Here is a 139,047-nt window from a genome sequence, read left to right as displayed (position 1 = left end):
GTGCTCCTCCGCTTCTCCTCTATCGTGCCGTGCCCACTGCTTAATTCTATCACCAAGAACTGTTCTACCAATGGTTAAACCTTCCGGAGTGATGCTTCTGCACATATTCAAGTTTGCCCTATACTGCCCCTTCAAATGGTCCACTAATTTCTTGTCCACATCTGCTTGGACCTTCTGTATAACATCCCCCAATTTGCAGTGATCCTGATAAATATCCCAGAGGCCGACCATACCTACAATACATCGTTTAAAGGTTTCGCCGGGTGGCATATTTCCCTCAATCCTCACTGGATGGTCGATAAGTCTCTTGTCGTGCGTTTGCCCCCGCCTCTTCGTTTTCACTCCACTCATGAAATATCTTATTTTAAGTATGGCCTGGCATAGTGTCTTCACACCACTTTCATATCCCCCCTGAGGAGCGAATTTCCCCGTAGTTTCACAGAGTTTGCTTATTTCGAAGGATTCTTGGGTACCAACTTCCTCCACAAAGGCATCATACGTTGACTTCAGATCTTCCCATAATTTTTCCTATACCAAAAAAAAAAAAAAAAGAAAAAATATTTCATATATACATCGCGCACTTTGCGCACACACATATACATACACAAATACATATATACATATAAACATATATATGTATATATGAATATCTTCTTCCACAGTGCACACTTTACATATATGTCCACTTACAGTAATGCTCTTCCCACTGACCACACCATTGGTAACAGTGGCCCCATTCTGCTGTAACCACTTCTCTAACCATGCTTGCCACATGGGCTTCGTACCACCGGCACCACCACCACTACCGGTACCACTACCGCCAACGGCACCACCGCTACCGGGGGCAACACCACCTGGCGTTCCTTCTGACATGATTTGTTTGTTTGTTTGTTTGTTTGTTTGTTTGTTTGTTTGTTTGTTTGTTTGTTTGTTTGTTTGTTTGTTTGTTTGTTTGTTTGTTTGTTTGTTTGTTTGTTTGTTTGTTTGTTTGTTTGTTTGTTTGTTTGTTTGTTTGTTTGTTTGTTTGTTTGTTTGTTTGTTTGTTTGTTTGTTTGTTTGTTTGTTTGTTTGTTTGTTTGTTTGTTTGTTTGTTTGTTTGTTTGTTTGTTTGTTTGTTTGTTTGTTTGTTTGTTTGTTTGTTTGTTTGTTTGTTTGTTTGTTTGTTTGTTTGTTCGTTTGTTTGTCTGTTGTGGTTATTGTTTGCTTTGTTCTCTACAATTTGTATATATTATAATTAAGAAGGAGAAAAAATGAAATGAAAAAAATTTTCTTTAAAAAAGAAACAATTTTTTTCCGTCGTCGTCGTCTTCGATGTGTTCGGTTTCTCTTTTTCCCGACTGTTCGGTTGCTGCTGCTGTCGTTGCAGGTGTTGTTGTCGTTTCCTGCAAGTATTCTTCAATACATTTTAAGCGATTGCAAAGTGCTCTGTCTTTGCCGTTATTCTCCGCTTTCTCGATACAATCATTAGCCGCTGCTATTGGATCGACTAATACATTTAATTGATGTGACATTCCTCCTTTCATTAAATCCATAATTCTATCACTTTGGCAAGTTTGTGCCTTCTGTTTCGCCTTCTCCTCCTCTTCCTCCTTCTCTGTACACCTATACCATGCTACTATATTATCGAACCCCCGAATGCCCCCCCCACTGGAACCCCCCTTTGCCTTATTTAACCATTTCTGGACTTCATTCCCAATGGACCCCTCATTATCTCCAATATCTTCCAATTTGACCCAAGGACATATACTACTTACATTTGGCCCGGTGGGTTTACTGCCCCCCTTTTCCATTGTATCAGATATAATTTTCAGCATCCGCTGTGCTTTACACTTCTTCGTCAGTGTTCTTAATATAACTTCATAACCTATTACACATCTTAAATATTGCACCCAATTCTGTTCGGATATCTTATTTTTCTTCTCAACTCCATTCGCAGTTAGTCCCCCCATCCAGTTAACTACTTTTACTAATACAGTGCACACTTTCTTCACATCGCTCGTTTCTCCCTTATACCTGCCAGTTAGTTCTGCACATGCATCTGCGGCAGTCTGAGAGTGATTTAACAAATCTAAGTACGTCCCCAGGTCCTCCAACATTTCATCCGCTTTACTCTTCACATCAGGCTACAAATAATATAAGAAGGAAAAAAGTAAAAATAAATAAAAAAAAAAAAAAAAAAAGGGACACACATAAATGGAATTCATGCATATTCTCCATTGCACAGAATATGCACATATATATCTATGTGGATCGAAGAAGAAAACTCCTTCCTTTTTTTTTTTTTTTTCCTTTCATCATTTTTTCTTCCCCAAATATTCTTACATATTTTTTTCATCCACTTTAAAAAAAAAAATATATATAGTAATGATAGTAATAATGATAATAACAACAAATAGTAATAATGGTAATTGTATTACTTACCGGAATGAATCCGACTGGGACTGGAGTCCCACTACCACCCTGGGAAAGCGCATTCAATGATTGCTCCTTTTGCCATTTTTCCCTTAATTCTTTTAACTTATCGTCCCATGCATCCTTCAATTTTGTCCTCGTATCTTCACTTGCTTTTCTTTCTGCATCGCTCTGCCCACCGGAGCATGCATCAGCTGATGCTGGTCCTCCTACTCCGTCCACCATGATTGTTGTTCTTTCCGTCCTCTATACAGGGATATTTTACCAATTTCCACGTGACCACAAAAGAAAAGAGAAAAAAAGAAAAAAAAGGGAAGAGATTACTTCTATTTCTGAACTCCTCCGGTTTTCCTTGCTCCTCCATACGCCTTTTCTGATGTTCCCTTCCTTTTTTTTTTTCCTTTGGAAACAACACACACTTCTTTAGGACACTTTTCTTTGGACATTTTTTTCCAGAGAAAAAGCAAGCACATGTGATGTGTTCCGTGTAAGCAATTACATTCTTTTTACTTTTCGATCAGTCCGTATAATTAATGCCATCATTTTTTCTATATATCTGTATGACGAATGCGCTTAACCGCACTTTGCCCATAGGGTAGATATTATCGGAAGATGATCTTCCTAACGTTCCATATAAGTGGTCCGCACTTGCGCAGAAATATCAAAATTTTTCATTCCTCAAATATAGATTTTTCCCGAGAGAAGCGTATTTTTTACCTTGCGAACAGAACGAATACCATTGGAAAAGGTGGAAGAATACGTCTATTCACCATAAAACGCGCATCATATGTAATGAGTTAGGTCTCCATCCTAGTACGTATACTTGCGCCGACCCATATTAAGAAGCCAATCATTCGCTAAATTGTGGGTGACATAACGTGTGTGCCTTCCCACTACGCACAACGCCCCATTCGATTATTTACACTAAAAAAAATGAAAGGGTCTGCATGAGCGTGCTTTCCCACAATTGGTAGACACCCCCATGCAGAAAAATCAAGTTTCCATTTGGTGATTAAAAGAAAGCATTAACGCAAAGCCATTAGCTAGATCTAATTCTTACATATAGATACAAAACAATTTGAAGAACGATAATCTCGTAGAGTACGAAGAGAGCAATTAGCAAAACATACGTAGCAGTAAAGTGAAAAACAACTGTAAAAATTATAATCACAACAAATGTTATGATCAAAAAAATTAAATTAATGGAAAAAATATATCTGAAATGAAGAATAGGGATATTGTTATCATTCCCTTCGTTATTCAAAATGGATGCAATGGTCCTTAACAACTCATCCTGCAAGTACTCCTTATTGATATTATCGCTAGCGACCCACTTAAAGTCCTTCTCATCTTCTATTTTCGCTGTCCCCGTTTTGCAAATGGTACATAATAATGGGTCCAACTTGTTCAATCCCAAAATCTTCGACCGTAAGGAACTTAACTTTTGAGTTTTCCTCCAGCTGTACCAGCACCTCTTATGCACACAAGCTGTGCATACGGAACAGCATGATATTAAATAGGAGTTTTCTAAATTTTCCTCTAAACATATAAAACAAAATAATTCTGCTTTTTCGTCTTCTCCCTTATTCCTTTTGGTTTTATAGTGCTTGTGCTCCTTTGTTTGTATATCACCAGAGAGTCTAAAATAATTATCGCTCCTTCCCATTTAGCCGAACTGAGTGCTACTTAAAAAAAAAGAAAAGGCTATTACCACGGAGTGCCCGCATGGGGGTGAGTATATAATGCTTCCCCTCGCATAAATGTATGCAGCGTTCTCGTGACTACGCTTTGTTGAATAACCTCCCCATGGGTAGATATATGTACACACAGTGGCCACTAGAGAACCAGGAAGGTCTGACAAGGGGCAATAATGCTATATATAATATCGCCCCTATTCCGTGCGGGGACAAATGTGCTTGCTCTGATTCACAACGTTTTTCCTTAAGTGTGGGTTATATCAGGCTACCTTCTACAGGTAGCGAAGCAGTTCTTCCTGCGCTTCCAGTTGGGAGGTTGATCTCCATGGAGCCCCAATATATTGAGGCATAAAAGTCAGCAAACTAATATATCCTGAGTAGGTTGCTGGTATCCCTTAGCCGCATTGATCCAAATTCGCGAGTTAAGATTGGCCTCCCTGAATAAAATGCCCTTCACAGGAAAATTTCGCAAATTGAAAAAAAAAAAAAAAAAAAAAAAAAAAAACTAAACAGGATGGGCATAGCAAAAAGGGGAAAATTAATATTCCCTTTCCAACAAACCAAAATGCGCTACTAAAAAAAAAAAAAAAAATTCTCCAAATTACACGCTGTGCCCTGGTGCAAAGGGAATATTAATTTTGACACGTTCGGTATAGCATAAGACTTCTGCTATCCTTGGGCGCAGTGCGTTGGTTTGAAAAAAATTGCATATATGACAAATGTAACAAAACATGTATGTTTCCCAGTGCCATGGCCCCCATGCCTGTGAGGAGGGGATTGCATGCTCCCTCAATTCGTCGAAAAAAGGTGAACTCAATTCTTACGGCTGATCGTCATCAGGAGGAAGAAGGAATCCAGCAAGGTGCATCTTTCTGTTGCCACCACCCTGACGTATAACCAAATTGTATATGTACAGAGTGGCTCAGTTTTGTTCCACCTATAAGAGGGATGTTTCCATTTTGGAAAAAACGTGAGAAAAAAAAAAAAAAATTAATTACGCCTTCCTTTTTTTTCCCCCGATGAATGAGCTACTTTTACTCATGATGAGTAATTCCATGTGAAGCTCCTCGATTGATTAACAAAATCGGGGGTGTGCTACGCTTTCCTTCCTTTGCTGAGTAACCACGGTTGGTTGCCCAACCTATGTGACATACTGCCCAGTAGACCCCAAAATGACCCCCAGCAGAAGTCTATCAGAATTGGCCTTCCCCCATTGACCATATGAAGTAATTTCATTCGAAATGGCTGTACAATATATAGGCCCCTATTTTAGAAGACTTTAACATAAAAGTGCCACTAACATTGATTGGCAGTTACAATACAGCGCTTTACACTTCATCGCAAAAATGCATATTTAACCTTTCAGTTTGTGTAAAGATTTAAAAATCTCGATCATCATATGAGCAGTTTGGACTTATTCAAAAATGTGTGCATGAATAAAGGGACCATTTTGTTTTGCGCCAATTAAAAAAAAAAAAAAAAAAAAAAAGGACGCAAAGCAATCGATGTGGTGATGCGAACAGGTGAAAAAATGTAAAAAGTGAGTACATTGCACGGGGAGGAAACGAGGCCAATTAGCCGAGTGGTAAAAGAGTGCAATCGTTAAATTGAGAATTAAAAAAAAAAAAAAAAAAAGGCACTATTCATCAATGAATGCTTTTTTCACATGCACACAGAGGGGGAGGAAATTGAAAAGAAGGAAAAAACGCATGTAAGATAATATGTGTTCTTGTAGGCTCACTGAACCACATCTGCTGATAATTCCATCTAACAGCATTCGTGTGTATGGTCCTTAAACTGGTCGACCTCGTGACAAAATGCTGAGATCATCCTCGCACAAAAGCGCTGTGTCCACTCGAAGGTGCAAATAAATATCGTGCAGGCTTGCAAACGACTTCGCCACCGTCCACAGCATTCGCGAAAAAAAAAAAAAATGAAGCAAAGGGAGGATAATTCTAAATAAATGGAATTGCAACGTTACAACGTTGCAATGTAGTGGACAGCCAAAAAAAAAAAAAAAAAAAAAAAAAAAAACACAGGCATATCGGAGATACACCTGTAAATGTTGCAAAAAATGGACACGCGGTTAATAGCAAAATTTTGCCAAATCTATGGGGGATGTGGTAGGGTTTCATCAGATAACCTGCATGCGCTTTATTTAGGTACGCCTTTCCCTGTGGTATAGTCAATTATCCCTGTGCACATATTTGCTTACTTGTGCGCATGCACAATAGTTTAGCCTCTCGCTTATTCCCCCCATGGTCGCTCCGATCCAACATAGAATTACTTCCCAGACCAATTTCTCTTCCTTCCGAGTTTCCGCCCACGTATTAAATTCACAGCAACATGGAAGGGGTAATAATTCCGGGGTCCTCCGCCATGGCGTACTCGGAGAAGTTTTCCTTGTGATCAAATGAAGGTAAAATGTCATTATGGACGAGGGAGTCTATCAGTACGTAGAGTTCGGCGTAGGGCAAATCAGTCGGCAAAATGCATCTTTGAATATAATCCCCAAAAATGTTGAGGTAAGGAATAATCTGCTCTTCACTTTTGATGAGAGTTAAATAATTTAAGTGATGCTTTATACAAATTTTGTAAATATTGACATTTTTATGGAGCATAGGAATGTTTAATTCGAGGATGGTTTCTAGGTCATGCAGAATGAAAAGGATAGCATCTCTACAGAGATTTATTCTGGTATCTTTCGTTTCTATTTTGGTATGATTAATTTCGTTACTGCTACTACTACTGCTGTTATTATTTTTAATTGTTAATTCGTTCGACCCTGAGTATTCATTCTTGTATTCATAATTATTTAAATTTTCCTCTCCACCTTCTATGGCCATTTTATCATTCTTAGACCAACTGTCTTCATCGCTATCTTCGTTGGACGGTTTCTGTGAATTTCTAAATGCAATGGCTAATTTTCTTGCACCTTCGAAACCGTACTTATTAACAGAGAATATTCTTTCAATTCGTTTACACTTTTTGTATGCTTGTCCTACCCATCCCATTCTTTGTGGAGTCGAGTTAAACCACACTCCTCTAACCTTCGGCATGTTCTTACTCATGGATAGGTACTTTATTCGTAATTCTTCCACAGATGGTCGGCTAGTCTTGGCTGTCTTATTCACACAGTTGGGGCTGTTACTACTTTTCTTTTTTTTATTTATAAATCGATCCCATACTTCTCCCCTTATTCTTGCTTTCTTCCATTCTATTGCTAGTCTTTTCGCTTCTTCACATCCATGTTTTTTCACAGCAAAACTTTGGGCACATTTTACACCGTTTATTTTGTGTTCTCCAAACCATCTCTGTGAATTTTTGTCGTAATAAACTCCAGGGATTCTCTTCAATTCATCATTTTCTTCTTGCATCATTCCTCCCTCTCCTTGCCCGTCTCCTTTTCTAGAACCATTTTTTGTGTAAACTTGAGGGTTGTGTGTGGGACAGTTGGCCAGCGTGCAAATTGATATGTCAATTTCATTTTTTGGGCTCGACCCACTGGGGTTCGATGGTTCGTTAGGGGCATCACTGGGCAAACCAACAGCCTGGTCGGTAGGTGATCCATCAATCGCCCCCATAATCGTTCCACTGACAGTTTCACTAATTGTTCCATTTGCAGCATCCTCTCCCAGTTGCTCCTCCTTGTCCGTTGGCGCCATTGCATCGATGACCATCTGCTGACCAAAGCTCTCAGACATTTTAACCTGATCGGAGAAATTGGAGTTGCACATCTTCTCATCCTTAACTCGGACCATGCCATCGTATGCGTGGTTCCTGCTACTATTAACACCACTGTGCTCATCCTCCATATTATCATAGTCCAACATTCCTTGTGAGAGTTCTCCAAAATTTAAATTCAAACTGTTGTTTCTGTTCAGCAAGAATTCATTTTCGCTCTTCACATCAATTTGATGCAGCATGTTATGTCTCATATGATTAGACACGTCGGATCCTTTATGGTCCGAATGCGAGGAAGATATTTTCTTCTTCAGGAAATTTAAGTATTTTCCATTCTCACTGTGGTTCTTACCATCCTCGGCTAGTTCCTTTTCGTTCAATCTTTCTGCATATCCCTTTACAGATGCTTCCACGTGGACATTATCGTTTCCAACGTTGCTGTTCGTAAGGTTTGTACGGTTCGCATGAATTGTGTGGCTACCGATGTGATCATCAACACCATCCACAATCAACCCGTACGGTAAATTGGGGTTGCTGCTAAGAGCATCGCTCAATGGAGTGCCTTCGGGAATCACCAGCATATCGTTCTTCTCCCCCTGCATCTTATTATCTCCCGTTTTTTTATTCAAGTTAATAATATTTTTATTCCCTTTAATGATTTCCTTCGTGAGATACTCCATATGCATATCAGCGTTTTGATTGTCTTTCACACCCTCTTTGTCGTTCTGCCCGTTCACAGACATAATATAATTCTTAGCCTTCTGATTCATAATCTCATCGTTGCTGATGTCATGGTCGATCAACTTCATTGTTGTGCTACTACTGTCATTCATGCACGTGGCATATGTCGTGGGTGTATTGTTGTATAAACTGCTCAAATTTCTCTTGTCTGATTTTTTTTTCTTCTTCTCATAAGAGCTGTAGTTATTTCTATACATTTGTGAGCTCAGATTCATATTGCTGGGCATGCTCTCATCCAAATGAAATTTGCTTGTTAATGTGTTGGAAGAAAGTTCATTAAAACTGTAGTTGTTGGTGCTGCCCCTCAGGTTGTCATTGCTATAGCTGCTGCTAGTACTGGTACTTAGGAGGTTACTTGGGAAGTTCGAGCTCAACTTAAAGTAGCTGTCGTTCATTTGTTTCAATTCATTGCTTCGCATAATATCGGCTAAGTACAACTTCTGCTTCTTTTCATCATTTGTTAAATCATATTTCTTAATGAATATATCATCAGATTTGTACCTGCTCATGGTGCTTGCCATTTCTCTACCATCGTCGTATTCGTTTCGTACGCTAACTAGACTCAGGTCTTCCTCCTCATGTTCTGTTCTTTTTCTTGGGTACACGGACTTGTTCGTTTCCACGGATGGATATGCCTCATCCTTCATGCTGACGTACTGCGTCGAGTGCTTCTTCCCTTCGGGGTGAAACTTTCTGCTCGAGAATTCTTCGTTGTTCACGTTCGTCTCACCGCCAGCTGTGTATCCGCTTCCGAGGCTGCTACCCCTGCCAACATTGCTATACAGAAAGAGACGATCATCAGCATGGTCGATTACTTCCCTTCCGTACTTCTCCACCTCTTTGGCCCTTTCGCACTTTCTCGCTGCTACTTTCTTCAATTCCCCATGGTCATTATTCTCCTTAAAATTATTAGGTCGTTTTCCCCTTTTAAGTGTTCTACTACCTAGGGGGGCCTTCACTGGGCCTTCCTGCACCAAATTTTTATGTGTTAGGTTGATGTTCATCTCGTCTACGTAATTTCCTTCATTCTTGCCACTACTAACAACGCTGATGTTTTCGCTACTCACAGCGTTACCGTTATCGGCACCACTCATTCCATTTCTTATCCCATCACATGTCTCATACTTCTCCTTCATACCTTCACCCACCAGTTGTAACGCTTCGTCTTCTCTTCCTCTTTCGTCTGTAACATTCATGCTTTTTTTGGATCTCTTATTTCTTCTTCCTTTAACACGAACATTTTTTGTGTTCTCCTTTCCATTCATATCGTACAAGTGCGCCTTACTCTCCTCATAAGCATAATCGGCATTTCCACCCGACTGTTGTCCCTCGTGGGGCCCCATCATCTGTTGTAATGTAGAACATCTCTTGCCAAAATTTTCATCGAAGCATTCATCGAAGTGCTCGCCGAAGCATTCGTTCGAATTCCGGTTTCTCACACCATCGATGGGATAGGAAGTGTGCTGAACTTTGAATTCATTTTTTTTGCTTCTTCTGACACTTTCGCCTTGATTGAAGTAACCCAACCGTTCCTGGTGATCACCCTGGTGTACGATTCTTGTGCCATTCTTAGGGAGACTCTTGTTGCTATTTCTTGTCCCCCCCATTGCCTCATTTCTGGAACCACATTTGGAACCACATTTGGAACCGCATTTGGAACCGCATTTGGAACCGCATTTGGAACCGCATCTGGAGACACCTTTTACAACTTCTTCCTGTTCCGCCAGAACTTCCATGTAGTCCCCCTGGTGCATTTCTCCCTGCATCGCATCCCCTTCTCCTTCTCCATGCAACAGTGGCATGATGTCATTCTTATCTGTAAAAAAGGAGTTCTCAATCCTACTCAGCAGCTTCTTCTTCGTAAGATCATCAATTTTGGGATTATCTGTTATGTTAAAAATGGCTTTGCTTATTTCTTCATAGTTGTTCAGGTATAAACTATTTTTGTTCTTGGTAAAATTTTCCATCTCGTGTTCCACATTCATAACGTCTTTCGCCGATACAGAACATGAGCCACTTTTCGAATAGTCTCCTTTATTGGAAGCTTGCTTCAATTTCCTTTTAACATCATTCAGTGCATTTAAAAAATGTTCATTCCACTGGTCGCAATAATTTTGTTCATCTTTCTGTTCATTCTCATTTAACTCATGCGTATGGTCTGCCACGTGAGATTTTTCGTCTTCTTCCACTTTGTAGAACTGTTCCACTTCCCCTTCTCCGTTACGGCTATAGCGTTTATGCACATACCGTGCGGGAGCGTTATTGCTAGTGCAACCAGCTTGGAATACCTCTGGTGGGAGATTTGTCAGCATATCTACTTGGTGCGATTGGTGAGATTTATCAGACTGAGCAGATTGACAGGATTGGTGAAATTCGCGAGATGGATTTTCTTGACCCTGACGATCGTGCCCCTCATCGGGGTAACTCACATCACTTCCTTTGTCATATTCTTCAAAAACATTTTCCCCTTTGCCATTTTTACCATTAATGGATTCTTCCTTGTGAGATTTACCCCCTTTGTATCTAAGCGGGTCCTTCATTTGAGAATTAGCCGACTCGTCCTTCCTCTGGTAGCTTCCACCATAATCACCATCCGTTTCTACATGAGCATCGGAGTTCACATTGGCAAGGTTAGAACATTTCTTGGACTTTTTCAAGTAGCTGTACTTTTCTCCTTTCACATTTCGAATACGCGACGAAAATACACTGTGGTAGTTTACTTTAGCCGGAATTTCCTTGCTATAGTTTTCATCGCAGTTATATTGGACCGATTCATTTGCCCGTTCTGTACCATCCCCGTCCATCGTGTACATTCCCTTATAGTTGTTCGAACCTTGGTTGTGATCAACACCCCTGCCCTCGCAATTTATATTAACCAAATTGGCGCCTGATTTTTTGGTGTCATTATTTTTTCTATTATTGCCTTGTATGAGTCCACAAAAGTTGTTCATTGTACTGTTAACGGGGAATTCATTGGGTGCAATTTCCCGAACTTTACTTGTCTTATTCCCCATGGAAATGTTATAATTGGAGAAAGCTGTGGCTTCTTCTTCCTTTCGGTCAAGATTCTTCAAGTTACTCTCCCTTTCGGAGTACTCACCATTCTGATAAGTATTAATATTTCCGTTGGACTCGGTTTTACTTTTCCCCATTTTATTTCCACTTATGTGGTAGACGGGGTTAGTGGAACTGCTACTCCTATTGTTGTTCTGACCCACTACATATTTATGCTCTCCTGCCTGGCTAGAATACTTCTGCTTCGATTTCATCAATTCCACAGGGTTTCCTTTACTGTTAACTCCATAACTACTGTAGTCATAATTATTAATAGAAGAACTTCCCTTCATCATACACTCTACACGCTTCTGCAGATTAGGTCCGTTAGAATTACTTGACCCGGACAATTTGTTACCACTTTGGATGCCATCTTGGCCTGGGCTAATTTTATTACTGTTTTGTGAAGCATTACTGGAGTTATTTTCATGCATGATGTACATTCCCTTTGAATAATCTTCCTCCTCTTCGTCATGCCCAACAACAATATTCTCCTTACTCTTTGTCAATATCGTCTGCTTCTTTTTTCCTCGTCTGTTTACTAGTGCTTTCACCTTGCCACCACTAGGAATGAGAAGGTCGTGTTTATCGCTACCGCTATTCACATTTGTATTTATCACCTTGTAGTTACCACCATTCTTATTGTTCACATCAGAACCTTCCGCAACAGCTCCCATGTTGATGCCAAATGAAGTGCCCATAATCCTGTCTACTCCGCTGTCATTTTCTTCCCTCTCATCCTCTCCACGATTTTTACTCAAATCTTGAATTACATTGCTTACATAATTCACGGTGTTGTACTTGTTGAGGAGCCTCATTTTGAATTTATCCCCTTCCTCCTCGTCATTAGCATCTGCATCTTCCCGGGAGTGTGTGCCTCTGCTGAGCTTGTACATAAGGTCCATGTTGTTTAAAATTTTCTTCGCAATGTCCCTACTGAAATATTTCTCTTCCTCGTTAGTCATGAGTTCCTTCCCTTTCACAGATTCATTGGATCCACCAGATCCATTCTCCTTTTTTACGCAGTAAAGCGTATCTCCGTTACCTTCACTCGAATCATATTCACCACTACTAGGTGCGCCACCCATTGCACGCTTCGGAGGATGCTTTTTCTTCTCTCTCGGAGGGTCTTCAAATTGGCCGCTTCGATCATCGTATGCTTTCTTATGCTCCACAAAATGGGTTACTCCCCTATTTTCTCTATCTTGATAAGCACTGGACGATTCGTTGTACTCTTTAACAAAATCATCCCTACTCATCTCATTGCACTGGTGTTGTTTGTCCTGATGGACGAAATCATCATTGGATACATTATCTAAGCCATTTTTCCCATTGGTGTTTTCCTCATAGATGGTAACAGGATCGCTCAAATCTGCATTCGAATTATTTTTTAAAAATTCCTTATACGAGCTGATCTCCCTATCCTGTATTTTTCCCTCTTGCATATTACATTTCATATTAAGCATTGTCATAAATGATTCCTTTAGGTTCGATTCTAAGTTTGTTCCACCCTTGTTCACTGCCTCCCCAATACGAACATTCTCTTCATACATACCTCCTCTTGTATTGTCATTTACGTTAGAATATTCTTCATCATAGGCATGGCCGCTATTAAATTTTCTATGGTAGACATCTCCCTCATTGAGAACTCCATCTGTTCTAATATTTCTACTCACTGCATTTCCCAAATTGTATGGTGCGTCATCCGATTGATCATCCGATTTGTTACAACCTTCATCGTCATTTCTTTCAGCGTAATAATTTGAATAGGGTAAATTTCCATCATTTGTAAAATGTTCACCATCATCATTGTTATCCGCCTTGTCTCCTTTGCATTTTCTTCTTATCTTTTTCTCTACCTTTGACAATTCTTCCTTTGCGCACATTTCATCATTCATTTGTCGAAGCATTGGCATGGATGAGGGACAAACAGACAGCGAGAACAGAATTCGATTTAAGTTATATGTTCCTTTGGAGGTACTTCAGAAAGATAATGTTACTCCAGGGAACGGCGATCTACACGTAATCGTAGCCAATGTATATTTTGTATGCACATGCACACAAATACTACGTGGGCCGAGCAGATTTCGATGGTGCGCCAAAAAAAAAAAAAAAAAAAAAATGTATAAATATGTAATTAAAAAGATTGTATTTACGTACGTAAATGAACAATGTTGTACATAAAGAATCGAGAGCTTGGTACCGTTCCTCTAAAGGTGTGCATCAAACGGTTTATATTTCCACTTATTTTACGCACTTATATCGCTAAAAATTCGTAATATTTTATTCTACACCAAAACAAACAAATTTTTATGGCTTCAATTCGTGACACCAGAGCGACACCTTGGTATGAACTTATACAAGAGTGGACAGAGGAAACGGAGAGTCTACACGGACAAGTGTGCATTAGGCGTGCACAAACAGGGTCGCATAAACAAGCGTTAATATAGAGGATTGTACACCGAACAGTGTATAGGGAAATATTCTACATGGACAAATGCAGACCCTGATGGAGAACCTTTAATTAAGTGAAAAATAAACAAAGTCATGCATTAATTTTTTAAGATTAATATAATGTCAAGGCGACATCGAGGGATGGACGCATGGTGGCTTTCCTCACCAAGTCGCAGGCTTTGCTTTTCTCTATATAGATATATGCACATGCAAAAAAAAGAACTATTCTCTCGCAACATAGGCGGCGGAAAATGGAGTACATGAAACAATGGTGCAGTGAATATTCAAAAAAAAGGTGGAAAAAAAAAAAAAAAAATAAATGTAGTACTTTGACAGAAAGATTGATAAATATTTCTTAAGGTTAAAAAATCTTAAAAATTGTAAAGGACGCGTACACGAGAATTTGCGAAAATAACGAGAAAGTGAAACGAAAAAGGGGGGATGGAAAAAAAAAAAAGGCACAAATGTGAAGTAAATCATACGCATCGAACTATTTCCAGTCCCAAGATTAACCTATCAGCGCAATACACATGCCCCCCTTCTTTCATTCACAAGTTGTACCTACGTATGTATATACAAATATGCATGTAACATGCATAATCGTATTAATAAGTGTGTTTATGTGTGCATTAATAAGTATACTAACAATTCGCTCGTCGTTCACACACATCGTGATATGCAACTTCCTAGCTAGCATACTAAGAATATTGATAATGGAAAAGGCGTCCTCTTTTTTGGTTCTTAGAAGAAGACACAAATAAAGAAAAGATACATGCGCGACAGGCAGATGAGAAAAATAAAGTGTACATGAAAAAAAAAAAAAGTAACGAGGTTTTATCAATTTATTTTTTGACAATTTATGGTGTACAAAGGTATAACACCTTTAAGACGAGGGGGGGAACAAATGTAGAAACAATGAATGTGTAAAAAAAAAAAAAAAAAAAAAAAAAAAAATGATCGTACAGAGTTATTCGTAAATTAAAAAGCAACTCCGGAAAATTACACAAAAATGCACAACACGTTGCAACAGTTATTGTATTCTATATAATTTGCAACTGTCGAAAAAATGCACATTTATATAGGGATGAATGCTTTCCGACATTCTTCACAATTGTACTGTTCAACAATTTTATAAATTTGAATACTTGTAAGGCACACAGTTGTGTAATACGATGGGAACAAAAAAAGGACATATATCTCTTTGAAGTGATAAAAAAAAAAAAAAAAAAAAAAACACGAAAATAGACTGTAAGAAAAAAAAAAAAAGAAAAAAGGGATAGAAGTAGAGAAAACTATCTTCCACGATATGTTCATAAAAAATATGCAAAATAATAAATGATCATTTGCCACATGGGTAAAAATACATATTTCTTTTAAAGAAATATTTTTGCAGTTTGCATGGGCTGAGACATTTTAATCTGCTTTCACAAAAAAGCTGAGTAAATAAAAGGGCATGACTAAAAAGGAAGGCGTCATGCATATACATGTATAAACATATGCACACGCACATAAATTTATACAAACATGTACAAAAAATGACGCGAAAAATAAAAATGTAAAGGGAATTCAAAACAATTAAAGCGTATGAATTGTTTTTAATTATCGTGTAATTCATAAACTTCTGTAGTGTTCTTCATGGAGCCCTGGACAACACGTCGCAACTACATGCCCATGTTGAACAAAAAAAGGGTACTAGCGTGCACAAGAGAAGGGGTGTTGGTGGTGGCGAACACATGTGTCCATATGCACATATGCCCTGGGACATGTACAATTTCTCGCACTCGTACATCCACTACCTTTGACGTGTGTATGCGCTCTTCTATATGTATATTTTCACAGAAAGTAGGGAGTTGTTGACATAAAAGCGTGGAATACGAGATAGTTAAGAAAATGGGTGTGTGCGGGAGCATAATATGCAATTGGACGTAATCAATACTGGAAAAATTACGAAAAAAAAAAAAAACAAGACGTAGGGGGGGAAAAAAAAACGATAATTAAAAAGAATTACCACTGAAAAATCTTTTGATAAAAATTGGTAAAATTTGTAGAATTCTAAAACTTAGCGAAGTTTTGACAAAATTCCTGAAATTGGCCTTCACATTGGAGTGCACAATATGTAATCGTTGTTCTTACATTTAATGTAAAAAAAAAAAATAAAATAAAATTATAAAAAATAAAATAAACCGAAATGGGGTGAAGCCAAATTTAGCAAAAAAAAAAAAAACAAAACAACGAAAAAAGTTTTGTACACATATGAAGGGGCAGACATATTCTTATATGGTACATTTGACACACGAAAAACTGAGGGGAAAATGTTTTAAGCAGATATATATACACACACATATACGTATTCACATAAGACAACTGTACGAATGCGCACACGTGTGTAATGGGTAGTACACTTGTAACATAGCCATAGGCATTTACGCATAATATAATGCGTGTGTTCTCACACACAAAATACATGTACGTATTTTATGAAAACTTTTATTGACGAATGTGTACAAGGAATACGGGGCGGGAAGAATCGAGGCATGCATATATGCATAAATTAATTGCTTACGCATATGTTTGGAATATGAACAATGGCCGCACGAAAAAAAAAGAAAGAAAAAAAAAATATACATATATATATATATATATATATTGCCAGTGATGTTTGCCAACGAACTCAGTAACTATGAAGTCAGCGTATATAAGCAGGGGAATGCGCATGTATATACAAGGGCACATACGCACATAATCTACATATATATCATACGAATATGTATGTGTATGCTTAAGGTATGCATATGTAACATCATGCGAGCGAGTAACACAATTGTAATGTACATATGCTACTCCATGTTTTCTCCATAATTTTTGTGCGCTAGGCTTTATTTTGGATTTTTTATACACTTCGTTTGACGTGCCACTGGTGTTCATAAAATTTTGCTTATCATTTTTTTTCTTTTCTTTTCCTATGTCATACTTTTGTGTATTGTGTTTCGTGTGCTCAGTTATTATTTCCTCGTTAGTTTAATTCGGTCGTTCGTTGCGCTTATTCGTTTCGCTGGATTATTTCGCTCATATGTTTCTCTTTTTATTGTGTTATATTTTTTTCGATATTTTTCGCTCGCAAATACCGCTTTCACTCTGCGTGTATTTTTTTTTTTTTTTTTTATTTTAATATATTTTTTTTTAGAGCATCCGCGAATTTTTGCTTGCATGTGTGCATGTGTCTATCAGGTAAGGCACCACAAAAATTACACGAACTCTCGCGGCAAATGCTTTGCAAACAACTTTGCCCAGTTCGCGAATACTTCCGTTTTTTAAAAAATTGAAAATTGTGTAACTTTAAATCATGCACTGTGAAGAGAGGGGCATCGAGCGCGCGCGTATGCTGTGCGCTGTATACATGTGCGCTCAGTGCATAGGTATGTATACTGCTCGTGCCACGCGTGTGGTACGTACTGTGCATATTTACGTAAAACACTACACGCGCGTAAGTAATAATTCGCGTATGCAAAGAATACTGCGCATGTGCTCAGCGCTATAACACGATACACAGGTATCCCCACAAAGCTAGTATACTGCACAAGAACATGACCACGCGCGGGCATACGCACGAAGGATCATACGCTCGCGGGGGGAACGTGTGCGAACAATTACGCGATGTCATACATAGTAAGGTCGCACGAATATGCGAACACACTAGCGAGCATAAACACATATGCTCGCGCGAGAGAATTCACATGACTGTTGAACTTACGATCGTGTAAGTTCTATTAATGTGATGAGGATAAAACAAAATGTAAAGAAACGCTACTTCTTGTGTTAACACACTAAGTTTTACAAAAGTGAGAAGCGTATTAAAGTATTAATACTATTTGACAAAACATGTACAGGGTTAAAAAATAACATGGAAAAAAATGTGTTTCTAGAATGAACATCTTAAGATGCTTATCTGCAGAAATGCTGCATTTGTGTTTTAGCTTCTGCGTTTTCTTCGTTTTATCTTCGATTTTTTCTTGTTTCGCTTTATTTTGCATCGCGTATTTTACTTTTTTTTTTTTTTTTTTTTTGTGTATCATTTATTTTCTAGCCCTTCTAGCTTTTCGGATGCGTGTGGCAATTTTCACATCTCTTATTTGCACTTGCCTAATTTATTCATATCGATTTTTTTTTCTATTTTTCATGAACACTTTTGAAAAATAAAAATAGATGAGCTTTTTTTTTTTTTTTTTTTTACACCTACGATTGCGTCGTTCGGTTCAATTTTTTTTTATCATGTGTTCGCTTATTTATTCGCTTGTTTGTTTTTTTTTTTTTTTTTTTAACGGCACAAGAACCGCTTTAATACACTTCCCAGATTTACACTTTGCCCTTATCTATACTGCATTTACAAAGACACACCACTTTTGAGCTGTATTTTTTTTTTTCTTTTTTCGTTAGAAATTTATATATAAATGAATGCACTGAATATATATGTGCACTTCACGTGCCATCCTTCGGGATGTAAAGAAAAGTTTACACCTTTTTGTTTATGCCCTTTTGGGAAAAAAAAAGAAAAAACTGAATGCATGCACACATCTCCGACTGTTCGCAATTTCCAGCAAATAAGAAGAAAATTCGACTCACGCAGAGTTGCGTGTTTGCAATTGCGCTTGCAATTGCATTTGTATTTGCTTTTCTTTTCTTTTTATTTATCGTTCCCCTTATCACTGCTTTTTTCGTTACTCGCTTCGTTAATCGTTTCACTTCTTACTCGGTTCGCTTCCTTCTCGCTTCCCTTTTATCCCCCCCCGCGCCCCGCTTCCTCCACCCCCCTTTCCACCTAAACTTTTCACATAAAGGCCAAGCGTCATTACACTCAGTAGAACACCCCTTTAGAGAACGTAGGCGATAGGGGTCGTGATACACTCCAAACGTTGTCACCCTTTTTTCCATTTTTCTGCGCTGCCCTTTGAGTAAAGGCTGAAACTGTGCACATACGATCAAGTGCACGTATTCTCAAATGTACATACTATCAAAAGTACATACGCTCAAATGTACATAATGCGTGAGGGGGTACGCACTTGTACATACATATCCACCCCACAAATGTGTCAAAAGAAGGATCAGTAGGAACGGTGAAAATATTTTTCGATGGTACGTTTCGTTAGTTATTGCCGATTTTGCGCATTGCCCATGCGCATAGCTTCGCGTAGAGGACGCAGTGACGTAACGACGCAGTGAAGTAACCATTTGCCGAAGCAACGAGTACACACTCGCGTATCCAACCTGCGCTACTCGTAAACGGCTCGAGGTGTAAAGTGAGAAACTACATGCTGGCCACCGCATGCTGGGCTCCGCAACTTTCCCAGTGCAACATTGCCTTAAACTGCAAATTCACGAAACGGCTGTGTTGAATATTAACTGAAAAACATACCACTCAAAAGAACATGAAACGTTTTGTGAAAGTTTAAAAAAAAAAAAAAAAAAAAAAAAAAAATGCAGAAACAAAATCGAACAGATCCTAAAGTAGCAAGGCAAGTGAAGCAACGGGAAATGAACGAAAAAGAATGCCTCATCCGGCAAGAGTATTATATAAATGTGGAAATGTAGGCATTTGTTATGTCTACGAAGGGGCCTTCCACTGACTGCTTCTGGATGACCTCTTAAAATTTTTATTTTCACCAGCATACTCAATCGTTTGATGTCTTTTAGCATCCTTGGGAAATGATTCGGGCGGTGCTAACGTACCCGACTCGTAAATTTTTTTCACTTGTCTTCTCCAGGGGGTTAAATCGATCTACGTATATATTGACCGGGGGAGAAAAGGAAAAAAAAAAAAAAAAAAAAAAAAAAAAAATGTGCACCTACATACGTGGTACAGGTCGAAATGTATTCCATTGGCATAACGCACACGAATGTATTGTTTATGGGTTAGAAAGTGAATATATTTTTTTTTTCCGTTTTTTCAAAAAATGAAGTATTCTCGCTGGACGTTAATTCTTTTTTTTTCTTTCTTTTTTCCTTTTTTTTCTTTTTTGCGTGTTGTGCCATTTATTGAGAGGCTCCGCCCCTGCGCAAACACTTGCTTTTTTTAAGAAGAAAAATACTTACCTTAGGAAAGGTCTGTTCCGCCACGCTGTTCGGTTTAAACGTTTCCGACGAAATGCCCGAATGCATAAACGGTTTGGTCACATCAGGGGCAAGTTGAACAAGGTTTTCGTCAATCCTTAAGTCAGGGTTTAAATTCATTTTATAATCAGCCAGTAAATTGGTCAGAGGTAACCTCCAAGAATATCTGCATTCGCCCATATGCCACAGTTGTGACCGTGTAGGTGTGATTTTCACATCACTTCGAACACCATAAATGACATTTTTTTTTGTTATATATGGATTTCTTCCTATATTTTTACAAGACTGAATCATTTTTACACTATCAGGTACTTCGTGCTCTAATGTAATGATTGCCTTTTTATATCTGGGCCCATTTCGATAATAATTGAAACGATAGTCAGTTAAATTTCTTCTTCTCTCTGGTACCTTAATTAATGTGTTCACTTTTATAACCTTGGCATTATATATTTTCCTTAAGTACTCTCTAATTTCAAATTTCGTTAAATTAATTGGCACCCTCAGTGCTAGTCTGTTCTTTTCAAGGAAGCTCCCTGACTTGTGTATGCTGAAGTTGTGCCACGGGAAAAACACATTTCTTGGAGTTTTTGGGGGGGTATGCCTCACGAAGGTTAGAAACATTATGAATAGGTGTGAAGGAGTTGCGCTTGTACTTCCCGTCTGGCGAATGCGCCGTCATATATGCGTGTATGTGCATAGGTACATAGGTGATTATGTGCCCTTTTTGCGCATGACGAATGTGAACTTGTTCAGAGGTAAGGGATATCCATTAACAAGGGGAGTTTGCTTTTTTCCCCCTCTAATCGCGTAAGTAATCACTCCTATATTTGCTCCCTTATCCTTCCATGTATGTGTAATAAACTTTTTCCTTTTTCTCTTTTTCCATCATTTTCTGCGACGTTTTCGTTCTATGTGGTGACGCCACGTGGTACGATCGCTCGGGCGCCTTTTTATGTATTGTGTGTCGAAAATGTAAAAAAAGAAAAAAAAATTAAAACATTCTTTTTATATAAGTACATTTCACAATTCCGTATTTTGCACCGTTTAGAGAGTCTCCTGTTCGTGCCACTTTAGCTTTCACCGCCCAAATTACAATCCAATAGGGCGCAAAAGAAAAAAAAAAAAAAAAAAAAAAAAAAAAAAAAAAAAATGATAATTGCAAGGTCAGAACAGCGGAGCGGAAATTTGAAGCGGTTGAAGAGGTGGATGTGAGTGAATCGCCTTTGCACCATTTAAAATGTTTTACTAAAAAGTTCACATTCTTTTGATGGAGAAGTACGCTTAGGCGTAAGTGTATTTAATTGCTTATGTGCATGGCCCGTCAGGCCCAAGCGAACATAGTAAGATGTAAACTTCCTCGTAAACTTAACCACGCGGGGATGATAAGGGGCCTGACGTAGGAAGGAGTGCATATTTTGTAAGGACCCACCCGTGTGTTTTGCGCCATCCCTCTTGAGCACCCCCTGCTGCGTTTACCCCAAACTGGTACAATGACGACTTGTCACACGTTAAGACCGAAAAATGAACTGACGTTGTGTTGTTCGAAATTTTGTTTCATCATATTCCTATCATTTGTTAACAGCATAACTCCATTTTAAAGGTTTTTTTTTCTCCTTTTTTTCTCAATTGATCTGCGCAGTTATGTGGGTCCAATGTTTCCCTTTTTCCATTCTTCTGCAGTTCTCTCCATGTAGGAGTGTGAAGCAACGAATGAGCGTTTTCAAAGTGGTGTATTACGGAATGGTGATGTGTCTTTAAGAGAAGCGGTCACTCCAGCGTAGTAGAGGCCATTTTAGAGGGGTATCCTTTCAACTATTAGTATCAGAATGAAAAAGAAGCACATGTGTGTACATATACTTATATTCCCCTATGTATCCACGTTTTTCTTTGCATAGGCACACCCTGCTCCTCACTACACCATCCATTGCAATAATAGCTTGTCATCGTCGCAACAGTTCCCATGGGTATTCCTCCGATTCGTTCACCTTATCCTGTGTACATATCCATCTACACGAAATGATAAGCATTGCCTAGCTCTCAACTCGCGCATGCAAACGGAAATGGGTGAAAAAGGTAGAAAGAATTCAGCGCATATTTTAATGGCCAAATATAAGTTAAAACTTTTGCTAATTCGGGCAGCAGCAAAACTATTGTTCTTTTGTTCCTTTTCCACATTTTGATTAATTCCAACTTGTGCACACAAGTGGAGCTATTTTTTGCGGAATGGTGTAGAAGGAAAAATGTACATTTGGTGCGGAACGCGAAAAAAAAAAAAAAAAAAAAAAAGAAAAATCGATGCAAAGGAAATAGGAACGAAACGAAAAGATACGAAGCGGAAAGGTGCGAAACGAAACGGAACGAAAAGCTAAGCGACGAAATGCGATGCGAAAGATAGCAAAGCAAAGAACCCTTTTTTTCTTGCACTCATATACAATGTGACCATTTGCAGTGCAACGCTATTTTTTTTTTTTTATTTTTTTTTTTTTTTTGCAAATTCGGTCGTTCCTTTTCCCAGCTGTCACAAGTACGCATTAAACGAACAAAACAGGAATACAACTTTTCTTCCTCAACAGAAATAACATCCTAATTTCTCTTTAACGATTATTTGCCATAAGGGCAATGTGAATTTTCATTTCGTCCACCTCCCCTATTATCTGTAATTTGAATTTTTATAATTGTTTAAACGTGGAAAAAGGTGCCCGCATTATTTTACACCCTTTTCTTTTTTACTACCACATGGAACAGCATTACTGCTTTTTGGAGTACGTACAAAAGCGTGTACCTCAGCGTAGCTTGTTTGATTCGTCCACACCCACAGCTCCAAACACTCGTGGTGTTCAAGCGTTTACCAAAAATTGCCCATCCTCAGCAGGGGGGGTGAACTCTTTCGCCATAAATTTTGTCGCCCACAAGCTGAACATCCCTTCAACGATGTTGCAGGAAAGAATCTTCTTCATGAGGAAATACAAACCGTAGTTTCTTTAAAAGCAGACGTGTGAGAAATAAACAGGTAGTATTTTGAAAAAAAAAAAAAAAATCATGAACATGCAATACAACAATATTGGTCCAGGGTGCGAAATTTCGAGTGTAAAGGAATTTTTACGAAACATATGCCTAGACAGAGAGGATAAAATTATACAAAACCTGGAACTGAGAAATGTAAGAACCGTGTACGATTTTTTACGCTATGTTTCGTACCTTACGGTGACAAGTTGCACTGGTATGAGCAATGATGAAAATGTGGATATAAGTAGCCAATCGAATGTGCAATTTGTAAACTCCCATGAAAATAATTTACAGAATGACGTCAACGTAAATGGGAAATTGACTCAGCGTAATGGGGATTTGGGCAACCTGGGAGATCCCGAGCTGTGTAATGGTCACTCCCCTGCGAATGGGGTAAAAGGCGACCGATGTAATGGGGTGCAGAAGAATGGACAGCAGGCGGAAGTCACACCAAATGGGGGGGTCGTGCCAAATGGGGGGATCGTGCCAAATGGGGGGATCGTGCCAAATGGGGGGATCGTGCCAAATGGGGGAATCGTGCCAAATGGGGGAGAAGTGCTGAATGGAAGGGACAACGCCGCTACGAAGAACGAAGTGACCTATGCCTGCAAAGAAATCGCAGCCATGCAGGACTACTATGAGCGAGCGAAGGAAAAGCGAAACCACGCAGAAAAAAAAGGCGAGTACATGTACTTTGACATGTACATAAAGTCAGAAGTTATTAAAACCTTCCCCACGACGGACAGAGATAAGGAAAGGTTGATAAATTATATCTACAAAGTGATGGACGTAAATGACCTGCTGATGATGTGCATTCATTTCGGTCTACCGCATTTGTGGCCCAAATTTGAACAGAGCAAAATTCGAAATGTAGATTTGTTCAAGCGCATAATCATAGAGGGAAGGAAGTTCGAAAGGGTAAAGAACGAAATGGGAATCTCCTTCTCCGAATTTGTACAAATCCTCAACTTTGCCTTAAGTGTAAAAAAGAAAAGAATTTTCTGCAACAATATTTTTAGCCAATTCGATCCTTGTGATTGTAAAAATAAAAAAAAACACACCAAAACCATATGCGACAAAATACACCAATTTATCGAGTTTGATAATTGGACGTTTAAAAATATTATTGACAATCCTTTTTTCCAAAGATTACGAAATTTATCTCAGTTAGGTGTTTGCCAATTTGTGTACCCCGGAGCTACCCACACCAGATTTGAGCACAGCTTAGGAGTTGGCTATTTGTCTGCAAAATATTTCGTTCATTTGTGTAATCGCTATAATTTATCTCCATACTGTGGAGAATTAAATAAAATGCTTCGGTGTGTACAAATAGCTGGGCTCTGTCATGACTTGGGACATGGCCCATTCAGTCATACCTTTGAAAGCTTCTTTATGAATTATAAAAAAGAAGACACAGATATTAAATGGAACCATGCATCTACGTCTCTCAAAATTGTTGAACACATTATAGAAAATTTGATTGATCAGGATGATGTACTAGACTCCACGGATATCGAAATTATAAAAAAGTTAATAAGGGGTAGAGAACACCACAAATCGCTCTGCGGGGTAGATCCTGTAGATTCTTTGATAGAAGCTTCGTACGACATTATATGTAATAATATGAATGGATTGGATGCGGACAAATTTGATTATCTGCAGAGAGATGCAACTATTGCCCCGCCAAATGGAACACTTCCATCTCTGAATTGTAATCGAATTATTAGCCAAAGTTCCGTTATTAATGGCCATATAGCGTACAACGTTAAGGAGATCCATCCTGTTTGGACTGTTTATATGAACAGATTTTCTCTATTCAAACAAGTGTATACTCATAGGAAGGTCCGAGTTATGGAGCTGATGCTGTGTGATGGATTTCGACTCGCAGATGATATTTTCAAGTGGTCAGAATCCTTACAGGATTTGGATACTTTTCTTGACCTAACTGATTCATCCATAATTTACGATATCAAGAACAGAGCTAAAAAACACAAGTACGATGAGAAAGTGCAGAAATCGCTAAACCTAATTAACTCCGTTATACATGATAGGAACTCCAACCATGCCTACAAATATATTTCAGAAATTAACCTCTCGGAACCGCAACTCATTAAGTACTTGAAGGATATAGCAAATGAGGAGAGGATAGCTAGATATGCCCATGGACTTAGTCCAGATGATATCGTCATAGACTGGAATTATTTGAACTACGGAATGGGTGCAAACGACCCACTAGATTCGGTTTATTTCTACAGCTCGGATAATGAGGATGAGGCTTTCATAGCGCACAAGGAGTATAGGGGCACACACCCGAGGTACTTCGAAGAGTGCAACGTGAGGTTATACTGTAAAAACAAAATGGTGGCTCATTTGGCGAAGGACGCGCATAACAAGTTCATGTCGGATGTCTTCTCAGAATCCTCCCCCCTTTACAGGAAGAAAATAGTCAAATGAGGTGAAAATGGGCGTAGCGCAGTGCAACGACGTCAAGTAGCATTACGTGAAGAGAAAGAAAAAAGAATCCCTAGTTCACCATAAAGGATGCGTGGAAATTCAGATCTGCCCATAAATACATCAAATTAAAGCCTGGACCAGTTAGAAACTTTGCACATATTCGTTTGGTTTACACTACATATCCCTTTTTCTTAACACATCAGGGTACACATGGCTGTGCGTCCATGACCATTTTATCTCTTCCTCCACCGTTCCTACTTTTATATAGTAATTAATTACGTTTTCCTTTTTGATAAAAGGGGACAGATAATCAGCCAAACACGTTGTGATTCCGCCATCTTGAGCTGCGGTGTTTGTGTAGTTTACCACAGTGTGGCGATGTCGGCATGGGCACATTTGATCGTGATTAATTTTTGTGCTCTTCGCGCGCATTGGTTTGGCGCATCGTTCGTATAACGTATCTGTGTAAATATATGCATAAACATACATATATATGCGATGTACGAATGGGCTTGTGCTATGTGCAATCCTGCGCAAAAATGCGGACAACCCTTAGTAGTTACTGAATGGGGGGTGGAAATTCCCTTTCGTGTTTCTTTTAAGATCCTGTCCACATTACAAAAAGGGATAACATGCCTTTTTTCGCGCATTGTGCATTCACATATGCATACATGCTTGTATGTATATATTTGTACTAATTCGCTTATTTGATTATTTTTTTTTTTGTAAACTGTTTGATGCATTCTGTGCAATTTAGCAACTCACCATAGTGTTTTATTATCTAATTTTTTTCTCTTTTTTTTTTTTTTTTTCCTTTTCATTTTAAGAAATATTTCTCCCGTCTGAATTTCAGGGAGCAGAGTGCGAGTAATCGATTGAAGCGTTTGCCTCATTCATGAATAGCGTTCTCGCGAATTTTCGCCTTCTTTTTTTTCGTTTTTTGCTTTTTTTTTTTTTTTTTTTTTTCCCCTTTTAATTGATGTAGCCAATATGATTTCCCCTCGTGGTGGAAAGTTAGTGTAAAAAAATGTAACGCAAAACGGCCCACACCATTTCGATCTCACAATTTGACAATTGAAGTAGAGGAAGAGATTAAAACAAAACGCGTTACTCAAAGTAACAAGGTGAATGTTAGATTGATTTCCGCTTACGATGTTGCTAACGCCGATGTTAACATTTCTCTCTTTGGCACTTTTAATGAGTTGCCGTTACATGTTCATGATTTAGTGTGTACTATTGAATTTGAATCTTTGAAAGAACCGCGCAAAAAGAGAGAACGAACTGCGCCTTGGAAATTAATATTTGGAACATACGAAATGTAACATTAAATTTTATGTGTGGCTCATATAATGACGCAAATGCTCGCGCAGAAACATTGCAAACTTAACCCTTTTGTTTACAATTTTGTGCGCGCTGCTTTTTCTGTAAAAAAAAAAAATAATAATAAACATTAAGGAGAGTTCCCCCCTCCCTTTTCATTCTGTTAAGATTAATTCTCTCGAGAACTGTTTATTTTGTATGCAACAAAAGCGGATAAAGTTACACAAGAAAAGGAAAAAAAAAAATTATGAACATGCAATAAAAAAAAAAAAAAAGAAAAGAAGAAAATAACTAAAGTGTGATGAAAAAAAAAAAAAAAAAAAAAAAAAAAAGTTCAGTCAGCTATATTATGTGTGTGCGGGTACATGGTAAGGTTATATTTGCACTTTAATTTTTTGAACCACATGAAATTAAATCATAGATCAAATCTTTCCTTGTTCTGTTGTAGAACTTTGAACAGTGAAGAAAGGTGACGAATGGTACACATATGCATTTATATACATGAAAAATCGCTGTTTATTTCTGCCTCTTTTGTTTTTACTGATTTTTCTTTCTTTCTTTTTTTTTTTTTTTTTTTGCTTTCTTTTGCACTTATTTGTGTACAAGGAAGATTACACAATCAATGGATTTTTATCTCACTTTTGGAAAAAGTTAACAATTGTATTTTGGTCCCTCTCTTTATTGGAACAAACAACATTTTTTTTTTTTTTTTTTTCGTTCAAATTAGAACCTTGCAAAAATTATAACTTATGAAAAAAAAGAATGAAACAGTTATATATTGATTCCAAATTCAAAGCGTTCAATGGTACACCGATAATTATTAATTTTCCAACGTCAGAACTCGGCAATTGTGTAATTATAAATTGCCGTTAACTTCGTTCTGTAAGGAGGCAAAGGCAGATAAGCCATGAAAATAAAAAATAACGAAAAAACCGAAAAAAACAAGAAAAGCAAAAAAGGCAAGAAAAAGAACAAAATTTTAAATTTTCTAACTGAATTTTTTTTTTTTTTTTTCTGACTTGTTCATGTGATATACACGCAGTTGTTTATTTCTAAAATGAAAATTAAACAAAAAAGATAGGCTTTTTTTTTTTTTTTTTTTTTTTTTTCCAGTTATGAACAACAGCTTTAAAAAAACACTACATAAAATGAATTAACTATTTTATACTTGCCCTTTTTTTTTTTTTTTTCTTGTATTGTTTAAAGTACATATTTTGATATAAGTCCTTGTGCCCATATATATATATAGCTTGATTTTCTTCTTAATGTCACCATTTTGAATCTATATAAAAATCGAGTTTATTAAAAAATACAATTTTCGCCTTCTTTTTGACCTTACACATTATTTTACCCCTGCGTTTCGCTCGCTCGCCCATTTGTTCACAGCTTTTATCTTCCTTCATTTCCTCCAATTTGTTCTTCCCCTTTTCTTTTTTTTTTTGTCACTTGCAAAGGTTTGAATTTTTACACTTAAGAAAAATGCTTCAAACCAACCATGTTCGTGAATTTACCCCTTTATTAATTTTCAACCGACAATTCAGATTGTGCTCCTGCATATAAAATTTTGCCCTATAAGTGTATAACCTTATGAAGTTTCTACCTTCACAATGCAAATATAACCCTCCAGTGTGACTTGTCAATAACACTTTATGTAAACACTTTTCAACGCGTTTACCTCCATATTTACGCACACCTGTATGAGCCCACATATATATATGCTCTAACATACCCTTATAAGCCGATTTATGCACACGTATACAGTGGCACGTACCATAATTGTGCGCCCTTCCGAAAGAACGCGCATGCTATTGTGGAGAAAACGTTCTCTCAAAGACGCTGCAGATAGTTTGGAAAAAAGAACAAAAGTAAACATAAAGAAAAAGAAGAATCATGAATATCGTCAGTGTGTGTTAAATTCCTGTGTGTGAACCATATCAAGATGTCAGAATTACATAACTGAATTAGTTTGAGAGATGTAGATTTGTGCGTTGTGTTGCAGTGCATTATTGCGCTTTCGCGTTAGCGCTCTCTCCATGTTGATGTAATAGCTCCCCCTTTTCTCTTTTTATGCCGATCGTCGCGTTATCCTTCCCATCTTTACCAGTTCCCTTTTGCAACTTCTTTTGCTACTACACCTCGTCGATGAACGCATAAATGAAAAACGTACCCATGTGTTATTTTGTTACCCGTTCGTGCTTAAATATTTACTTCATCGCGTTTGTACATATCTCCACTTGAGTGTACATCACATGGCAATGTTTGTGCCCACGTCACATGTGTCCCCGAGTGACATTTGCTCTTGATTCACATAAGTACATGCACCGCGGGTTCTAAAGTTTCCGCGTGTGCAATAGTTTCACACCCTTTTCGCTCATTTTTCCACCCTGTGGCCATTTTATATTGTGTTTGGATTTTTCCATGTATTGATTGTTTGCATGTGATGTTTGTGCATATGCTCATCCTATTGTGTACCCATATATACAGATCGTGATAAGACCACAAACTTTTATCTTTCACGGTGTCCTATCTGACACCCTTTTTAAGATAGCCACACCCACCACCTGTTTTTTTTTTTTTTTTTTTTTTTTTTCTCAATTTTGTTTCGTAACGATTCAGGTGGATCGCGCATTATCATTATATGGCAAACCTTAGTGCGCTAAGAAGGGGAAAAAAAAATTTCCTATATATTTACTCGTACTGAAGATAGTCACAAACCAAAGAAAATAGACTAGAAAAAAAAAAAAAATTATCCAGTACATCACACAAAATGGAAAAGAGATACCATCAGCTATTTAAAGGAAAACGGATAGACTTCCCTCTGGCGACTGGCGCAGCTTCTCATGTGTCCCTAACGTATGATGAAAAGAAGAACCCATATTTACTATGCTGGACATATATGTATCAGGAGAACCCGGAATTTACAGTGCCTCTGAAAGGGTGCAGAATAATTAACAACATAACAGAGATAGGACCATGTATTCATATAATCACGGCGAATGAGGAATACCAATTTCAATGCCGAAGTAAGGAGGAGTTTAATGAAATGAGCCAATTCTTTAACATGCTTGGCTTTCCCATCTTGGGTTTTAAAAATGTATATGTGTTGAATAAAAAAATAGGAAAGGGAAGTTTCTCCACAGCATATATCGGTACGAACATCTTGTATGGAAATAGAGTAGTAGTGAAAGAAGTGGACAAATCGAAAGTGAAAGAATCAAATGTGTACACCGAAATTGAGGTGCTCCGGAAGGTCATGCATAAGTATATAATAAAGTTAATATCAGCATACGAACAGGAAGGGTTCGTCTACCTAGTGTTGGAATATTTAAAAGGTGGTGAACTCTTTGAATACCTTAATAACAATGGCCCGTATACAGAACAGGTGGCTAGAAAAGCTATTAAACGAATTTTAATAGCCTTGGAAGCCTTACACTCTAACGGAGTAGTGCATAGGGACTTAAAAATGGAAAACTTAATGCTGGAAAATGTAAATGATCCTAGTTCATTAAAAATTATTGACTTTGGATTAGCCTCTTTCTTGAATAGCCCCTCTATGAATATGAGATGTGGTTCCCCCGGATACGTTGCACCTGAAATTTTAAAGTACGCCTCGTATGGTACCAAAGTAGACATTTTCAGCTTAGGGGTTATTCTCTTCAATATACTATGTGGCTATCCGCCCTTCAGAGGAAATAACGTAAAGGAAATTTTTAAAAAAAACATGAGATGTCACATTAGTTTTAATACAAAGCATTGGTTAACCAAGTCTGAAAATGTGAAAGAAATTATTCTCTGGATGTGCAGTAAGAATCCAGATGATAGATGTACAGCCATTCAAGCGTTAGGGCATCCATGGTTCCTCCCCAAAATTACGGATATGCATATGAATGCCAATATAAACGAACTGAAGAATAAGGAGAATCTTATCCAGAAATTAAGAGAACAAGAAATGCGCAAAAAATGTAAACACTACAATATTGTTGAAAATGGAGAGAAGAACAAAGGAGAGCCCGAGGATAGAAAAAACAGCAAACATAATTTCAACGATTATAAAAACTATTTCGATACCATGCTGAAAATTGATGATAAATATTCTGAAAATTTGATCAAGGATAAAAGCAGCATTGATTCTATTACGCTAAATAGGAAGGACTACGATGCATATATGACTAACTCAAATGAGTATGAAACGGTGGTTCTGCACGGAGGGTGCCCTGCCCCCAACCGCTCCTCCTCCCTGATATCGTGCAAGCACTTTAGGAAAAAGAGCAACGAGAGCTGATTTGAGCGTACTGCAGTGTGAACCCATATGAAGCGGCGCGTATTCCACGTGCATTTGTCCATTCATTTTTTTGTCGATTTGTCCATTCATTTTTTTGTCAATTTGTCCATCCATTTGTTTGTCCATTTATCAATCCACTGTTTGCCCATTTATCAATCCATCGTTTGCCCATTTGTCCATCCATTTGTGTTATGTGTCCGTTTTTATTTGAGTTTTCATTTTCTCCTCATTTTTTTCTTTTTCCGTTCGCTTGTCCATGAGTGCATTCTTCAGTCCGATTTCGCAACCGCGATGAGGTTCTTGGGGAGCAAAAATTCCAGTGAAGGTGAGAAGAAAAAGCAAAATAGAGAACACCAAAAAGAGAAAAAAGACAAACGGAGAGCCCGTCATATGAGTGCATTTTTTACAATGTCGTCGCGGCACACGCGATCCTTACATGGCATAGCAATTCCGTGGCGTAAAAAGCCCATCCAATTTTGTGCATACGTATGTGTATATATGTTAGTTCATTTTTTTTTTTTTTTTTTTTTTTTTTTTTTTTTTGCCTACCTTCATCTCACATTTACAGGTGCAAAAGAAATAATGTCCTGTTCTTTTCACGTCTCGCGTAATATATGCCCCCAGGAGTACACTAAAATAGAGAGAAGCCTATTTGTCTACATCATCTCGTGCTCTTCACTTGTTCGTTAAGCCCATTGATGATAACTAGGCTGAACTAAATCAAGTGTGTCAAACATTGAGTCTAGTTTTAAAAAAGTGGCGTGGCACGACCTCATTTGTTTGTAAATGCATGTATATTTATTTAAGTTTGTTGTGATGTATATCTACGTAGCATACGTGTATGTATGTGTGTGTGTGTGTGCTTCCATGCTTCTTTGTTTGTGTTTGCTCCGACCGGAATGTGCGATCGGCGAGGAAGAGGAATCACACCTACTTGTCAGACGTTGCCGCTTCACCTGTCTAGCGGAGGAAGAAGAGAAGCATCCCAAGTTGCGACGCTATGGTTTTATTTCGTCCTCCGCGTTGCCCATTTGTGCTTCTTCTTTTTTTTTTTTTTTTTTGTTTTTTTTTCAAGTTGATTTCTGTGTCTGCGTTTGTTTTGTCATATGTTTATGTGTATAATTAAAATGATCTACGTAGTCATTATATCCAATTTATCAATTTTGAAAAGCGGGCGTTTCTTGCAAATGCACCGCCCCCATTTGGGTGTGGAATGTTTGAAAAAAAAAAAAAAAAAAATAAATAAATAAATAAATAGTAATGCAAAAAGAAAAGTAGAAAAAGATGAAGCAAATATTCCCCCCAAACTTTTTGCTACATTTTGTGAAGAATTAATTTCTGTCTTATCCATATTTTATGTATCATTACACCAGTTTGTATATGTCACAGTGTTATGCCCTACTATGCATGCTGTCAATCAGTGTAACTCCCCCCTTTCCCTTTTTTTCCTTTTCCTTCTGACTCTCGCTCTAATTAAAAATAGAGAAAAGGAGAGGGAAACCCATCCAAACATCTAATTCGAACTTGGCGTTGTGTACCATTATATTTGTTTCTTTTTTTTCTTTTTTTTTTTTTTTTTTTTTGTTTTCCTTAACAATATCCAGCTATTCATTGTCTAATTCAAATGTTACTCTGCTTGAAAATTGTGGGACTGTCGAACACCCAGTTAAGCTTACATATTTGAGAAGCCAATCTGTTCTTTCGCTTGAAATTTTTCACAAAGTATATTTCCCCCTGGTAATGGAACTAAATGGGTAGAGAGCTTGTAATCCTTTTTTTTTTTTTTTTTTTGCCATACATGTTGCCTCCATAAAAGTTATCACCTTTCTACGATCAATTTGGCGTAAATTTTTACGAGTAGATCTAAATTTGCAATGTAGAAGAGGACCCCTCTGCTGGGGGAATATATTTTTTTTTCGCATAATCGTTCGGCACATTGTCAGCAAAGTTTACACTGTTCTAAGGATTTGTTTCGCAGGTTGGTAATCCCATTTTAAGTGATCATAAGGGACTGGCCTGCGGAATGTTTTATTCCTTGGGCCAGGGGTAAGGTGTGGACGTAGTTAAGAATCGGGCTAATGCAGCTTTGCAGGCAAGATCTACGATAGGACAACTTGGGTGATGCGCGCGGTTCGTATGAACACGACGGCAGATCTTATGCCACCCCAATGGGGACATTTGACGTGTCACTTTTTTCTTTTTGAAATGCACACACATATATATGCTAAGTGTGCAACACACGATGGGGGTTACTTTTCAAGGAAGTTTTTTACTCAGTGCAATTTAATACTGTACTTAAGTCTTTACAGACATATGAGTAGAGCATATGATGACAATCAATTTCACAACAAAAATGCATGCCAATGTGTATTCTTCATGTGCATTGGGCATTTGACGAATAAATGCAGAGGAGGATGAAGTGCTAAGGAGGACTGCACACAAACGCGTTTATACAATGGTCTGCACACAAACGCGTTTATACATTGGTCTACACACAAACGCGTTTATACATTGGTCTGCACACAAACGCGTTTATACAATGGTCTGCACACAAACGCGTTTATACATTGGTCTGCACACAAACGCGTTTATACATTGGTCTACACACAAACGCGTTTATACATTGGTCTGCACACAAACGCGTTTATACATTGGTCTGCACACAAACGCGTTTATACGTGGGTATGCATATATGCGTGCGTATGTACGTCTGTGCATACACGTGTGGACATTCTGCATATGCCGCACACGCACGAATACACAAATGGATAATACAGAATTTCCTTATAAGGTGATATAGTTTGTCACAAAATTGAATTTTCATAAATACGTCATTGCATATTTAAAAAAAAAAAAAAAATTACATTATCATCACTCGAGATGCACACTTCGGGGGTGGAGCTTTTCAACTGCAGCCTCACCGACAAAGTATGCCCGTTTGGTTGCTCTTTCCCCCTCCGGGGGGATCTTCGGTCCTCTCTGTTTATTTGTGCATTAAAATGGGCACGAAGAGAGAGCGAAAAATGGATTCAACCCTTCCGGCTACACGGAGGGGGAAAGCGCGCCTTTTTCACCGCACATCAAATAGGTTAACAGGGGGCCACAAAATGAAACGTGACACGTTAAGCTTAGTGATAACGACACAGTGTACACGATCACCGCACAAGATGGACAGTGCAAAATGAAGGGAACTTGCCTGGTAAAACAAATGCGCTTATTTCTTCCTCGACTCGTACAAATCGTCAATAATCTTTTTATAATCAGCTAAAATTGCATTTCTAACGACCTTATGCGTAGGGGTTAGTTGTTTATTCTCTACAGAAAATGGAGTAGGCGTCAAATGAAACAAGTGGATCTTCTCAATACCATTCAAATTATACGTTTTTGACATAGTCAATATTTCATTATAGAAAAGTTTTTTAATAGCATCGCATTTTAGCAGTTCCTCAAAAGGCATATTGAGGTTATTTTTCTTCGCATAATCAAGAACGAAAATTTCATTTGGCACTATGATGGATACTAACTCATTTTCGTAATTATATCCATGGACAAATATATTCTCTATGTATATGCTATTGGTGTATATATTTTCTAACTTCTCTGGTTCGACGTACTCCCCTTGAGCTAATTTAAATATGTTCTTTGCTCTATCTATAATTCTAACATATGCATTATTTTCGTTGATTTCAACGACATCTCCTGTGTAGAAGAAGCCATCTTCATCAAAAGATTTTTTTGTTAATTGCTCATCTCTGAAATAGCCTACCATTAGGCTACTTCCCTTAACGCATAATTCTCCTCTGTTTGGGTAAGCCTTTGGGTCATACTTCATATTTTCCACCTCAACGACTTTCATAGTAACATTGGAGAACATTCCTCCTATGGTTCCTTTGGTACTATCATATCTATGTTGCAGGAATCCTACACCAACTTCTGTCATTCCCCATCCTTCAGAAATAGGAGCTGAAAAGAGCATTTGCAAATCGACTAGTTTATTTTTATCCATAGATGCAGAACCCATAACTTGCGTCCTTATGCGACCTCCGAATCGGTTCCTCACTGGTTGTAATATGACGTCATAAACTGGGTGGGAAAACTTTTTGGAATTTTTCAAATATGCATTTTTTTTATTTTTCAGGGCTGCTTTTACCAACGTTCTGGCTATAAAGGATTTGTTCTTCAATCCTTCCATAACATTATCATGAATCTTCTGTAAAATTCTCGGGACTGTGATTAAGAAGGTTGGTTTTAACTCATTGATGTCGCTGACTAGCTCCTTTATGTTTCCGGAGAAGTAACCTATTTTGGCTCCAAAAAAGCACACAGCGAATTCGATCAGCCTTTCGTAGACGTGAGCTAGAGGCAGGTAACTAAGCACTACGTCATGTTTCATCAGGCCCAGTCTATTACCGTCGACGATGTAGCTTTGCATAAAGGTTATGAAAGTGTTATGTGTCAACATAGCCCCTTTGGGCATTCCAGACGATCCGGAGGTAAAAATTATGGTACACACATCAGTGACTTTGCCTTTATTATTTTTCAGCTTCTCCATTAGCGCATTCGATCCACTTCCATTATTTCCACTAGTGTTGTTACCGTCTGTGCCGCTCCTCGACTCCGGCCCTTTTTTAATATCCTTCTGATTTTTTCCATCGCTCATATTCTTAGTGCTAGAATTGGCCTCCTTCTCCTTACTGTTAAAATCGTAATCATAGTACTCATACTGCGGGATAATATTTTGGTTCTTAAATTTGTCAATTAGGTCTTTATAGAAATATACCTTGTAGCCTGCCTTATTAGCTCGCTGTTTAATATCGTCTTTTAAGCTCCATTCATCGTAAATAATTAGAATGTGTAAGTCGGTTAGTTCGCTCTTTAATTTGATAAGGCACTCCAACTTCTCCGCTTCTATGCAACAAATTTTCATCTGTGTCTTTTGAAATATGTACTTCACCGAATTTATTCCCATTGTGTCGTATATAGGAACGGTGACAAAGTCGATTGCTGAGCAAGCAAAGTCGGTAGTTAACCATTCTATTCTATTTTTCGACCAAATACCTAAAATTTTCATTTTATCATATTCTCCATTGTCTGTGAAAATATTGGGTTCTATATTTTCAAACTGGTACAATGCAGATGCTAAAATCTCTATTTCATTCTTTATTTCACCATACGTTTTGAATGAATACTCTCCAAGAATTGTTTCATTTCCTCTTACTTCCTTTTTCCTTTCTCCTAAAAATTCCTTATTATAGTAATATTTACATGCAAAACAAAATATTTCATATTTATTGGACATTTCTATACCCAAAAATCCTTTCGTTTTTTCTAGATTCTGACACAAATCATACTTCTTTGGTCGGAATATATTGCTGGAATTTTCTTTGGCCGTCCCCTTTACTTCATCGAAATATTTTATTTCGCTAGCATCATTGCTCTCCTCCGCGTCGTCATCCTTGAGGATGTATTCATTTTCGTTTTCCAAAAAATTGTACACCTTACGTTTGAATTTCGTCACTTCCATCTTGTTGCATTCGTGGGTGGGTAGGGGTACTCAATCTCTAAGACCGTTATTCGGATATGCAATTATATAGTTCCTATTAACGTTTACAATTAAAAAAAAAAAAAAAAAAGGAGGTCTATACGTGGGGCGATACTACTCTGTTCAATAAAAGAAACCTTAACAAATACACACGGCGAGCATTCCCCTTGTGTATGTATATGTGTGTGTGTGGGGGTGGAGGAGATTTCTCGCTGCGTACAATTATCAAAGGGGGGCTAAGTTAACAGCGCGTGGCTCTTGAAAAATCTTCCGCTGATATAATTTAGCGGTTTAATGCCAAGGTGTATTCAAGGGGAACCTGACGCGCAAAAGTGATGAAGGCGCACCGTAAGAAGCGTAGTTGCAAATTTGCTTATCCTTCCGTATGTGTGCCCACCGAAGCATAGGGGGATTTTTGCAACTTGGGTGTCGTAAAACAAAATGACTAAATTATGCTTTGGATTTTTGCGTTTCCGATATTTATATTTTTTCCATAACTCCTTAAAATATCTTCACAAATTATGCATAGAAATTGACACCATCAACAAATGGGTTAACTAAGTTTACAGGTACAAATGAGGTGTGTGTGGAAACGAAGTTGATCATTTGAGTAGGGCGCTTGACTTTGCCGTTAAAAAAAAAAGAGGCATGCGGGGCTGCGCGCTTTTCCTGGGGTTACAATACACCGCTTTTACATATGCGCACATTTGTATACACAAGTGGTCCTGCGTACACCTAACTGGACTTTCTCATACATATACTTAGCCCTGCAGGCTTAACAAAGTTGGGGCTACAACGTAATAAAAATGAATAAAGTGGGAAGCTGGAAAGGCGTGTGGGTGAATAAAATGAAAACACGAAGCCTGAACGTTATCGCTACGCTGTTATCGGTATGTTATCATGGCCACTTTATTATCGCCAGTTACCATCTTCACGTTATCCTTGTCCCCTCTTTGGAGGTGTTTTTCTTCAATGCGCATTTCATCACTTGATTCGTTATTTTCGTGAGCATTCCTTTACGGGATGAGAAAAAAGAAAATAATAAAAAAAAAAAAAAAACGGCAAAAATGAGGCAAAAATGCGGCAAAAATGTGGCAAAAATGAGGCAAAAATAAGGCAAAAAAAAGTAAAAAATCTGCAAGAAGAATATGGTGGAAAAAATAATTAATTTTTTTTCCCGATGTCAAGCGAGCATATTTTACATTTTAAAAAAACGCGTTGCAGTAGGTAATGCATGCCGCGACCCCAGAAAGAAATGTGCCACTTTAAATATATACCTTTTGTGTACATATATCCTTTAGGCATGGAGTTTTCCTGGGCTTTACATGCACGTTGATATAGCCTGTGCTTATTTTTTCCTCCCTTGAATTGCCATTACACGTTTGAAGCATTGCCTGGTAGTACATACTCCCGCGTGTATGTATACATAAGGAGTGGAGGAAAAAAGAGGAACATAGCGTGGTTCACATACACCCACAAAATTTGCACTTTTCAACCTCGCATCAAATTGGCCCCTTTTTCGACTTCCATCAAATACCCTTTTATGCAAAGCCATAGAAATTTCATGGGCGGGAGGGAAAACAAGCGAGGCAGTATTGCCAAGTGGCGGAGTGACGCGCACATCCTCAATTGATGGGAGGACCAAAGCGATGAGAAATCTCCCCAGAGAAGCACTAAATGGTAAAAAAAAAAAAAAAAAAAAAAAAAGTAACATAGTGATCTAATAACAGACAACAAGTTGAAATGGTTTGTTCTCACTTGATGGTTCGTTGCGTCATGCCAACGGAATACAGTGTTCCTACTTGAAATTAAAAGACGAGAAAAAGTAAAAATAAAATAAAAAAAGGAGGAAGAATAAACTGAACCATTTACGGTAGTGCCTTTCTGCCATTCACTCATTTTAGAGATATCCTTAAAAGCTGTTGTTAATTTTTTCTCATATCCATTTTGCATTCATGTTCGATGACGGCAGGTACAGCTCCGTTGCAGAGTCTTCCACGCTATGTGCTTTTTTCTGTGCTTCCTCCAGAGTTGCACGTACGTAGAGCGAAAAATGTGAAAAAAAAAAAAAAAAAAAAGGAGCTAAAATTATATGTGTCCATGTGGATGGAGGGTACTGCCCCTAACTCTTCTCATCCAAGATATTATTAAGTGCCCCTGGTGTGTCGTGCGCTAAAAGTAGTAGTTACTAAAACGGAAAGGCGAAATGACCAACTGTACACCTGATCCATTTGCGCATTCTACATTCGGAAACGTATGTGGGAATGACTCCATGGTTAGTGTATGGTCGTTGTGTTCGGGGAAGACATCACTCCTCCGCTACATCTGCATAGCTCTGGCAGAGTGGTGATATTAAACGAATGCAGCATTACATGAGGATATATAAGCGATTCGAAACATAACTCATCCGACTGCTACACCTGAGTGTTAACTGTTCACATGTAGAAAGGAGTAATCCACCCCAACATGGTAAACCAAATGTGCAGCGTCTGCTTCATGTTCGACTGGGTACAATTTTTGACGCATTGGGGAGGCCCTCTCCCCCCCTAAAAATAGGATCCCCTGTAACGTATATAGATTTGTGGTGGTCGACACTACCCAACTGTACATTAAGATATTACTTCGTCGGAGTTTTTTAAATTTTCTCACTTGATCAACAAGATTAGACACACCTGCGTGGATATGTGCAAACCTACACAGATGTGTACAGATCGCCGTGAACACAGAGCGTAAATGTACGCAACAATTACAACTAAAATGGAACAGCTGTCAACACGTGCATTTTTTCCAATAAAAAAAATTAAAAATACAAAAAACAGATTAAAAAGGTGACAAAACATTTCCTGGAGAAGAGAGTAGAGAGTGTGTGTATGTTTGTGTGTGTTTTTGCGTCGGCTTAAAGCACACACACACTCTACTCTCTTCGCTACAGAACACGGCCCTGTACAATAAAACGCCCCGTACAATACAACAACCTGTACAATACAACAACCTGTACAATACAACAACCTGTACAATACAAAAACCTGTACAATACAAAAACCTGTACAATACAAAAACCTGTACAATAAAAAAAACTGTACACTAAAACGCACACAAAAAAACTGGCCGAGCGGGACACTAAAAATCCACCGTCGTGCTGAAGATTTGTTCACCTAAATTAACGTTCGACAAAATTGGGAAAGGGGACGTTTCTTCGATGTCATCAATTTCAGAGTGAACTAAAATTTGCCCCCTCGGATTGTTCATATTGTTATAAGTATAATTATTATATTTGTAACAGGCCCTATCGAGATGGTCGCTAGTGCTTGTGTAATTGTCGAAACTGGAGTAGCCTAAATAGTTAGCACCTCCTATGCTAGTCGGGGATAAGCTTCTGTTGGAACTCTGTGTGGAGGTGCCCACGGGATCCTTTATTCCGTTGTGGGCTATCTCATCTGTGTGTGGAAAGGTGGGCGGGAGAAAATATGTAATAGGATAAGACAATGGGATAACACACTTTGGGGGGGGAAGGGAAAAATATAAGAACTGTTAACGTGTAATTTAGGGTACATTGCAAAAAAAAAAAAAAAAAAAAAAAAAAAAAAAAAAAAACATAACGCGGTGAACACACAAGTTGGATAACCTTCTTTGCCGTAGATAAAAATACTGGTGCTCTTCGCGAAGGAAAGCGTTTTGTTGTCCCCACTTTTTAAATTTCCATTGGGTGATAGAGAAACAGGGGAGTAACCCTTCCTTTCTATATTTTTCACTAAACAATTTATCTGATTGGAACCATTGGCATTATTTTTATTCTTCAATTTGTCTTCCTCATTTTTAAAATTATTCGTTATATTGTAGTCAAGGTTTTTGGTGTATTTTGATAGGGTAGACGGATTAGGAAGAATAATTTCTGGTAAATTATGTTGCGTGTTCACTTTCCCTTCATTATTAAAATCAATGTTTGCGCCATTTTTTTCTTTATCCCCCAAGTCCTTTACAAACACAATTTCCTTTTCCTCTTTGCCGCTGTCCCTTGGAGCACTAGACAAGAGTTTGTAGTTCGCCATGTTAACCTCCCCCTTCGTGAAAGACTCATCTCCGTCATTCAATTCATTTAATAAATTTACTTTGTTCAAAGAATGAACGTTGTGATTTTTTTTCTTTTTAACAATGCAACATTTCACTTCCTTGTGCTTCTTAATGTGTGCAGAAATTTTGTTCAGCATCCTCGATATGCTATTATTTTTTTCTTTACTTTTTATTTTATTTTGTTTTTTCTCCTCCAGTGTACCAATAATGTTTTTGAAAATATTCTTGTTCACATTACTCCCCATGTTTGAATACAACAGTTGGATTTTTTTTTTCAAAATTTTTATTAGGGAAAACAATTTGAAGTACACAGCTTCGATTAGTATGCGCGTCAACACGTTGATGTCATTTTCGCATATCAGCACTCCATCTCGAAGGAAATCCAAAATATATTCAAACCTGTTTCCTGCACAGAGGACATAGCGGAATGGAAAACGGCGTATAGGAAATGAGGCATCCACACTTGTGGAAAGGAACCATTCGATGAATCCAAGGCATATATTTCCTCTTGTAGGAGCAGACACGGATTCACTTAACAAGAACACCTAGGAACAAACATAAGGATGCTAATCTTGGAATGGCAACACTCATGTAGAGATACACATTGTCGCTATTCCCCTCGTGCAATGCGAACCGTTTCGATCGATGAATATTTCCTTCCTCTTATGGTGATCTACGCAAAAGTGGTGGTGGTGGAGAAAGGGTTAAGTTGGGAAAGAGTGCAAAAAGAGAAAGTCCAATCTTTCGGGCAAAACTTCACATCTGTAAACTGCTTAATCTTTGCCTATATGAGAATGCTTACTATCCAGGTCCGGCATAGCCTTCAATTTCTCTGTAAAGAGTTCAAAACGTTACAAGTATGTAGCAAAGACAACAGAAACGTTGCCACTCACGAAAGAAGCAGGGTCCACTTTTATATCATCCATTTGTCGGTGCAAGAACAAGGTTAACACTATTTTTCCTTTTGGAAAAAAATTACCAAATTACCTAAAACAATTTCACATAGACGAGAATTCCTGTATTTGCAAATCAAGTTCAGAGTGGTCATGTAAATCGTGCCTCCAACATTTATGCTTATGACGTTGTCTGCAGAGGGAGAGGAGAAATCGAAAAAAGGGAAAGAGGAACTGGTATGTTGACAGGGCGCGATAACACAATACAACATGTGTCCCTACTAAACGGGGCATATTACTATATGCGAAAGAAGACACCTTGTTGGCTAATCACACACAACTGAAACTGGAAGTGGGTGAAGGCCTACCTCCTTCAATGGAGTCCATCTTTTAAAAGATTATGTATTTTTTTTTTTTTTTTTTTTTTTTTTTTTGCGTTTGATAATGGGTCTATATGTTCCTCTTCCGGATTCGCATGTAAGCATGTGCGTTTGTGTGTGCTTGTAGGTGTGGGGGTGCATATGCACTTGGTCCTTCCTGAGCAAATTTACAAAGCGGTTGATGCCACTGGTGTGTGCTTGAATGACCTTCGTCCACAGGCATACTGCGTGTACTTCCACAGTACCACGGTTTGTATGTATACTTGCATAAATGTGAGGGATTATGCACTCTGGACACCTCCAACACTTTCCTTCACGCAGTGCGCTCAAATGGAGGGGAAAACGTTTGCTTAATTCATCGACTTTCTGTTACTGCCTGACAAGAAATGTAGGTCCAAGAAAATCGCACGAGGCACGGACACAATTGTGAAAGTAATTCCATAAGTAGTTCTATACTTTTCCTTTATTTTGATTTTTCCAGAACTTTCGAGAACCCTTGGCCAATCTTTCGTCAGCCTTTCGAAAACCCTTTGTGGCTTCTCGTGCTGTACTTGATTCCTCCTACTTCGATACACCTGCACGCGATTTTTCAACCATATGGTATATTACGCTTTTGTGCTCTTTTTACTTATAGAATACTCATGCGGATTTTTTTTCAGTCGAAATAATTTCACGGCACGGTGCAATTCCCTAATCACGTTCGATTATTTGCAAAAGGCGATCCTGCCCGCGATCACTTCCAGTATACATGCACGTGTATATAAGTATGTACATATATATATATATATATACGTACTTATGTACATATATCTGTATATTTTTCGACCCACCGCTGTAAAATAGGGGTTACACGACCCGGTCGTGTGGTCTCTGGAAATGGCGCTGGCAACGCTATGTATAGATTTCCTTATTATGTACACACACCTTTTACACGCCCAGCGCAGATTATAAACGTGCCGCGGCAGAGGGGCGAAGTAGCGAAACGACTGTGCGGCGAAATAGCTCAGTGACAATGCGACAATGTGCGTATATAGTATGCCAAACTGGGATAACGCTGTACCTGTACTTGTATACAGTAGAACTTGCAGATAGCGCGGCGTGCAGAAGCGCTCTTCAAGGCGAAATTGATTTAAATGTATGTGTACGAATAAACGCAGTGGTACTTCCCACCTCTTTCGCGTCGCTGCCAAAATGCCATATTGTTCCAACAGTGAAAAGGAAAATTTCCTTCTTTTCCCTTTTTTTTTGCGATTTTTTTTTTTTTTTTTCCGTTTTACCCTTTTATACCTTTCATTTGTGATAATGACAAAATTTTTCGAAGGCGCAGTGGTTTGGAATTATTTTTTTCCACTTGACCACGTGGGTGCCGTCTGTTCAATTTCGCCGTTCGCTCGATCGTTCGATTGTTCCTTTTGGTTAATGATTTTTTAAATTGTTAAATGGCTCTTTATAGTCTGTTCTCTTTTTATCGTTGCGTTAACGCTGTGCTAATGTTTTTTTTTTTTTTTTTAAGGTATTTTTTTTATGTGTTTTGTCCCTTTTTTGCGCTTTCCTGGAAATAAAATGTAGAACAGCGCAGCGCACAATTATTGCTTCCGTTGAGCGCTGTTTCCTGCATCCCCCCAGTTACATGCACCGTGGACATTTTGGCATAAAATCACGCATGTGTTTATTATGTAGATGGGGAAAAGGGAGAAAGAAGAAAATGGACAAACAGTCTTAATAATTCCTGCTTAAAACTGCGTGTATTGGTAAAATTGTCATTCCATCCGTCTTTTCTTTTACATTATGTTTCCTTCATTTTATTGTGTGTTTTTTTTCTTTTTTTTTTTTTTTTTTTTTTTTGACGGTGAAAAAAACCTGCCTGACATGGCTTAGCCGGAAGAAGCTCTATGTGAAACACACATTAGTACCTTCAGCAGTTATAAATATACAATAACCTCGAATGGCGAAAACTCGTCGAAAAATCTCACTTTGCAAATGTGCAAAGAAAACGAATTCATCATTACAACACATTTTTATCCTTAAATAACGCGAAATGTAAAGTATTAATTGGGGAGAGAAAAAAGAAAAAAAAAAAAAAAAAAAACTTCGCCTTTTTTTTCCAACAATTTTTTTTTTTTTTTATGTCATTTTTTCGACAGAGGCAAGAAAAACGGGCATAAATTTCACATAAAAAAAAAAAAAAAAAAAAAAAAGGAACCCTTCTATAAATCGCATAGTGAGAAATTACACCATTTAAGCAATGTTATCCAGGCACTGTTTTTTTTTTTTTTTTTTTTTTTGTTGTTGTTTTCCGAAGAGTATAATTTAAAAGGGCCATCATTTTTAAGCACCACGGGGGGAGCTTCTTCCATGTAGAAAAAAATGTACAGAAAATATAAAAAGGAAAAAAAAAAGGAAGAAGAAAAAGGCAGAAAAAAAATAAAATTTTTTCTCTTTATTACATTTGCTAATTCCTCCGTGATGTGCACATACAAATGCTAGTATATACATATAGCCCATATTATACATGTGCTAAGGCGCGTTGCATTTGCGCGTGACCGTTGTGTCTAAGCAGCTCATAGGCACTGGGATCGGCAGTTAAGCATAACGTTAAGGTTAGTGGTCATTGGCAATGTCAGTGCCTACGTACTTTATGCTGTGCCCAGTGATGTGATTACGCACCGGCAGTAAGCAGATAAAAAAATTAGGCGAAGGCAATTTACATCTGTCTATCCACCTCCATCTCTCTTTGTGAATAAAACAGTTAAATGTATATCCGCAAAAGCGTAAATGTAATATATATATATATATATATATATATATATATATATATATATATATATATATATATATATATATATATGTAGTACCCCCTACACATGTACATATTCACGCATGTAATTTTTTTGTTTTGTTCTTTTTGTGCGCTTTTACCTCTTTCTATTTTTATGTAGAAAAAGGGAAGAGTAAAGTAACATCGGCTAAATTGCGATGAATTTTTTCTTAAATGAAAATTACACAAACTTGTTAAAGCAAGGATGATCCACTCGGAAAAAAAAGGAATAAAGAAAAAATAAAATCGAATCATATCAAATCAAATGTAGTAGAAAGAGCTACAGTCAAAATAAGCCAAGTCAAGTGAACCTGTTTTGTTCATATTTGCACGGCGCAGTAAACAACTTCTACATGCCGCGTAAAACCCGTGGTCAGTGGAATTAGCTAAGTCAGAGTTAAGAAAGGAGTGCCCTCCTGAGAGGATTTTTTTTTTTTTTTTTTTTTTTTTCTTTTTCTGTGCGCTCGAAAGGTATAAAATTAAGCAAGGCGTAAAGTGAAGAATATTTATATCTCATACAACGGTTCGTAAGATAGGAAATGTAATGAGAGAAACACATAACAAAATAGAAGGGGAAGCCGAACGAGCCAAGTTGAAGGAAACGTAACTGTTCTTCATTATAGATAGAGTAGATACGGCACAACGCCGTTGGTAAATGTCGATCATCGGCACATGTCTCACTTTCTCAGTACATATGACACAGGAGGCATATGGTAAGAAGTAGGAAGCGCCTACGAGAAGAGAAATGATCCACGGGGATTGTACACATTAGAGTGATATACAATTTGGCAGTAGTGAAGACTTTAACAATCGTTCCGCGGCAAAGACCGCCCATTCGGTTGTTCTAGCGTATTCTTTTATGTGTACAGGCCCATCTACCTACCGGTACATGTACACAGCCCGAAGCTTCCGCAACGAATGAACAGACAAAAAAAAAAAAAAAAAAAAAAAAAAAAAAAAAAAAAAATGGATAACTTAAACGCCCTTACAGATACAATATTAACTATTATGTCTTACAATGTTCAAATGCTATCCGTTCCTTTAAGCAACCAGTTAAATTTATCGACCAGACAAGATGCTGTAATTGACTACATATGCTCTCTGGACGATCTGCTCAACCTAGATATACTTGTTCTAAATGAAGTGTTTACGAGGAACTTTCATGACAAGCTTACCAAGGGGAATATTAAGGATAGATTTCCCTACCATACTAATGTGCTTGGCACGAAGAGTGAAGACTTTGGGAAATGCAGCAATTCTATCGTGCACGTAGGGAAAGACGAAAGGGTGGGGACCAGTACCAAGAGGAAGACTACAAAGAAGAAGGCAGGCGGAGGGAAGGCCCCTACCATGAATGACCTGAATAGGAAAATCGTCAGCACGAAGAAAATGCTTCCCGAAGGATCACTGCCCAAAGTAACCACATTAGGAGGAGCTACTACAAGAGAAGCCACGCCCAGCGGAGAAGAAGAAGCTTCGTCCCTTAACTCAAGTGATACAAACAATAACGACCAAGAGGAAGCGGGGGAGACTCTAAACCTGGACTCCAGTGATAATAACAATAGGAGCGAGGGGGAGTGCATTCTATCGTTTAACTGCGGCCTTGAGAGGGCAAGCAAAATAAAGGGGAAACCAAGTAATCACAATTATAAGGCGGTGCCAAATAAAAACGAAAGGCGCAATGGGGCGGATGGCTCCAACAAAAGGGAGAGTACCAGTAGCGACAAAGAAGCACAGTGCAGTGAAACAGACGATGGAATAACCATCCGGGAGGAAAGGAAGAATCTGTACATGAATAGCAGGGGGGTCGCTGGCGAAGAAAAAATGAAGGACAAGTCGTGGAGTCTGCATAGAAACCAGTTGAAGGGAGAATGGACTAATAAGGATGGAAGTTCCAAATCCGTGAAGGAAGCTTCCGCTAGCGCCGAGGGGATGAGCAAGGAGGATGTACTTGGGGAGGACCCACATGCAAATGTAGATGGGTCTACTAAGGAGAGAAGGAGTAAGAGGAACACAGCCGTCACAGAGAAGAGCAATGGCGATGGTAAGGTGAGCACACAGAGTTATAACAACAAGGAGAGGAACCCTCATAGACGCGAGATACGTATCCCGAGCGAAGCCAAAACGAGCATCCCTAACAGTGTGAGCAGTGAAGAAAATTTGAACGAGAAAAAGTGGGAAGGAAAGAAAAAAAAAAAAAATAAAATAAATAAGCAAAATATAACCATATTCGATTCTATATCAGGCAAATCAAAATTTTATCAATTGCTAAACGGAGGTGTAATCATTTTGTCCAAGCATCCCTTCATCCACAAGCATGCCTTGTTATATAAAAACAGTAGATTTCCTGACATGTTCTGTACAAAGGGTGCCATTTATGTGAAGCTTTATGTTAATAACAAACCAGTGAATGTGATAGCGACCCACTTGCAAGCAGGAGATTCAAGAGGACAGCAGAATTGCAGATGGAAACAGTTGAGTGAATTGAGCAACTGGGTATATAATGGGACACCCAGTTTACATATAAAAAGGAATGAGCCCCTTTTTTTTGTTGGTGATTTTAATATTAGGTATGACATAGATAAATTATTTTTTGATAAAGTACTGTCGAGTGATTGCTTAAACAGCTACGTGACAAAAAAGGCACTTGAGACGACCTACGATTCTTACCTGAACGACTACTGCATGCATATGGAGCGTGATTACTCTTTTAATTATAAATATACTTTAGACTACATATTGGTAAATAACGACTCCTATGTGAAGACTCTCGTGCCACAGACAGCCATACAGAAGGGGTACAGGCCAATTCAGATAATGAAATTTTTGCTGGGCTTTATTCCTTATAAATGTACGCATGTGCATCACCCCAGTGACCACTTCCCCATATATGCCACTTTTAAAATTATGAATTAGTGGTTGTGCGATTCAGAGCTGCACTGTCCACCCATTTACCACCACATACGCACACAGACACCTGCGTTGTCTACCACAGGTGTAGGCATCTAATCGTTTTCCTCGCATCGCAATTATATCATTTGTCTTTCGCGCGTCGTATTATACACACGCCGCACATCCCTTTTCTGTCATGCACCCACTTCATTTAATAAGAGCTTTTTCTGCTCCCATTTGATAGAAAATTTTGTTCCATGGCAACGACATGTTATTATTTGATCATTTTAGCCCCTTTTGTTTTGTTACACGCGGCACAACTCATCCCATGTTTGTCCCCATCCATTCTACTCCATTCGATTTCGTCCTTTTTTTTATGTATTTTATGAATTTCATTTATTTATTTATTTTTTTTTTTTGTCATTTCTCAATACGTACTGATTTACAACCCCTTTTAATACTTCCACCAAGCAAAACGATTTACCTTTTTTGGCTTCTCTACGAGAATAGAAACGGAGCAGCATCCGCAACTTTTTTCCTTATCGCAGAAAAAATTCGCACAAAAAATAAACTGGAGGGGTGTGTGGGGGGTACCTGTTCAACCAAATTTATCATCGCGTCTTAACAAATTTTAAAATGAAGACAAGTTGATCATACGTGGGTTAACTTTTCAGCAGGGAGGTAAGAGTTACCAATCCTGTGTAATTTTCCTCCTTTCAAAATAGTTGTTGCAAAAATGACGCAATGATTTTCGGAAAATACTTCCTAACAATGTGCCAAGGCGAAGAACGTGAAAAAAAAAAAAAAAAAAAAAAAAAGTGCACACGCAGATGGATGGCAGAAATTGTCTTTCCCCTTTTGCTACCTTCACAGATTTCCTTTTTGGTGGAAAAATTCGAGTAGCCTGATAATGTAGAGGAAGCGTAATCCTTGGTTGAATTGCGCGGGGGGCTTCATCTTCTTCGTGTTGCTGAGGGGGGGGGGGGGGGGGAAGGGAAAGATACACAGGTGATATATGCCGCAACATCTCACGGGTGCAAACGCGGCAATAGCTGGAAAAAAGCATAGAGTTTGACTCACTTGAAGAAGGCTTCGAGCAGGAATAACACACTGACGATGATGTCCGCGCGGTTAGTGGAAGACTCCATCTCGTGGTGCAGAAGTTTCTGCTTGTCCAAGTGGGGTAAACTGAGGAAGGCAATCTCGGGGATATTCTCATCGGAATTCCTTGTTTTGAAAAAATCACGGAGAGTGTTTATAAAAACATAAGACAAGTGAACAATGGCTTGGAAGCTACTTCCATTGGGGAAGACAAAACTGTTAATAAGGATATCATATGTGAGAAGGTTTTTATTTTGTAAAATATCCATTGAAGAATATTCTGGGTTATCACTCCTACTACTTTTGATAACGATTAAAAATTTTCCATAGGAAGTAAAAAATGGTACAATAAAATATGATTCATCTAGTAACGACGAAGAAAGGTGATCAACAAAGAGTTGGTGAATTTTCTTCTGTTTAATAATCCTTTGGCATGTTTCTTTTAATTTTAAAAAATCTACATGCCTCACAATTTGAACATCGCAACAGTATACACAGGGGAGTTTAGCCAAGTAGCTATTATTCAATTCGCATTGAAAAACGAATTTTTTTTTAAGTATATTTGAATAATTATTATTCAAACAAGCGATGAACATATTTACACACTCAACAGTGGGTACTGAGTTATTATATAAGCTCTGTATGTGCGACAATAATTGCTTCTTTATTTTAAATTGGCGAAAAAATAAGCTGCAATAGTGAGGAATATATTTGTCCAGTTCGATGTAGTATGAAATGTTTGCTAATTTTTCTTGCACATTTTTTTCATTGAATATTTCCTCTATCGATTGGAATAAGATGTGATAATTCTCCAGTGGGACATAGGAAATGTATTTTTTTTTTTTTTTTTTTTTTCCATTGAAATCCTTTTCGGAATCTTCACTTTGGAATGTCCTCATTAGGAAGAAGCTATTAATGACATTGTCACTTCCGCTGATCAGATTGGCACTGCCCAGGTGGTAATCGTCGAAGCGGTTTGCCCCTACACCGCTCTCCTTATTTTTTCTCACCGTTGACATATTATTTTCGTTTAAATAATTTTCGATCCCCGAATTGATAAAAACAAATTGACTCATATCTTTCAGCTCCTTTTTCAATTCTTTAATTTCTTTTACGATGGAAAATACGATCACAAGAAATATTTTATATGCCCTTCTCAACTTGTTACATTTGAATAGCGCTATTTTCTCTTCCCATTTTTTTGTGTACTTTTCTTTAAACTTTTTGTACTTTACCAGATTACTTAATTTTTTCACCTTGCTGAGGAACAGGTCTTTCTCCTCGGCGTGATTTTCCACGGTGCATTTTTTGTCGCAGCGTAGCATGTTCCTTAGGTACTCCGCGTACCACCCACCGTCCGGGTTGCCTCTGTTAGACGACTTGAGGAAATGAACGATCTGGTCGTCATCGTTATCATCGTCATCTTCATCTTCTTCCTCCTCCTCTTCTTCATCATCTTCGTGCTCATCGTTTTCATCATCATCATTGTATTCGTCTTCTTCCTCTTCGTTCTCTACATCTTCCTCTTTTTCGTCATCTTCCTCACTGTCACCATTATCGCTGTCGTCACTATCGTCGTCACTAAGAATGGAGTGGCCACCCTCTGGGGTGTTCGCATTGTCTTCCTTTTCCGATTGGCTCACTTGACCGTTCAGATTTCCATTTTGCCCCTCCTCCGTACGCTCTATTTTTTGTGGGGGCTCATCCAAGCCCTGTTCCTCCTTTTCTTCCTCCTTAGATGAAAATTTCCCCTTTGAAGAGGCTTCTCCTTCACTAGACGCGTCTTCTCCTTCCTTTGAGGGATCTTCCACCTTGTCAGATTCACAAGCACATTCCTTTTCTGCGTCATCATGCTCGCTCTTACATTCGTCCAACTTATCTGAGGAGTCTACCACCTGTTCTCCCTGTCCTGCTACAACAATCGTTCCTTCCCCCTCACCTGTTATGGTAATAAATCCGACTCCGTTCTGCGCGCTGATTTCATCCTCCCCGTTGGGGTTACTGCAATTCGACTGATCTCCTTCATTTGCACCTCCCCCGTTTTGCATCTGGCCCGCGGAAATTTCACTCTCTGCAATGTCCACTAATTTGTTATCATTCTCACCTTGGCATTTATGCACTTCACCACTCTGCTCCAGACATTGTGAAAATATTTCTGGTTTGCTCTCTTCTTCTTTAAACTTGTGAAACTCCTTTTCACCATCATCCATAGCTTTTCCTTTAATTGTATTTTCCTCCATTTCGTTACATTCGAGTGGGTCCTCTTCCTGGGAGTCGCCCCCCAGTGCCGCTTCTTCCGCTTCTTCCACTTCTTCCACTTCTTCATCATTGTGATTCTCCGTTTTGTTCACTTGATTCACTTCTGTCTGCGAAGGGAGCAATGGAATTTCTTCTGGGGAACTCTCCTCCGTCGCTCCTTCTCCATTATCACCGACACATAGTTGATGGTTATTCTCCTTTCCGTCATTCTGTTGAATGTCCCTCTCTTCCGTCATGCCAGGACAGGTCTTTGGATCCTCCTCTCGTTTGTCATCACTGAGGGGTTCTACTTCTTCCAGTTCACTATTCGCGCTCTCGCTTTTACTTTGCTCCTCTTCTGCAGATGACATGGACAGAGAAGAGCTTGCCCATCTTTGTTCTCCAGAGTGCTCGCTCGGCGATGCCACCTCGCTTGGTTCTTTAACCGTGGAGCATCCCCCTTTTAAGTGCCTGTCATCAGACTGTTGTGCCTCCCCTTCGTCAGATATGGATTCGCTACTTTCGGCTTCATCACTTTTCTCTTCATCCCTCTCTGGATGGTTTTCCCATGCACCCCCTGTGTTGCTTTCCACATGAGGAATACCCTCTTCTGGCTCCCCAATTGGAAGGAGATGATTAATTTCTGACATATCCCTTTCGTTGTCACGTTCTGTGTCATTTCCATTTATCCCGTCTGGGATCTTATCATTGAGGTTCAATTTGGGTAGTTCCCCTTCAGGAGAAATGTTCCTTTCGTCCGCAGCAGGAAGAGCAGATCCCTCTGTATGTTTGTCTGTCTGCCCATTTTTAAACAAGTTTAAAAAAAAATTCTTTATGTATCCCTTTTTCGTATGTTCATTTGAGTTAATCAGTTTGTTACTTTGTTCATTGGGGTAGTCACCCACGAATGGCATTTCCCCCTTGGGCACGGTGTCCCTCTTGGCGGGGCTGTGCGAGTTGTTTTCCTGGAAATCCTCTCCAGATGGATGACTCTCTGACATTATCGAAAGGGAGTTTTTCAAAATGTGTAGACTACCACTTCTTGAATCTTCGTATGTTCCTGCTTTAGCGTAATCACTTTGGTTGTACAGTAAAATAGTGTTTTTCCTTTCTAGGCTGCTTCTGCTTAAGTCATTGTTGCTCTGTGCGTGAAGAATTTCGGTCGGGGCATAGTCACTTAGGGAGTACTTCCCCTTGGAAGGATCACTCCTGCTATATTCACTAATCTCTGTCATATCGGAAAACAAATCTGGAATTTTACTAAACTGTTGGAATATTTTTTTATTGCATTCATTCATAGAGAGGAATAACAATTCTTCGTTCGATTTCTCCCTCTTAAGTTCCTTTAATTTATTTTTTATCTTTTCCACCTTATCTGTGTTAATTTTCCTTGTATGCATTAATTTTGTACTATTCCCACTTGGATAGCCCTGATCGAAGGAGAAGCAGTTGCACCCATTATCTACTTCATCCACGAAACAGCAGTAGCAATTTTCCACGAATGAGGCAATTTGTTCATATATTAAAATGTCTTTCTCGATAGGTCTACCTCCCTTGGTGAAGCTCCTTCCATTCCCCAAACAGTTTAAAACGTTTATTATGTCTACAAAATAATAAAAGTTTTTTAAGTTTGTAAAAAATATGGCATTGAATATAAAGAAGAATCCACACTTGTCATTTACGATGGAGGAGAAAATGTCACTCAGACTTTTGTTGTATTTTTCATTTTCCTGAAAATTGTATTTTTGTATGAGCCCATTTTTAATGCTGCCATTTTGAATTTTGTCATTTTCTGCGCCAGTTTTTTCCTCCCTTGGCACAGTTACCTTGTACACAGCAGCAACATGTGTGCCCCCCCCGGGGGGGAGTCCCATGTCCCCACTACTATCATCCGTTCTGTAAAACTGGTAAATAGACAGTAGAGATTTTAATATTTCTAAATGTTGGAACATCATTGGATGGTTTCTTCCTTCCGTCTTTTCTGTGTCTACATTGTTTTCATTCGAAATGTCAGAGAATGTCCTTTTTTTTTTTTTAACATTTTTTTGTTCATGTATGTAGCGTTGCGCATCGCCTCTCTTTCTGCTCATCTTCGTGATGGTCGTAACCTTCCCCTTCTCTTCGCGGTGGTCACCCCTCTGGATGCTCATCTTAAGCATGTTAAAACGTGCATATAGGTTATTTATTTTACTGTACAGCCAAACCTTTCCACATGTGTATTTTTCCAATTCCCCCTTTTCTTTATTTTGTGTTACTAGAATATTTGTCTCCATCGAATTGGCTTCATTTTGCCTTCTTCCTATAAAGTGGGCCTCCTCGCTTCCTCTTAATTTTTTTTTTTTTAGGGGGGGGCTTCTTCCCGCCATTTCTTTTCTTTTTTTTTTTTTTTTTTTTTTTTTTTTTTTTTTGAGCTACACACGTGGCGATTTCGCAAAGTCAGCCCAAACGGGGCCCCGCAGTTTAGCAATTAGCAGATACACTATATTGCGCTTATTCCTGTCCAGTTACATATGTGCTGTTCCTATTTGCCTCTTTGTAGCTTCGCCCTCTTCTGAACCACACGTTTGCTCCTACAGACACGTGGAATCCCGTATGATTAATGTGGAGGATTGCCAACTACCTTCAAGGGAATTTTTCTTACCGACCCGAAAGAGCAGTTTTTGTCTCGCAGTGGTCCCTCTTGCAAATCTGCGCGCAAGAAGAGGAGTGTGTCAGACGAAGGCGCGAGTGCGTAAGAGCTTAAAAACGTGTATGCTTAGCGGCACGAACAAGGGTTACAAAACTGCGCGATGACAAAGCTACACTGTGACAATGTTACAATGTGACAATGTTACAATGTGACAAGGTTACAATGTGACAAGGTTACGCTGTGAGAAAACGGCCAAGTTGCAAAATTGCAATCCTTCAAAGGGACCATTCAAGCTGATGAAACAAAATGGCACAAAACGTGTGCAGAGTGAATGTTGTCCCATTGTGCTAACATCATTAATTTTTTTTTTTCAACATTATTTTATATAATTTTATTTATTTTATTATTTTTTTTTTTATTGAATTTTTTTTTTTTTTTTTTTTTTTCTTTTGCTCTTATTCCCCCCGCGTGCTCTGCCTAAGCGTCACGTCCGCGTTGCACCACAAATGTGGCATTCTTCTTACAGCATAACACTTTTTCTTTTAGGGGATATATAAAACGAATTGATAACAAAAAGAAATTTGAGATTTCTCCGCATTCGTGATTTCCCTTGCAACTTTCTGCATTCCTCTCGGGTGGCTTCCTGTGCCTGTTCCTATATAGTGCATGCACTACAGGTGTGTACGCACATGCATGCGTGGTGCTAAGGGAGAACCCCGTGGGAAATAAGCAGGAGTGACAAATGATATTTTTGTTTTAACCGTCACCACTGTGAGGAAATATCGACAAACAAAATACAGAATAGTTTATTTTTTACATATCCGATACATACACATGTGTGCATGTCTGTAGAAACAATTTGTGAGCCCATACTTATCGCGTGAGCGTAAGAAAAAAAAAAAAAAAAAAGATGATTCCTTTGCCTAAGTGACATTGGTAAGATCCCCTCTGAATTTATAATACCCCACACAGAAACGAAAATATAGGTTCTCTTGCTATCCTCCCCCAAAATGAAGTTAAATTGTGCAGAAAAAAAAAAACTTTTAGAAAATCTCACAAATAGGATGAACAAAATAGAACAAGCTATAGGTAGCATAAAATTTTACGAAAAAGAAAGCGACACAAAAGGGCTTCGTAAAGATGGAACATCATTTGGTAGTGGCGTAAAAACCGTCGGAGGTAAAGAAGACTATCTTAATAAATCTATTGTTAGTTTTGATGACGACCATGGTGATCACCATAGTGATCATGAATGTAACGAAGCAGACGCAGAACCAAACAGAGAAGATGAAGAAGACTACAATGAAATCAAGTCCCGTTTGGAAAATGTATCGACGGGTTAGGATACCTATCCCTATGCTTACGTTTATTCTTGGGAAAATCTCATTATATTGCATGCGCATAAGGCGCGTTAATGTTATATATAAATTTTTTTTTTTTTTTTTTTTTTTTTTTTTTTTTTTTTTTTTTCTCGCCGCTCGAAGACCTCCTGGGCACGCACAAGGAAGAGATCGTAGAACTGATTAAAAAGCATGGACACAAAAACAGCGTAGCCGTCCACATTTGCACCATCAAGTTGATTCTCCATCAGATCGCAAAGGAGTTTCTCCACGACATTTATGCTCAATGTAATGCTTAAAATGGGGGACAGAAAAAAAAAAAAAAAAAAAAAAAAGGAGATAAGTGAGCATTACTTCCATGCCTCTTTTTTGTGTTATCCCCTCGGTTATTTATCCTGTGGAGAAACTTATTACGAATTGGACTCTATCTCGACAGTTTCACTTCATCCTGCTCTCGCTCCCCTCCCACTTAGACAACGACTTCTACATCTACATCCACAGCAACAACATCCTCGATGTGTACAATACCTTCGAGTACAAGCGGAACATCATTTTGTCCCATCTGGATTTCATGAAAACTTACAGTCAACAAGTTCAGAAAATTATGCAATTAAAAGAAAATATAAACAGTTATAAGATGACGGGTAAGAATGTGTACGCCTATCGACCTACCTACCTGCCTATCTGTGGTGGATATTCCTCCGGGCGAGCGCGTGTCCATCAATGCGAACCACTTCTTACCATCCTTATGATTATTTTGTTCTGTTTTGTTATATTTTTTTATTAATTTCTCTTTCTTTCTAACCCCGCTTGACTTCCCCCAGAAGCGGAGCTACACCTGGAACGGTTGCACCAAATTGAACAAAAAAATGAAGCCCTCTTTTCGCGAATTTCCGCAGTGAATGCTGCCCTGGAGAACTTGGCGTATAAATACGCCCTGATGGTAAGTGCACGGAGTGAAAATGAAAAATGAACTTTTGAAATGTGTGTTATGGTTCGATCTATGTATTGCGTAATCATCATTGTAGGTATAAAATGTGCCCCCTCAGTTTATATATCATACGACTTATATCCATGGGGATATTCCCTCACGCAGATGCAGGCGGCATCCCTAATCGTCTCAAGGCATAAGCCAAATGTATCTTAAGAGAACAAAAAATTGGTTCAGAATTTGTGAAGATGTTGTTGCGGAAGACAACTAAAAACGAGTGCTCTGCGTGTTGTTGGTGTCCCACGTGGGAGGGCAAGGACAAATTTCCCAGGGGAACCCCACCAAAGTTTTTTCGTAACTTGGGTGGTCGAAAGTGTGTAGTGCCAATTTAGAGCAGATGCGAAGCGTGTACCTACGAATGACGAAACTGTTTCAACGTACATATATATATATGTATATATATAAATGCACATCTCCTTCAATGCGCAGCAGGTTATCCCTGAAGTAACTTACGCATCGAAGTGGTGAGGGCGCCTAAGCCAATGGCTGTGAAAAAATTCACACAAAAACGTATATCCTGAGCATTGTCTGTGGGGAATAACCCACTCATGAAGGGAGAAATGGCGGGGTGATTAATTTTATGATAAAATGCCTGCATGCCTAAATTGTTAGTTAATTCTTGCAACAAAATTTTGAGGAAAATTCTAGTGGACGATGTAGTGTCTTCTTCAGACAATTTGATGTTGAGAAAAATGCTCCATGATACTGAATCAGTGTATAACAAATGAGCAAATAATTTTGCACAGTTCCTTAATTTGGCTGTCTCCAATCTATGGGCAGTATTATACGAATTTTGAAAGCACTTTTGAAAATTTTCCTGATAGATAATTTTGAGCTTACATAACCTCTCTGCCTGGAGGGCATAGAATTTTTGGAATGTCTTTTCCATGCAACAACAGTCAATAAGCATATTGCAAATTTCTATTTCGTATCCTTTTTTTATGTTCAGTTTTAGTAACTTGTGGACACATTCTTCGAAACTCAGAGAAGACATGATGGAGAGGTAAACGTTCTTCCTGAGATTGATAAGGTACTGTTCTGTCATATCTGTTATTTCCTGTTTGGCCTGGTCATCGTCCTCCTCCTCCTCATCATCGCGGCCACTTTTTCCATCACTGATATCACTGTGTTCGCGTGCCTGGGGATGGTCGTTCTCCGAATCCGTGCTGCTCTCGTCACTACCAGCACTAGCACCGTCAATTTCGTCACTTCGATCAGATTCATCCCTCTGATCACATTCGTCGCTTTGATCGCTTGCGTTCCTTCCCTTCCTTCTCCCGCCAGAGGCATCTCCGTGAAGCAACTCATTGGCAATATTTTCCCACTCGATATTCTCCTCCTCGTACTGCTCGGGGGTCACTTCCCTAAAGATATTCAACTCCTCCTGGTTCTCAAAACTCTCATCCAGAAGATCGATTTCGTGTACGATTTTCTCGTCTTCATCAATGAGATCTAAATCTTCAAGGATCGTAGGAAAATCACGAAAATAATTTTTCCTATAAGTCCACAGCTTCTCAATATCGTATTGCGTTTTTATGTTAATCTTCCCTTCTTGTATAATATCCTTTAGTCTATCGAAAATAATATCGATACCTTTTCGACATATGTTCATATATAATTCACCAACCTCTGCTAAAAAGTACGTACACACTTGTACAGAGTCATTCGTTATATTTTGCAAAAGTATAGAGCATAATTGAAGACCAACAATTTCGTGAATAACTCTCTGGTTAATCATATGTGCAATAAATTTTACGCTGTTCATACAGACAATTTTATCGTTTCTTTTGTAAGATCTTCTAAAATGGAGAATAATTCTCTGTATGGTAAGTAAGCCTATGGTTGGAAACTTCGAATTGATAATACATAACAAAGCTGCAAAAACGTGAGTAAATGCAGGAGAACTTAGCTGCGCATGGATCAGTGCACGACTGAATATACCCTTCCCTCTGATTAAATTACATTCAAATAATTCGTAACATACATCTCCTATATTATCTACATTCACCTTATTCACTATGTTATTAATTTTCTTCTTTAATTTCAACCATTCCTGCTTCTGGTAGAGTGCACTTTTCTTATTCGTTACTTCCTTCTTCAACCTCTCCAATTTAAATGGAGGAATGTACACTCCTCCTGCCTTTCCTATATCCTCAGTCGTCACGTTGGCGATTTTCTGCTTGGCGTATTCGATTAGCTCTTCGTTAATTTCGAGGTTTCCGTTCTGATCCTCCGCGTAAGGATCATACGCCTCTTCTGTTTGGTGCTGTTTCTCCTCCTCGCGAGACTTCCTACGACCCGGTTTGGTCCCTTTTTTCCGTTTCTTCCCTTCATCAGACCTGCGATCACCACTTTCGCTGCTACCACTGCTTTCGCTATTGTCGCTGCTACTAGTGCCTTTCCCCCTCCTCCTTCTCCTCCTGTTCGAGGATCCTCCGCTGCTGCTAGTCCCATCCCCGGAGTGACGACTTTCTCTCGATTTATCTGACCCCGCTGAAGCATCGCGTTTTCTTTGACGTGGTGACGAATCCTCACTTTCCCCACCTCGTACGCTTCCCAAGCTGGATGATTCCGACCGTTCATCTTTTCTTCTTTTCCCCCTCTTGGGATTCCTATCATCTTGTCTTTCCTTTCTCGCATGAGACATATGGTCCTTCCCATCCCTCTTTTTATTCCTCCCTGAGTTTTTAGTTTCGCCACGCTTGGACATTTTTCGCCCCACGTCAGTGTCCTCCGAGCTAGCGGGCTCGCTTCTCCTATTTTCTCTCTTATCGCTTCGCCCCTCATTAGGTCGAATTCTTTTCTTCACCTCCGATCTTCCGCTGGTACTAGTACTGTTACTGTTACTGTTGCTGTCGCCACTGCTGCTGCTATGATGTCGTTCCCTTTTCCTGTTTCCCTTTTTCATTTTTTTTCTCTCAAGTTCCTTTCCCTGGTTTTCATCATCCCCTGATTTGTGCTTATGCTTTGCACGCATGACCCTTTTGGCTCCTCCATCTCCATCCCTTATTAGTCTCCTTCTTTTCGCATGGGTCCAACATTCATCAGAATTCTCTGAAGAAGCGCTCTTCGATTTATTTCTCCCCTTTTTTGTGCTACAGCCTCTCCCAATACTGACCGACGTCCTTCCGCTGCTCAAACTGGGGGTGCTTGGGCTTCCCCCTTGGGACGATTTGTCCTCTGAATCAACACTACTGTATTCCTCCCCACTCTTGGAATGGTCCATTTTTTCCTTCTTCCTTCCTTCCGAAGTGGATATCTCTCTTCTTGGCGAAGATGCAACACTGCTACTGGTGTAATATTCATCCGAACTGTGTGAAGATTTTTTCCCTTGATTTATCCTTTTGCTTTTTTTGTATCCTCTACTTTTTTCATGTGATGTTGTAATTTTCCTTTCCCCTTCTTCCGATTCATAGGAGGAGTACCTACTCCTTATGGTTTTCCTTTTTGTCCTTTCCCCTTCATTTCTATCATCATCACTAGAGGCAAATGGGGACTTCCCTCTCCCTTCTTTTCCCCTCTTTCTTCTGCTATTCTGTTCCATACTACTATCACTTTTTTTTCTCCTTTTCCTGAAATCATCCTTAGCCATTTTTAGCCTGCTTCACGTAGAGTTTCGTAAGTACACTGCTTTATCTTTTAACTTTTCCTTCAAGTTTTCGTCCCCCAATTGGGATCAACAGCCTTCTCTCTTATTTTCATTACTATGGAAGGCTTTCTCTCCTCACACGGAAACGCATCGGTGAATTCAGTATACTGTCCCGGAGGACACGCAGATTCATGTTTTTTTTTTTTTTTTTTTTTCACCCCCAGGGGAAGGAAAGAAAAAAAAAAAAAACACTTCCACGCTAGTTTTGGCGGTTGGTATATAACTATAACAAATTGAAAACATACGCCTCACGCGGTGAGTGTCATATGAACGACAGATTATGGAATACTGTTCCCTACTTCCATATCAGCTAAGCAGACTGGCAAAAGGTTTTACGACTTAATATGCGCTCGAATTTTTCTTTACCCCTTTTTCAGAATATATTTCTCCCTTCCCTTTTTTACTTTTCCACTGTGCCTTAATGTTAAAAGCTCCGTTTTCAAGTACGCGGGTTTGCCTTTTTTTTTTTTTTTTTTTTTTTTTCTAAATTTTAAAATGGATATCATAGGAATTCGAATTAAAAATGTACAACTTCACTCATGGCGACGTTATTTTGAGGAGTCAGTGTGGGGACACTGGTTCGGTTGAAGGGGGAAAATAAAGTAAGGGCAGGGGAGGGCAGTGACAAAGTAAAGCAGGCCACTTCTCAGTGCAGTTCAACCTACGATGCCCTCATTTACTCACGCATCGCCAAATGGATAATCATAAAATTCCTCGCAATAACGAATTAACGACAACAGTAGGACGAACACTTGTTCGAAAAGCTGCAAGGAAAAAATGCAGTACCGCCACATTTTCCATTCCAACTTGTAAGGCAAATTATCATTTCTCCAACGTGAGCACATGTCCTATATCTAAATGTATACATTTAATTCGCTACTTCATGCAGTTACACCCACTCTTTTGAAAATTTCTCCCCTGAGGCATCACCCCGCAAAAATTAATTCTGTTCACCATGTCTGGATACAAGTGTCATATATCCTTGGTAGGTTAAATTTAAATTGGTGCTAATATAGCCAAATATTTATGGTCTTTTTTTTTTTTTTTTTTTTTTTTTTTTTTTTTTTTTTTTGGCAATGCTTTGGCTGTTTCCTTCTCCCCGTCCGGATTATACCTGTTGCACACACTGCGCAAAAAAGTAAAAATAAAATTGGACATGTAGAACGGGGAAAGTTCATTTCTCCCCGAATACTGCTCGCATAGGAGTAACATCCTTGGTTATTTTCTCAGATAAAACAATTTCGTGCTTTCCAAAAGAAAAATTCCTTCAAATGTTATACTAAAAATTCTCATCATTTTTGCCGTGAAGTACATGCAAAGTAACCAAGTCAGAAAAAAAAAAAAAAACGCAATTGTCTTAAAACCCCTTTTCAAAAGAAAAAATGAAGGCAAGTTTAAGCCCCTCCCTCAGACAGGAAATAGCCCTATGCAATAAGCAAAAGAGCAACAAGCGATGTATCCTCATTTCGCTAAACAAAAAATGTAATGAAACAGATTATGAGCGAAATGACAGAATGGTGGTGCTGAGAATGAGTGAGGATCTCAGTTGCTCTTGCACATGCATAACAGTTGTCAGGGAGAATAATACGAGCCCATCTCGGCATGGGGAGGTGCAAAATGGGTATCTACTCCATCTAGCAATGGCCATGTGTGTTTGATCAGTTCTTCGCAAATGAGCTCGTCTTAAAATGCTCTCCTCTCCACGCGAACAATCATGTTATGTCAACTTCCTTCCTCTCCCTCCCACACCCCCACCCCCCGTCATCAGTTCAATTCACATTGGAAGGGTACACAGAACAGAAGGAAAATCCGACCGACGATTTGGAAAGTATAAAAGGCCTATTAAATGACGACCTTGTTTTCATACTCTACAACGCTGCAATATTTACAGCTAAATATAAATGGATCCTTATCCTATGGTTCCCCGATAAATCAGTAGCAACCGAATTGAGAAAGCAAAAAGAATCTACTGAAAACGTTGACTGCGATAAAAAGTACAGCCAGGTGACACAGATGAATAGGTTAATTTATTGCACTTTAAAAAATAACCTCCTTCATTATGTGGAGGATGAGAGGGAAGTGGCAATGGAGGAAGTACACAATTTGGAGGAGCTGGAAAAATGCATAAAGGCCAGTCTGAACAACTGTTTAACCCCAGTTAGCACGACGCAAATATGTAAAGGGAATGTATTTCCCCATTTAAGTGTTACGAATTTTCTGCACAATTACTATTTTCTAAATGAGCAAATGAAGCAATGTTGTGAAGGCTTAAATGAGGAAGGTGATGATCTGTCTAAGCATCTCGATTTGCTCGCCAAGGAAAATAACACTTGTATCGTTTTGCTCACCATAGATGTTAACAAATACAAACTGACTAGCCGTTTTGAGAAAATAGAAACGATCGAAACATTTCTTCATCTAACAAAGGACCTACATATTCTTTATGTCCTTTACAAAACATCTGACACGTATACTTGTTTCTATCTCTGCCATAGTGATCGGTGCACCACGAGAGAAAAATTTGTTTACTCATTATTCAAACCACATTTAATCAAAATTTTGAAAAAAAAAAATATTTACATTTTTTTAAGTGTCGAAATGGGTAAGCTTAAACATCTGGTAGATTTTATCCGAGGGGACATAACAACGAAGAAGGAAATTTCTACAAAAAATGCACCTCCTGACATAACCCCCAAAAGGAAAATTAGCACAAATCATTCAGTCTTTGTTGGAAAAAAAAACTATTCTAGCCATGCACAGATCAGTGCGGCGAAGGAGTTACTTCCCATTGTGGAGAATGATTCTATTAGCAGGATGAGTAGGACGAATGATCAATCTGGAAATGGGCCAAAGCTGCATAAGAAACACTCGTTTACATCTAGAACTATTAACGTGTTTTCCCTGAAAAAGAGGGAATCCAAATCCAACAACACACAGACAGAACAACCCACTTGCGGGAAAGCAAATAAAATGCAACATGCACCACTAGGGGAAATAAAACAAACGAGTACCTCCACATCTACCAGCGAAAACATAGGACCAAAGTTAATTAAAAAATTGTCCCTATCAAAATCGTATAATTTGAAAAAAAAAACATCCATCACAAGTAACACGGAAAAGAACTTTACAGAAAGAAAGAAAAATGAACCCTCAACTATGATGGTCCAAACTAAATCTTTAACCCCCCACAAGGGATTGTCTACCTCTGTCGAGTTTAAAAAATTACCCTCCTTGTCTAAACAGAAATCACTACAACTTGACAAGAAAAAAAGCTTAACAAAAAGAGTTAAAGGGAAAAGCACTGCTTCAGAAAAGTGATAAATTTCAACGGGTTAGAGGCATTAGCACAGTTTATCCCATCCAGATGTGAGCATACATGCAGATATAGAACACGCATCCTTAATGATTGTACATCGTTGATTGGTTTTATACAGAGGGTTATATACCTGCTAGATAGGCAAATTTTTCGTACATTTTGTGTCTGTTCATATTATTACGTAGTGATTCCTCTATGATAGATTTTTTTTTTTTTTTTTTTTTTTTTTTTTCGCAGTTGCCATTGCGCATTAGTTGCTTCGGGGGTCGCCTAACAGTGTCCTATTAGAAAGGCCTACCAAGCAATGGCCTAAAAAATTTCAATTAATTTTTCCCGCCAATGGTTTGAATTTTTTCTTTCAAATGGAGAATTGTCCCTCCAGTAGGTCGGTAAATAATTTCCGTAGCCATCACCTAGTATTCCATACGCGGCATCCCTCTTTCTCTTTTTTTTTTTTTTTGCCCCTTTTGGAACACACACCCCATGAACATGAACCATGTAGGAAAAGTGAGCCCCATTTTTTTAGAAAAGGAAACATGACCCTCCGTGCAGTATAATTGTTGGGGCCCTCTACAAAGGGGATGCAATCACATTTCTACGTTCCCCTCTGTATGACGGTGAATTATGGTAATATATAATAAGAAGGGGTCTCCCACCGAGTCACCCCTGTGAGATAAGTACATCTACATGACGGAATATACTAAGGCACGTACCCACCATGTGGGTACTTAAAAAGGGGAAAAGAAAAATTCTTCGGCAGTTTTTTCCTCTTCGTTGCAAAATAGAAAAGTGATCCGACCGAAAAGACTTCCATTTAAAATGTTAAAATGGTGTAGACCGTTACAAAAGCTACCTTTTCGATCTTTTTTATTTGATCCCATTCAAAAGGGCTAACTCACCTTATGTGTACACACACCTTCGTATTCATAGATGTGTCATATACGGGGACATGCGTATAAATAAAATGGCGCCACGCAGGGGGGGGGGGGGTTAAATAATTTTTAATTGGGGATAGGATAAAAATGAAGAATAAAATTAGGAGGGGGGAAAATATGTAGCTCTCATTATCCCCTTAAGTAAAATTACTCTTTACACCTAGCCCTCTTCATCCTTTCACCTGTAACATATTCATTGCAGAAAATCCGCCAAGGGGGAGTGTGCTGAAGAAAGAAGCATTTATTTTCATTGTAGGCGATGTTTCACGGCGAATATTTTTAAAGGCGCATTGAGGGTTAGGCTTACTCTGGAGGTAGGCAAAAAATAAAATAAAATAAAAATGAATAAATAAATAAATAAATAAAAGAATGGAAATCATATAAAACCATACACATATTCGTATGTTAAACACATACATGTAGCACATATATATATATATATATATATATATATATATATATATATATATATATATATATATATATAATGCATATCAGTGCAAGTGAGAAACAATATGAAAGGAAAAACACGAATGAATGTGGAGCCGAACGACGGGGGCACATTCCTACATGCACTCAGCAAACATTTATATTTATGCGCATATGCCCAAGCACAAATATAATTTACAAGCACTTTTTTATGTTGGAAGCCCCGCTCCATTTTTTTTTTCTTTTTTTTTTTTTCTCCTTTTGTAAAAATCCATGTTGCCTTTATTCCTTTGCTGAATTTACGTCCCTCCAAAATATATACAAGCCAACTCTTTTTTTTAATCCAAGTGTCAACAAACAACTGACAAAGGAAAAAGGAAAAATACGTCATTCGATGGTGAAGCAACCATTTTGGGCATTGTAAAATATATAAGGGAAAAAAAAAGTTTACCTACGTAATTTTTAATTCTTCCAAGTGTACGTACATAAATTTACTCCATCTGAACGAACTGCATAAATCTACGCCCTGCCGGCGTTACGTACTTCTCCTGACACAACGAAAAAAAAAAAAAAAAAAAAAAAAAATACGCCCCTTCGTATGTGGGTTGAGCTAGTCACCACATCACTTAACCGCATCCTTCACCTGTAGCACCACTGCCCCCCCTTTCCCAGTTTTACGTACTATAGAAAAGAGCCTCATGGAGAGTCCACAAGTAGCAGTATTGAACGAAGATATCGCCGAGCTGAACAAATTGCTAACCCTAGCAGTGAGAGAAAATGTGAAGGAAAAAATAAAACGATGCATAGAAAACACAACAATAGAAATAGCAAAGTTGAAGTTGGAAGAAAGTCAAACCCCAAACAAAATAACGGAAAACAATACACCCCTAAATGATAGTAACCTTTCGTACAGTTCTGTTCAGTCCTTCGCATGGAATCAGGAAGGAAATAAAGTTACGGTTTTTTTAACCGTTAAAGATATACATAATATTGACAAGGACAAAATCTGTGCAGACTTTGACGAAAGAAGTTTTGAAATTAAAATGCACCAAGTGAACAAAAAAAATTATCGTTTTTGTGTAAAAAAATTACATGAAAAAATCGTGCCAGGTAAATGCTCCTTTAAAATTAAAAAAGATGCTCTCCATGTGTACTTAATAAAACAGGACCAGAAATATTGGAGCAATTTACACTTCAAGGAATCCCCCATGTCTAAAATACGTGCTCCCAAGATGGACGAGCAGGCCGAACCTTCCACTATGCTCATGAACATGATGAAGCAACTGTACCAGGAGGGAGACAGTGACATGAAGAGGACCATCGCGAAAGCTTGGTGCGAGGCCAACGAGAAAAAGTCGGAATTCTCCGTCCCTAATTTTTGATCTCGTCAGGAGAAGCACCGGGATGAAAGGGAGAAAAAACGTATTCAAGGAGCAACCATAAACTTTTAAAGTTGCATAATAACTGTAGGAAAACTTCCTCGTTGTTGCACATCGTTTACCTTTTTAATTATCTCCCCCCACCACAACCGATAGGAAACCATTGTCCACTTTTTTTTTTTTTTTTTATCTCCTGTTTATTTTTTTTTTTAAATCTTCTTTTGCGTTTTTTCAACCCACCCATGCTCGTGCGGGTTTGCCCAAATTTCCGCCTTCGCTCCCCATTTTTTTAACGCAAAGTAGGCGAAAATGCACGAGCGAACGAACGCAAAAATAAAAATTAAAATGTATATCATATGTGCTCACCCTGTACCATAAGTAGGAAAATAAAAATGTATCTATTTTTCCGCATAACGATGTGCATGTAGAACCCTTCTGTAGGATAAAAGGGATGCAGTAAAAATGCACATATCCCGCCCACTTTGGGTGAAAGGAATATATATATATATATATATTTTTTATAAGCAAATGTGGAGTGGCATCTGTCAGTTCGTGTGTGCACCAGTGGTACATCAGTTGGGAAGAAAAGTGCGAACGGGATTAACACATGTGGGCATACCGAATGGCTACGAATGAGACTGCTTTTTACGAATGTACATTTTGAACAAGGTGGATATCTAGCTGCGTTTTATAAAAAGAAAAAGAATATTTACTATTGCATGGACACAAAAAAAAAATTAAAGTACCTTCTTTTCAATACACATGAAGGTAAGTCCCATCCAAACGGAGGGAACGGAATTTGTATTTTTTTTTTTGTTGACGCAGCGACGGGACAAAAGACAGAAAAAAATAAAAAAATAAAATGAAAAAATAAAAAAATAATATCACATTCGTCATGAGCCACATTATAACGCTCCCCCATTCACACGCCTTCGCTTAACATTGCGAATAAATATCCTGCTCATTTCTTTTTTTTTCCTTTCCATCCTTCCTGGTGTAGATAATCTTCATATGTTAATTGAAGCCATCCCTTGTCTCCATAGAGCAAGTACTTTGGATGTTGTTCTTCTGATCGGGAAAACTTCCGATGTGATTATTCTTGTCCAAGAGAGGTATGGGGATTCCGTTAAAATAACCCAGGGTTACATACAAAAAGGAAATTACAATGATACTAATTCCTATAAGCAAGCTGAAAAAACCCTTGTTGATCAGGATGGAGCCTATTATGAGCATGTATAGGCTTCTGCCAACTACTGTGAATAAGAATTGTATGTGTCGGTAAAAATTGAATGTCTTCACATCACATAGGATTAAGAGAACGCCTGAGCATATGATGTACAGATTGATGACAGTTTGGAAGAGGTTGAAAACATTCAGTATGCCTCCGGTAATCATGAGCGAGCCTGCAGAGAGGGGAGCAGTGGATGGGGCAAACTGTCAAATGGGGGGGAAAGTGGAAAAAGGCAGACGCGACTAAACGACGAATCGATGAAGCTCCTTTTACCTGCAACCATCGATAAAAACCGCAAGCTAAAGTTTGGTATGTTCTTAAATATGAGCGCCATTATTGGAAAAAAAAAAAAAAAAAAAAAAAAAGAAAAGCACCTCCAACGTGTTAATTTGTTTTAAAATTGAAACGTATATAAAAGAGTTGATTTTTTCTTTTGTCTTTTCTTCTTCCCCTGGTGTTTTTCCTATTGCAATTTAAAAAAAAAAAAAAGGAGAAAAAAAATGAGTGAAGAATTTGAACAAAAATGGCATCACACGTTTGGTTTGTATACATATGCATATGCGCACATGTACGACATACGCAGGCGGAAGAACTACCTGGCGGAGGGAATTCGTCCTCGAAAAGCGCCTTCTATGTGTTTGGTTTAACGTAGGAATTTGCGTGAATATCCGTTTATGAATGCTTTTAATTTGTGCGTACCCCTCGTTGTTGAGTAGTACGTTCCAATTGCACATTCGTACATGTGTGTACAAGTGTATATCCGTGTGTTTCGATTTGTGTTGCTTTGTATTGGTTTGCTTGTCTGTGTGCACATCTGCACATGTGATGTGCGCACAAATGGAACTATGCTCCTAAGGAAAATCAGTAAGCATTCCTTTGGAAACCTTGCCGCGTTTTACAAATTCTTGTATGTTGTATTTTTGTGTAAACAAGTGATTACAAAAAAAAAAAAAAAAAAAAAAAAAAAAAAAATTATATTTAAATGGAAGAATAAATGCTGAGGAGGAATAGCTCTTTTTTTTTTTTTTTTTTTTTTTTTATATATATATATATACATAAATGTATGAAAAATTAACACATTTATGTATATAATAATAAAAAAAAAAAAAAAGGATTTGCACAATTTGGAGATCTGAATTGCCAGTTTTTAATTCACCTTTGTCTTTTTTTTTCGAATCCCCAATTTTGAAGCAATTATTTTTTTTTTGCGAAAAAATTGTCCATTTTTAAGGGAAAGAAAAATGTGAAGCAGTCAGCTTGATCGATGTGCCCGCCCCCCTTTGGGTCGAAATTCGTTTCACATGATGGGCTTAACATTTTTTATTTTATTTTATTTAATTTTTTTTTCTTTTTTTTTTTAAGGGCAAATGACAGATGCGGATATAATTTTGTGCGTCCAATCCCCTTAACCGTGCGAAAAAAAACATAACAAAAAAAAATGTGTACTGCATTTTTTTCGCGTAAATAAAATTGAGAACTTCATAATTTTATTTGGATGTTGAAAATTAAAAGAGGGTTATAAAATTGTTACAAAAAGAGAAAGAACAAGTTTGCATGTTTTAATTATTAGCAACTTTGTATCTTATAAAAAAAAAGTTGCGTACAAGGGGGCATGTAAATAGCTTTGTCACTACTTAACATGCACATATAAAACAGGCATGTCTGGATGAACCATTTGTGGGGACATGCAAAAAATGTGGTGTTAAAAAAAAAAAAAAAAAATGTAAGATTTGGTCCGCACCCTGAAAATGGATGCTTCCTTTCCTTCCTCAAACGCATAAGCACATGAAGGCATTCACATAGATAAACCTACTACGTAGAGAAAGCGGTAAGTATATATACCCTTTCCACATTCCCACCCCTCTCACATGGAAGCTTTCATTTTTCTTTCGAATCCTTGTTCTTGTTCTTTTTTCTCTTCCAGGGTTTTCCTAATCCGAATCTCTTGCTCTCCGTTTGTTCTTCTTTTGTGGGTTCCTCCGTTGGTACACCTTCCTGTGAGGGTACTTCAATTGGTAGTTCCTCTTTTATGGGTTCCTCCGTTGGTACACCTTCCTGTGAGGGTACTTCAATTGGTAGTTCCTCTTTTATGGGTTCCTCCGTTGGTATATCTTCCTTTGCGGGTTCTTCAATTGGTAGTTCCTCTTTTGTGGGTTCCTCCGTTGGTATATCTTCCTTTGCAGGTTCATCAATTGGTAGTTCCTCTTTTGTGGGTTCCTCCGTTGGTATATCTTCCTTTGCGGGTTCTTCAATTGGTAGTTCCTCTTTTGTGGGTTCCTCCGTTGGTATATCTTCCTTTGCAGGTTCATCAATTGGTAGTTCCTCTTTTGTGGGTTCCTCCGTTGGTATATCTTCCTTTGCAGGTTCATCAATTGGTAGCTCCTCTTTTATGGGTTCCTCCGTTGGTATATCTTCCTTTGCAGGTTCATCAATTGGTAGTTCCTCTTTTATGGGTTCCTCCGTTGGTATATCTTCCTTTGCAGGTTCTACCATTTCGATTGCGACACCCTCGTCCTCCTGCTGTGGAAGAGGTTCGTCTTCTGCTTTTCCTCCATCCGCCTCTCCATTCATCGGCTCATTCTCCTCCTGCGGAAGTTCATCGTTGATGGCGCCTCCCTCTTCATTTGCACTCTCCTGTAGCGCCAGATTATCCTGCTCCGTTTTTTCCATGTGACTTTCTTCCTTTTCCTCCAACTGCACAGAGGGATCTACCCCCTGGCTCATGGCCGAAGCCCACTCGTCCTCCCCCTCCGCCTGGACATTCAAAAACGTGGTTACATCCTGATCAATATGATTAGTTTGCGATGGTTCCTCCGTTTGGTCTCTGTCATCTGGGTAACCCATTCCATCTTCCTCGTTGTCTATTCCTACATTAGCATTTTCCTCGTTGTCTATTCCTACATTAGCATTTTCCTCGTTGTCCATTCCTACATTAGCATTTTCCTCGTTTTCCTTTTCTATATTAGCATTTTCCTCGTTGTCTATTCCTACATTAGCATTTTCCTCGTTGTCCATTCCTACATTAGCATTTTCCTCGTTGTCCATTCCTACATTAGCATTTTCCTCGTTTTCCTTTTCTATATTAGCATTTTCCTCGTTGTCTATTCCTACATTAGCATTTTCCTCGTTGTCCATTCCTACATTAGCATTTTCCTCGTTGTCCATTCCTACATTAACATTTTCCTCGTTTTCCTTTTCTATATTAGCATTTTCCTCGTTGTCCATTCCTACATTAGCATTTTCCTCGTTGTCCATTCCTACATTAGCATCTTCCGCGTTGTCTTCAATTTTTGTTTGATACACGTGGAGATTTTCTCCTTCATCGTGATAATTTTCTCCGTGAATCCAACCATCTCCCTCATTTGCATGGCCGCCATCCGTTTGGGCCGAAAGTGGAGAATCTCCCGGACTCATTTCACCATCCGAGGGGTCTACTACTCCTAGTAGAGCGGCCTTCACCTCCTTCTCCTCTTCGTCAACTGCTCCTACCTTATCCTCGTGCACCTCCTCAATGTTCTGTGCACTTTGAACAAAATCGATCATGTGTTCTTCTAACGGAGCAGTAGGTTCGAATTTGTCCTGTTCCTGATCCTGTTCCATGTTCAGTTCCTCCACATGGTGGTAAGATGGAATCATCTCTACATATGGTGGAGTGGCGTCCTCATTATTTCCAGCACTGATATCGCTACCCGCGCGGTACACCACATCCTCCTGCTTATCAAGTGGGGAGACGAAAAAGTTTTTTTCGGAGCTAGTATGATCGGTGAATGAGTTCTGACTAGCTAAACTCTTAACGCTATTGTTACTTAAATTATCTTTCGTAATTTTTTTTTTCTTTTTAATTTTTTTCACTTTCAAAATTTTGATCATCTTTTCTCCATGTTTTGATTCAAGATATTTTTTTCTTTGCATAAAATTTATATCATTGGAATAATAATTCACGAGATATTTAAAGGTAAATAAATTGGGGACTAAGTCTTGATTTTCCTTAATAACTTGTTCTTCTACATGTTCTGTTGATTTTTGAAGTTTGTTGAAAAATTCGGAATTTGAAAAAGTCGTGTTTAAGTTAAAGTCTTCATTTTTTTTAATCATAGAGTCAATTTTTTCTTTATAAATTTTTCTCTTTTTTTTATAAATTAAGCTAGTTAGATTTAATATGACATCCTGAGATATGTTTTCATCTATGGAAGGTAACTTTGGCTGTATTCCTAGAAGCGATTCATGGTACATTTTTTTTATGGAGTTTAGAACCTTCTGTACGTCTTCATCTTTTTCGTAGTTTTTCAACTCTTGATAGAAATCGTCCACGGTTACATCAAATTTCTTTAACACTTCTTTCTCCACATCTTCTATCCTCTGCTTGTATCCATTATTCAGTAGCACTTCTTCCAACTTGTTCAATTCTATACTTGTGTTCGGCTCATTTTTTATCATGTCATACACACTTTTCGTCGTCTTGGAAGTTTCATTCAGAACTTTATAAATTTCTAAACAAAGATGTCTTAGAATAAGTAAAATGTTTTCTTTTACAATTTTTTTTTTCCTCCTGAATATCGTTTCCCCCGTTACGTACCATAAGACGAGGAACCCCCCGATGAAGAGGCTGATTTCGGCTAGCTTTGTCAGTCCTTTACCCATTTTGAAGAAACGCACAGGTGTCTTGTACTGCAACGTTTTTATGTCTTCCTTGGCACACCGGTTTCGCAGCGTTTTTCTTGATTAACTCGTCGACACTAATCTGGCAAGTGGCTGTATATACCCTATCTACCGTGTGCACCTTCGCGAATGTACCTCCCACGGTGGAAGAACCACAATGCTGTGTCCAAATGTTTGTTATTACTCCGTGACATACACTATGAGGCCGAGGTTGCTTTCACCGAGCAAAGGCACAACCTGTTAAGCACACTGAATGCGTAACCGAACATGCATATACCTTCCGCATGAACTCGTATTAAAGGAGCTCCCCTTAAAATAATTTCACTGCTTGCGCTGAAAATGCCCATTAGTATTTTTAACGCGTAATTTTATAGAGGCCTATACCAAGGAGAATGGTATGTTCGCTTTCCCGCAAAGGGGGTGGAAGGAGAAAAAGTCTCGCATTATTATGCGCAACGCCAGCGGAAGGCGGTTATTCCCTTCAAAATGCTCCGCGTAGAGTATTCTCCTTGGATGGTAAGATGTACCAGGTTTAGCCCCCGTTTTTACAAGCGAAGGAAACACCCCCGTGTACCACGCGCTTCTTCGCAGGTGCGCGTTTCCCTCCTTGGGAAAGCGAAAAGGATGAAACTAACTCTGTCATGCCCCTGAGAAGGCTCCTGCACGTAAGTACAAACTTGGGATGGCACAGTTATGCACAGAAAGAGAATGCAAAAAAAAAAAAAAAAAAAAAAAAAAAAAAAAAAAAAAAAAAACATATATATATATATATATATATCCAGTTATTATGTACCCAACTGTTCATACCTTTTTGTATATTTCCTTTTTTAATTTTTTTATCTTATGAGTAGATGCAATAACGCCACCTATTTGTACACGATATACTTTCCGTATGTGCCGCAGGTGCTGTATGTATTCTGTACATACCGTGGGTGCCATACCTCCTGTATGTACACGCCTCCCCTCCCATATGGATTTGGGGGGGGACGACTTTTTCTCACGTTCCAACAGGCACGGGAAAATACTATAACTACAATTTTTCGAGAACATTGTGCATACATAAATCAGTTCAGGCACGGATACACGTAGCGTACGAATGGTGAATTGACTCGGCGCACGAGCAATTAAAGGGCTATAAAACCAAAACTTAGAAAAGGTGATCCGAAGAACGTGCAGGTAAGGGTTACGTGTATGGGTGAACAAAAGGGCGACCGCTTTTTCTCTGTGCGCCTAGCAAATTTACTTTTGCAAAGAGGTATATAGGAAAAGCTAGGCAAAATGACATACTGTGCAGGTAGCCATACATCTGTCGAATTGCCCAGAATCGGAATACACTCCTTTCCTTCACGAGGGTGATCAAACAAACCTTAATTTCCCCTCCCGCCGTTGTTAATAAGGAAAAAAAAAAAAAAAAAAAAAAAAAAAAAATTGTGCGGAAAAATTAGTGTACTCACACGAGTTGCATAGGTCAAAGGGGAGGTAGTCCCATAATTTTTCCACTTTTTGCTTTTACCAAAAAGTCGGCTTTTATATATGTATATAGGAATAAGAATTTGCTGAGAATACCCTCCAAAGGGATCATCAAAATGAAGTGGTGGAATATCTTCTTTAAGAAAAAAGTCTACTCCAAGGGTATCCCGTTTTTTCTGTTGACATACACAACAGTGTTAGATCATAGGATGTGGGTAGGGAATAAGAACAAAAAAATAAAAAAATAAAAAAAAAAAAAAGGACGGGTGCTAAGAGGTAGTTCCATGTGCAAATTTATTGCAACTGATTATCCCATTTTCCGCATAGATTTTTTTTCCGGATGTAGCTCTGTCAGGCAGGAGTGTTCTCATCACACGGATGAAATTTTTTATATGTGTGGGAGGAAATTACTGCACTTTCCTAAAACGCCTTTTTTTTTTGAAACGCCGCTGTGTCAAGGTGCCAAGTTATATCTTCCCTTTTGGTTACTTAAGGAGGGAAAAAACTTCCATCATTTTTCATAGTACCTCAATTGTAGAGAAGGAGATGGAACAAATGTAGTGGACATGCCTATGCATTTTCACACTGCTCCTTCCTAGTTTCTTCCGCGTAGTATATGTGTGCTTGTGTCCCTTCCCCCTTCAGAGTGGGATCACCTCAAGTGGGTCAGTTATAATATAGCTCGAGACTCATGCCATCTTTAATTTCGTAGTCCTGCAATGTGATGTGGTCCTTGTAAATGGTATACCATTTTTGTATTCGTATTTTGTCAGCTCTGGTTCCTGCACGGGTGATGGAAGGGATAAGCCATAATTAAGTTGTCGGGAGCATCTGTCACACAAATGTTACGCGCAGGTGAGGCGTTCCATGCAAACGCTATTCACTGCACGATAACAAAGAATATATATTATACCTGTCTGTGCCGCCACGAGTTTCTTCAAATCCCCAATGGTGTCATCCGGGTTGCACTTCACGCGTATTTTCTTTCCCAGACGGTCGTTCAATATTATTTCAATCATTTTTCCTCTCCAAGGTGTGGTTGCTTAGCAGAGATAACAACTACGTATGCAACTGAGTGAGAGGCTATATATACTCCCCTGCCGATGCACTTAATTTGGACGTTTTTAATGAGAAACAGAAGGGGGAGGGAAAAGCCCTAAATAGTGTCTTCACCCCTAAGTGAAGTTTGGCAACCCCTCTATTGTGACTCCACGCGGGCTCAGTTCTTCGCTTTTGCCCGCGAGATGTAATCTCACTCGTGCGGATAAAAAAAGCCAAAACGGGATCGGTAAAGTGGAAGCCACAAAATGGGAGCAATTGGGCCAGAAAAAAAAAAAAAAAAAAAAAAAAAAAGGGAAACTTCAAATGGGTTTCGCAACCTGTGTAGAGGGCAAACGTTAGAGAATAAAAATGCTTATATTCTCACTAAACAGTGGAATAATTGGGACTTCGCAGTACGAAATAATTTTTTTTTTTTTTTTTTTTTTTTTTTTTTTTTTTTCTGAACGGGTCATATTTTTTTACAACAATTTAAGCTAGCCATGCGTGAAGTGCCTAAACGGAGAGCGCTGCTTATCAAAGGGAACCCCCGAAGGTGTTATGTAGGACAATTTTTTCTGCTTTCAATATGGTTCACACCTACCGTTTTATTTTGTTCTTTTTTTTGGGGGGAATTGCTCTTTTTTCCCCATGGTATAGGCTTATTGCGCGTAGGATATGCTCCCCCCCTTTAGACGATTTTATTTTAACTTCAAAAAAGCGGCCTCTAATTGAATTAACCGAATTGTATGTTATATGTTGTTATATCGGCAGCTCGCACACGCTACGGGAAGGAAGCAGTTTTGAAGGATTGCCACCCCATTGGCCATTTTGACTACGTACAAAAGAGAGAAAAAAGAATGAAAATAAAACACCCCTCTAAATATATCAATTTGGATGTTTCCTAAGGAGAAAAATGGCACCTCCGCGTGCTACAAAGGTTGAGATAATTTTATTGGAAAATGTATGTATATATTTTTTTTTTTTTTTTTTGGAGAAAAATTCTCCTGGATGTAACAAAAAAAGGGGGATACACCTTTCTCGACCCATCAAAATAGTGCAGTGACATGGCCTATATTTACCCCCTTTTTTTAAGAAAAGTCGATAACATATATAATACAATTGTAGGCTAAATGAGAAAGTTTCAATTCGTTGAAAAAGTTTTGTTCTGGGTCCATCGGGTGAGCCTTCTCTCCATGTGTGTTGTAACGAGCATGAAATGGAGGATGCGTGCTTCCGTACCACATGCAAGGAAACGACGAAGTATAAATATGTGAATACGTGCATAGATGAAAAAGCGACTAAGTGATGATGTGAATAAAAGGCGAATTTACGTGAATGCTAAACGTAGGAGCACGCGTGAATGCCCTGCTAAAATGCAAACTGTTCGTTGGCGTCACACTGTTCCGCATTCACAAACGCTCCGCACCCACCTGCCCCATCTTTCATCGCTGCTGTCAACGCAGATTCCAGGTTTCCACACGGAAAGGTGGGAAGACGCGTAGACGAATATGCATATGCATACGCATATAAACCGTCGTGAAAATTCACACCCCTGTATAGCCAAAGCGGGGATGCATTACGTAAAAATGTATGGAGTCAGACCGATGAAGGAAATATACAAGGAAAGAAGAGACAGCCCATGGTATATGTGGAAGTCTTTCTTGTTCTTCCTAATCTCAGCAAGGATAGATCCGTTCTTGGGGTTCTTAATAAACTCATGATATAAACTCTCCTTTTGTGTTTTCAAACTATGAACCTTATTCTGAAGGTACAAATTATTTAACAAGCAGGACAAGGCAACAACGGTGGAGCTGATCCTCAATTGCATGTTGTGGTTTGCCAATTTAACCGTGGACAATAGGAGTATGCCAGAAAAGAGAGTAGAGAAACCAAAAAAATATTGGAAGTCTTCTCTTCTTCTAGTAAAATCTCCTTCCGTATTTTTCATTTGTTCTAACTGTTTTTTTGCCTCTTCTGCATTTTCGGGGACGGGCATTCGCTTGATGTTCTTCAGGCTCCTAAACAAACCAATTTCGGAGAAGAAGGTAAACCAGAATGTCGACCCGAAGAGGTAACCCCAACTTACGTTTAGCAACGGTCTCAGGATTTGCGGGTTCTTAAAGATCAGATTGGGAAAAACCGAAAGGGCAAGGCTCGAGAGGCCTGTGGGGAACGGGAGCAAAGAAAAATATAAAATAATGAGTGAAGGAACGGTGGGGTATTCCAAGCAACAGCGCTGCAGGAGAATTTCATGGATACGTAAAAACACTTCACTGGTATGGGCCTATTAAAATGGTCTCTAAATCGGGAAGTTCTCTTAGACCTCTTCGCAATGTAAGTATGTGAATGAACAGTTCCTCATTTTGTATCAACAAATGAAGACCACATAGTGTGTACGTCAGCCTCGCCTCAACTTTTTCTTTTTCTTTTTCTCCATCACGAGTAAGATGGACTGGATGTATATGTACCATCTCTTCCATACTCCCCCTTTTGCCAAACTTCCTTCCAAAGGTTGTCACCTCACAGAGATGGCCCAACGGTTTTCTCGCATTAGTTAAAGGTACCCGCTGGGTTCCTAATACAAATGCGCTGACAATAGGGGGGTGGGTGGAGAAGTATACCACCACTCAATGGTGCGGTCTTGAAAGGTACGCGATACAGTTTCCCTTTCTTTCTCATTTTTGCTATCCATTCGGAGGAAGCCTATTTGTTGTTCAAACTTTCTAACCTGCTATGCTTGTTACGCATCGGAGGTGGCTCACAACGGCTCCCATTTTGTACTTCTTTCTGGATGTAACGTTTAGGCGGTTGGTGGTGGGTAACGACGGTTAGTGTCGGTTTGTAGCAGTTCGGGGATCCTTTACCGCTTAGTCGCAATTTCGTGGCCTGTCGCGGGGGGCTCTTCACAATCTTGTCACAAGTTAATCGCCTTAATAGAGGGTAGCTTAACTGCTAATTTGATTCAGTAAAAAAAAAGAAAAAAGCGCTTCCAATTCGAGGAAAATGGTCTTCAAAATTGGCAAAAAAAAAAAAAAAAAAAGAAAAGAAAAGAAAAAAAGAAAGTATGATTGGCGTTACTTCGAGTGGCTAACAGGCGTATGGAGTGACATGAATAAAAAAAAAAAAAAAAAAAAATTCAAAACTTCTGAAAAAAAACTCCCCCCAAAAAAAAACTCTCAAAAAGGCGCTTTCATTGCAGCAATCTAGGAATATTTTTTTTAATGCCACCTGCGAGGGTGCAAAAGAAGAAAAAAATTTACTGCCAAAAGAGAATCACTTTAATTTTAAGGAACAATAGATGAGGATAGCCCACTATATGTTAGCGGAACGCGTACAAGTGCGCAGCCTCACCCGGTATGTACCAATCCCTTCAAGGTTGTCCCATCCTCCGAAGGTTCAGCGCTTATTTTGTTTTCAGTTATTTTTCTCTGTTCAAGATTAAAGTTTTTTTTTTTCTTTTTTTCTTTTTTTTCTCGAAAATTGCGCACAAGATACCTTTTAGCCAAAATAATATGAACAGTTTGAACAACGTGAACGGGTGAAGGCGCGCCGTTGAAAATCGCCTGAACAGGTCATTTTTTTTTTTTTTTTTCTTTAGGCAAAAATTATGCACAACGGTGTTTTTTTTTTTTGAAAAATATGAACTATGTGAATAAGTTAGCTGTGCGGTTGAAAATCGTCTGAACAGGTCACTTTTTTTTTTTTTTTTTTTTCCTATTTGACAAAATGGCTTGCTGGTGAAATATCTTACAGGGAAAGTGCAACATACTGGGGAGGATCACCGAATGGGTGGAAATGCAAGGAATGAACTTACGGGAATGATCTGATTTTTTCGCGCATCATCCTAATGTGTCATCCCAAACGGCACACTCACGCATTACGCTGTGCAGACAAATGTGGAAATCACCTTAGGGAAGCACACGCGTAAGACGAGCGATGATCAAATCGAATGTTCATTGTGCGAATAAGAACCAAGGATGGACCTCTTGGCAGGGGCTAAACTTACCGTGTTGGATAGAGTCGCGTAACCTTGACAGCGTCATGGAAAGGGGGGGAAAGGACAAAACAGGGGAGGAGGAATGCCTCTTTCATAAGTAAATCTATCAGCCACAATGAGAATGTTTTCTCCTTGGAGCGAATGCGTGGAATGCATATTTCCGCGCAGTGCCGTCCCATCCTACGATGGGGGAGAACTCTCCCTGCCAAACTTCACGCATTGGTGTGCATAGGTGAATTGAAAAGAGAAGGGAAGAGTGTGTGTAATCTCAGAACGTTTGAGTAACCATATGGATAGCCTCCTCTTTTTTCTTATATATATATATATTGTATCGCTTTGTCGAGCTGTAGTGGCATTATTATTTTTTTCGTTTTAAAATATTTTCATTGCCACCTTGCTAAATATGATAAACTACACACCTCAGTTGATGGATGAGTGTTTATTTTTTTTTCATCAACAAATGGACGAAGCAATTTAGAGTAAACCCGAAATAATTACACACATTTTGAGCTATATGCACATTTTGTCATGTTTCGAATTTTTTTTAGTTTTCTCTCCACCCCTAAATGATATTTTGATGTGTATTCAATGGATTGATATATTTCGCATAATTGATTGAACGAGAGAGAAAGATCATCATTACAACTTTTTTCGTTTTTATGAAGCATTTATTTATTCATTTTATTTATTCATTTTATTTATTTATTTTTTTTGTTACAAACGTAATTTTCACATTTATGAATATCCAAGTGTGATATTTTCCGAATAGCTTTTTGCACATTTTATCGAATATTAAAAGTGAGCACTTTTAAAGGAAAAAAATAATTTAATCAAATTAACATGCTCAATAATGTACCAGACTTTCTGGTGCGCTACGAACGTATCATTTTGTATATAACTTGTGTGTGTGTTTTTCCTTTGGGACTTTTTTTTTTTTTTTTTCTTTTTTTTTTTGTTAGACTTTTTCTGTGTTCCCTTATAAACGTTTCCCCCGTTTGGGTGAAAATAATCGCACCTTTGCATATGCTTGATGATAATTTTATTTTTTTACATTTTTTTCAAATGACATTTTAACAACTATAAATTTTACATAATTTGCAAAGGCAAAAATATTAATCCCTTTTTGAGGTATTTTTTTTTCAGTGTGCAAACATTTCCCAATTATACAGTGTACTATTGTTAATTTATTTTCAACTTTTTTTTTTTTTTTTACTTTTTGAAAATATTTGAAAGTTTCTTAACTTGTCAACTTTACATGTCAAAAATGAGAAAATTTTTCGGCACTACCCTTTTTGTATTCTTCGTGAATTTATACATTCACCAGAATAATGTTGTGAGCAACGAAATTGTTAATTTTAAAAATCCCAACTTGAGGAACGGATGGACAGATAAAAATATCATCCTTCAGGGTGAAGAAAACGAAGAAAACCCAAAGCAAGAACAGCCAACTGCACGAATAAATGAAACACATGTAACAAAGAAAAATAAGCAAGCTAAGAGAGCTGAGGATGCAAAACAAGCAGCTGAAGCAGCACAGAAGGAAGCAGAAGATGAATTTAAAAAAATAGTAGATGTAGCAGAAAAAGTAGGATCAGAAGAAAAAATTAAAGAGGCCGTGGAAAAATTAAAAAAAGTAGCAGAAGATGCGAAGGGAAAAGCAACAGATAAGACAAAGAAGGTACAAGAAGAAGCAAAAAAAGCAACAGATGCAGGTACACCTGCTATGGCTAGTTTCTACGCAGATAATGCTGACAACGCAAAAGTTGAGGCAATGAAAGAAGCCGATAAGGTTAAGAAGGTATCCGAAATAGCGCAGCATGTTGCAAATGCATATGAAGCGAAGAAGGAGGCAGAAAAAGCAAAAGAAGAAGCAGAAAACGCTGTCCAAGAAATACAAAAGGCTAAGAAAGAAGCAGATATCGCAAAAAATGCGGCAACAAAATTAATGGAAGAATCTAAAAAGAAAGAAACAGAAGAAGAAACGAAAAGGTTGGAAACAGCGAAGAAGAATGTAGAACAAGCATTACAAAAGATAGAGGAAGAACTGAAAAATGCAGAAGAAAATAAAACTAAAGCAACTGAAGCAACTAAAACTGTAACTGAAGCTGCAATTAAAGCTGTAACGGAAGGTGTAACCGATGATACAATAAAGGCTGTAACCGAAGCTACGACTGAAGCTGGAAACAATGAACAGAATGCAGCAATAGACGCAACAAAAGTAAGTAGTATAGCAGAAGACTCTAAAAAAGCAGTAGAAGCAGCGAAAGAAGCCACCAAAGCAAAAGGAGAAGCAGAAATACAAGCAGGAATAGCAAAAATTATAGTGGCATTGGAAGAAGCAAAAATAGCAGCAAAGGAAGCTGCATTAGCAAAAAATCTGGCAGATGAATTAGCAAGAATGGCAACATCAGCCAACGTACCTAAGGAAGAAGCAACAGAAAAGGCAACACAAGCAAATAAAAAGGCACAAGAAATAGAAGCTTTATTAGAAGAAATAAAAAAAATCGAATCAGAAGAAAAAAGATTAGAAAAAGTGAATGAAGCTAAGGAAAAAGTGCAGAAAGCAACCGAAGCAAAAAACGTAGTGGAAAAAGCAAAAGTAGAAGCAGAAATAGCCGTATCAGTTGCACGGGTACATGTTGCGAAACAGGAAGCAACGAGGTTAGCAGAGGTAGCTGATGAAGAGAAAAACAAAGCAAAAGAGGCAGCAGAAGCGGCTGAAAATGCAAAAAAGGAAGCAGAAAAAGTATCTGAAAAATTAAAAAATGTACCTGAAGTAACGGAGGCTGTAAAATCAGCAAAAGAAGAAGCAGAAAATGCGAAAAAGGAAGAAGAACAAGCTGAAATGGAATCAATCGATGCTGCACAGGAAGAATACACATTGCAATATCCATTATTAATGGTAACGGAAGCAGCCAATGAAGCCAAAGCAGCAGAAGGAGAAGATATAAAGACTACATTGGAAAATGCACAGAAAAAAGCATTACAAGCGTTGGAACAAGCAAACCATAAGGCACAGGAAACATTTAAATTAACGCAGAAAGCAATAGACGCTTCTAAGAAGGCACAGAAAGCAGCAGAGGTAGCAAAAGCAGAAGCAGCAAAAGCTCAAGCATATGAAGCATTAGAAGATGTAAAAAAAGAGGAACAAAAAATGAAACAATTAGCTGTAAAGGAAGAGAAATCCCATGTATCAGAATTAGAGAAAAAAGCAGCTGAAGGAGCTGGAAAAGTAGCAGAAGGTGAAGTGGAGAAAGTAAAAGTCGAAGCAGAAAAAGCAAATACTGCAGCAGATAAGGCAAAAAAAGCCACTACGTTGGAGGAAGCGAAGGCAGAAGCAATAAAAGCAATAGATGCTTCTGAAAAAGCACAAAATGGAGCAAAAATATCTCTACAGAAAATTGAATTCGAATACCTAAAACTGATGAATCAAGACGTATTAGAACCTTTGGAGATACCTACAGAGGAAATGCATAACTTAATAGATAAGAATGAAGAGGTGGAAGATGAAGTCGAAGATACGGAAAGTAAAGAAGACGATCCTGAAGAAGAAAAAGAAGTTGATGATGAAGAAGAGGCAGAAGCAGGTGATATGGAAGATAAAGAATTAGAGGAAGAAGAAGAAGAGGAAGAAGAGGAGGAGGATGATGAAGAAGAAGCTGTTGAGGAGGAAGAGGAGGTAAAAGAGAAAGAAGTAGCAAATCCTACAGAGACGCACGATGGAGAGCAAGAAGAAGCAAAAGAAGGAGAAGAAAATGGAGAGCACCCTTCCCCTAGTAATACTACGTCGGAATCACAGAATACAAATGTGCAATCCCCAGAGCAGGTTGTCAAACCATTAAGTGATAGCAAAGCCCAAGCGCTCCTCACTGACACAAGTAAGGATCTTGTGGACTTAAAAAAAAAAGTAGATCAAATAACAAAAAATATAATGAACACACTTGACGGGGACACTGCAGTCCTAGACACGCTCAAGGATTTCGCAAAAGATTTAAATCAGTTTATTCTGACATGGTAAAAAACTGCATGTGAAATATTTCACCTTTATCAGCAAATATCCATCTCTTATGTGCCCCCTTTAGCCGCTTTAAAAATTGACTCAAAGATGGCTACACTTATTGTTAGACAAACTATGGAGGAGATAACAGAACGAGCCACTGACACGGCTACACTCGGATGACCCAACGAGCGAAGTCTCCTCCAAATATGGTACCTCTAGTAAAAGTGTGGCGAAATCAGAAAAAGTGCAAAATTGCAAAAAAAAAAAAAAAAAAAAAAATATATATATATGCTTTAGTGTGTCGAAAAAATAAATTTCAATTACCAGAGTAACGTACCAAATGGCATCTGCGGTTGCGTATATGCACCTATATGTACATAAAAGTGGTTGTCTTATTTTTTTTTAAAGGATTATTATAATGGTACCTTTTTTTCTTTTTGTCTGCAAAAAGGAAGCCTCAGGGGAATTTTCATTTTTTTGCGGTTTCGCTGAAGAGCTACGCGACGCAATATCACACCCTTGGCATTTTCTTTAAGATTTATTTAAATTTTTCTTCTTCCGGTAATTTTGTATTTTTTCTACATTTATACTTTTTTCATTTTTTCATTTTTTCATTTCCAAAACAATTTAAGCAAAACAGAGTAGTTACCAAATGAGCGGCAATTCGCCCTACAAGTGAGAAAAAAGAAAAATTTTCGGCAAAATCTGCCTGTTGCTTTTGTGCAAGCGCTACGGGAATAAAATCTTACGTGATGTAGCGCCCCGCACTTTTTTACATGATTTAGATGAAAATATCTTTTTGTAAATTGAGTAACATGACATTTTATTGAACAAATTAAATAGCGCAAAAAAGAAAAAATCAAACACTTGCAATTTTTCAAAAGGTATAGCGAGCAGAAAAGCTATATTTGTAAGAATGCACAAATGGAAAACTTTTTTTTTTTTTTTTTTTTTTTTTTTTTTTATAAATGCGGTGTCCCTCACGTTGTGTTCATACGGGACAATTGACAAAATAGGGGCAACAAACAAAAAATAGACACGAGGTAAAATCCAGATGAAACCACTTCTTACATCCCGGGGAGTTGGCCCTCTCACAGCTTGAAATATTCACGTAATTCCTTGCACGACTTCATGTCCCAGTCGTATAGCTTGTCACACCCGAAAAATATCACATTGGGCCAATCTTCGTTTTCCTTCATGCAGTAAAGGTTCTACGGGGAGGAAAAAATGTGAAAGAGGGATGTGACGGTGGATGCAAATGAATTGAGGTATCGCATAGCCTATTGTAAACGAGAAGCTTATCTTGCATTTTAAATGGAAATGTGTGCGAGTTTTCCCTCCGCTCGATAGTCTCACCCTTTTAAGGTTCTTCGTGTACACACACATAGGCCCCTGCTCTCCGAAGGTGCCAAAGTCGTAGGCCTTCACGAGGCCATCTTCAGATCCTGCTAGGATCAAATTTGGGTAATGCGTGCTGACGAGAGAAATGCATGAATTTGAAAAGGCCTTAAATCTAACTGTGTTGTTGTGCGAAAAACTGGAAGATGGATCCGTAACGTAGCGTATATCTATCTTATTCACATAACCATCGACATCTGATAAAAAAATTTCCTTGTCATTGAATTTGTTCCAAGTAGTAGATTCAGGGGTACTCTCCAAATGTATGTTTAAGCCAACTGTGTTTTTTCTAATGTCATATATTTTTAGCGTTTTGTCTGATGAGCTGGAGAGGAGAATGCTGCTTTCATTCCCATGGAAGAAAACATTATTAACTTTTTTTTTGTGGAAGTTAAAGCTATGTAGGTAAGTAAGGTTGGACAGATCCCACAATTTAATGGAACAATCCTTCGACCCGCTACACAACATATTCGGAATTATCTTCGACGAGTTCAGACAGGTGACACATTCAGTATGGCCCTGTAGGTTGTTCTTGCTCTGTTTCCTTTTTTTACCTACAACAGCGTTTTCGCATGCTTTCTGAGAGGCATCCTCCACAAGGGGTATTTCCGCGATAGGTGTATCCGCCTTTGAATCTTCTCCTTTTCCTGCTAGTACCTTCCCTTTGCGCCTCTTTTTGCGTCTTTCCTCAATCGTGCCACCCAAATAACTAAGTGCCTCGAGCGTATCTATGCTGTTAATGTCCCATAAACCAATTTCCTTCTTCATGGTTCCAATGGCTACGATATTCTTACCTCGGTAGTAAGATTCTGCTATGGTCTCCATACATAAGGGGTAGTCATCAATAATAACATCATCGTATATGTTGAAAATATCTTCATCGTAATTAACAATGTGAACTTCCAAGGTACCAATGTCGCTATATATTTTTCCATTCAGGGTTAATGCATCAGCTTCTTCTATACTTAGCTCATCTTCGAAAATGTATTTTTTGTTCTCCTCTATAATGTTGTCTTCCTTTATTATTTTTTCGTTTTCCTTTTCGTCGTTAAAAACATTTTGGAGTGCATTGTAAGAGTGTGATTTATCTTTCTGTTTCTTTCGCTTGCGTTTTTCGCACACATCGCTTTCGCTAGATGGGTCCTCTTCGCTGCAGGGGTTGAGAGAAAGTGGGAATGTTAAGAATTGCAAAACGACATTTATTGGGGTTATATAAATGCACATGGATGGAATGCCAATTGCGCATGAATAGAAAGTAGCTCACTCCCCTACACACACATGCATGTATACTGTTAGCCATCATAGCTGTGATGTGTCGTGTCCTACCTCAGTTGCTCAAATTTGCGCCCAGCAGATTTTTTCTTATCCCTGGACAAAAAAGCTATGCAACTCACAATGTCACTTGGCTTTTTCGCAGATTTCTCATTTTTTTTTATTTTCTTTACTTTCTTTTTTTTTGTTTCTTTAGGGATCCCCCGGACTGCATTTACTTCCTTTTCCTGTTCTTCGCCCATCTTGTGAACCTTCAGGGGTTATAGGGTATAGACTGGGAGGCCACTGATAATCGATTTGATAGCAACTAAGTATGGAGTGGGTACCTCCGAGTGTCACCCTCCGCAGCGCCCTTACGAAGGATGGGAAGTATGAGTGACACTTGAGCAGGGAGTCTTCTCTCCTGTGGCCCTCCACAAAAAGGTAGCATTCACCCTACGGATAATACCCACTCCTTATCATACAGGGTTGCCACGTAAATTTTGAAAAAAAAAATGGAAAATGGGAAATGTTCGCTCAAAGGAGGTATTCCATGCACTGTATAAATCTTTCTCTACAAAATTATAGCCTTCTATGTTTAGCCATTTTGTAGGAGCTACTTATGAGGACGCCTTTACAATTTATCATGTTTTCTCTGGTGAAACATTTTTCGCTTCTTGACAAATAACCCTTTTGGAAAAGAACTGCTGTGATCGGTAAATTCCTCCGCCCCAAGGCACGCGCCTTAAGCATTTGAAATAAAATAAAAGCGTTGTACTCCCGTCCAGTACATCCCCCACGTGTTTTTTCTATGCCACTTTTTTAACCCTCCATGAAAAAAAAAAAAAATGTAGATCCATTCGTTTTATTCTTTTTTTTTTTTTTTTTTTTTTTTTTTTTTTTTTTTTTTGCAATTTCCACGTTGCAATTTTACGCAGGCGTGATTCGGTTGTTTGGCTGCGTAGTCCCCTTCGCAACCTTCCTTCCTTCCTTTCTTTTTTTTTTTTTTTTTTTTTTTTTTTTGTTCCTTGCAAACCGTGTCGTCATTGAGCCGAGTTAAAAATTAAAACGAACTTCAGAACATTTTTACGAATCCGCAGAGTGGGTCATTTTGCGAAAGAAGGGCGTTCATTCACCGGAACCTTCACCAATTGGTCACTTGTATTCACTCACCCCTAAAGGGTTGACATAAAATATAAAATATCTCAAGGAAATATTTATGAATAGCTGTACATGTACTTTTGTAGCTGCTTCCGTTTTTTACATATCTTTCGTGTATAATGAAATGTGAGGAGCTTTACATTTACTCCATGCGTAGATTTTTGTTTATTTTTGCTAGCCAAAATGTAAACGTAAATTTAAGGGGAATTTTCATTTCCACCATCTGTGAATTATACATGTATAGCTTCTTCTTTTTTTTTTCCCTTCAGCACGACATTGTGTGGAACGGAAGAGGCGATAAATCGACCTCTTACCATTTCACCTGCTCACCCGCCCTGTCGTGGAAGCAACACCTTTGGTACACATAGGCATAGCATGTAGTAGGGCGGCATATGAGCCCTCCCATCTGGGGCCACCAGTATCCCTACCTTTTGGTGTTTCGTTGTAAAGCCACTCCTACTCAGTGGGGTGTTACCCTGTTGAGACACTGGTCCTGTGTATGACACCGTTCTGTCAACGTGCATTTTTCAATTGCACTTTTCAATTACATTTTTCAATTGCATTTTTCTTCCGTGTTCTTGACCTTGGCCATGCAGTGAGTATCCTCGTGTCTGAGTCCCTTGCCGAGTTGACCCATCCATACCTATGTATTCATGTGTGTACGTATATATGTACTCACATATATATTCCAATTTTTATTTCCCTATTTCGTCATCCCCCCACTGATGTGCTATCCGCTGCACATACACCTGTACATATGTAACTTGGTCATGCCTATTCAGACCATTTCGAGTCTGCCCTCCTCGGAGTTTGGTTATTTATCTATGTTTGTGTAAGTTCCATCTCGGCACTTGGAATACGTTTCGGTATGAAGAGCACAGCCGCGTGAAGAGTAAGGAGCTTGCGCTTTTCCGGAGGAATATATTCGTTTCATCGCCTTTTCTTCGCAACGTTCGCTGGACCCCGTCCAAGAGCCCCATAGACATATCTCTGTGTGAGAGCCTTTTCCCCATTTCCCTGTACACATAAAACCTCCCCTGCGTAAAAAAAAAAAAAAAAAATTCTCTCAATCTACATGTTTTGGCAAACCCATTTGTGTTCCTCCCGTTTATCACAAATTATTTTTTTCACAAATTTGTCATTCCGGTGAAGTCATATGTACACATAAACGTATACATAAATGTATATGAAATGTGAAATGTGAATTTTTTTTTTTTTTTTTTTTTTTTTTTCTGACCTGTTCATATTTTTTTTATTCCCCCCCCTCCCTTTTTGCACATGTGCAATTTTAACAATTTTTGTGAACCGCCCTTTATGTAAATTTTCCCATCCTTATGAGCAGCGAAAAAATATTTTTTTTCCGTTTGCTTGTCACTTGGGAGAATGACCTCCTTCATGTGCCATTGCGTTTATATGTGAATAACGCCAAGGGGAAGGAAGAGAGTAGCGTAGTGGAAGCGGTATTGAAGGAGCTCTAGCGTAACGCGGAAAGCAGGGCGGGTGGAACCGTACGGGGGGGGGAAACGTACATACAAGGAAGTGACAGTGGTACTACATCAGCTGACTGGCGCGATACTGCAGCTACCTGTTGCAGGGCGTTGGTAGCCTCTTATTCTACACGCAAGGAATTTTTTTTTGGCATATAAACATTCCAACTTTTCATGAAGAGAGCGAGATGACTTGTTACTGAGTGCATGTATCGTCCAGTCGAGAATGCACAAATGTGTGTCGGCCGAGCAAGTGCTACCCTCAGCTCGCGTAACCACGTATCCGTGAATTCGCTCTTCCAATTTCTCAAGGAGTATATAAAATGGACGGATTTGATGAAACGAAAATGAAGCAGCTGCAGCTGCTGAAGGAAAAAATGAAGATTGCCAAGGCACAGAAAGTGGAAGAAGTAAAAAATAATGAAGATGTGTTCTCGCTTTCGCATGATGTAAAAAATGTAAGGTCATTCGAGACACAGGATATCAGATTTAATAAAATAGGGAAAAAGGTTTTCGACGCTTTTACTCCCAATAAGAAAGTAACACATATTAAGGGGACGAATAATAGGTTCCCTTTTCAGCAAGCCAAAAGTGGAAATGCTAACTTCCCTTTTAAAACAAAAAATGGGTTGATAAAACTGGCAAACGAGTCCAGTGCGTTTGATACGCCACTAACATTTGATGAAGTGATGCGAAGAAAAAATGAGAAGAAGAAACGAGAACTGGAGAAAAGTGGAAAGAATGGCATGGTTGACGATATGCTTAATAATGTAAGGCAGTTTAATTTGAGTGAAGATCAAGAAGAAAAAAACGAGTCGGGCCTCCTACAAGGCATGCACCGCACCTACCAGGAGGAGCAAATCGATCAGGCCAATGAGGATAGTCACGCCGGAAACGCCGATGTGTACAACAACATGTACAGTGGTAGCCCCCTGAGGGAATTACAAGAAACGAATGGCGTGAGCACCTATGATGGTGCAGGTGGACTCCACCAAAACAAAATGCACGATCAATCGATCAACAAAGAACAAGCGTCAAGCGGGAACGCAGCAGACAACAATCATTCAATCAATGGAAAAATCTCCAATAACACCAGTTCGTTTGGTACGAATGTAATGAGAAGGAACCAATCCCTTCCTCATGGTATGAATTCTTTCAATAATTACTTCACACAGAAAATGAGTAAGGATGAGTATTCTGTAAAAAGCGGTGCAGATTTGAACAGGACATTCCCTCATGGTGATAACAATGTGATTAATCCTCTCAGTGAGAGCTTTCCAGGTACCTCGAGTGCAGGTGGGCTGGGCACACTCTTTAGCACCCGTGGAGATGTAAACAATCGTAGTGGTAGTAACATTTTTGGATGCAGCCTATCCAAATTAAACCAGTCCATTTTTAACCAGACGGTTGACATTACCAGTTCAGATCAAACCTCAAGTGATAATATAAACAATGGGAACAGTAGCAGTATGACCCCTTCTTCTAGCAGTGTTGTTAAGGGGGAGGTCGGGGGGGAGAGCACTAACAGGCTATTTCAGAGCAGTGGAAATAGCACTATCGGGGGATGTAGCATTTTCGGCACGCATAACGCGCCTATTGGAAGTAACCACCAATTTGGTACGAATAATTCTTCTGTTCCTCCACCCCCAAACAAAAGCATTGAAACGAGTTCTCTATTTTCACGGAACGATGGAAATAGTAATGGGATCAACACGGGTAGTCTCTTTACCAATTCATTAAGTGGTAATAATTTGATAAGTACACGCAACGCGCCAGATGCAACGGGAAAAAGTGGCCTCTTCAACAACACCAACGATAACAGGGGGGGCAATGTTTTTGGAAAATCGAAAAACAATGTTCCCCTTTTTAGTGGCAGTGGAAGCATTTTTGGGAAGTCCAGTAGCAGCACCACAAACTTGTTTGGAATTGCAGCTAGCGATAAGAACCCATTTGTGAATACCGGCATCGAAAATAACCCAATCGAAAAGGCAAATAACGGAAAAGGCATTTTCGGGAACGTTGCAGGTAGCAACAAACCCTTTGGAGATGCATCTGGAAATGGCAATCCATTTGGAAGTAACATTTTTGGAACCGCATCGAGTGCCAGTAGTAACCTTTTTGGAAAATTACCCGGAGGTACAAACCTCTTTAACAAAAGTGGAGGTGTTAACAACACGAACCAATTCGGGAACGCAAATAACATTTTTGGAAAGCCTCTCGCGGGTAGCAACATTTTTGGCGTCAACAGCAGTTTGGTGAAAAATGTGAATAGCTCCTTAAGTAACAACGGTGCGCTCTTGGGTGACGCAGTCGGAGGTGCTACTGTCGGAGGTGCTACTGTCGGAGGTGCTACTGTCGGAGGTGCTACTGTCGGAGGTGCTACTGTCGGTGGTAACCCTGTCGGAGGTGCCACTGTTTCAGGTGTTGGTAGTGGCAATGCTCAGAGCACCCTCGACAGTAGATGCAACAACGCCACTGATGAGAGCCTCGTAAATACAAGGAGCAAGTTGATAAGTGACGATTTGCAGAAGAGTAGTATAAATTTAGCCCCAAGGGAGGGCCTCACCGACAATGTTGGTCTTTCAAACAACACGAACAGTGTGGGTGATCCATTCAGCAACACGAACCGATTTGGACTACCGAATATAGTTGGAAGTGTCGTCGCGGCTCCGTCGCAAGGGTACCTTAGTAGAGTCAACAGAGGGATGCAAAACAACAATGACATTAACACAAGAGTTATGAAATTTAAAAATACTCTGTCAAATATTAAGAGTAAGAGGTATGGAGATTCAAGCGAGCAGATCCCACGTATCAGCGGGGACAACGAAACTCAAGTGGATCAGACGCCTGTGGGAGATGCCTCCCATATGGGTGAACACTCTCCTGGGGAGGATACACTTGGAGTAGAGAAAAATGAACCAGACAAGCAAGAAGAGTTATTACAGTATGAGAAGGTGGAACAAGGAGATAGTAATAAAGATGTAGGTGCTGAGCCAACATGTGATAATCACAGTGGAGAATCAGCCAAGGAAAGTAATGACAATGATAAGGAAGAGAGCACTAACATTCGAAGAACTTTCTCAAGTTATTTTAACACATTCATTCCGTCGATATTTTCAACTCCTAATAAGCAGGCCGCAAAAGATGAGTATCCCAAGGGGGATGCTTCACCTGCTGAGGTCAGGACAAATAACGTCGAGGTGAACCAAAATCCCCATGTCAATTCAGTTGGTAAGGATGCGTCGAACATAAACAAGCTGGATACAGGTTCTCTCCTGATTGACAAGGAGAAAGAGACGAAGAAATTCTTTAAAGCGGTCATCCCTTTGACTGACATACCGAAAGGAAAACTCTCTTCACAAATCGATGGTGAAAATACACCAACAAGCAATAAAGACAATGTTTTATTAAATAGTGAAAAAATAAATGAATTTCAACATTTCGATCCTTCTGTACCTTCCGACCAACCAAATAGGAGCAACCATAATGTAAAGTCTTTTAGGAGCCAAAATGATACATCTAGTCACGGCGTAGGAGAAGCTGAACAGATGAACAACACAGAGACGACCCAAGTTCTAAATCTCTCATTGGATATTAAACAAGGCAATATAGTTAACCCTTTAAATGTTGAGAATAACAAAACGAGTAGTTTATTCAATGATGCAGCGGCTAGTGTTCCAAGTATAGGGGCCCATCCAGGGGTAGAAGAAAAAATGAACCTTACGGTGGACATTCCCTTTTCTAACATAAATGCTGCACGTAGTGAAGATGAGGTTGGGGCGTTATCCAATTCGGTAATAACGCCCTCATTGGAGGAGAAATCGGGAAGAAACTTACTCTTACCTAATACGATGGAAAATGTTAAGGGCGAACAGAAGAGTAGTACTATCACCTCCTGTGTGAACAGTAAAGTTGATGAACCCAGAGACATATTTCAGAAAGACCCAAGTCGCAGCGACCTGATTGAAGTAGCCAATACAGAGAGTTTAGAAAATAAAGAAGACTTTGAAAAAATGAACCAAATATATAAAAGCATAAATTGCATAAACAAAAATATAAATTATATTAACAAATATGTCCCGTCTACCATTGAACATGCAGACAACTATTTACATACGAGTATCTCCTCGGTGCAAAATTATGACGCCCTCTCTAACGCAAACCGAACGTGTCTAGAAAAAATGAACGCATCGAATAGTTCCGCACAATCAAATAAGGAATTAAAAAATATGATAAGTGTTTTGAATAAACAAATGGGTAAAGGTGGTGAACCGTCTGGGGGGGAAGACGACAGGGGGGTACCATTTGGCAAAGGGAATGGAACGTGGTTCTGTACCCCGTTGAGTGGAGGTAATCAGGTGGATGTGACACATAACGCGAAAGGAGGAGTGACAACTTCTGCACCTAAAGGAGGACCTTCCAAATCCTACCCCATTTTTACCACCACAGGGAAATACACTCCTGGTGGCAATTTTGTAAACACGAATATGTTGACCCCCAGAGAAAAATTAAAATTAATAAATGAAACTTCGAAAGAAATTGCCACTAATGAAGAATCTGATACGGAGGAGAAAATACCAGAGCATGTGCAGAAAATAATGGAAAGAAGAGAATATTTTAAAACAAAAAATAAATTAACAAACAGTAACTCAAATAAGAGCGTCGGGATAAAAAAAATTAAACCATTTGTCCCATCAGAGTGTAGTGAATCTTTTAGAAATACCTTTTACACAAATGAAAATAGCAAAAATAAGAATAATGTTTTTTCTCTACAAAATTTAAGCAGTATGAATATATTGAGCCCCCCACACCAGGGAAGTAGTATCGATGCTGCCGGTTCAGCTAGCTACCCCACCGTGGATGATCCCAGCCCCATTTTTAAGGAATCCTCAATGGTGAAGCAAAACAAAATCGAAAAGCACATTCATAGTAGCAGTGAAAATTTTTTAATATATAAAAATATGCCACCTTCATCCAGTAGCATCATGAAGGATTGCAATTTTTCCAGTGAAAATGCACAGGATGGTTATAACCCCTTCACACCGACCAAAAGTTTTAACGATGCAGTTAATTCAGGTGAAATCACCAGCAGGGTGAATGACGGTAGGCCAGGAGAGGAAACCAAACCTTCAGGAGAATCCCTCATCAAGATGGAAGAAGAGGTAAACAGACAAACCGATTTTATTTCGAATATCTACGCAAGTTTAGGAAGGAATAATTTTATTTACGACAACCGCGGGGGGATGGACTCGACTGATGATAAGCAGAAAGGTGATCATAGGGACGATGGAGTAGACCCCGACGCTACCAACACGGATGATACCCCATTGAAGAAGAGAAGCCTGGACAATATCACTCCCGCCCACCACGACCAGAATGATGACATACGTGAGGATGAGGCAAACCCGTTCGATAACGTCGAAAACGGAGATGAAAACGATCCTACGTGTGCACAGAAGAAGAAAAGGAAATTTGATCCGAATGGAATTAACGAGGAACTTGTTCCAAAGGAAAACAGATGCATTGACATATCCAACTGTGTTAAAGAGATTAGGGACTCCAGGACGTTGGCGGATATTTCGGACAACTTGAGCAAATACACCCTGGAGAGCGAACGAATTTTGTGCGACATAATTAACGATACTTTTAAGATGTCACTGAAGATTTCTTCGCTCAGCGATTTACCCTTTTTGTTCGAGGACTTCCCCTGATGTGTTCGTGTTCCAGCGTTGCAGCGACGCTCGTTTCCTCAGCATATCACCCCGACCCGCGCATTCCATTCTGTCGGTAACTCAAGCCTAAGGGGCAGGAAGAAAAAAAGGAGAAAAAACAATAGCTAATTTGCTGAACTACAAAACTTCCATAAGGGGAATTTTTATCCCCAATTGCGGACACAAATTCTTCCCCCCTCAGGAACGCACATTTGTCCTACGCACACGTGGAATGTTTTTATCTCCTTTTATCTTGTTTGAAAAAATGCACACATGTCGATATGCTTATTTTTTTTTTTTTCTCTCCTTTTAACTCTTAAAAATATATACCGGCAATTCGGCATGACATTAATATTATTTGTTTGAATGTTTCATTTTTAATAGCTTCATGTCATGTGCCAGCACCCGCCCCCATATCGCTTTATGTAGTGACCCCACAGCATGGCCACACTACATGACCATACGATACCCCCCCCTTTATGCGCGTGCCCAGTTTAATTCTGATTTGGACAATTTAGAACGAATGCTTAAGAGGGCATAGCTGGTCAGATCACTCGCTGAAGTGTATCCACCTATTTGTAACCGACCTGCGGTGAACTACGTAAGAGACACATTACAACGATTTAATTTTTAAAAAGTAAATGGCTAGCTGAGAACATTTTTTACAAGAAATGTTATGAACGTTCATAATATTTTCACCTTTTCGTGCATTTTTTTTTTTTTTTTTTTTTTCTTCTCTTTCTGGCTAGCTAAAAAAAGGTGTAGCTAGAAAATTAAACATGTGACATGCATATCTGTTTACACATCGAATATACATATAGGTGGATCTTTTCTTTGTTTCTTTTTCAAAATTAATCTTGTAAAAGAAATTGCGATATTATAGAAAAAAACTTAGGAGAAATCATGAAAACAATCAAACATGAACATGAAGACACACGAATGGTAGGTACTACACTCAGTTACCTTCATAGAACTCTTTTAAAAAGTGGGAATTAAAAAGGGTGGGGAAAAAAAAAAAAAAAAAAAAAAAAAAGACAAAGGGAAATGGAAAGGGCAAATTTGAAGGGATAATCACTCCTCTGCGCAAATTTAAAATATAGTCGCTCCTTCGCGCGGCATTTTAACACATTTCCATTTTGTCAAACAAGCACAATGCTACATTTCACGCTTCATTTGGCACATGTTGTGATGCAGGTTAGACAACACCACTTACGTGTGAGAGCACAATTGTTCCCCATACGTTTCGTTATGCGCACCCTCCCCCTGGGACCCTGTGCAGTTCTGACAAATGGAGGTTCTTCCCATAAAGGAGTGTGCAGATGATGGGTTTATTAATCTTTTCCCATCGATGCACTAACTTCCAAGGTGGGCGCTAAAAGTTGATGGGCACAAACAAACCGTCATGAGCCAAGGAAAAGGAAATGTCTGGATATTTATTCGATAATTTTTTCAAAAATAAATTAGTGATATAATGTTCTATATCGCAGGACATTCCAATAAAATACACTTTCTTCGGTTTGATAAGTAGAGCAATTTTTATACTTTCGTGCAAAGAAAAATGTGAATAATGTTTTGCCTTATAATAAAGGGCGTCTATGATTAACACTTCCGTGGAGCCTATCTTCTTTATGTACTCCAATAAACTGGGGGGTATATAAGAACAGTCTGATATGTAAACCAACTTTTCATTGTCTCCTATGATATAGCCTACACATACGTAGTTTCGCCCATGTTGGAACGGAATAAATCTTATGCGCTTGTTCTTGTCAAATTCTGTGTATACATAACCGTATTCATCTTTTTTGTTGTACGTATGTATATTTACACAAGTCCCATCATCATCATCATTGTTGTTGTTATCATCACCATCGTCATCATAATCCTTTCCATCATCACCATCATTGTTGAGGAGGGTTTCCTTCTGCCCCCCCTTATCATCGTCGTACCCCCCACTCTTCTTAATTTTGTTCCCACCATTTATTGGGTTCCTCTGTGTACTATTTGTAGTACCTTTATGGTCCTCCTTTGGCATGACAGCTGTCCCATCCTTTATCTGATTAGCCGTTTTTTCTTCAAGGATTAATTTGTTATACTTTTCATCCTTGATAACTAACAAGTTAAGTGCTGCTATTTTGGAAGAGAAAATGTTTTCCTTCCTCTTCTTCACCAGGTATTCATAACCATTTCGTAGTCGCTCATATGAAACAGAATTCAGGTAAATATCAATTGGGTTCTTTGGGGTGTAGTAATAGCTGTCTCCTATGGTTATTTTGTTGTACTCTTGTAGATCTCTCAGGTCATCTATCCCGTTCAGCGCGTCCGTGTGGCTGTGGCTTATCAGCACTGAGTCTAGCTTGATTTCCTGCGGGGTGAAGAACAATTAGGGCAAAATAATCGGGGCAGAATAGTCGGGGCAGAATAGTCGGGGCAGAATAATCAGGGCAGAATAATCGGGGTGGAAAAATGGAGGTTACATAGTGGGGCCCACAAAACTGGCGAACGGAGCCATGTGGTAATTTCCTCCCCCCTCCTTGCACTTACATAGAAGTTAATTTTGTCCTTGTTCCGTAACAGGCTGTCCCTGAAGGTTTTCCCGACATCAATTAAGACATACGAGTCATTTGACTTGACCAGCACAGAGATGTTATTTCTCTTATTCTTGGAGTCACCATTCAGTGCATCGTAACAAGTATAGCATTTTAAACCATCGCAATCCGGGTACCTTTTCCTTAAATACAAATCGTTCAGCTGATCAATACATTCTATATCATGTTCAACCAACTCGTCTACAAATTTGTCTATATGTTCAATGTCTTCTTGCCTCAGTTCCGAGCTCTGGGGTTCCCCCTTATTTCTGTTGGACAAAACCTTGGAGTTTTTGAATATGTGGGATAGTTTGGGCGTGGACGATGAAGAACCTGTACCTGCGCGGCGGGCGAAGAAAACGAATTGAAAAAATTAAAAGTCATCGAAAGTGTCACGAGGAGGATGACGCTTGTTCGATGCGAGAAAGAACACTTTGGGGGGGTTGGAATACCCTTCTGCTATCACTTCTCATGCGATGCTAAACGGAGGACTCCCTCTCACTCATTTGGTAAAACTAGCGCAAAGTGAAGTGGATTTCAGGTGTGGTATACGCATTTTACTTATGTTTTCTCAAAGCGCGTTCCTTTCTTTTTTTCCTTCCTTTCCCATTTTTCTATCATTTCTCCGTTAGCCGCGCTCCTCTCTCCGTCCAGTACCTAAAAATATGATACCGTTCCCAGTTATCATACTTAATGTGAAGTTGGTATGTGTAACGCAAAGGGGGGGGGGATTTTGTTGGGGTGGTTTGGTTTACTTTGTTTTGCTCTTCTTAACTTGCTCTTTTATTTTACTGTGATTTGCTTCACTTTGCTTTCCCTTTGAATGGTTGGGGGTCATTTTAATTCTCCTAATTTGTAGCGAGCAGTGTTACTGGTAGGGCGATGTTTCATTTTGTTGCTTTCAACTGTTCCGTACTTTTCTTATAAGGAGGCTTTGGTTCGATCCAGTGGAGTGAAAAATGGGGAGAAAACTGACGAGATTTATTCACGGGGGGCGGTAACACTATTCAGCATAGAGGAACAGAAAGTACGATAAGCAACGCATTAAATCGCTACGGGCCTTACGCCGCAAAACGCGGAACAAGAAGAAAAGTGCCCCCAATTTGTGCCTCTTTTTCTGGTCGCATTTTGCACACGCTCTTGGGAAAAAAAAAAAAAAAAAAAAAAAGGAAACGGAGAAAAAAAAGGGTGACAATTCTATCTACCGAAATGAAAAAATTATGACTTGGTCAGGTAAAATTAAATTTTTTGAAAAAAAAAAAAAAAAAATGTATTTTTTTCGCTAGTTTTACTTTATAAGTGAACAAATCACAAGCGGGTGTACTGATAAACTTACGAAGTGATAAATTTTCTCGTCAAATGAGGGGACAAACAAAAAAAAAAAGGGACTTTCATATATATATTATCTTAAACGCGACAGATGTGTATATGGAAGGAAAAAAAAAAAAAAAAAAAGAGGTAGACTCTCTCCCACTAGGCATTTGGTTGAATTTTTTTTCATGGAAATTGGGCGATGGTGCGGTTCATACACACGCACACCTTTAATTATTTGAGTCTGTCTTCTTTATTTATTTTTTTTTTTACACTAAATCATTTACTTGTACTTGCGCGAAGTGACAAACGAATGGTGTGCTAGAAGTTTTTTCTTTTTTCTTAGCAGAGGGGAGGTACAACTCTGGCATCCCTGTGCATGCGTTCACTGTCTGCTGATCCAGGCACTCCTCCTCAAACCACGGGGCGAGTCTCGGCGCTCTTCCGCTAAAGGGCTAATCAGCTAATTGGCAAATCTGCTACCTCACGCATGGCGCACGAGGGGGACGTAGAGAGGTCGCTGACGACCAAGTACATCCTCATGACGGAGCGACTAAAAGACAACCAAATGGAGGGCAAAAAACTAAAGTTGAAGGCCTGCACGCCGGGGACGAAGGAGCCCATCGACCCAATCGACCACGACGTGATAGAACAGTTTTGCGACGCTTTAAAAAAGAACACTTCCTTTAATGGCTACCTCGACATATCTTACAACGACCTGAATGAAACCTGTCTTTTTCACATACTGTGTACTGTATACCGAAGCAAAAGTATAACTGGTTTGAATTTAAAAGGAAATAAAATTACCAATATGCTTTTTAACAAAATTTTACTGATTCTTGAAAGTAACAATTTTGAATATATCAATGTGCAAAATACGGAGCTAAATAATCAGCAAATTAAAAATATAATTTTCTCTTTACTAAATAAGAAGGTGAAATTTATTAAGCTCCCCTTTTTAAACCTCGACACTTTTCTATTTCTGGTGGAATATTTACGCGACAACAACTCGGTAGAGAAGTTGCATTTCTTTATGTCGTATGGCCACGAAATGAATTCCTCCCTCACACAGGATGATGAGAATATAAGGAACAACTTTGAAAATTACGTCCACGTATAGATATAGGCAAGCCCTCTACTTTAGTGCACTTAGTTATTATATGGGGCTATATGCATCAATGGGTTCCTTTCAACTCTTGTATAAGTACGAGTGGCAAAAAAAAAAAAAAAAAAAAAAAAAAATTGTTCCTTCTCTCCACCGTACCACACTCCCCATTCAGCACTATGTCTTTCCACCCCATTTCTGTCTTTTTGATAGAACTTAAAAAATGCGCTCAAAGAATTTCTCGACGTGATAGAGAATAAGGAAAATCTGAAGGACGTCAAGTGCGAAATTGACTTCCACGATCAGGAAGTAGACGAAATTGTGTGCTTCATCCATGCTGCGTGCGAAAGGCACCGACGGATGGCAGGAGACGAACAGGAGCTCTGCGAAAATATGATGAACATCAGTTCGACGGAGAAGATGCTCTTGCTTATGCCGGATATCGACGGGTACGGCTACTACGATAAAACGCAAAAGCGTTGTGCAAACGGAAATATATGCTTGTTTATATGTACACATATAGCATGTATTTGGAAAGATCACTCAAAAGCACCTTGAACCTCACACATTAAATCCAATTTGAGTCCCTTTTCCCAAGGAGAAACAAGCATATCGAAAAATTCGAGAAGGAAGTACCGGTTACTTTCGACAAAGACGTAATAAGTTTTCTACAAAAAATGTTACCTTAGGGAGTTTTTTTTAAAAAAAAAAAAAAAGAGCAAATTGGAATGATTAATACAGGTTAGCCCAATTCAAAAATGAATGATAAAAAATGTATGTAATTTGCTGGTGGATCGTCACATGCGTTGCAACGGTGCCCACAATGTAGGCATGTGGATATTTCCATGCGAAGTCATGTGCGTAGGGCTTCCACGCATAGAAGTGTTTGTATAACTATTTAGTTCACTCTTCTTTTTTCACACGATTGTCCATCTAGTGGAAGCAACGTGGTGGAAACAACGTGGTGGAAGCAATGTGGTCGAAGCAACGTCAACGGGACGTTGTAGCCCCTTCTTCACCACTTAACCACTTCGCACGCGCTTTCCCCCCGGTAAGGCTTCCGACCCATTTGGTCGCTTCACGCCGTTGGGTCGCGTTCCATCCTGCAAAATGCTCGTAAGCCTTTTGTGGAATTCATTAATGTTAATTTGTATATTGTGGCTATCTATGCGTTCATCCAGGAGAGTAAGAAACTTACGAACTTCTTCCATGTGTGTGTGTACCAACTTGTCCTTAAAGAGGATTAAGTTATGATCCCCTTGCATGTTCTTAATGGCCTTTATCTTTTTTAGTAACCCCAACAAATTCAGCGTTACCTTCTTGTTAAATAAGTAGGCATTGTTACTTGCTAATATTTTGTTCAGGTATATGCAAATATGTTGAACAAGGTGAGATAATTCATTTAAGCTAAAGGTGTTTAGTAAACTTTTTTCATTCGTGATACCTTGACGTAGTAAGTTGGAAATATAATCATTGCAGATATCATCACGCATAACTCTGTTTACTTTTTTTTTATTGCAATGTTGGAAAATCGCCATAAGCTGTCTTGAAATAAATTCCCTTTCCTCCAATTGGATGATTTCTGTTTTTACCTGACCGTTCAGGTAAAAGGTAACATCAAAATCGGATGCAAATTTATTAATTATGTTTGCAAAATGCTTCTTATACATTCCGTTAAAAAGTTCGCTGATATTTAAGTACCTTACAAAGGCGCTTTTGAAGAATATGCTTAAGTATCTTGAATAGCAATTTCTCAATTGTGGAAAGAAGAAAATAATTTTTAAAAACTCCAGTAAATAATTAATCACTATGTGGCTCTTACGGGTTATTCTACTTTCAATCATGTTATAATGCTCTAAACATTTTATCATAATTTTTAAAAGTTCTGTATTTTTTGTTTCCTTTATTATTATCTTCACAATTTTTACGACGCCGTTTTTTATCAGTTCTATCAATCTGTTTCTGTCGTGCGCTACAATATCTTTCTTCACTTTGAAGCTCATCATGATGTGCTTGATTTGTTTGTCCAAGGTACGCAGGTCCGCTGCGTACATGGCGGGGCGCGATTGGGGGAGGGCCTCACCGTCACGGCTAGGCTGGGCTGCGTCGGCTTCCTCAGTGGCCCCTTCTTCATCGGTTATTTCTTCAGAATCTTCCTCAGCGTTTTCCTGCGGGGTGTCTCTAACGACTTTTTCAGCAACTTCTTCAACCTCTTCATCCGTTTTTTCTTCAACCCTTTCATCCGTTTTTTCTTCATCCTTTTCGTCCGTTTTTTCTTCCTCCTTTTCGTCCGTTTTTTCTTCAGCGGCTTCGTCATCCTCCTCATCGGTGCCTTCTTCACCGCTACCTTCATCGCTTCCCCCGCCCAACTGCTCACACAAGCGCGCACTCATTTTCATCTTGCGCGAGATAACTGCCAGGGATAAGGCCACGTAGCATAACGTTCTTACGGTGTCCTCGGCACTCTGTTCCTTCAAGTTCCCTTTCAGATGCTTCAGCAGATACATGATGTCGTAAAAAAGATCTGTGCGTTCCTTTTTCTCCGCTAAATTTTCGCTCTTCTGCTTTTTTTTTTTCTCCTCTTTTTTGGGGTCCTCCGCCAATATATCCAACAGGAAGTTATTCGTCACGACGATGTCGCTTTGGTCGTCTCGCTCCTCGTTTGGATCGTCCGTCTGTTCGTCCCTTCCCTCCCGTGGATCTTCCGTTCGGTCGTCCGTTCGATCGTCCGGTTGGTTTTCCGCTTGGTTGTCCGGTTGGTGATCGGTCTGGTCATCAGTTAAACCGTCGGTTGGACCATCCGTTGGACCGTCCTTTCGGTCACCATCTTCTTCATTTCCCGTCGGTCCCTCCTCGATCATATCCCTCGGGGATACCTCCTTCAACCGCCTGTGCATGCGCCTGGAAAATTTCAAACTCTTCCTTCTGTTCTCGGGCAGGAAGCTGTGCGTTGCGAAAAGTAAAAACTCATTTTTGTACGCACTGCAGCTTAGCAACTTACTTAGGGGCACGTAATTCTTCGAAAAAATGATCATCTGTTTTTTTAAATCGTCAGAAAGGGGTCCTCGGAAGTCGTGGACATTTGCCATTTTCACCAAAGCGTTGGCATCCAGGAAAATCTTTCGATATCTTTTCTGGAGTTTCTTCCTGTTCACCTTGGAGTCATTTCCTTTTTTTTGCACCGCATTACTTAAAGTATGCGTCATGTGAAATATCAAAAGGTTAAAAAGGAAAATAATAACTTTGGATAGTTCCACCGTTTGAACGTTACAATGTCGTCTTTTCTGCTTATCCTCAGCGAGGTCTTCTTTTCCCTTCTTCATGATCGAAACGCACAATTTAATAATTCTTTTTACAACTAGGAAGTTGTTTCTTTTGGCACATATTTTGCCAAACGTTGGTTCAAATTGTAGATATACTTCACTTTCCGTTGTCTTTATCTTCTTCTTCTTATTCTTAACTTTCTCATAATAATTTTCTGTGCATAAAATGTTCTGCCTTTTGCCGTTACAACAGAGTATGCATTTTTCACCTGACTTGGTCAGGTGAATTATGGCCAAAAATTTGTTCACAAAATTGTATGTGCATTTGAGTAAAATTTCAAGAGAGCGTAAATTCTTCAAGTACATTTTCGTATGATCTTTATTCTTATTTTGCAATGAGATTAGCGATTTTAATATAGTGAAGCTTTCCCTGTTTAGCTGATTTACGGCGATGTTAATTATGTTCATGTCGAACTGGAGGTTTCTCTTCTGAGTATTTCCGTTCATGTCCACAAAATCGATGCTCTTCAAAATGGTGAATGTATTTTCTTCCTTCTTCTCCGCGGCGGCCTTGAGTTCCTTGGTGCCTAGAGCGAACTCGTTCATGTTAAGCATTTTCAGCTTTTTGTTTTGCTTGTCGAAGAGAAGGGTCAGTTGGTTCGGTTTCCCGGTGTGCATGTGTGCAGTATCCACTCGGTCGCCAACCCTATCCTGATCGTTCTCCTGGTCATTATTCTGGTCATTGATCCTTTGTTGGTTTTTCTCCTCGTCACCCAGAGAGAGGGCGTACCTGAGCACATTGCGCAGGACAATTTTCTGCAACAGAAACAGGACATTCATCCGGTGGTACGTGGTGCCCGTGTCGTGGGCGAGTAGGTAGTGCAAGTTCTTGTAATTCAAATCCTTGTTATTAACAAACTTGTACAGCTCATTGATAAAAAACAAATTCAATATATTCCCATCAATGTTCAGGTAAAGGCACAGTTTATCTTTCAGCAAATTCAAAAAGGCATTGTTGTAGAGGATGTTGGATAGTTCCGTTGTTGGAATTTTCTGCGCAGACACAATGTTCCTGTCGTTCTTAATACTTTTACCACTTTGTTTGTTTCTCGTAACGGAATCCTCCCTAATAATCTCGCTAATGCGGAAAGGCTTGTAAAAAACAATATCGTGTAGGATGGGGGGGAAGTCATACAACCTTATAAATTTCCTCGTCAGCATATTCAGGAAAGAGAAAACGATATAGCAGGAGTAGTCGTGCTCAGTTAAAGTTCTATATGTTAACTGCACCAGTTCCTGTTTGCTCAGGTGGCCTTTCTTCTTGGCTAGCCACTCAGTGATCAAGTGGTTGGCTCCGCGGTGCAAATTGCTCCTATGGGAATCTTCCTCATTCTGATCTGCATTATTTCGATGAGCATTCTGCCCGTCTCTTGTCTCCCCTTCCTTGGTGGCATAATTCTGTCTGTGTGCCCATTTCTCCTTCCGTTGTTTCTCCCTTTTCGATAGGAAATGATTATTGAATCTGCCGGAGGAGAGGTTGCCAAGTACGGCGAGTTTCACCTTAGATAGACTGAAGGCAGGCTCCTCGTTCAGTTTAAACAGGGCATCGAACACCTTGTGATACATGGAAAACACATCCTTATATTTTTTAAACAAAGGAGAGTTATTTTTTGCGCTATCTGGGAAGGCATCCATGATGTCGTTATGGTTAGCATGGAGGAGATTTACCAAGTAGATGATGGCAAAGCAGAAGGTGTTCATAACCGTTTTGTTGTTTTTCTTGTTACTTATAACTGTGAAGCACAAGTGCAAAACATTTCTGTAGTCCTTCAAAACGTGGGAGTATAAATCCAAGATTGCCCTCAATTGGACAGAATCATTTAGCAACCCACAGGTGGTACTAGGGTTCAAATGCAAAAAGGTAATGATCTTCAATTTGTATAGAAAGTATACATAAAATAAGAACCCGTAATATTTTTTCACTGTAAATTTTGTGTTCATTTCTTTTTGTTTTAGATGAAATACATCTGTAATTCTTTTGTACATATTTTTTAGGAAGAATGGAACCAAGCTATTTTTTACGTAAAGGAATAAGTTAAATGTCGTGTCGATAAAATAAGGAAAATTCGGAAAGCTTGTCACTGCATTCCCCACAACTTGACTTAACATCAATATGTACTTCTTGCTCATCATGGTGCTCTTGACGGTTTGATAAAAATAGTGTTCGTCAGGAAGTAAGTTCTTGCTATCTTCTCTCTTTAGAATTTCCAAATAGATGAGGATGTTACTCCTAAGCAGGAAGGGCATCATTCGGAAGGGGGTCTTCTTCGCCCGGCCAACATGCTCCGCCTGATTCACACTGTCTACCTTCTCAACCTGGTCAGCATTCTCTGCATCCACATCATCAGCATTGTCAGCATTCACATCGTCAGCATTATCAGCCTTACCAGACGGGGAGATATCCCCCTTAGTAACCTTCTTCACCACTTTGTAACATTTCTTTACGTTCAATCTACGCATGTACTTAAACAAGTAGAAGAGAAAATCAGACAGCACGTCGAGGTCGGCATTGTCCTGTTCAAAGTGTATTAGAATTTTGAACAGCTTTCTCAAATTGTGGAACAGAATTTTTTTTTTTTTTTCCTCCAAGTTCGAAATACTTATTTTTAAAATATCTCTTTCTAAATCTTCATAAATGGTGTTGGCCATAAATTCGAACAATTCCTTTCTTTGGTCTTCCCTTTTTTTGTTTTTCTCACTGAGAATGTTTTTCATGTGTTCTATGCATTCCTTGTCCACCTTCTTGGTGCTGCAGTTGGCAAGCACGTCGCTCAGCCTCATGGAGAGCTTCATGATGCGCGCAGGGGAGATTGTAAAGATTATGTCACAATGTAGGTGGGTATGCGTTATATACTCTGTGGGGGCTGCGACATGCTATATATACCCCTCCACCCTGCACAACTCCTCTCCGTTGGTAATTTCCTACCCAACAGTATTTTTTTCGCAGCAATTCTTTTTGAAAAAAAAAAAAAGATAAATAAAAATAAAAGGGGTAATAATCCTTAATTTATAAACGGATGGAAATGCAACCACCATCCGCCTCTGAGAAAACTCGGAAAATTTTTCGAAGATTGGGTTGGTAGCCAACCTACCAGGGGAAAATAAATGTTGCTAATAAAAAAATATATAAATAAAAAATATAAGCTAAAAAAAAAAAAAAAAAATTTATTATGAAAAAATTGAAAAACGGAAAAACACGAAAAAAAAGTGCTATTAAAAATAGGAAAAAAAAAGGGGAAGCTCTTCCTCTGGAAAAAAGAAAAATAATTAAAAAAAGTGGAGGCGACAAAAAAGATAGAGTGAAAAATCCAACCGCGGCAAAAATGAACATGGATTATGTTACATGCATATTTCTAGGGGCCCAATGGCGTTGCGGAAAAAAAGTAACGTTGCCCAGCCCGCCCTGCCGAGAGAGAGAAAAAAAAAAAAAAAAAAAAAAAGAAAGGAGGCAAAACCGAGCCAGAGCAGCAGGAATAATATATAGGTCGATAATAATAGGAGGCGCACTAGCTATTCACATGAAGGAACTGCTTTAAACGATTGGTAGAAGCAGCATCTGAAATGAATGACAAGTGTTACCACCTGATGAAACCATCCTTGCCGAGAATGCACCCCTCACACGTGGAAGAGATTTTTTTTTTTTTTTTTTTTTTTTTTTTCTTATGCTCGCTCGCATCCAGATCGCCTATGCATGCCCACCATTCATCTTCGTGTAAAAGGCGATTTTTTTTTTTTTTTTTTTTTTTTTTTCTCTCCCCCCCCACGCCGTGGATGCTTCCACACCGTGTTGTCCGTATGGGACAGATGTACGCGTAAACATTTTTGTTTTCTATGCGTGTATGTAGGATGCACTACTCCGCGCATAAGCGTATATGCCTGACCGAATTGGATCCACTAAACTGGAAAAAAAAAAAAATAAATAAAATAATAAAAATAAAATAATAAAAATAAAATAAAAATAAAAGGAATACATTTTTGTGGATCAGGCAGACTGGCCGAAGAGGAGGTGTATACACAAGTAGCACACGTGTATCACCACTCCCGGTTCGTTCGTGGAAGGTCTGGCGAAAGTTGTGCTTTTCCCCTGTGCCCATATAAAATGAACAATTATGAAAAAATTTCCCCTCAGAAGAAAGAGACCTAACTTGGCAAATACCAATATCAAGTGTTACCAGTACCGGAACGCCACAAAGAATGGAAACAGAGATACGTACGTGTTGGATAAAAAGAAAAAGGTGGAAGAGAGGGTTAAATTGATGACCAACACCAAGTACAATGAAATGGTCGCCATGTTCAGAGGCAGAAACGAAATCAGAGGAGTGAACAAAAGCAAAAACACCCATTACTGTAATTTTGCAAAAGCAGATATTTTAACCTTCGCAAAGAAAGACATAGAACGACTGAAAAAAAATAAATTTAAGTATCTTCCCATAGGAGGAAACAGAAAACACCACATTAAAAAATTTCTGACAGACTGCATTTTTACGAACAAGGTTAAGCAGTTAGTGAGCACAGCGAAGAGACACATTCATAGAGCTAGTCTCTATCATCTTTTTCTTCTTCTTAAGTTAAGTACAGATTTTAAAAATTGCGAAATTTTCAAGCTTAATGCGTTAGAGGCTTTTACGAACAAGGTGGAGTTACTTGGGTGGCGCCAGAAGAAACGATATTTGGGGAAGGACGACAGGTCCATTGTTCTCACCTACCAACGTATTTTGGACAACAAGTTTTTTGCTAATGCACAGGGGGCCTCGGAAAAGCCCCCCACGCAGGATGTGTACTTGTTCGATGTGGTCAGTTTTGTGAATGAAGTCGTCCAGGGGAGAGCGTCAGAGGCATCTCCCCCCAGTAACGACATCGAAACAGTGGCGTTCTCCCCCCCCAGTAACGATGTCGCAACAGTGAGATCCCCCCCCGACAGGAGTGAATCCCCTTGTCCGGAGAGAAGGCACCCGCATAGGCCCGGCAGCTGGGCGCATCAAGGGGGGAGAAGCGATCCGAAGAGACGGCGAGGCGAACACAAGGGAAAAAAGGGGGATAACGGAAACCACGTAACACCAAGGGACGAAGTTTACAAGGACGAAATAAAATATTTTTCCTACAATCACAGGACGAATCATTTGGGAGTGTACAAGGAAATTTTTGAAAAATCTGATCAGTATAAATGTTTAAAATTTTACGAAAATGCAAAAAAAAAAATTGCAGCGCGGGAGGAGGGGAATTCTCCGCAATATCTGCTAAACAGTAAGTTGAGAAGAAGCCTCCTTAACCGCCCCAGTGTGGCAGATAGCAACGCTGAAGAGAGCAACGCCCAACACAGCAACGTTCAACACAGCAACGTTCAACACAGTAACGTTCAACACAGTAACGTTGTCCAAAGCAACGTTGTACAGAGCAGCGGTGAAGGCCCGGGCCAGTCGGGAGGGGTCGCCCCCAGTAACACGTTAAGTCGATACACACTGAAGGAGTCGGTGCTAAACGCATTCCTCCAAGTGTGTGCAAATAATTACGACGACAGGATGTACAAATATATGAAGACTGTGTACTTCACCAATTTTTATGTCTACAATCCTCTATTCCTGTTTCAATATTTCAGTCACATCCCAGCAAGCGAAAATAAATTCTTCGAATTATACTTAAGTGAATTTCTCAAATTCTTAAACAACATCATTGTGCATTTTCACTTTTATTTAATTCCCTTTTTTACCAATTTGAATTACTCCACATTTTTTCTGAACTTTTTAAAAGAAAAAATGTTACACTGTGAACGGGATGAGGAAAGGAATGTGCACATATATAGAAGATCAAGTAACCATCAATTCCTGAAGGAAAAGTTTTCTTACACTTACAAAGGTTATCATCACAATAGGGAAAAAGACCTGGCCTTCATTTTTTTTCTTTTTTATGAAATTTTCCGGACTGACAGCTTCGTGGAAAAGTACCGGCAAATTTATTTGGACAATTTTTACCTGTACAGTTCAGAAAAACAGGAAAAGAAACAACCCTTCAGTATTTTTTTTAATTTTTTAAATTACAGAAGTATTTTTAACAAATATGAAGATGAACTGAAAAAGGTGCAGATTGAGAGGACACATTTTTATAAGCCACTTGTGGCGGTTACGAAGAGGATGATAAGGGAACACAGCTCTATGAAATCCCCAACAAATGGGGAGGAAGAAGAAGCTACCCCCCCTGGGGGAAACACACATGTGGTAGATAATTCTGTTGGTGGTGAGTGCTTAACCCGTGTGGTGGGTCGTCGCACTGCCACACGCGGGAAGTTGGCCCCCAATTTTCCGTTGAGAAGGCGGGAATTCCTGCGTGGTATGCAGAGGGCCCATGAGGAGTTCGTCGCCTCGCTAAGGGCAATAACCAACGGGGGGGAATTAAACCAAATTAACCAAATTAACCAAATTAACCAAATTAACAAAATTAACACAACTGACAGAATTAACAAAACTAACACAACTGACAAAACTGACAGAGCTGACAAATTTGTTGACAATGAAACAAGTGAGAGGAATAGACAGAGCGGAGAGAGCACCTGCCGACAAATCCTCCAGTTCCAAGATGCCAATCTGAAGCACAACGCTATTTCAGTCCGCAAGAGAGAAGTGTTCAATATGATCCTGCATCTGAACAAACACAACATGACGCAAAGTGCAAACTACCTAAACCAATTTTGCTTTTTTCTCTTAAACGAATTTTGCGAGAAGGATATAGTTACCATCTTTGCTAACCATCTCAAGTACAACGGAAACGACCACGATCTGTTGTTAGTTAATAAAATAATTAACATTTTAATTTACAAAAAAAAGAATGTTTCTCTCAGTAACAACATTATCATCTGTAACAGTCTAGCCAAGTATCAGCTCTTTAACAATAATTTTTTTTCGTTGGACAAAAGTAACTTTTTCGATGAGGTGACTGATGCGAACATTCACTCGCTTGTTGCGTTGCTTTACTCCTGGGGAAAACTCAAAGTGAGAAATATCGACCCCCTTTTTTACGTGCGTGTCGTTAAAGAAATTATTAAAAAGGTAGATAAGATTAATGAGTATGGCTTGTCCTGCTTGCTGTATGGACTGAACAACCTCATAGATAGGAGGAAGGTGTCCATAATGGCAGCCCCGGAAGGAAGTTCTGAACAGGGAAATATTATCGATCACGATAATCGCATCGAATCATGCAACCGCGTGGAACGTTCTCCCGTGGAACGTTCACCCGTGGAACGTTCTCCCGTGGAACGTTCACCCGTGGAACGTTCACCCCGTGGAAGCATGCCTCCCCAAAGCGACATTCAAACTGCATCACTCGAAAACGAACTGATAAGAGCAATAGTCAACAAACTAATCATCTTCAAAAACATGAACATCAATTCTTTTTGCATATCAATTTCTTGTCTCTCCAAAATAAATATTTTCCCCAAAGAATTATATGAAGAAGTAAAAACAGTTACATATAAATATATGCACAGCGTAAATGTGACATCACTGCAGCATCTCCTTCTAGCTCTCTCCAAATTCTACATGAAAAATAAACGAAGTGAAACCACCGATGAGCTAATATTTGATATTTTCAATTTTCTCTTCACATATAAATATAATGATATATCTTTTAAGTGTGCATGTAAATTTTTGCACATTTTGAGCTTACTGAATTTGCGGGATGAAGACTTCATTTTGCTTCTTCTGTTGGTTATTTCGAATGAACAGAAGATTTTGACTGATGCCCATGGAGGGAGGAATGTCTCTTCTTGGGAGAAAAATGCCCTTAATGGTGAGGCCCCTCAGAGGGGGGGAGTCAACAGGGCCCACTCAGCCAATCTGGACACACGCAATTCATTTAGCGGAGGAACTCAGCTTAATTATCGGCACTATGGAGCAACAAGCACCCACCACACGAAGGAATTACCCACCCTGAATAGCGACCCCTCGGTGAAGCGAACAAACCAGAGTTGCAAATACAAAGGCTCCCTATTCATCAAAGGGTTAAGTGCACTGAAGGAGGACGATTATTTTAAAAGTTCCTATAGTGCGTATCCATTTTTTGACGTCAAAAATTACAAGTTCGATTTGAACAAAGTTTTGTTAATTTTTAAGAATGCCGATAGTAGCTACCTGGTCAACGTGTTGGAGAGTTTGTACAGTTTGTCCTACTACTCCTACTTTTCAATTCACCTGACCGTGGTCATAAAAAATATTATGATAAAGCAAATCCACGATTTGAAGGTGTCCAGCATAATGGCTCTGCTTTTTTCTTATGTGGATTTACACTTCTTTGACCATTCACTGTATGATATAGAATTGAATTTATTTTTAAGTGAAGACAATAATGGCACTGTTCCTGCCATTGAGGAGGGAGCCGCCCAATGGAATGATGAGCAGACTTTACTCTTGGAGCATCCCGTGGTGGACACGATTGAGAAGGGCGCCTCAGAAGGGATAGACGAAAATGAAAAGCTGATTCTCAAAAAAAGGAACCAACTCTCACTCAGTGATGAAGGAAACAGCGATGCCCTGAGAGAACAGCTCCACAGCCTGTACAACCACATGCGCTGTAACTTCAAAATGATGAACGAGCAGGAAAGGATGCTTTACATTGAGAAACTTAAACTGGTCATGTGTGAAATGAAGAAGAAGAGAAAATATTTTGTAGACAATATTTACAATGAAAATAACACGCCAAGTGTTGAATACATACTGTCCATGATTTACGACTATAATGAAATGGAGAAGGAGAACTGCAGAATGCCGGAGGGGGGAAAACTCCTCTCCGAGATGAAAAGAGAACAACACGGGGGAGGCAATACGAATATGGGTACAGGTATATATAAGGACAACACCCCCATGGCAACGCGCAAAAAGGATGGCGCACTAGACAATGTCCTGAAGGAGAAACACTTCGAACAGATCAAAAACATCGTGGACCAATTTAGCTCGGTGAAGAAATTCCACTTGAAGGACAAAACGCTAAAGGAAAAATTACAAAAAAAAGAGTACTACGATGATTTCTTCTTTTTGAAATATAGAGAATATTACAAAGAAGACCTCATCAGTTTATGCCTAGAAACGATGCTAAAAAATGTGACTTACATTTTGAACAATTATAAGCAGTACAAAAACTGCAGTACTTTTTTCCTCCTCCTTTTTTGCGACATTTTCCTGCCATACACGAAGAGCGATATTTTTTTCTACTTCAAGTGCATTCAGAGGAGTTATGACAGTGAGGATGGAAATCACAACAAAAATGGAGATGATAACAAATGGCAGAAACAGTTCCAGCATATTTTGGAAAACATAGAGCTATCCCACTTTACTGCAGACATGATCAGAAACGTTATTAATGCGAAGAATGCCTCTCACATGGTCATCCCCTATTTGGACATATTACAACACAACAATAACTTCCTTAACAGAGCTGTATGTGTGAGTGGTAAGAACGAAGAAGGGGCGCATTGCGTAGAGGAACTTCAAAATGTTAGCGAAAAGCAACATAACAATTCGGAGGGAGTAAGCCACAAAGAATATGGGTCACATGGAGACATCGCACAGGAGTACCAACACTTCATAAACTCGTATGACTCCACTTATAGGCCAAAAAAGATCGAGCTTGAAAATATCGTCCCCTTAAACTTATTGTACAAATTTTTCCAACTATTCAACTTTAACATTAATAACGTTCAACTGATGTACCTTCTAAACGAAGTGATTAAAGAAAACGAGTCAAACGAGTTTGTCGGAAATGACAACACAATCCAATTTAGCAAGAATGAAATTTCGCCTGACCAGTTCAGAAAGGTTTCCTACCCCCACATACAAATAAGAAATAAAACCTTAATTGTTCATAAAAATTCGAAAAAAGTTTTTTTTAAAAATTTCAACATCATAGATCATTACTTTAAGCCATCAAGAGGTATGCTTATACAAATATTGGACAATGGCATTCATAAGGCAGTTTCGATTTATGTGGATGTGTACGTTGTTGCCTATAAGGTGGATATCGTGATTGAGCGAGACGCGGTGTTGCGTCAGTAGGGGCAGGGTATAAGTCAGCCACATATGATCAGCTAGCCAAAATGAAACACAGCGGAAGAAAAAAAAAAAAAAAAAAAAAGAAAAAAAAAGAAAAAAAAGAAAAAACTAGCGAAATGTGCATCACAACCATGTGCACACAACATTTGCACCAATTTTTTTTTTTTTTTTTTTTTTTTTTACGTTTTAGAAGGCGTATAACTTCATGCTTCTGTGCAGCACTTGAAAATAAAAAAATGTGTATATCATTCATCACTTTGTCTTTTCGAATGAACGCAACCTTCGTACGTTTGTTTGTGTCCCTTTACTCCTCTAACGCAATGCTCTGGGATGCATCAGCACCCCACTTTGGTGTCTATTACGCCACGAAAAGGGGGTAAAAAAAGGAGGATTCTGTATGGATAAAAGGTGGAGAGGCAGTTTGATCCCCTCTCTTATGTTATCATAATGAGGATAATCGTAAATAACCCTTCCGATATAAACGGGGATAGGTTGGGTCTTCCAATTCAATCGATTAGCACCAAACTATCATTCACACATTCTTCGTCGTCGATGACGATTTCTTCTACCTTGTTCTGGGTGCGCGCCTTCTTTTTATCGTTCAGGGGCTCTTCCTCCTCGTTTATGTGTTTCCTTTTTTTCGAGCTGTAAGGAGGGAGAGAAGAAAAAAAAAAAAAAAAAAAAAAAAAGTTGCACTTACGTGAGGGGCACTCCTACACAATTGCAACTCCATTCATGGGTGTACTTCACCCCGTGTAATCGCAAATCCACTGCGCCGTAACGTGGCGTACGCTTGTCTAACCTGGGGGGTGGCGCCTCCGGTCCATTGAGCTCATCCGCTTTCGTTTTCTTAACAACTTTCTGCTTTATGTCGTAGGGTACTTCGAGCGTGGGATCCTCCTTCAGGTGAATCTCCAGCTGGTCCTTATCATTCTGGAAGTCTGTCAAAATAAGAATCTCGTCATTCTTAATATCCCATTCGCTCAGTGAGTTATACAAGCTCTTTATGTACTCTTCGTCCTCCTCCAAAAAGGAATCATAGTCGAAGATGTTTCTATCTTGTTTGTCCAGGAAGGGATACAAGAAAGCCAACTCATTTGTGCATACATTTTTTACAAAATCGTATAGCGTCATTTCGCTAAAACTTTTGATATAAATATCTATCATGGGCTGTTGGCATATGTAACATCTGGGGTTGGGCGCTTCCAAATTTTCTGCGTTCACAATATTTCCACGTGAGAACATTTTATTTCCGCTGACTATACTTTTAACCCACACGTGTTTTGCCTTGCTGTCTCTTAGACTGATTTTTTCGACCGCCTCGTCTCCCCCCTTCACACGTTCCAAGTGTTCAATAACATGAATAAGTTGCGAGGCCTGCAAGGAAGCCACAATCGCGTTGGTAGATGAAATGGCAGGAATGATGTTCCCGGCGATGGACTGCACATCGAACTTGCTTTTTTGCTTAATGGAAAAATTCATCATTCGTAAATTCGAAATGGCTGTTATGAAATTGATGCAGTCATCATCATCTTTATCAAACACCAGGTATTCCTCTGTTTTTTTATTTATGTTTAAGTAACTATACAATTTTTCGAATGCTTCTGTGTACATTTTTATGCATTCATCTTGTTTCCAGATATTTTGAGAGCACAGGGTGATGGAGGCCGGTTCGGTTTCCTTGTGTTTATGTGCTTCGTTCTGTCCACCCCCATGGGGAGGTTCCCCTTCTTTTAAGGTGTTACTTTCCTCCTTTTCCATCTCATCACATTTGTCTTCCTTCTTTGCATTATCCTTGAACAGTATGGGGATGGGCTCCGTGCCGTAGTCCTTCTTCAATGTGGCTAGCTCCTTAATGGTGTCGTAAAAGAGGTAGTTAAAAATGAAGGTGATAATTTCATACTGCTCCATATTCCTTTTCTTTGATTCTTCCTCAATGTGATTTTTAATATCAATCAAAGTTTCATTATCACTTTTACAAAAAAAAGTTTCAAAAATAAGTCTCCCCCATGCTACACAATGTTCAGGTAACGATGGGGTTTGCCTAATTGTACAAATGGCATATGTTTTATTTTTTGGTTTCTCTTCACAGTTGTAACATTTTGTTTCATTTGCAAGGATGGGATACACTTGGCCATTATAACCTGTGCTGCCTGCTTCAATTAATACCTTTTTCTCCATTACGCATAATTTATTTACATATTTTCTTGCCTTAATATTATCGAGAGCGTTGACAACGTAGTCGTACTTTGCTATGTCACTTCCCTTCATGGTGCACACATCGAATGTGTAGGCGTTGATGTTCAGATCCTTCTTGTGCTGGAGAGCCCTCTGCTTGGCGACAAAGGACTTGTACTTCTTCACGTCATCCTTCTTAAACAGAAACTGTCTATTCAAGTTCGTGATATCAATTGTGTCAATGTCCACTATGTCGATATTTCTACAACCTATGGTGATTATATTTTTTAGAAATTCACTACCTATTCCGCCCGCCCCCACGAGGAGGATCTTCATGCTCTCTATTTTATCGCATGTTTGGCGGTCGAAGATTTTTCGCAACGTGCGGTGCATGGTCATGGTGAAATTAGGCGTAAAAGTGGCGTCAAAAAAAAAAAAAAAAAATGGTGTACAAATACCGCTTCAAGTGATGCTTCACACTTGGGCACCACACGCAAGTGTAACCTCACACGGGAAGGCAACTTCTCCCAACTGGATGTTATAATATTGGAGGAAGAAACAGAAGGGGGCCACTTAAAGCGTGCTCTTTTTAACTAGCATACTGCGTAACTTTGTACATCCCGAAAGTTTTATTTTATTTTTTTTTTTTTCCGACAAATGGGGTTACTATTAACCAGGAGGAAGGGGGGGGGGAGACCTGCAGAGGAGCCTTATTTTTTTTTTTTTTTTTTTTTTTTTTTTTTTTTTTTTTGCCCTCCCACTGGTGAAGAAATTGCAATGTTAGAAAAAAAAAAAAAAAAATTATAGCAGGGAAAATTGCACCGCGCGAGGATATTTTAGAAGGGCAAAGGGTGAGAGGAAATCCATGCTAAATGAGCTTCATCTCTACGTCACTTCCCTTTAGGATTAACGAAACATGTGCATGAGACTCTACTTGGAAAAGTTTTCTCGTACATCCACCCATGTTCCACTCTTCTACCTGTGCAACAGGAGAGAGTTGTGCCACATTCGCCCTTTCGCGGGTTCCAGAACGCAGAAATGGACGCGTAGCAAGTTCGCATGTTCATTCGTCTATATATATATATATTTTTTAAGGGGAAGACAAACCGCATGAACCAGGTCCACAGAATAATGGCGAGGTACACATGCCTTATTTCTTTCTATTAAAAGAGCAGTTGAATGATGCATCCTTATAGGAACCCGATTTTGTCTTTTACACCATAGGGGAGAATAACCCGTGTGTATCGGTATATAGGGAAAAAATAAATAAAATAATGAACAAATGAAAAGACACAAACCATTCCTACATTTACGCATATTAGAAATTTGCCTTCATTTTTTCGAAGTCAAGTACCATGTCTGATTGGGGGAGGAAAGCAGGGGGCTCCTCACTTAGCAGCTATTGTTTGCTGTGTTCTGTGTGATAATTAGGATAGGGTTACACAGGAAATGCTTTGCCACTCCACAGAAGGGCATACCCCCTGTGCGAGGTTAATTCTGAATGAATCCTTTCTTCTTACAAGGGAATATGCACCACGCGGATATGTTGAAAAAAAAAATGAATTTCAGCGTGCGCACCCTTTTATGTGTGTTTTTGGGGGGGGGGACGGATGCATACCCCTTTTGAGGAAAAGATTTCCAACGCAATGGCCTAATGATGGAGGGGAGCTCGTCATACGAGTCGCTCGACAACAGCACCGTGAACTTCGCACTTCCTTTAATACCAATTGGTGGGAAAAAAAAAAAAAAAAAAAAAAAATTGCCTTTCCCCCGTCGTCTATTCGGGAATACATTTGCGTTTTTTTCCGTCCAACAGCCCCATCGCGTGCATCCATTTGAGTGACAAACGAAGTAACAACAGACTGCCATGCTCACCATGATCGTCAAAAATGGACTTGTTGTAGTTGTTTAAACAAATTGCATTTTCTTCTGTACCCCATTCTGCATGCATATATTCGCACAGTTATATCAACATGGACGGGAAAAAAAAAAAAAAAAAAAAAAAAAAAAAAAAAAAATACTGCTGTGTAGGAATTTTGTGTGACTGTTGGAAGTTATTTTATCCTTTTTTTATTTGTGCATTTTTATAGTTGCTTTGGAGTGCACATTTTTTTTTTTTTTTTATTTTATTATTTTTTATTATTATTAACCTGCTGCTCTTCACATGGTGTACTGCTTTCGTGTGTGTAATTTTTTTTTTTTTTCCGGATAATACTGTGTGGACATTGACGTTTGGATTATTTCTAGTGAAGCGTGTTTTTGCGTCTTCCCCTGGGCACTTGTCAAAGCGAAAATAAAGTTGGCCGCTTCAGGGCAGTGTATTTTCTCCATCAGAGCGTTGCAAAAAAGGGGGGTGTACAAATATTTGGTAAGCACATTCCCCTTGTCGCTCGAACAGGTATACACGTAGGTGCACGTATAGGGAGGTATATATACCCCGTTAGACTTTTCCCCCCTCACACACACACACATACACACATATACACACATATACACACACATACACACAGATTGATGTCCCTCCAAAATGACGCACAAAAAAAAGGAGTTATTTCTCATCTGTGACAATGAAGGTTTCTCATGGATCCCCCTGCTGACGGTGGAGTGGAAAATAAAGTACCTCTTCTGCAAAGACGCAAAAATGAGCAAGTGCTTTGTGGACACCTTCGGTCTGTACGATACAGAAACGAACACAAACGACAACGTGCTTAAGTTCATTGAAAAGCAAAATCTGGATGGTGTTCATCTTCTCTTTATAGCCATGTCCACGTCGAAGCTCCATGAGCTAATATTGGACTACGTGATAAACCAAAAGAAATTTTACTTTATTTTCAGTTCAAACTTACCATCAATTGATATAGAAAAATTAAGTAAATTAAAAGCATCCCTAAAGAACTTTAATATGGATAACGATATTATCTACGACGTGAAGGCAGAATTTAAAAAAACGAACAGACAGTTTTATTGGAATATCTTCAACGTTTTAACAAATCAGCGCGTTTTTTATAATTTAAAAAATACACTGAACGAATTAGGGGTACATATATATGCTGTTCAAATTGAATCTACGTTCATGCCGTTTTTAACAGAAAATGAGGGAATAGAAAATGTGCTCTTCTACAAAACGGTGTTGATTATATCGTTAATTGAGTTTCTATTTTCCAAGCCCAAAAGTGTATCTGCCAAATGCTACTCTGTGAAGGGCGAGAATGTCACCGTGAAGTCCATTGCGGGCAGTGCGCTCTTCGATTCACTGAATTGCTACTTTAACATTTCCGACAAATCGAGCAACAAGATCTTCGACATCAAGGTGTTCGGGGATAATGGCTCCGTGGAGGTTTCCTACAACGCCGAGCATAACTGTGGGGAGGAAAAAAAAAAAAAAAAAAAAAAAAAAAAAAAAATTTATCACAAATACGCACATACACAACCAGATACGTACATGTGTGCACATTTGCGTGTTCCTGTGCAAACTAATTTCACGCTCCCCCCCCCCCCCCCCCTTCATGTAGGTTTCCAACTCCTGCGATGCCTGAACCACTACGAGTACCCCAGTCTCTTCGTGGAGAGTGCCCACGAAAGCGCCTTGAACGTGAGTACCTGTGCATCCATCATCGTCGTTCACGTTGTTCATACGTGCGCAAATACCAAGGTGGACGACTGCACATATATAAATATGTGTGTGTTCGTTCGCGCGTACCGATCCAATGAAATGTGTGCCTCCCCCTCACCGCAGGAACTAAAATACTTCGTCGATGAAAAGCTCTACACCAATAAGTACATCAACATGTACAAGAACGCTGTGCACACAGCCCTCTGTTTGTGGAAGAGCAACGGAGAGAATATTTCCTTGGAGAGCAAGGAACCCAATGAGCCCAATGAGTGTCTTTCCGCCGATGCAGAAATTATGGTGGAAGAAGTGAAGAATATCATATTAACGGCCTGATGGATTACAAAAAAAGGGGTATTTATATAATGTAATATTTGGCTACACATGAAGAGGATTTACACTCCATTAGGTGGTCTCCCAAATGTGTGTACCAATCAGGAGGGAAAAAATCTCCGTGTGGTGAACACCGGAAGGGGGAGGACAAGACGAAAAAGTACATGTGTGAAGGAAATCCCTGTTTGGAAGAAGAAGCCTTACCCGTGTATTTCATTTGGAAGAATCCTCTTCCGGACAGGTTAAATTCCGCCCATAAAGGGGATGCTACGTTAGGAAAAAAAAAAAAAAAAAAAAAAAAAAAAAAAAAAATAGCACCCACATGGAGGATAACCATAAGTATCTTTTGTGCACTTTCTCCTGGACCACTCAGATTTATAACATCCCAACGGATGTAATTTTTTTTTTTTTTTTTTTTTTTTTGCCTCCATTTTGCCTTACTATATGTTGGGTGTTTCCAGCTTGTAATTTCTGTACTCCTCGCCGTAACACTCCAATAAGTACTTCTCTTCCATTCTGATGGTGTGATAAAAGTACGCCCATAATACAAAAAAACTTAAGACGAAGCAGAAAGGGTTGAGGAGGAGCAGTTGCAAGACTGAGAGGGGGAAAAGGGATGAAACACATGTGTTTGTACTAGCGGATATATGTGAATAAATACACTCTTCTTCGATACACAAAGTGGGGGATCTGGATAGAGAGTAATTGCCTCCCACACACACACACGAACGGGGATACACTCTAGTGGAGCCTTACATAATGCGTAGAAGAACCATCCAGTGTAGCAGGGATGCCTCATATACTTGTACACACCAGACTTCACCAACGTATGTTTGTTCTTGATACATTTGTCGACCAAGTGGTCGGTGTCCATAACGTAGAAGGAGAAGTTCTTGGAACAATGAGCTAAACCTAATATTCGCAAAAGTAAACCACACAAGGAAAAGAGCATGCATAGCAGTACAAAGAAGAGGTGGTACTTGTGTGCTCGTTTGTAACTTCCCTTCACTTCATACTTATCAAATATGCCTGCGTATTGGTGAATAATTTTCTGGTATATGGAGTTGTTTAAGTCGTACTTTTTGCATGTGTCAAAAGGGGGTGGCCCTGTGGTGAAGAGGCATTCTCCATAGATCCCCCCAAGGGAAAAAACATCACCCGTGAAACATGCGTTCTTTTCTCCAGTATATTTTACATCGCCTTGTGAAGAACATCCCTGTCTTTTTGCTAAGGGGAGTGCGAAGGCCCCCCTGTGTAGCTCTCCCCGCATGCGTATGCGGTTCTGTAGAAGGCGCAGTAAGGATGACTCCCCCGCGCCCACACCAACGGTAAAATCAGTGCCAAGGTTCGAGTTTACTCCAATGCCGACTTGGCATTCCCCTCGATTAACCCCCCAATCGATCTGATCAACATAGAAGTAGGTGCATACAGCTCGCCCATTCTGTACGAAATTCTTGAAGAAAAAATAATTCACAATGAGGAGGTTCTGGAGGAGTCTCTTGCTAAAATACTTCTCACAAAAGGGCACCAAGACGAAAAAAAAAATCTTTGCGTAATATTCAAGCAACGTAAGGATGAAGAAGTACACATAGCCACAATTAGGATTCACTAAAAAGTTGTAGTAATTTGAATTATTCTTGTTGTGTAAAAAGGAGAGGAAAAATTCAGACAAGTGGAATGTCGTAAGTATTAGATAGAAGATGTTTAGGGGGAAGTTATTTTTGATATTAAGGAGAAAGTGGAACAGGAAAAAAAAAAAAAACACTAGCAACACTTTGGCAAAGAGGTAGTTCTGGGGACTCTGCTTCGAGTACACATTTCTGTGTGGCTTAAATGCAACTATAAGGTAGATGCTAACGAACCCATATTCCAGGAAGATGTGCAAATACTTATCAATGGCATTATAGACAGGGTCGTCCCCCTTCTGTATGTGCTCACCAAAAGGGGGGGTAATCAGGTGTACCAAGGTTTTGTAATTCAGTAGGGATGCGTATAGAAGGAATGCTGTTAGGAGGTACACGCCTACATTCATTTTGGGTGAGGCTGATCGGCGAGTTTTTCTTTCTAACAGTTTCCTCTCTCTTCCTTCTTAGTTGATTATCCTATTATCCGTTTAACCGTTTGATCGTTTAACCGTTTGATCGTTTGACCGTTTGACCGCTTGACCGCTTGACCGCTTGACCGCTTATCCTTGGGGTTCCCCCGTGGTGTGTATTTCCTCAAAAAAGGGACTGCAAATGGGAATATCCTGAACAGCTTAAATTTTTCACACATGTACGTACGGGAGGGGGGGGGGGGGGGGATGCCGTTGGTACAAATCAGCACCAATAGGAACGCACGGAGGGGTAAAAATAGGGGTAGTCAAAATGTACTTTAGAAAAAATTATCATGATAGGCGCATGCAGAGGGAAGTTGTACCTATGGGAGTTTTCCACTGTGTTTATTACGTTACATTATAATACATCACATCATATTACATTACACTATTTTATTATTTTTTTTTTTATTTTATATTATTTTTTCTCCCCCTGCTTGTAGCGACTCTTACAAATCTCTTGTTCCGTTGTGTGCGCACGTTGCAGGCGCTCTGTGCGTCGGTTATTCTTTCAATCGTTGGTGAGCGCAAAAAAAAAAAAAAAAAAAAAAAAAACATTCCGTTGGATACTTCATTTGGGCACATCTCTAGGCTGTTTTATTTTATTATTATTTTATTATTTTATTTCTTATTGTTTCCCGCTTTTCATGCCTGCTTAAATACACCTCCCAGTTTACCTTACCTTACCTTTTTTTTTTTTTTTTTTTTTTCTTTTTTCTCACTTTGTCATTTTTTTTTTTTTTTTGGCCCCCGCGTGTACCCCTCAAATGCTGGATGCACAACTCACTGTTCCTTTCCCTTGCCCTGCTTAGCACGTGTGGTCACTGCTTTTGGGTCAGTCACCCGGAGAAGACACTCGCCCCCCCTTTCACGCCGCAGAGAGGTAGACCATGTAGTGACCTCCGTAGCAGGCATGGAAGAATCGTCGTAAACTCAAACCGCCACCCAACAAACTTTGCGACGAATCCAGAAGGGGAATGTCAAGATGAAGTCAACATATTAGACAGTTCGTATGTCTACCATACCCCTGTGCTTGCTAACGAAGTCATACGCTACCTTAGGGTTGACGACCCCACAGAGGACAACACGGAAAAGCGTTACCAACAAGGATACGACACAAATGGAGTAGAAGAACAGGGCGAAGCACGCCCCTCCTATTTTATTATTTCCTCACCAGGGGAGAGAAAAGAAGGAAAAGAAAAGGGTATAACTCTGCAGGGGGAAATGAAAAATGGAAAGAAACCAGAAGGGACAACGCAAGAAAGGGATGCTTCTGTTAAGCCCCCTTCATCTACATCTACCCCGCGGGTTTCCCTAATGCAGAATACTTCACCTGAGTATTACATCGATGCAACACTGGGCGGTGGCGGACATACTTTGGAAATTTTAAAAAGTTTTCCACGAACAAGCAGAGTGGTTGCCATAGACAAGGACATAGAATCCATTTATTACAGCAAACAGAAACTGCAATGCTATGTAGATACGAATAAACTAACAATGATACACGGAGACTACAGATACATCATTCACCTTCTCCATCGGCATGGCCTTCCCTTGTTTGGAAGATACAGTGGCATTCTACTCGATCTGGGTGTATCTACACACCAGCTGAAATGTGGGAGGAGGGGGTTCAGTTACCAGCACAACGGTCTCCTTGACATGAGCATAGACAGGTACACAGATGAGGAGTACGATCGGATGTGTCGGGAAAGTATCGAACGGGAGGAAGGTGGTTCAAACGAGGATTACCAATACGATCAGACTAACCAGATTAAGCGAGCCAAGGGGGAGAGCCCCCAAAGTGAGCCGAAAAAAGGAATCGGAGAAATCCTCAACACGTACAGCGCCCAACAGTTAAGGTTTATTATGCACACATATGGTCAGGAAAAAAAGGCGTATAAAATTGCCAAAAAAATTGTACAGTGGAGGAAAAGCAGTGGAACTATCAGGACCACGTATCAGCTACGAGACATCGTTCTTTCCACATGCAAAAAAAATTACAAAGCGAATCAGAAAGTCTTGTCCAGGGTGTTTCAGTCATTTCGAATTTACATCAACGATGAAATGAAGGCCTTAAAGGAATTTTTATTATCGAGTTATAAATTGTTAAGGGCCAAAAAAAGACTTGTCGTTATTTCATACCATTCATTGGAATACAAGTGTGTGGAAATGTTTGTCCATAGTAGGAAGAACTTATGGAAAAAAATTAACGACGTCGATATAACCCCCAACGAAGAGGAGTTAAAGGCCAACAAATCTGCGCGCTCCGCCAAAATGTCCGTTTTTGAGAAGATTTAGGTACCCATTCGTTCAGTTGCCCATATGAAATGTGTGGGGTAAAACCCATGTTCTTATGCTACTCTTTGCACCTGCACAGTGTGCAAAATTCGTTTGGCTCTTTTACTCATCCGCACGAATGCGCCTCTTATTATTATTCTATATATATATTTTTTTTTTTGTTCTTCGTTTAATGTGCTGGGAAGTGGTTGACTCAGTAATAGTTACTCGCGCACGGTAAAATCGATCGGGAAGGTGTAACGATCTGCATATTATTCACCTGTCCATGTCATATGTTCTGACAACGTGGGGAACGTCTTCCCCCCCAAACACACATATATAAAGATCAGTGCGTGCGTTGAGAAACACTGCCGCCGTGGCAGGAAAAAGGTACACATGAGGCAAGATATTTCTCCCCCTTTTTTTTTATTTTTTTTATTTTTTAACTTTACAAAAAAAAAAAAAAAAAAAAAAAAAAAAAGAGAGCTGGCATGTTATTTATCCCGTTTGTTGGACTTGGACAAAGTGCTCACCTCTTATATGCAGGCGCTTGCCTGTTTCTTCTTATCCTTCCGCCATAGCCAGTTTTTCGCCTGATGTATTCTGTTCCGTTCATAATTTTCCTTTTCCGATCGGAAAAGCATCGCACTTGCGCCTGTTTTGCAAGGAGGGCATGGGAAAAAAGGGGACAACGTGTGAAAGGACGGACACAGTCCATACTGGAAGAAATACAAAACATGTGCTTAGAGCCAACTTTGCTAAGCTGCGTAGCAAGTGGTCCAAATGGCTGGCATGGAAAATATCCTCCATTGCGCCGCGCACCTGTAAAACTTACCAAGACTTTTGGCATGTTGACCATTTTTACCATTATGCTGATGCCGTTCATGTTGTACGTCAAAAGGGGTAGAATGTATGAACAAATAAAGCGAGCGCGTGAAAAGTTACAACGCTGCAAATGCGCAAAGGTGTTCAACGCTTGGTAAAATACCTCTTTTTCTTACGAAGGGAAGTTAGAAAAGTAACGTGCGATAATCTGCTTTCCCCTTTTAGGCGACGTTGGGCTCTTTTCTGCCTGCCTGTGTCCCTACCGGAAGAAAAGTGGATATCCCCGCCAGTTGGCCGAAAAGTTTTTTAGATGCCAGATAGTTTAAAATGGTCACTTGTTGTCCTGTTAACTCGCTCACCAGTTCATTTATATACCAGTTTGACTTTTCCTCTTCTTTTACAAAACGAGCGACGAGCGTGAGGATGCTTGCCTTTCCCGCAGCCCCTAACATTTATTTGCATATCTTCTGACCATTCATGCGTTTTGGGAAAAAAAAAAAAAAAATTCTGCACAAATAGCTAGCTGTTTCTCCAGTGATACAAAAATATGGGACATTCGTTCTTTTTGCAAAAAATTGTTATACGAAAAAACGGCTTGCCTTTTTTGGACGCACACTTTTCCGCATGAACCGTTCAGGCGCTAAAAATATGTGGCCCAGCAAGTTCTACATTAACAGGTCATAATTTTTGCACAAAAAAAAAAAAAAAAAAAAAAAAAAAAAAAATTTATATCAAAATAGCTTTAACCTTGATCGTTAATTTTTATGAATTTGATTTCCCATTTGGTTTATCGGCATCTAAATAGTTTTTTTTTTCGTTTTCCTTTGTTTGATTTATTTTTGCCTTTATTCGTGCCTGTCTTGAAGTTACACATGAACACCCTCTCACATTCACCATTTCGAACCTTCCCCCCCTTTTCCGCTCTACGTTAACCGTTTTCAGAAGTAAATCTTAACAGATATCTTCCAATCCCCCCTTGGTTTTTCTCCTCTGTGCTGTTAATTTCTGTCCCACTATGTAATCCCAACTGCAATTCCCACAAGTGTGAACCATTTTTTTTTTTTTTTTTTTTTTAATATAAACCGCATACATATTTTCTCAAAATGGAAAACGCCTTCTACATATACACCAAGAACGAGGCTGATATGGACAGCAGAACTTTCGTAAAAATTTTGAAGGACTCTAGTAAGGCATTCAAAATGGGGATTCTCCCCGATGGGCTCATCACTAGTCCGTAAAAGTGTGCATATGTAATGTGTGAAATGTGAATATGCCCGTCTTCTCAGGAACGGTTGGCATGTGTTCATGCAAGTGTGTAAAAAGTTGCACGCATTCTTTTTTTTTTTTTTTTTTTTTTTTTTTTTGTCGAATTTTGTTGTACCTTTTTGTTCCCCCTTTTAATGAAAAAATTGCTCTTTCGGGGAAACAGGGAAGAGGAAAAGTGCTATTTCTTTCCATTCATACCTTTGCTTGTAAAAACGTTTCCATATATATCCCATTTGGAAGACATAACTGTGTCATTTTTTTTGTCTCGCCCACTTTATCCCTTTCTTAGAATTGCTGAACAAAAAACTGACAGCCGTGGATGCTGACCTCACATTCGCGAAGGTTAAAGCGAAAGGAGCTAAAAGAATTAACTATGACCAGTTTGTTGAGGCAGTTAAGCATTTGGTAGATAAGCACAAGTTGGATTATGAGAAGTTTGTAGAAACATTATGCAATGAAGCTTCCAGTGGACCAGTCCTTTATGGGACCAAAGCTGCGAATGTGAGGTTCCATGATGACAAATCGACCTACACGGGGGTTCACAAGCTGGGCGGGCCAACCATTATTGACAAGAATAAGACGCACTTTTCTGACATATCCGAAATTACAGATCGCTCGGAATGCAACATACGGGGAGTTAATATCAACGTCGAGAAGAATTTGTAACTGAGAAGACACCATGAGGGGAAGGTGTTTATTTTGTTTCTACGTTTTTAAGCAAAATGCCACTAAAGGGATGATACCCCCTTTATTCTAACCCATTTTTTCGTGTCACTTTATTTTATGCGTAAAAAATTTTTTTTTTTTTTTTTGAAAAAGTGTTCACCTGCATGTAGCTTTCACATATGGACATGTATTTCGCGTGTTCGTGTGCACACTGTGCCTGGGGTGATTGGGGCAGTGCGCATGAGCCCCTATATATATACATATTTTTTCTCATTCATTCTATTTGGTAGCAAAGGCAGCGCAATTTTTTATGTGTACTTAAGGATATTCTCATCCATCGTGATATTCCCGCGCTATTGCTTTATTTTTCCCATATCCTTCGATTCGCCTTCTTAACCTGACGACCTATGCGTGAAAGTAAAACTCCCGTTTTGCAAGGTACCCATGGGCTCCACTTTTGAAATGCCCACATGAGTGTATCCGTTCGCACAGGTTGCAAGTCCGACTCCTTGACGTTCTATCCCCGCGCGATCCAAACCTTTAGACAGCACGTACATGATTTGCCCCTCCACGGGTGAATCGTTTTCCTACCCTCTTACAGGGAAAGGAAAAACAGGTCATGCACATTTGTGTTGCAAAAATAAGCGGAGTGACACAGGTGCACCCGTTGCCGTGTTAATGAGCACATAGTACTATAAATGGGCTTGGAGAGAAAAAAAAAAAAAAAAAAAAAAAAAAAGTGGAAAAATAAAATACAGCATAGTGTTGCACAGCACGGCTTGTGTGCAAATTAATATTTTTGACGTGAAGCTCAGTAAAATTAATAACTCTAGATCAGTTAAAGCGGGGGGTAGGATGCGTGTGCAACAGTTACGCAGGAGAAATGATCAGGAATGGAAAACATTTCCAGAGGGGGAAGCTACTTGTCTGGGTTGCTCTGTTGCAGAATTAATGCAAGATAAGCACGTACGTATGTGTGCATACGCCCACACAGGCGGTACTATATTTTTTAGTTCCTCTGTTTGTCTGCACGTAGATATGGGTAGAGGATGAGGGCCACTCCACAGCAGTAAAACATTTCTCTCGCTTCCTGCAAATTGGAAAAAGTGCGAAAAAAAGGGAAAAAAAAACAGCAAAAAAAAAAAAAAAAAATCACAGTGCAACATAAGAAAACAGAATTGTAGGTATATATTGCCAATTTACGAAAAAAAAAAAAAAAAAAAAAAAAAAGAGTTTTCCTATTCCCCCTTTTTTCTCATTCTTTATCATTTTTTTTCCTGTTTCCCCCTTTTTTATGTCTGTCTTTTCACATTCTTTTCAAAACCCTAAATGCTTCGCCCTTTCCGCATATGTTGCTAACAAAAAATGAGAAGAAAAGTACATTTTTTCCGCCTTGTCATTTTTCTTTTGACAGATAGTTGAACGTAAATTCCCTTGTCCGCTTGTTCTTTCCGTTGCCCTTAAGTCGAAATTGCGCACTCGTGGGAAACTAGTTACTGTTGTTTAATTGTCTATAGAGGACTCTACATAAGGACATATTCCTTTTTTTCCCATCTTCTGTCCCATTTGTGCATTTTTTTTTTTTTTTTTTTTTTTTTTTTTTTTTTTTTTGCTTATTTTTTATATATCCTGAATGAGTTGCACTTTCAGTTGATTTTCCTGCTGGTATACTACTGGTCGTTGAGCAACTTTTCGTTTTTCATCCCTAACATAAGTTGCGGCCTCCTCATAGAAGCAACACCTTCACCTGGACAGTCACAAAATTGGGGATTCTCCTTCATTGTGACGTGGGCATTATATAACAAGGGGATGAAACAAAATTTGCCTGAACGGGTCAGGAAAAAAGTGAACCGTTAAAGGGAGGGATGAACCGGTAAAAAAAAAAAAAAAAAAAAAAAAAAAAATCACAGAAAGTAACGCTTCGTTTTATTACTTCCCCCCTACTAGTTACACACATTGCCCCTTGACCAAATGGACGAAATTGAAATCCTCAAGAAAGACCTAAACACGGAAAAGGTTTTCTACGACTTAAATTGGCACGAACTGGTTTTGGACAGCTCGTTCGACCCATCTGCTTATGAAAATTTCGATCCCTTTAAAAATGGTGAAAACGGGAAGTTACCATATACCCTACAGGATAAGGAAAAAAATGGGCACGTTGATAGCTACTTAGCAGGGGAGTACATTCACAAGTCGGAGAAAAATAACACTTCTAGAGATGACGTACGTGGTACCCTACTACAGCGCGGAACCATGAATAAGAATAAAAAAGCGGATAAAGGGGGTAGGCCAGACAAATCGGCCAACTCAGGGGATAGCCCCAGACGCCCCAGACGGAGACGCGAAAAAAGGGGTACCTCGAATGGACAAAAACAGCCCCTAATAGAAACGGAGCCCATTCCAAGCACCCCCATCCATTTTTGCATACCGAACATTCCACGCCAAAAGAAGACACAAGGAGAAATAAAAAAATGCGAGTTCATAGAAGAAATAAAATCCCTGCATCCATCCAGCCCAGTGAGCTTTATCCCCCCCGTGGATATCCTCTACGATGAAGAGAAGGTTGTTTTTTATTTTTTCATTTCAGGAGACTTACAGAATTTTAACATTTCTTCAAACAATAATTATGTAACAATATCTGGCAGGAAAATCCCCTACGATGATCACAGATTTGCCAATTATTATTCCCACGAAATCAAGGGAGGCTATTTTGTGCGCAGCTATCTTTTTATGAAGCCCATTCAACAGGAAAATATTCGCTATGAACACAGAGACGGGGTCGTCAAGGTGTTTGTGTTTCTTTCCAAGGGTGAGAAATAGTGAAGGAATGTGAGATTGAAAGGGGGGGGGGGGGGGAGAAAGCGGCGTGCATGCAGTGTGTCACATCACCTTGTTTGTTACCCCCCTTCCTTATTGTCTGCCTCCTTACGAGAACATTACTCTTCTTTTTTTTTGTAACAAAAATTGTAACATGTTTTTTTTTTTTTTTTTTTTTTTTTTTCGCCTTAACGAGTTGGTTTCTCACTTTGGTAAAAATTACAAAAAAAAAAAAAAAAAAAAAAAAAAATTAACAAACCCAAGGTGGGCGTTTTCGAACGAATGGTACAACATACGGAGGGGTAAAATTACACAAGGTGAGATAAAGACGGGCAAAGAGGTCTACATTAAAAAGGAGGAAATCGCCATGGGAAATATACACGAAAAAAAGGTAAAATGGGGCGTAAAAAAAAAAAAAAAAAAAAAAAAAAAAAAAAAAGAATCTCATGGGCACTCCTAAGAAGGGTAGAAATACAAATGGTGTCTTAACAACCCACGTTGGATCCGTCTGCTACCCCTGGAAGGTGGGGAAAGGAGACTAACCTAATCAGACGATACAAAATAAATGATATTCAAATAATCAAAGTAGTCATCGTAGTTACTCCTGACATACTGCTTTAGACAGTTCTTCATTTTGAGAAGACTGGTCTCGAGAGGCTCTTCATTTTTTTTGTTGTTCAGGTCGACGTAGTAGTTTTTCGTTTTGTTGTTAACAAGCATGGTCAGTTTTTTTTTCTCTGCGTAAATTTCGAGAACATTGGATTGCTCTTCCCGTATATTGTAAATCGACTCCCGAAATATGTAGTTGCTGAAGAGGCTGCACATGGAGCTGATGTTGCTTCCAGGGTAAATGATGATGAGGGCGTACACGTCTCTACACAGGGGAGGGTGTGAAGTAGCGTATGAAATGGGTTCGTATGGTTTGGAGTGGGAAAACAAGTGTGTGAAGTAGATTTTCACGTAAAGAATGCATAAAGAGTAAGGGCGTGATGATATGCTTACTTGAAGTGCGAGGTGAACTTCTCATGGGGAATGTCAAACTTGCTAAGGGAGTCATATGTCAGAATCATGTTGCAGTTGTGTACGGAGAAGCGATAGAGTTTTTCGTATTCACTGTTCAAAAATTGGTTGTAGAAGTTGTATTCCGACTCGAGCTTCAGAAGAAAAATATTAAAGAAGGAATCGTGCGAGTTGAATTTATTCTGCTGGATAATTTTGTAAGCGTTTTCCTTCTTGAACTCGATCATATCTTCTCGGTTGTACATGATACAATTATCTTGAACGACTCGACTACCCACGTAGAGAACGTATATGCGATCCTGAGGGGGGGAAACTTGATGACTATTGTTCAAAGGTGTCTTCCCGTAATTCTTGCTCCATGAGGATGCTTCGTCGGGGATTTTCTGGTTGGTGAAGAAATAGCCGTAATTGTGGGCATTGTAGAGATTTATGGAGTTTGCGTCGAGGAAGTATTCATAATTTACATGGTACAAAATACCATTTGCATTAACGAAAAAGGATATGTACATGTTAAACACATGAATTTCTATAAAGTCCACTTTGAGGTGATTATAATTACTCTTAATATACTGAACTAATTCATACAGTTTAAAATATTCAATAAAAATCATCTTCTTGTTATGGTAGTTTGTATCGACTCTGTTAATAACGTAAATGATTACACCTTTTTCGAAATTCTTTAGAAAAATATTAAAAAAGTAGGAAAGCTCATGGAAGGAGTGTCTCTCCAATATATTAGACAAATCAATCATTACCGTTTTATGAGTAGATTTTTTTAAATAATTTTTTATCATTTCAATGTAGAATATATCTGAAAATTTCTCCAAATATTTTTCATTCGATACAAAGCCAAGTGTCTTATTGTATTCTTCATATTCTGAAATGAGTTGATTATTTAAACTACTTAATTTTATTCGATAATATTCCTTTCCTATTTCATAAATATGGTTTATGTTCTGTTCATATATATCACTCAAATTCATGGCCTTGGAGAAAATACTCGACACAAGTTTATGCAAATTCGTAGCATTCAAATTTATATAGTTAATATACTTGGTGATCCCTTTTAATTCTTTTATAGAATTTTTGAAAAATCCATCAATGCTAATTTTCAACGTTTTCTTGAACTCCTCTTTTTTCTTATTCAGATTTTCCTCTATAGAATCTTTAAACACATCATACTCATTTTTTAGATCTTCCATTTCACTTATGAAGTTCGCTGTTTTAAGATCATTCATTTTAAGCAACCTTTCTTCTGTTTCCTTTGACACCTTCAGGGCCTTGAGGAAATTGTCATATGTCTTTTCCAGATCCTCTACATTGTTCTTGAATTCGTTGTATAGAAAGGCTAGCGAATTCACATGTTTCATTATGCGCATCTTCTCCCTCTGGTAATGGAAGGGGTTCAGAACCCGACTTGTGAAGAGTCCTAAAAAAAAAAAAAAAAAAAGGGGAAACGGATACAGGACGAAATAACATTTTGGGTTAAGCGGTTTATATTTGCCACTAATTAATTTTTTGGGGAAGGACGAGGGGGTGATATCCTTTGGAGAATTTTCATCCACGGGGCTAGTCATGAAGAAAGGAGCCACTTACCATCATCAATAGAAACACTCTGGGGAAAGAAAAGAAGGCGAAAAAGGAGGAGAAAAGGAACAAGCAGAGGACTCATTTTGGGCTAACGCGGGTGGTAGCCTTTCACTGGTCATAAGTGTAGGAGTGTGGGGTGGTCATTTTGAAGAGCTTCTTCGTGGATCCCCCTATTTGGCAAACTCGTGTGGGGGATGGATAGGCAGATGCGACAGTTACAACGCATTGAAAAGTAGCACAGCTAAATGAGGGGGGGCTGTAAAAATACGATTTTTAATGGGGACCACCCGAGGCGTAAGTTGGTCTCCAAGTTTTATTCTCCTTTCAGATATATCACGCTAAATCGCTCTGTGCGTGTTGACCCGCACTTACTCTTTTTTTTTTTTTTTTTTTTTTTTTTTTTTTGGCACATATCTTCTTTTGTGCCCGTTTGTACTATTCCCTTTATCGTGTGGTTAATCGAAGTCCGTTCATTTTATGCGTATGCAAAAAAAAAATATGTTGAATGCTTTTCCTTTCGAGCCGATTTCTCTCCTAAGGAGCTAAGCACCGATTAGTAGAGTCGCCGTTTTGGTTCCTCACGGGAAAACTGTTTCACGCTTGGTAGAGAGAGGGCAACTTTCTCGGGGCAAGCACTTTAGGATTATTGAGTGTTGAAAAAAAAAAAAAAAAAAAAAAAAGGGAAAATTCATTCAACATCGTTCGCATGGTTCACAACGATATTCACAAAAACATACATAACTGTTCTTATGCATTCGTTTCCCTTCGCGGGCAACCCTGCGTGCCTCTGAGGCAGATTCTGTTTTTCTGTAAAACTTGTCCAGATGGCTCGCATGGTCGGTTGGTCGATTGGTCGATTGGTCGATTGGTCGATTTGCCCCGCTTATGGGTTCATCATCGGAGGGTACACAAAAAAAAAAAAAAAATAAAAATGTTAAAAAAAGAAAAGAAGAAGACATAAAAAAGAGGAAGACGCAAATGAAGCGCGTAAGGGGGGCATGAACATGTTAACTTCCATCACCCGCTTCGCAGAAGTTATTAATACCAGAACACCTTGATCCTTTAAGTGAGGTTTTTCCAGATGAAATGGTTCATTTGAAGTGCCCTTTCACATTGGTGAACTCGTACAAGAGGTTTAAATTTTTTACAAGCGAGGGGTATGCATTGCCCTGGTCCTTGCTGACAGTCTCTTCCAGAGTTTTAATCGATTTCTCCAGATCATTGTTAAAAAAGTAAGTGACTGCGAGGTTGTTGCAATATATGGCGTAGTCGTTGGTCATATATTCTCCTCTACTTTGCTCCCCTTGGATATTCGGGGGGATTGATATTATTTTGTCTAATGCAGATGCGTAATCCTCCAGGTAGAGATTAAAGAAAGCCGCATTTGTTAAGGTGTGTACTCGCGCTGTGGCATTCTGAGGAACTCCTTCTCCTGTGAAAGAATTGGACTCCCCGGTTAGGCGCTCAACCAAGTCGAAAGACCTCGCCGCGGAATCCAATGCCCCCATAAGTAAATATAATTTTCCAATGAAAGATATGGTGACAATGTGGCCTGCATCGTATCGCAGTATTTTTTCCTTCAAGAGGTTGATGGCTTGCTCGATGTAATTTTTCTTAAGCAAGAGATCACAGAGAACATAGCAGGCCACTGCGATGTTCTGCAAGATAACCTTCCGTTTTTGTGTCAGCAGGAAGACTTCACCATGGCCACCATCCTCATGTACGATCTCTGTATGGGGGAACCTCGAAGAGTCATCGTTCTGCCCAGTATATGTTCCCACCTGAGCGGTGCATTCATGGAGAAACTTCTCATAATGAAGAATTAGGAGATAGAGGCGATCGAAGGATGTGAAATACAAATTAAGAGTGTAGGGGTAGTAGCAGTTGATCAGTCTAAGAAGGAAAGAAACCATGGAGCCACTTTTTTTCTTATATTTCGATGTGACGTTTTCAAAGTTATAAATGTTTTTATCTAAAGGACCAATCATACTGAGGTCACTTGAAACGAGACGATAATTATTCAATCTTAAATTACAATATATTTTTATGGTTATTAAAGTTAGGTGTTCAAATGGGTGTTCCTTAAGAGCGGGTAGTACACCACTTAGGTACTCTTCACAACTTTTCAGTTTCTTCTCACGAATGTATTTTAGAGACATACTTAAATATGTTTTCGTTTTCTTATTTATCTCCTCGTCAATGTTTATGTGGCCTATGAGTGCGCCCTCTTCCAGGGGGTACAAATCGAATCCTTCTTCCCTCATGTTCTTCATTTGAGGGGTCATACTTATATGTATTGGGGAGACCAGGGGGGGGATACACAGGTCACTGTATAGTTTATGTATACATGTGGACTGGATATAGATTTGTTTATCTTCCGTTAATTCCAGTTTTCCATTCCTCCAACTTTTTTTGTCATCGTTATGGAGAATGTTTGTTAAATTTTTTTTTTTTTTTTTTTTTTTTACCAATAGGATGACATCCATTTATTTAAACTCTCAGTAGGGGGCTACTGCGTGCATTTTTTTTTTTTTTGGTGTGTGGCGCAGATAAGGGATCAACTTTCTTTTGTCTGTGATATGTGTAAACTGATTGAACACTTCTCCCCCGCTTTGTTACGCACTTTTCTTTTTTTCTTTTGTTAAGATTTTTGTATGTACCCCCTGAGGAGAAGTACAGAATAGTAGGGAAAAGGCGGAGGCGAGTAATACCACTAGGATGAAAAGTCGTATCATAGAGTGAAGAACAGAACTTAAACAGGTTATCTCATCATTTTCTCGTTCCTCATTCGTGGCTGAGAAATCCCTTCTAAGCATCACGAATGACTCTTTACATTTTCCTTCCCAATTATAATTTTTTTTTTCTGCCACATTTGAGGGGAATACGAACCATTCCATTCGCGTTGTCAGCGGAGGATTTTTTTTTTTTTTTTTTTTCTTATTATACCGCCCCGACAATACTTAATACGCAATCATGCGGAGCAAGAAAAAAAAAAAAAAAAAAATCCTACATGCTTGTGAATATATACATCCGCACGATGTCGAAGGGTTCACTTAAAGACCGACCTGTTTTTTTTCCCCCCCCCGAACAGGGACTAAAGTAGAAAAGAAGCTTCAGCGGAAATTTATCGGCGGAGGGAAGAAGCACAGGGAGGAGTTTTCCCACACACAGATTTGCAGACAGGAGAAACTCTTTATCTGATGGGACGACCATCCCAGAGGGGAAGTTGCCTTAATAGGATGCACAAAATGTGACGGTTTGTAAGAAAAAAAAAAAAAAAAAAAAAAAAAAAAGTTTAGAGTATGGAAGATTATTTGGTTCCCCTTGGTTGTAATTTGATCCAACTGGAAATTGTTTTATTTTGCTCGGTTCGCGGTGGCTTGTTCGGCATGGCTAGTTCTTCTCGACTGGGTCCCATGTAGTCACATTCTGTTCTCACATTTGAAGCTCGCATGGGGTAGAGGAGGGAGTTCTGCCCCACATGGACACCTCGAAGTGTTCATTACCCTCGCACCCTCGGTTTTATTGTCTTCCTTTTTCTCGGCCAAGTTAACAGCGCGCTACGTTGCGATCGTGCAAATGTTTTCTTCGTGGCTTCTCAGTCTGTCCTTATTTGTTGCTAGCGCTGTCGCTAATTATTTTATTTATTTATTTTTTTGCCGCTTGCTTCTTCATGTTTTTCCATCCATCCTTCCATCCTTCCTTATTTTTTTTTTTTTTTTTCCGTTTTCCCCCATTTGGACCTGCTTCAAATGCATACCTGTGCTCACATGCTTTTGTCCCCCACCCCCCTTGGGTGTCTACACGTGGCGACGTTTCTCCTGTGTCCACGCGGGATGCCACTTCTCCAGGCAGAATTTACCTGAATGTGTGATTCTGCTTTTTTTTTTTTTTTTCCCTTTTAACGACCTGGTCAACCACTTACAGGAAGAAAAAAAAAAAAAAAAAAAAAAAAAAAAAAAAACGAAAACGAAAACAAATAAGCATATACATACAAACATACATGTATAATCGCATTGCATACCCACGACAACACAAAACAGTTGCACAAGATTAGTGTTCAACCCATCCCCATTCAATCCAGTCGAGTTGCTTCCAGTTCAGCCCATCGCCATGTTGTTCAACAAGCTATTTAAGAAGAAAACGGAGCTGGAAGTGGACGTGTACATGATAAAGGACGAGGAGTGCAGCCCACATATGCTTGATTCCAAATTGTACGTTAACAGCAGGGGCAAGGGGAATGATGACCAGGTAATCATATGGAACAACTCGAAAAAACTTACCCTTAATGAAGATTCCATCCACGACTTCAAGTACCATGAGCTAGACATGTGTCAATTTAAATACATAAAAAATGGACTAGTGGAAGAGTACGGATTGGTTTTTTCGAAGGTCCAAAACATGTATTATTTCTTTAAGTACATAATGTTGTCCTATTTGAAGGGAAATATAGTTTTGTGCAGAAGGGTTAATCTGTTTAAGTATGAGGAACCGGTAAAGGTACTCTACAAGAAGGACCATCTTGGTCTTTTAACATTTAACACGGCCAAGTGTGAACATCTGTTAGTTGTTCTGGCCCCGGAAAAGCCTCCTCTTGCCGAAGCGCAGCGTAGTCACCTGGATGTGGCGTGCGAGCACCTGTATGAAGAACTTACCATGGAAAATGTGAGGGAGCTGTACAAGAGGAATCGGGTGTTCCTCATTTACGTGTTGAATTCCTTCAACGATATTTATTTGAGCAGGCAGTCCATCGGGATCCACGTCCACAGGTACCTGGTCAGCAGCCTGTTCAGGTTCTTCGAGTACAAAGCTCTGTACGAGGGAGGTGACCGCTACGAGGAGTACTTCGCAGAAGAGGTATCAGGAGAAGCACTCACGGGGGAAGAGTCACTCAAGAGAGAAGAACCAAACGTGGTGGTACTAGCAGGCCCCTCCGTCGGGAACTCTCAAACGGCAGCCGAGGGAGACTCGTACTACGACATGAACGCAACCCCAATTGAGGACTACGATTTGGCATCCTTGGACAAGGTTGTGGAGGGAGAAATTGAGAGGATGGACAGGGGAGGACAACAAAGGAGTGACAAAACGGGGAGGGACAAACGGGCGAAGCGCGCGAAGGGAAGGAAACCCTCAGAGGAACAGAAGTACAAGGAAGGGGAGAGACACACAGATGGACAGATGCAGGACAGATCCGAGAACGAACTCCCTCCGCAGCTGTACCAGATGAGCGAAAAATTTCTCATCATTCTGGAGTCGGAGGATGTCCTCATGGACCACATCAGGGGGATACTCATCTACAGACAAGATTTCCAAAATGATATCGTCAGCATCAAGAGGAACTTCATGGAGACGCAAGGTACGACTGAAGGGACAACCGGAACGGTGGCAGACGCAACTGAGGGAGAGTTCCACATGGGGGGGTCCACCCCGAAGGATGGGTTCGTCCTTCTCTCCGAGTCGGACGCGACTGACCTGACTGACGTAGCTGATTCTTCTGACATGACCGAGGTGGACACACAATACATAAGAGACAGGACGAGGAACATGGATGGTATGAAATACAAATTTGTGAATACCAGTGGGAAACTGTCCTTTGTGTTGAGGCAGAATCACATCCCACATAAAAGGAAGCGAAGAGTTAAGATCAACAAGAAAAGTGAATCCTCAGGAAGAGAAATAAACTACGACGACGTACGGAACGACCTGAACATATATACCTTTGATGAATATGGAAAGGAAAAAAAAATTTACAAGTCAAGTGAAGAAATTTTCAGATATAAAAATGAGCAGTGTGTTCCAAAAAGCATCCATGTAAATGATGAACAAGGAAATAAAATACTCTTCCTGAACGAAAGGAATGATAAGCACTTATTCATTTTTGATACGAATAAAGAGAAAATTGTGAAAAAGTGGGATACAGAAAATGTACCAATAAGTCAGCTGATCAGGAAGGAAGAAAACATTTACTGTGGGTACAACAAGAAAAGTTTGTACTTTGTCGATACTAGGATTAAATCCTGTGTGCAAAATGCATTGTTGTATGGGAGAAACACACCAGACATTGAGCAAGCCACTGTGGACAACAAGGGCAGAATTATATTAACCAATGCTAAGGGAGAGATTAAATATTACGATGGAAAAATAAATAAAAATAATGTCCTTAAGAAGAGTAAAAATGTCTTGTTGTGTGCAAATGACATTGTGCATTTGTGTACAACGACTGATGGAGTGTATTCGATTGTTACTTGCCAAAAAAGTGTTGTCATATGCGAGAATTATATTCGAAGTTGTAGCCTTTTTGAGCGAGTCATTAAAAAGGAGGAGCGCCTCGAACAGAACAAATTCCTCCTACAAATTCACTATGTTGATGTTTTTACATACAATCTTGGGGATTACAAATTTGAGAAGAGCACCATCAGTAGTGACAACACCCTCCTTTTTACCTTGTCTGCCAAGTTTTACGTCGTTTGGAACTTTAAGCAGATACTGAATGGGCGCATTTCCTATGTCATTAAGAAGGCCGCGGAGGACATTTCTGATCTCTCCTACTTCAACATTAGCGATGTGCAGGGTGTTCTCGTCGCGACGGAGAATTCTTTCAAGTCGAAAAAAATCACCAGCGTTTAGCGATGCGCACAGCGGGGAAAAATTACAAAAACGGTTAGCTAGCCAAAATGAAACGCAATGGAAAAAAAAAAAAAAAAAAAAAAAAAAAAAAAAATTACCCCCCCCCAAAAAACAACATACTTTATGGGGGGACTATATACTGTACAATTCGCTCGAAGGGGTAAATTTCTCCATTCCCTTGGGTGAGGGCATGAAGGAAAAACTTTTTCGTCCTTTACCAATTCCCCCCTCCCCCCTTTTCGTGGTGTTAAAAGAGGGAAAACTACTCCTTTAACAGAACTCGCCGGTGTATATTGTTATATACTTGGGCCAAATAGGCACAGAAGAAGCTGTTTTTTTTTTTTTTTTTTTTTTTTTTTTCCGCGAAATTGCAAAATGGTGAATTTGACCCTTCAGCTGGGGGGCTTCAAACCGACTTGAACGTTTTACATTTTGTTCAGCTTATGGGCTGTGCATGAAATGAAGGTTATATTCTTTTTTTCTTATATTTGAGGGGGGCGAGTGGAGGTGCACGTTTTTCTGTAGGAACATCAGAGGGAGACAGTTCGAGTGTACACGTTGTGCACTATACGCATGTGAGGGTGCGTCCGCTTAACATAGGCGAGAATGCAACATACACGCGAATGAAAAGAACAAGCGAACGGAAAGGTACACTTGAGCGTGCGTAGTGTGAGTGCATACCAGTATACGGGCATACGCATATGCATTGACTGCGCAATTGCCATTCACCATCCTCCTTTACCTTTTGCCACGACTGCAATTTTGTACGTTCGTCCCTCCCCCCATTATTTTGCATAGAAGAGGAAAAGCAATGCCCCCTACCACTTCTTCCCTTAGCGACGATTTCCGAGGGCATTCACTTGGGCATCCCTTCTCCCATCATCACTACGCTATATTTTTCCTTTATTTTTGCTTCTTTTTTTCCCCCCTTTATTTTATTTATTTTTTTTTTTTCCATGTTCCTCCTGCGCGGATGTATTCCCCTGCTCTTCTTCCATTCTCAATATTCTTGCATCCTCTTTTTTTTTTTCTTTTTTTTTTTTTTTTTCTTCACGTTTTTTCTTCGTTACCCTTTTTGCCCGTTTTTTCTCCGCCTTCCCCCCCTTCTTCTTTTTTCCTTTCTCCTGCCATTTTTCCTTTTTTCTCTTCCCCCGTTCACATTTCCACGTTGTCACCATTGTACAAATGTATTTTTTTCCTCCCATGTTTTTTTCTTCAGTTTGCCATAAAATTTTTTTTTTTTTTTTCTTTTCCCTTTATTGTTTCTTTTACGTTCTACGCTTACCTTCGAGATATTCCCAGAAGGGGTGGTGAAACAATTCCATGTGAATGTTGCGCGCACTTGATTTTTGTGGAAGGTCTTCAGTCAAGTGTAGCCCTTTTCCGGTGTTGTTCATAGAAGAGGGGACAGAATTTGGTGGCGCACTTATGGGTTTGGCCAGAGGCGTCTTAGCAACGCAGTTAGCAGCGTAGCTGTAAGCGCAGTTTTACATTCTCACTCACCGTCGTTGTTCCGGCTGAGGGACGACTCGAGGCAGAACCCATCCCAGTGACAAGGCCGTAGGTACACACGTCGTCCGTGGTCATACCTTCAGGGGGGAGTTACCCATGCTGGTCGCGCCGACGGGCCATTCTACGTAGCGCCATTTCGTCGCTCCGATCAGGAGAAGACGAAGAAGTCGTCTTTTCCCACCTCGATTGGTCAACAGGGAAAAAAAAAAAAAAAAAAAAAAAAAAAAAGAAAAGAAGTGACACCTTCCTTAAAACAAAGTTCTATACAAAATGAGCGAAGAAATACCGAATGCAACCATCGATGGGGTTCCCAACGATAGACTACACATACAGAACATCCCTCCTCACCTGACGGAATCTCACCTGAGGAATTTATTTGGAAACGCAGGATATACCATAACAGACGTGTGCTATTTTAATAAAAACAGAAAACAATCAAACAATGGTTTTATGAACAGGAAGGTTTACAACACTGCCTTGATTACATTTAACACACATGAGGAGGCTTTAAGTGTCTTGAAGAACATCAAAAGCATGATTGATACGAGCAGACAGGAGAAGAGCATCGAGGCGAAATTCGCCGTGCCGAATGTGAATAACAATTCGGGTGGAAAGAATAATAATAGTGGTCATGGCACTGGGGGGAGCATCGGAG

The 139,047-nt window shown here is 39.2% G+C and overlaps 36 protein-coding genes across 36 annotated transcripts in view; 16 read left to right on the top strand and 20 right to left on the bottom strand.

Annotated features, from left to right (window-relative positions):
• Positions 1-2,637, bottom strand: part of PKNH_1459200 (SICAvar, type I (fragment)) — a gene marked incomplete at both ends in the record, with an annotated part of 3,794 nt that extends 1,157 nt beyond the window's left edge. The window contains 4 exons of the mRNA XM_039113687.1: positions 1-528; positions 691-835; positions 1,285-2,123; positions 2,422-2,637. The exon at positions 1-528 is cut by the window's left edge and continues 355 nt beyond it. Of these exons, the coding sequence (XP_038970055.1) occupies positions 1-528; positions 691-835; positions 1,285-2,123; positions 2,422-2,637 (1,728 nt within the window). The remainder of the gene's footprint in view (positions 529-690; positions 836-1,284; positions 2,124-2,421) is intronic.
• Positions 2,638-3,451: 814 nt separating this feature from the next.
• PKNH_1459100 (uncharacterized protein) lies at positions 3,452-4,078 on the bottom strand (the record flags this gene model as incomplete). The annotated part of the gene is made up of 1 exon (XM_002262399.1): positions 3,452-4,078. One exon carries the CDS (start codon positions 4,076-4,078, stop codon positions 3,452-3,454), a length of 627 nt encoding a protein of 208 aa, XP_002262435.1.
• A 2,367-nt stretch (positions 4,079-6,445) lies between these two features.
• PKNH_1459000 (AP2 domain transcription factor, putative) lies at positions 6,446-13,504 on the bottom strand (the record flags this gene model as incomplete). The annotated part of the gene is made up of 1 exon (XM_002262398.1): positions 6,446-13,504. One exon carries the CDS (start codon positions 13,502-13,504, stop codon positions 6,446-6,448), a length of 7,059 nt encoding a protein of 2,352 aa, XP_002262434.1.
• A 6,137-nt stretch (positions 13,505-19,641) lies between these two features.
• Positions 19,642-20,768, bottom strand: PKNH_1458900 (ribosomal protein L23, mitochondrial, putative; the record flags this gene model as incomplete). The annotated part of the gene is made up of 2 exons (XM_002262397.1): positions 19,642-19,815; positions 20,130-20,768. The coding sequence occupies 2 exons, from the start codon at positions 20,766-20,768 to the stop codon at positions 19,642-19,644; spliced, it is 813 nt and encodes a 270-aa protein (XP_002262433.1).
• A 2,418-nt stretch (positions 20,769-23,186) lies between these two features.
• PKNH_1458800 (HD superfamily phosphohydrolase protein, putative) lies at positions 23,187-25,607 on the top strand (the record flags this gene model as incomplete). Its single annotated transcript, XM_002262396.1, has 1 exon — positions 23,187-25,607. The coding sequence occupies one exon, from the start codon at positions 23,187-23,189 to the stop codon at positions 25,605-25,607; it is 2,421 nt and encodes an 806-aa protein (XP_002262432.1).
• A 4,087-nt stretch (positions 25,608-29,694) lies between these two features.
• Positions 29,695-31,209, top strand: PKNH_1458700 (serine/threonine protein kinase, putative; the record flags this gene model as incomplete). The annotated part of the gene is made up of 1 exon (XM_002262395.1): positions 29,695-31,209. One exon carries the CDS (start codon positions 29,695-29,697, stop codon positions 31,207-31,209), a length of 1,515 nt encoding a protein of 504 aa, XP_002262431.1.
• A 3,214-nt stretch (positions 31,210-34,423) lies between these two features.
• Positions 34,424-36,733, bottom strand: PKNH_1458600 (acyl-CoA synthetase, putative; the record flags this gene model as incomplete). The annotated part of the gene is made up of 1 exon (XM_002262394.1): positions 34,424-36,733. One exon carries the CDS (start codon positions 36,731-36,733, stop codon positions 34,424-34,426), a length of 2,310 nt encoding a protein of 769 aa, XP_002262430.1.
• A 3,138-nt stretch (positions 36,734-39,871) lies between these two features.
• Positions 39,872-42,102, bottom strand: PKNH_1458500 (BTB/POZ domain-containing protein, putative; the record flags this gene model as incomplete). Its single annotated transcript, XM_039113686.1, has 6 exons — positions 39,872-40,188; positions 40,377-41,228; positions 41,457-41,495; positions 41,625-41,654; positions 41,810-41,908; positions 42,084-42,102. The coding sequence occupies 6 exons, from the start codon at positions 42,100-42,102 to the stop codon at positions 39,872-39,874; spliced, it is 1,356 nt and encodes a 451-aa protein (XP_038970054.1).
• A 3,777-nt stretch (positions 42,103-45,879) lies between these two features.
• On the top strand, positions 45,880-47,829 carry PKNH_1458400 (sphingomyelin phosphodiesterase, putative; the record flags this gene model as incomplete). Its single annotated transcript, XM_039113685.1, has 1 exon — positions 45,880-47,829. The coding sequence occupies one exon, from the start codon at positions 45,880-45,882 to the stop codon at positions 47,827-47,829; it is 1,950 nt and encodes a 649-aa protein (XP_038970053.1).
• An 843-nt stretch (positions 47,830-48,672) lies between these two features.
• On the bottom strand, positions 48,673-53,510 carry PKNH_1458300 (conserved Plasmodium protein, unknown function; the record flags this gene model as incomplete). The annotated part of the gene is made up of 2 exons (XM_002262436.2): positions 48,673-48,775; positions 48,886-53,510. 2 exons carry the CDS (start codon positions 53,508-53,510, stop codon positions 48,673-48,675), a joined length of 4,728 nt encoding a protein of 1,575 aa, XP_002262472.2.
• A 1,273-nt stretch (positions 53,511-54,783) lies between these two features.
• On the top strand, positions 54,784-56,260 carry PKNH_1458200 (conserved protein, unknown function; the record flags this gene model as incomplete). Its single annotated transcript, XM_002262435.2, has 5 exons — positions 54,784-55,111; positions 55,258-55,401; positions 55,587-55,757; positions 55,938-56,056; positions 56,210-56,260. The coding sequence occupies 5 exons, from the start codon at positions 54,784-54,786 to the stop codon at positions 56,258-56,260; spliced, it is 813 nt and encodes a 270-aa protein (XP_002262471.2).
• Positions 56,261-56,537: 277 nt separating this feature from the next.
• On the bottom strand, positions 56,538-59,696 carry PKNH_1458100 (pre-mRNA-splicing factor CWC22, putative; the record flags this gene model as incomplete). The annotated part of the gene is made up of 1 exon (XM_002262434.1): positions 56,538-59,696. One exon carries the CDS (start codon positions 59,694-59,696, stop codon positions 56,538-56,540), a length of 3,159 nt encoding a protein of 1,052 aa, XP_002262470.1.
• A 1,439-nt stretch (positions 59,697-61,135) lies between these two features.
• PKNH_1458000 (conserved Plasmodium protein, unknown function) lies at positions 61,136-63,071 on the top strand (the record flags this gene model as incomplete). The annotated part of the gene is made up of 2 exons (XM_002262433.1): positions 61,136-61,235; positions 61,522-63,071. The coding sequence occupies 2 exons, from the start codon at positions 61,136-61,138 to the stop codon at positions 63,069-63,071; spliced, it is 1,650 nt and encodes a 549-aa protein (XP_002262469.1).
• Positions 63,072-65,131: 2,060 nt separating this feature from the next.
• On the top strand, positions 65,132-65,815 carry PKNH_1457900 (calcyclin binding protein, putative; the record flags this gene model as incomplete). Its single annotated transcript, XM_002262432.1, has 1 exon — positions 65,132-65,815. One exon carries the CDS (start codon positions 65,132-65,134, stop codon positions 65,813-65,815), a length of 684 nt encoding a protein of 227 aa, XP_002262468.1.
• A 1,011-nt stretch (positions 65,816-66,826) lies between these two features.
• On the bottom strand, positions 66,827-67,377 carry PKNH_1457800 (COPI associated protein, putative; the record flags this gene model as incomplete). The annotated part of the gene is made up of 2 exons (XM_002262431.1): positions 66,827-67,215; positions 67,317-67,377. 2 exons carry the CDS (start codon positions 67,375-67,377, stop codon positions 66,827-66,829), a joined length of 450 nt encoding a protein of 149 aa, XP_002262467.1.
• A 1,544-nt stretch (positions 67,378-68,921) lies between these two features.
• PKNH_1457700 (uncharacterized protein) lies at positions 68,922-71,684 on the bottom strand (the record flags this gene model as incomplete). Its single annotated transcript, XM_002262430.1, has 1 exon — positions 68,922-71,684. The coding sequence occupies one exon, from the start codon at positions 71,682-71,684 to the stop codon at positions 68,922-68,924; it is 2,763 nt and encodes a 920-aa protein (XP_002262466.1).
• Positions 71,685-73,838: 2,154 nt separating this feature from the next.
• Positions 73,839-74,191, bottom strand: PKNH_1457600 (ubiquitin-like modifier HUB1, putative; the record flags this gene model as incomplete). The annotated part of the gene is made up of 2 exons (XM_002262429.1): positions 73,839-73,954; positions 74,086-74,191. The coding sequence occupies 2 exons, from the start codon at positions 74,189-74,191 to the stop codon at positions 73,839-73,841; spliced, it is 222 nt and encodes a 73-aa protein (XP_002262465.1).
• A 1,598-nt stretch (positions 74,192-75,789) lies between these two features.
• Positions 75,790-76,987, bottom strand: PKNH_1457500 (uncharacterized protein; the record flags this gene model as incomplete). Its single annotated transcript, XM_002262428.1, has 2 exons — positions 75,790-76,376; positions 76,942-76,987. The coding sequence occupies 2 exons, from the start codon at positions 76,985-76,987 to the stop codon at positions 75,790-75,792; spliced, it is 633 nt and encodes a 210-aa protein (XP_002262464.1).
• Positions 76,988-79,465: 2,478 nt separating this feature from the next.
• Positions 79,466-82,228, top strand: PKNH_1457400 (merozoite surface protein 3, putative; the record flags this gene model as incomplete). The annotated part of the gene is made up of 1 exon (XM_002262427.2): positions 79,466-82,228. One exon carries the CDS (start codon positions 79,466-79,468, stop codon positions 82,226-82,228), a length of 2,763 nt encoding a protein of 920 aa, XP_002262463.2.
• Positions 82,229-83,301: 1,073 nt separating this feature from the next.
• PKNH_1457300 (uncharacterized protein) lies at positions 83,302-85,122 on the bottom strand (the record flags this gene model as incomplete). The annotated part of the gene is made up of 3 exons (XM_002262426.1): positions 83,302-83,421; positions 83,567-84,758; positions 84,935-85,122. 3 exons carry the CDS (start codon positions 85,120-85,122, stop codon positions 83,302-83,304), a joined length of 1,500 nt encoding a protein of 499 aa, XP_002262462.1.
• A 2,708-nt stretch (positions 85,123-87,830) lies between these two features.
• On the top strand, positions 87,831-93,218 carry PKNH_1457200 (uncharacterized protein; the record flags this gene model as incomplete). Its single annotated transcript, XM_002262425.1, has 1 exon — positions 87,831-93,218. One exon carries the CDS (start codon positions 87,831-87,833, stop codon positions 93,216-93,218), a length of 5,388 nt encoding a protein of 1,795 aa, XP_002262461.1.
• Positions 93,219-94,590: 1,372 nt separating this feature from the next.
• PKNH_1457100 (uncharacterized protein) lies at positions 94,591-96,491 on the bottom strand (the record flags this gene model as incomplete). The annotated part of the gene is made up of 3 exons (XM_002262424.1): positions 94,591-95,580; positions 95,760-96,142; positions 96,461-96,491. The coding sequence occupies 3 exons, from the start codon at positions 96,489-96,491 to the stop codon at positions 94,591-94,593; spliced, it is 1,404 nt and encodes a 467-aa protein (XP_002262460.1).
• Positions 96,492-97,604: 1,113 nt separating this feature from the next.
• On the top strand, positions 97,605-98,908 carry PKNH_1457000 (conserved Plasmodium protein, unknown function; the record flags this gene model as incomplete). The annotated part of the gene is made up of 3 exons (XM_002262423.1): positions 97,605-98,228; positions 98,433-98,668; positions 98,818-98,908. 3 exons carry the CDS (start codon positions 97,605-97,607, stop codon positions 98,906-98,908), a joined length of 951 nt encoding a protein of 316 aa, XP_002262459.1.
• A 333-nt stretch (positions 98,909-99,241) lies between these two features.
• PKNH_1456900 (conserved Plasmodium protein, unknown function) lies at positions 99,242-104,335 on the bottom strand (the record flags this gene model as incomplete). The annotated part of the gene is made up of 1 exon (XM_002262422.1): positions 99,242-104,335. One exon carries the CDS (start codon positions 104,333-104,335, stop codon positions 99,242-99,244), a length of 5,094 nt encoding a protein of 1,697 aa, XP_002262458.1.
• Positions 104,336-105,651: 1,316 nt separating this feature from the next.
• PKNH_1456800 (conserved Plasmodium protein, unknown function) lies at positions 105,652-111,579 on the top strand (the record flags this gene model as incomplete). The annotated part of the gene is made up of 1 exon (XM_002262421.1): positions 105,652-111,579. The coding sequence occupies one exon, from the start codon at positions 105,652-105,654 to the stop codon at positions 111,577-111,579; it is 5,928 nt and encodes a 1,975-aa protein (XP_002262457.1).
• Positions 111,580-112,082: 503 nt separating this feature from the next.
• PKNH_1456700 (SUMO-activating enzyme subunit 2, putative) lies at positions 112,083-114,147 on the bottom strand (the record flags this gene model as incomplete). The annotated part of the gene is made up of 2 exons (XM_002262420.1): positions 112,083-112,221; positions 112,379-114,147. 2 exons carry the CDS (start codon positions 114,145-114,147, stop codon positions 112,083-112,085), a joined length of 1,908 nt encoding a protein of 635 aa, XP_002262456.1.
• Positions 114,148-116,281: 2,134 nt separating this feature from the next.
• PKNH_1456600 (conserved Plasmodium protein, unknown function) lies at positions 116,282-117,700 on the top strand (the record flags this gene model as incomplete). The annotated part of the gene is made up of 3 exons (XM_039113683.1): positions 116,282-117,116; positions 117,267-117,346; positions 117,491-117,700. 3 exons carry the CDS (start codon positions 116,282-116,284, stop codon positions 117,698-117,700), a joined length of 1,125 nt encoding a protein of 374 aa, XP_038970052.1.
• Positions 117,701-117,939: 239 nt separating this feature from the next.
• Positions 117,940-119,729, bottom strand: PKNH_1456500 (protein-S-isoprenylcysteine O-methyltransferase, putative; the record flags this gene model as incomplete). Its single annotated transcript, XM_002262418.2, has 3 exons — positions 117,940-117,964; positions 118,139-118,295; positions 118,454-119,729. 3 exons carry the CDS (start codon positions 119,727-119,729, stop codon positions 117,940-117,942), a joined length of 1,458 nt encoding a protein of 485 aa, XP_002262454.2.
• Positions 119,730-120,566: 837 nt separating this feature from the next.
• Positions 120,567-122,090, top strand: PKNH_1456400 (S-adenosyl-methyltransferase, putative; the record flags this gene model as incomplete). The annotated part of the gene is made up of 1 exon (XM_002262417.1): positions 120,567-122,090. One exon carries the CDS (start codon positions 120,567-120,569, stop codon positions 122,088-122,090), a length of 1,524 nt encoding a protein of 507 aa, XP_002262453.1.
• Positions 122,091-122,598: 508 nt separating this feature from the next.
• PKNH_1456350 (conserved Plasmodium protein, unknown function) lies at positions 122,599-122,955 on the bottom strand (the record flags this gene model as incomplete). Its single annotated transcript, XM_039113682.1, has 2 exons — positions 122,599-122,724; positions 122,905-122,955. The coding sequence occupies 2 exons, from the start codon at positions 122,953-122,955 to the stop codon at positions 122,599-122,601; spliced, it is 177 nt and encodes a 58-aa protein (XP_038970051.1).
• A 1,042-nt stretch (positions 122,956-123,997) lies between these two features.
• PKNH_1456300 (p25-alpha family protein, putative) lies at positions 123,998-124,826 on the top strand (the record flags this gene model as incomplete). The annotated part of the gene is made up of 2 exons (XM_002262416.1): positions 123,998-124,079; positions 124,450-124,826. The coding sequence occupies 2 exons, from the start codon at positions 123,998-124,000 to the stop codon at positions 124,824-124,826; spliced, it is 459 nt and encodes a 152-aa protein (XP_002262452.1).
• Positions 124,827-126,797: 1,971 nt separating this feature from the next.
• Positions 126,798-127,646, top strand: PKNH_1456200 (conserved Plasmodium protein, unknown function; the record flags this gene model as incomplete). Its single annotated transcript, XM_002262415.1, has 1 exon — positions 126,798-127,646. The coding sequence occupies one exon, from the start codon at positions 126,798-126,800 to the stop codon at positions 127,644-127,646; it is 849 nt and encodes a 282-aa protein (XP_002262451.1).
• Positions 127,647-128,186: 540 nt separating this feature from the next.
• On the bottom strand, positions 128,187-130,335 carry PKNH_1456100 (uncharacterized protein; the record flags this gene model as incomplete). Its single annotated transcript, XM_002262414.2, has 3 exons — positions 128,187-128,517; positions 128,646-130,092; positions 130,260-130,335. 3 exons carry the CDS (start codon positions 130,333-130,335, stop codon positions 128,187-128,189), a joined length of 1,854 nt encoding a protein of 617 aa, XP_002262450.2.
• Positions 130,336-131,344: 1,009 nt separating this feature from the next.
• On the bottom strand, positions 131,345-132,517 carry PKNH_1456000 (uncharacterized protein; the record flags this gene model as incomplete). The annotated part of the gene is made up of 1 exon (XM_002262413.1): positions 131,345-132,517. The coding sequence occupies one exon, from the start codon at positions 132,515-132,517 to the stop codon at positions 131,345-131,347; it is 1,173 nt and encodes a 390-aa protein (XP_002262449.1).
• Positions 132,518-134,366: 1,849 nt separating this feature from the next.
• On the top strand, positions 134,367-136,880 carry PKNH_1455900 (conserved Plasmodium protein, unknown function; the record flags this gene model as incomplete). The annotated part of the gene is made up of 1 exon (XM_002262412.1): positions 134,367-136,880. The coding sequence occupies one exon, from the start codon at positions 134,367-134,369 to the stop codon at positions 136,878-136,880; it is 2,514 nt and encodes an 837-aa protein (XP_002262448.1).
• A 1,782-nt stretch (positions 136,881-138,662) lies between these two features.
• Positions 138,663-139,047, top strand: part of PKNH_1455800 (clustered-asparagine-rich protein, putative) — a gene marked incomplete at both ends in the record, with an annotated part of 1,425 nt that continues 1,040 nt past the window's right edge. The window contains one exon of the mRNA XM_002262411.1: positions 138,663-139,047. This exon is cut by the window's right edge and continues 1,040 nt beyond it. Coding sequence (XP_002262447.1) covers positions 138,663-139,047 — 385 coding nt within the window.

This window comes from Plasmodium knowlesi (genome assembly GCF_000006355.2).
Source record: "Plasmodium knowlesi strain H genome assembly, chromosome: 14".
Taxonomy (NCBI): domain Eukaryota; phylum Apicomplexa; class Aconoidasida; order Haemosporida; family Plasmodiidae; genus Plasmodium; species Plasmodium knowlesi.
Note: the sequence above shows the minus strand (reverse complement) of the source record. Positions and strands in the feature narration are given on the sequence as shown.